Source organism: Muntiacus reevesi, chromosome 7 (assembly GCF_963930625.1).
Source record: "Muntiacus reevesi chromosome 7, mMunRee1.1, whole genome shotgun sequence".
Lineage (NCBI taxonomy): Eukaryota > Metazoa > Chordata > Mammalia > Artiodactyla > Cervidae > Muntiacus > Muntiacus reevesi.
The window spans coordinates 5,289,690-5,433,868 of record NC_089255.1 but is presented as its reverse complement, the minus strand read 5'-3'; the positions used below and the strand labels follow the sequence as shown (position 1 = coordinate 5,433,868).

Sequence of the window (144,179 nt, the reverse complement as noted above, 5' to 3'; positions counted from 1 at the left end):
AATGAAAAGACAAATCACAGATGGAGAAAAAAGTATCTGCAAGGTATACGTCTGATAAAGGACTTCAATGTAGAATATGTGTACATTTTAAAAATATCACTCAATAATAATAATATAAGTAATTCAATTTTTTAATGGGCAAAATATTTGCACACACTTTGTCAAAATGATAAATGGATAGTAAATAAGCACATGAAAAGGAGCTCAACAGCATTTGTCATTAAGGGGACAACAAAATTAAAATCGTATCTATTACAATGGATAATTTTGGGTTTTTTATTTGTTTGTTTTTTGTAATATATATATATTTTTTATTGAAGTATAGTTTACTTACAATGCTTCAGGTGCACAGCAAGATGATTCGGTTATTCATGTACACATATATTACTTGTCAAGTTATTTTCTATTATAGGTTATTACAAGATATTGACTATATTTTCCTGTGCTATACAGTAAACTTTTGTTGCTTGCTATTTTTTTTTATTAGAAATCTAGCATTCTATTCATACTAAGTCAAACAAGTGAATCAAAATATCATATCATAAATTTTTTAGTTAGGCAAAAATTCATGTTTTCTAAAATATATATAATATACATACTATATATATATATATGTATACAAAAGCTTTTCTACTACATTTGATAAAGGCTTGAGAAAGAATATAAAAAAAAAAAATAAAGAAGAGATGGAGAAACTGGAAAACATAAACTAAATGAAATAGGAGCCATGAATTTTAAATAGAAAAAGTGAAACAAACTACTGGACACTTCATTGCACTCCAGAGAGACAAGATCCAGCTCCACCCACCAGATCATAGACACATGCTCCCCCAACCAGGAAACTTTGATAAGCCTCTACTCCAACCCCACCCACAGGGAGCAGACTCTACAGTAAAGAAGAACCACAGCAGATGGCGACTGCAGCCATGAAATTAAAAGACACTTGCTCCTTGGAAGAAAAGTTATGACAAACCTAGAAAGAATATTAAAAAGCAGAGACATTACTTTGCCAACAAGGTCTGTCTAGTCAAAGCTATGGTTTTTCCAATAGTCATGTATGGATGAGTTGGACTATAAAGAAAATTGAGCACTGAAGAATTGATGTTTTTGAACTGTGGTGTTGGAGAAGACTCTTGATAGTCCCTTGGACTGCAAAGAAATTCAACCAGTTCATCCTAAACGAAATCAGTCCTGAATATTCATTGGAAGGACTGATGCTGAAGCTGAAACTCCAATATTTTGGCCACTTAATATGAAGAACTGACTTATTGGAAAAGACCCTAATGCTGGGAAAGATTGAAGGCAGGAGGAGAAGGGGACAACAGAGGATGAGATGGTTGGATGGCATCACTGACTCAATGGACATGAGTTTGAGTAAGCTCCAGGAGTTGGTGATGGACAGGGAACTCTGGCATGCTGCAGTCTATGGGGTCACAAAGAGTTGGACACAACTGAGTAACTGAGCTGAACTGATGAACATCCAGCCTACAGAAAGGATTCCCCAAACACAATCTGAACAGAATGAAAAGGCAGAGAAATACTCAGCGGGTAAAGAAACTTGATAAATATCCACCAAACCAAACAAAAAAGAGGAGATAGGGAGTCTACCTGGAAAAAAAATTCAGAATAATGATAGTAAAGATGATCCAAAATCTTGAAAACAAAATGGAGTTACAGATAAATAGACTAGAGACAAGAATTGAGAAGATGCAAGAAATAGACTCAATCAATAATGAATAATGCAATAACTGAGATAAAAAGCACTCTGGAGGGAACCAACAGTAGAATAACTGAGGCAGAAGATAGGATAAATTAGGTGGAAGATATGATTGTGGAAATAAATGAAGAAGAGAGGAAAAAAGAAAAAGGATTAAAAGAAACTAGGACAACCTCAGAGACCTCAGGGACAATGTTAAATGCACCAACATTCAAATCATAGGTGTTCCAGAAGAAGAAGACAAAAAGAAAGGGAATGAGAAAATACTTGAGAAGATAATGGTTGAAAAGTTTCCTCAAATGGGAAGGAAATAGCCACCCAATTCCAAGAAACCCAGAGAGTCCCAAACAGGATAAACCCAAGGTGAAACACCCCAAGACACATATTAATAAAACTAATGAAGATCAAACACAAAGAGCAAATATTAAAAGAAGCAAAGGAAAAGCAACATATAACACACAAGGGGATCCCCATAAGGATAACAGCTGATTTTTAATAGAAACTCTTCAGGCCAGAAGGGAAAGGCAAGACTTACTTAAAGTGATCAAGAGAAAAACCAACAACCAAGATTACTGTAACCAGCAAGGATCTCATCCAGATATGAAGGAGAAATCAAAAGCTTTACAGACAAGCAAAAGCTGAGAGAATTCAGCACCACCAAACCAGCTCTTCAACAAATGCTAAAGGATCTTCTCTAGACAGGAAACAGTTTATAAAATCAAACTCAAAACAACAAAGTAAATGGCAATGGGATCATACTTATCAGTAATTACCTTAAATGTAAATGGGTCGAATGCCCCAACCAAAAGACAGAGACCAGCTGAATGGATACAAAAACAAGACCCCTATGTATGCTGTCAACAAGAGACCCACCTCAAAACAAGGGACACATACATACTGAAAGTGAAGGACTGGAAAAAGATATTTCATGCAAATGGAGACCAAAAGAAAGCAGAAGTAGCAATACTCATATCAGACAAAATAGACTTGAAACAAAGACCATGAAAAGAGACAAAGAAGGACACTACCTAATGATCAAAGGATCAATCCAAGAAGAAGATATAACAATTATAAATATATATGCACCCAACATAGGAACACCTCACTATGTAAGGCAAATGCTAACAAGTATGAAAGGCGAAATTAATAATAACACAATAATAGTGGGAGACTTTAATACCCCACTCACACCTATGGATAGATCAACCAAACGGAAAATTAGCAAGGAAACACAAGCTTTAAATGACACAATGGACCAGTTAGACCTAATCGATATCTATAGGACATTTCACTTCAAAACAATGAATTTCACCTTTTTCTCAATTGCGCACGGAACATTCTCTAGGATAATCACATCCTGGGCCATAAATCTAGCCTTGGTAAGTTTAAAAAAAATTGAAATCATTCCAAGCATCTTTTCTCAACACAATGCAGTAAGATTAGATGTCAACTACAGGAAAAAACTATTACAAATAAAACTTACGGAGGCTTCTGAATAACGAACATCACAGAAGAAATCAAAACAGAAACAAAAATATGCATAGAAACAAATAAAAATGAAAACAGAACAACCCAAAACAGATGGGATTCAGTAAAACCAGTGCTAAGAGGAAGGTTCATAGCAATACAACCTCACCTCAAGAAACAAGAGAAACATCAAATAAACTACCTAACTTTACACCTAAAGCAACTAAAAAAAGAAGAAATGAAGAACCCCAAAGTTAGCAGAAGGAAAGAATTCATAAAAATCATAGCAGAGTATCTCAATAGATGAAGATAAAGCCTTTGACAAAATTCAACACCCATTTATGATAAAAACTCTCCAGAAAGCAGGCATAGAAAGCAGGCATGTTGAGGCATACCTCAACATAATAAAAGCCATCTATGATAAAATCACAGCAAACATTATCCTCAATAGTGAAAAATTGAAAGCATTTCCTCTAAACTCAGGAACAAGACAAGGGTGCCGGCCTTCACCTATTCAAACTACTATTCAACATAGTTTTGGAAGTTTTAGCTACAGCAATCAGGGAAGAAAAAGAAATAAAAGGCATCCAGATTGGAAAAGAAGTAGTAAAACTCTGTTTGCAGATGACATGATCCTCTACATAGAAAACCCTAAAGACACCACCAGAAAATTGCTAGAGCTAATCAATGAATTGAATATAGTTTACTAGAGTAAACTTGCAGGATATAAAATTAATACAAAGAAATCCTTGCATTCCTATACACTAACAATGAGAAAACAGAAAGAGAAATTAAGGAAACAATCCCATTCACCACTGCAGCAAAAAGAATAAAATACTTAGGAATAAATTTGCCTAAAGAAACAAAAGACCTATATATAGAAAACTATAAAATGATGAAAGAAATCAAAGAAGACACAAATAGATGGAGAAAGAAACCATGTTCATGGATTGGAAGAATCAATATAGTGAAAATGAGTATACTACCCAAAGCAATCTATAGATTCAACACAATCCCTATCAAGCTACCAATGGTATTTTTCACAGAACTAGAACAAATAATTTCACAATTTGTATGGAAACACAAAAAAACCTAGAATAGACAAAGCAATCTTGAGAAAAAAGAATGGAACTGGAGAAATCAAACTGCCTGACTACAGACTATACTACAAAGTTACAGTCATCAAGACAGTATGGTACTGGCACAAAGACAGATATATACATCAACGGAACAAACTAGAAAGCCCAGAGATGAATCCACACACCTCTGGACACCTTATCTTTGACAAAGGAGACAAAAATTTACAATGGAGAGAAGGCAGTCTCTTTAACAAGTGGTGCTGGAAAACTGGTCAACCACCTATAAAAGAATGAAACTAGAACACTTTCTAACACCATACACTAAAATAAACTCAAAATGGATTAAAGATCTACATGTAAGACCAGAAACTATAAAAGTCCTAGAAGAAAACATAGGCATAACACTCACTGACATAAATCACAGCAAGATCCTCTATGATCCGCCTCCCAGAGTAATGGAAATAAAAGCAAAAATAAACAAATGGGATCTAATTAAACTTAAAAGCTTTTGCACAACGAAGGAAGCTATAAGCAAGGTGAAAAGACAGCCTTAAGAATGGGAGAAAATAATAGCAAATGAAGCAACTGACAAAGAATTAATCCCAAAAATATACAAGCAGGTCATGCAGCTCAATACCAGAAAAATAAGCGACCTAATCAAAAAATGGGCCAAAGAACTAAATAGACATTTCTCCAAAGAAGACATACAGATGGCTAACAAACACACGAAAAGATGCTCAACATCACTCATTATCAGAGAAATGCAAATCAAAACCACAATGAGGTACCATCTCATGCTGGTCAGAATGGCTGCCATCAAAAATAAATAATAAACAACAATAAATGCTGGAGAGGGTGTGGAGAAAAGGGAACCTGCTTACACTGTTGATGGGAATGCAAACTAGTACAGTCACTATAGAGAACAGTGTCGAGATTCCTGAAAAAACTGGAAGTAGACCTGCCATACAACCCAGCAATCCCACTGCTGGGCATACACACCAAGGAAACCAGAATTGAAAGAGACATGAGTAACCCATTGTTCACTGCAGTACTGTTTACAATAGCTAGGACATGGAAGCAACCTAGATGCCCATCGGCAGATGAATGGATAAGAAAGTTGTGGTACATATACACAATGAAATATTACTCAGCTATTAAAAAGAATGCATTTGAGTCAGTTCTAATAAAGTGGATGAAACTGGAGCCTATTATACAGAGTGAAGTAAGAAAGAAAAACTCAATACAGTATATTAAACGCATATATATGAAATTTTGAGAGATGGTTAATGACAGCCCTATATGCAAGACAGCAAAAGAGACATAGATATAAAGAACAGACCTTTCGACTCTGTGAGAGAAGGTGAGGGTGGGATGATTTGAAACAAGTATATTACCATATGTGAAATAGATGACCAGTCCAAGTTCAATGCATGAAACAGGGCTCTCAAAGCTGGTCCACTGGGACAACCCAGATGGGTGGGATGGGAAGGGAGGTGGGAGGGGAGTTTGGATGGGGGAACACATGTACAGCCATGGCTGATTCATGTCAGTTTGTGACAAAGATCACCACAATATTGTAAAGTAATTAGCCTCCAATTAAAATAAATTGATTTTAAAAAAGAGAGACAGAGAAAAAGTCTGAATGAGAGTCTTGCTGGGTAGAGTATTCTTGGTGGTGGGTTCTTTCCTTTCATCACTTAAATATATCATGTCATACCCTTCTGGCTTGTAGAGTTTCTGTTGAGAAATTATCCAATAGCCTGATGGGAGACCCCTTGTTTATTATCGTTTTTCCCTTGTTGCTTTTAATATTTTATCTCTGTCTTTGATTTTTGTCAGTTTGATTACTATGTATCTTGGTGTGTTCCTCCTTGAGTTTATCCTACTGGGGACTCTCTGTGTTTCCTGGACTTGGCTGACTATTTACTTTCCCATGTCAGGGAAGTTTTCAGCTATTATCTCTTAAAATATTTTGTCAGGTCCTTTCTCTCTCTCTTCTCTTTCTGGGATCCTTATAATGCAAATATTGGTGTGTTTAATGTTGTCCCAGAGGTCTCCTAGGCTGTCTTCACTTTTTTCTTTTTTTAATATATATTCTGTTCTACAGCAGTGATTTCCACTATTCTGCCCTCCAGGTCACTTATCTGTCCTTCTGCCTCAGTTATTCTGCTATTGATTCCTTCTAGTGTATTGTTCATCTCTGTTTGTTTGTTCTTTAGTTCTTCTAGGTCTTTGGTAAGCCTTTCTTGCATCTTCTCCATTCTGTTCTGAGATCCTGGATCATCCTTACTATCATTATTCTGAATTCTTTTCCTGAAAGGTTGCCTGTCTCCACTTCATTTAGTTGTTTTTCTGGGGTTTTATATCATCCCTTCAACTGGGATGTAACTTTTTATTTTTTTATCATCCTGGTTAACTTTCTGTAATGTGGTTTTTGTTTTAGCTGCTGTGGGACTGTGATTCCTCTTGCCTCTTCTGTCTGCCTATTGGTGGATGAGGCTAACAGGCTTGTGTGAGCTTCCTGATGGGAGAGACAGGGTGGAAAAAACTGGGTCTTGCTCTGGTGGGCAGGGCCTTGTTCAGTAAAGCTTTAATCCAATTATCTGCTGATGTGTGGGGTTGCCCTCCCTCCCTGTTAGTTGCTCAGCCTGAGGTGAAACAGTCCTGGGGTCTGTGGACTCTACAGTAGGATTAATCATCCCCTCCAAGAGGACTTACACCAAGGGGGACCTTCCAGGACTGCTGCTGCCAGTGTGCCCATCCCTGTCGTGAGCTGCTGCCAACCCACACCTCCACAGGACACCCTCTAAAGCTAGTACGTCAGTCAGTCAGTCAGTTCAGTCGCTCAGTCGTGTCTGACTCTTTGCGACCCCATGAACCTCAGCACGCCAGGCCTCCCTGTACATCACCAACTCCTGGAGTCCACCCAAACTCATGTCCATTGAGTCAGTGATGCCATCCAACCATCTCATCCTCTGTCGTCCCCTCCTCCTCCTGCCCTCAATCCGTCCCAGCATCAGGGTCTTTTCAAATGAGCCAGCTCTTCATCAGGTGGCCAAAGTATTGGAGTTTCAGCTTCAACATCAGCCCTTCCAGTGAACACCCAGGACTGATCTCCTTTAAGATGGACTCATTGGATCTCCTCGCAGTCCAAGGGACTCTCAAGAGTCTTCTCCAACACCACAGTTCAAAAGCATTGATTCTTCTGTGCTCAGCTTTCTTTATAGCACGTAGATCTGGTTTAGTCTCCTGTGGGGTCACTGCTCCTTTCCCTCTAGGTCTTGGCATGCACAAGATTTTGTTTGTGCCCTCTAAGAGTGGAGTCTCTTTCCCCCAGTCCCGTGGAAGTCCTATAATCAAATCCTGCTAGCCTTCAAGGTCAGATTGCCTGGGGATTCCCAGTTTGAAATCCAGGCTGGAGAGCCTCACGTAGGGTTCAGAACCTTCACAACAGTGGGAGAACTTCTTCGGTATTATTGTTCTCTAGTTTGTGGTTGCCCACCCCTCAGTTATGGGATTTGACTTTATCATGATTGTGAACCTCCTACTATCTCATTGAGGCTGCTTTTTTGTCTTTGGATGTGGAGTATCCTTTTGTGGTGAGTTCCAGCATTCTCCTGTTGATAGTTGTTAAACAGTTAGTTGCAATTTTGGTGCTTTCACAGGAGATGACTGAATGTCCTTCTACTCTGCCATCTTGAACCAGAAGCCCAATGGATAAAATTTAAAAGTATGACCATGCAAAAAGTTGGAAAGGTGTGTAGGAGCAGGTAGAAATGTAAAAGAGTAAAAATTAATTGAAACTTTTTTTTAGCAATTTCTTATAAATTAAACTAATGTCTATTGTATGATCTAGCCATTCTACTCCTAGGTATTTAACCAAGAAACAAGAAAGTATATGTTCACAAAAGGTTGAAATACAAATGCTACTCACTTATCTAAGTCCTGAGCTCAAGCCAAAACCTAGAGCCACGTAACACAAGAAATTGTGAATGATGACAAGACCAATGTGTGTACCGAAAGAGAAATAGACTGATAGAAACAGGAACAGATGATAGATGGGTAGGAGCATAAAGGAACAGATGAACAGATGTGCCAACAAATTGATGGTAAGATAAGTGGTAAAATGAATGGACAGAACAAAAGTACAAATGGATGAAGATGAAGGGATGAATGAAAGATGGATAGGGAAAAAAAGGAGAAGGATGGATGAATGAATAAATAGATGCATTGATGGATGGATGACCAAAAGACAAATAAATAAACAGTTCATAAGCACTTCGAGAGCAGATTGTTTCTTATTTATCTTTCTTTCTCCAGTGTCCACAAAAGGACTAGGCATAAGGTGTTAGTTGCTCAATTCATATTTTTGAAGGAATAAGTGAAAGATTGAAGTACTAAATTATTGTAGAGTTTTGAACTAAGATTCAGATGACCTACTTTCCATCTCCATTTGTATCCTCAAGTTATCTATGTGAACATGAGCAACTTAACATCTTCCATTTGCCCTGCTGTAAAATGGGTAGAGTGGACTAAATGCTTTCTAAGGTCTTTCGAATTGTGGTGTTGCAGAAGACTCATGAGAGTCCCTTGGACAGCAAGGAGATCCAAGCAGTCAATCCTAAAGGAAATCAACCCTGAATATTCATTGGAAGGACTGTTGCTGAAGCTGAAGGTTCAATACTTTGGTCACCCGATGGAAAGAGTCAACTCATTGGAAAAGACCCTGATGCTGGGAGAGATTGAAAGCAAAAGGAGAAGGATGAGATAGTTAGATAATATCACCGACTCAATGGACGTGAATTTGAGCAAACTCCAGGAGACAGCAGAAGACAGGGTAGCCTGGCATGGTGCAGTCCATGGAGTCACAATGAGTCAGACTTGACTTAGCACTTAGCAACTGAACAACTACAAAGGTCTTTTCCAAATACTCTTGTGTTCCCTGATTTGAAGCCATGCAAATCTAAGATAAGGCTATGGAATGGGAGGAGGGGCCACATTAGATCAAATGTGTGTTTACTTACAACTAGTCCTAATGCAGAGCTAATCCCAGGTCTCTGCCAGCAACAGGGGGAGAAGAGTTAACACACTCCAGATGAGATTCTGTTCAAATTGTCTGGCTGAAAGCCTGTGGTGGAAATGAAAGACAGGCTGAGAGGAGAGCCTGAGGGGTAATTAAGAGAGAAACACGAACCTCTCTGAGGCTGTACCCAGCCCTGGTTGAAAGAAAGGCGTGAAGGGCCAGGCTACAAAGCCTCCTGTACAAAGCCTCCCAGGGCTCTTGGCTGCTGGCCAAAGGCACCCTTTGTCCAGAAGGATGGTTGTTTGTTCTCAGAGCATGTGGTCTGTCCTCTGAGAGTTGCACCTGGACTCCTAGGGTGCTCTGGAGTAATAATTGTACTGAGAAGGCATCTATCATTAGTTACAGAACAATATGTACCAGGCACTGTCTACACATCACCTCATCACTTCTCCCAATAATGCTGGCAGGCAGGAATGATGACCTTCACTACATGGAGGAGAAAAATCTAGCTAGTAAGGGGCTGACTGAGGACTTGAACCCAGGGGGCTTTGGCTACCTGTGGACAGATGCCCTGGAACTGGTCAGGTAAAAAATCAGAGACTTCAGATTTCATTTATTTAGGTGTAATTGTCATATAACATTATATTGATTAAAGGATGAGATAGTTAGATAATATTTGCATACATTGCAAAAAAATCTCTACAATAAGTCTTATTAACATCTGCCATCATACATAGTTACAATTTTTTCTTGTGATGGGTGTTCAAATATTCCATACACTCTTATTAACTATAGTTACCATTCTGCGGGCTTCCCTGGTAGTTCAGCTGGTAAAGAATCCACCTGCAATGCAGGAGACCCCAGTTCGATTCCTGGGTTTGGAAGATCCACTGGAGAAGGGATAGGCTACCCACTCCAGCATTCTTGGGCTTCCCTGGTGGCCCAGCTAGTAAGAAATCCGCCTGCAATGTGAGAGACCTGGGTTCGATCCCTGGGTTGGGAAGATCCCCTGGAGAAGGGAACGGCTACCCACTCCAGTATTCTGTCCTGGAGAATTCCATGGACATACAGTCCATGGGGTCACAAAGAGTCAGACACAACTAAGTGACTTTCAATTACACTTCACTTTCTTTCACCTTCACTTCACTTTCTGTACATTACATCCCAGGACTTATTTCATAACTGAAAGTTTATACATTTGACCACCTTCAACCAATTTACCCATTCCCCCACCCTCTACCTCTGGCAACCACCAATCTGTTCTCTGTATCTATGAGCTTGGTTTGGGGTTTACTTTTTAGATTCCAAATATAAGTGAGATCATATGGTCTGTCTGAAGACAGAGATCTATTTTTCTCTGTCTGACTTATTTCATTTAGCATAATGCCCTCAAGTGGTAAAGGACCCACCTGCCAATGCAGAAGACGTAAGAGACGTAGGTTCGATCCCTGTGTCGGGAAGATCCCCTGGAGAAGGAGCTGGTCACTCCAGTATTCTGGCCTGGCAAATCCCATGGACAGAGGAGCCTGGTGGGCTGCAGCACATGGGGTTGAAAAAGAGTCATACACAACTAAGCATGCGCATGTGCATGCACACCCCCCCCACCCACACACACACAATGCTATCAAGGTCCATCCATGCTGTGGCAAATGGCAAGATTTCATTATTTTCTATGGCTAAATTATATTATATACATAGTGTATATATACACCGCATTTCTTTATCCATTCATCCATCAATGAACACTTAGGTGTTTTCCATATCCTGGTTAGTGTAAACAATGCTGCAATGCACATGGGGCTACAGGTACTTTTTTGAGTTAACTTTTTCATTTCCTTTAATTAAATATATAGAAATTGATGTGCTGGATCAGAGAGTTCAGATTTCAAGCCACACCAAGTTGCAGTGACACACGCTCATGCCTCCTGGCGCTTTTGCAGTGTGCTCTCACACTGGTTCAAGCCCACCAGGCTGGGCCATTACTCCCATCTAGTAAACGGAAACTCTGAGACTCAGACTGACAGGTGAAGTGACCCAGCCATGGTCACACAACTTGTAAATGCTGGAACTGGGATTTCATCCCTGGGAACTGGAGCGCCAAGTCAGGACTCTTATCTAGTGGATTATTCTTTTCCCATGTGATAGTCATAGGGGACATCTGTGCATTTTGCATAAATATCCATTCTTCCTCTCTCTAGGGACCTCATCTGAATCTTTTGGGGGATCACACCCACCACAGCCCATCATCACCATCTCAGTCCAAGTGATTTGGGTGAAATTGATATTCCCTGAGGGGTGGAGGATGAATGCAAGATGAAAGAGACCTCAAGTTCTGAACTGGCAGAAGAGCAACTGTGGTTCATCCTAGGCTCTGCTGAGTTGTGGGGTGCAGGCCCCCACGCTCTGCAGCCACCTGTACCCTTGAGAAATAAACACAGCCTTCAGAAAGTAAGAGGTTTAGCCATGAGTAATCCCAGGGCACAGATGGAATAGGAACTCAGAGGTGCCCTGAGATGTGAACTCTTTGGGAACAAAAATGTCACCACATACACAGAGCAGGGAGGGAGGGAGGGAGGAGACAGTCCAATGCATATACAGTATCATTAGGCTTCAGAACAGGAATAAAAGCTGAATGCGCAGATCGGGGCCAATGCTACCTTCTATATGTGGGCTTTGTTCTATTGCCCTCTAGTGATCACACAGGGACCAGCTGGCCAGTTTTAACGGAATTAAAATGCTAGCAGAAAGGTAAAGCTGTTCTCCAAGGAAGGGAGAACACAGAGCTTGGAGCATCTGCGAGAAACCAGATCCCATACCCTCCACTCTTCAGTCACTGGCCTCATTAAGGCCCTCCTTCATCTCTCCCTTGCACTTCCGCAACAGCCTCCTCATGGGTACTTATAAAACAGTAAAATAACCTACCGAAGGCTGACTCTGCAGCCACTATGCCAAATCCTTATACACGATGTCTCACTGAACTCTTACAACCACCTTTGGAATTATGAAGTATCCCATTTACAGATGAGTCAGCTGAGGTTTGTGAAGTAAGGAAACCTACCCTGAAGTCACATGACTAACTGTAAGTAGTAAAAAGGAGGGAGCACTGATGGGGATAAGCTTTTTAAGAGAGAGAGTGATAAAATGTCCTAAAATTGATTGTGGTGATGGTTGTACAAGTCTGTGAATATGTGAACGTCCAATGAATTGTGTAGCACATACATTAATTTCTTATCACCATTGTGACAAGCCACCATAGTCAGGTGGCTTTAAACGACACCAGTGTATTATTAGATAGTCTGGAGGTCAAAAGCTAAGATCAAGGTGTTAGCAGGACTGTGTTCCTTCGAAGCCCAGGGAGGATTCTGTTCCCTTGCTCTTTCTAGCTTCTGGAGTCTGACAGTATTCCCTGGCTCTTGACCCCTTACTGCATCTTCCAAGTCACTTAAACTCCTAGTTCCACATCACATTTCCTTTTTTCTCTCTCACCTTCTTGCTTTCCCCTTATGAGGACCCTACTGGAACCCACCTTAATAATATAGGATAATCTCTCTATCACCAAATCATTAGTTTAATCATGTACTCAAAGTCAATTTACCAGGCAGGGTAACGTATTCACAAGTTCCAAGGGTTTGAATGCAGACATCTTTGGGGGTCGTTGTGTAGCCTCATATGGCACATGCTTAATAAAGCTGCGATTTTTCACAAGAAGGCATATAAATGCTGAGCAGGACACGGTCTAGGAAGATCAGATCTGGGGAAAGTTCTGTGAAACCACTCACACTGCACTGTCACCAATCTCCACACCAGGCTGTGGGTGTCTGGGGGCAGAGACTGGCTGATCTTCACATCTGTACCCTCAGCACGCAGCCCAGGCCTGGCACAGGGTTGGGTACTCAGTGAATGGATCTTTTTGCCCTTCATGTGTCATTTCAGTTCACTAAGCCAAACTTTCTCTTCTCTGGTCTCAGCATCATGACAACTTTGCACAAAGCTCCAGACAGACCCCGATGTGGATGGATGAGTCTTCGAAGGCTCCCAAGCCTTCACGGCATGGCTGTGAAGGTACACCTAGCCTGCGCTGACCCTCAACCACTGGGACTGTGGGTCCACACACAGGGCATAGCGCGGTGGAAAACAGAAACTTCAAACTAGCGTGCCGACCCCATGACCCTGGGCGAGTTCCCTCACCTCCCTGCACCTCGGTTTTCACCTGAAAAATAGAGGCCCAAGGTACAGCTGTCTGACAGTCCCTTCTCTCTTGTACCAGGCTCAGCACTCAGAGGAAGCTCCGACGTTTGGTCAACCCGACAAAGATTCCTCTCTACACAGAGAACAAGGGGGCCTCCCTCTGCTCCGTGATGATCACAGCACCTCAGCCACCACTGCGGAGATGCATCAGAAATGTCCAATAAATCCTCACAGGCCTGGTCATCATCCACCGGAACTCCATGATGAGATCTCATTTCAGAGAGAAACCTTCCTCCAAGTTGACTTTAATCCCCACTCTGGGTACAGTGATGACCAGGGACGAATCGGCCTGTGCCCTGCCCAGATCTCCTTTGGTCCTCCAGGAGATGTTCTGACAGATTCTGTGCTGTACCCACACCACTGCCTGTCCTGTATCCCAGTAACTCTCTCAAGAAGGGAATGGGAAACAAGCGAGTTTAGCAACTTGTTCCTGGCAAACCCAAGGTGGCTCCAGAGGCAACACCTCCCAAGGATAACTGAAGGCCAGAAGAGGGACTTGGTGACATTTCAGCCAGGTAGATTCTATCTGGTGACTTTGTTGCTATGACACTGCCGGTCAGGTGGGCATTTTTCACACTCTGCCTGCTTTTCCCACAGGGTGAAAGACTGAAGTGATGGATGCTGTTAAGTTCAATAGCTTACAACTCCATATGAGCAAAAATTTAAGCATGTGAACTTACTAAATTTGTAATCATTGAATATTTTTCAAGTTAGTGTCCTTAAATGCTAACAATGGGTCTTACACCCATTAATGATTACTAAAAAATAAGCTTTAAATATTCTTTTGTCCAATTCCCATATATTTTTGTAGGCTACTCTATCATATTAACAACTCTTTAACCCAATGTGATTAGCCCAGGGGACAATGAAAACCTCATAAAGTAAGAGGTTTCAGTGAAGTGATAGTCACTCAGTCATGTCCGACTCTTTGCAACCTGATGAACTGTAGCCCCCCAGGCTCCTCTGTCCATGGAATTCTCCAGTCAAGAATACTGGAGTGGGTTGCCATTCCGTTCTCCAAGGGATCTTCCCGATCCAGGAGTTGAACTTAGGTCTCCTGCATTGCAGGTGGATTCTTTCCTGTCTGAGCCACCAGAGAGCCTCAAGAAGTTTATATAGCAGCTACACAGAAATAATAGTTGCTATTTATTGAATATCCACAATGTGTCAGGTCCTTTACATGTTTGCCAACTCAGCCATTACAAGTAGCACTACTAATTATGTACTTTTTAAAGATAAGAAAAATAATGATGGTGAAGCAATTTGGCCAAATTCTTCCAGAACCAGGATTTCAACCCAGGGCTATAAGACTGCCCTACTCACCAGGCCACTCTGCCAACCAGTCCAAACCGATGTTATCCACCCTCCCTCCCTTTTCTCCCCAAGCCCATCTCACATTCCACGAACCCAGCCTACATCCCAGGACCCTCCACCACCTCCAACCCACAGCACCCCATCTCCCACATCCTCTGCCCAATATTCACACCCTCCATAGTGAAGAATTGCACGGTGTCCACCCCCTCCTCATCCAATCCCTTCCAGAAACCTCAGCTAACAGCTTTACCCTGCCCTGCTCTTCCTTCACTGTCACACACGCAGTCCTCACTTCTGCTCCACTTGTTCACAGGCACACACATCCATCATGAGCCCCAACAGATGCCACAGGAAGATCTAACATTTCTCCTCTGGACCTCCCGCCAGGCCCAGACTGTGATGGATAAGCCTCCTCCCTGCCCAGCACCTACTCCTGGAATGATGAGTTGGCTTGTGCAGCGCCGGCATTTAGAGCTGAGAAAGCTGACAGACTGATGGCCTCTCTCTGCCAGCCAGGTGGCCTGTGTTCTCGTTAGAAGCTGCTCCACCTCACAAGGCAGGGCTGTGTGAAGCATCTCCATGGGCCAGGTGCTGTGCTAGGCGCTTCACAAACCCTTTACCTCCTCTCATTCTCCTAACAACCCCAGGAGAAGAGGACTAATGGTCCCTGCTTCATGGATGAGAGGCATGGTTCAGATCGATCCCTGCTGGAGCCGGGATTCAAACCTCCTTCTGCTCAGGTGTGAAGTCGCCTGATTTGCAGAGCAGCAGTCGGGGGAGGAAAGGAGGTGCTGTGTTACCTACACGTGGGACTTCTGAGGGTGCACTGCAGCTCCTCAGGTACACCCTCCACACCTTCAAAGACAGGTTTACCTCTTAATTCCATCCGCGTGCTTTTCTCCTTCCAATGAAGGCAGACATCTCATGGTCCCTTTTGTGACTGGAACTGTTTGAGAGTAGAAAACAAACATTTTTGAACAGAAAAGATCTGATGGGCTACCCCATTTAGAGTGAGGGCTACCTCACTCTAAACTGAGCCCTCTCATGCACCACACCGCAAACAGCTCAGCTTATTGCTTGCACACATACGCGCATGCACATACACATACACACACACACACACTCCCATGGAGACTCCAGAATTGGCCAGTTCCTGATTCCTCTTCTGTACTCCTTACTCCAGTCCTCTAATGCAGAGAATCCAACCTGCTTTTGGCCAGTCCAGCTCCTCAGAACTAACTGCTTCTGGCTTGTTGGATGTTCACTGCCTCAGGCCAGGATGCTCTCCTACAGCCTCCTGTTCACCCACTCGAGACTCCCTGCCAGGACCTCTGCTGCAAACCCTTAATGCCACACAGGTTAGGGTGAAGGAGACAACCCACAAGGCACACACATACATCTCACAATTTAATATTTGGTGTGATAAGCAAGTCCATCCTTCCATAATGTAAAGCTACAAAGATACTTTGGGAATCGGAAAAAGATTAGGAACAAAAACAACAGAAAAAGATCAGGTCGCATGAGACCACTCTGTTCTTTGGATGACACTCTAACCGTAACTACTTCTCAGCCCCGTCTGCAATGCCAGTCAACACAGCTGCATGGCATCAGCAGAGCCAGCCTCAGGTTTTCGAAGCCAACTCCAGTCTGGCCCCTTGCTGATGTCATCATCCTCCCAACTCACTGGTATTTAAAGGAGAAACTAACTGAAGACTATGCCTGGATTGATCAATGAATAAATGGCCAGACGTGACTGGAAAAACTAGAGAACTAGCCAAACCATAGAATTCTGTGTCTGAGTCACTGGCAGAGCCCCAAGTTCGAAACCCTCTTTCTTAGATGGTCTCCAGGACTGGACAGCAAGCCCGGGTGTAGCCAAGGAAAGAAGGTGATGGAGCATGACCCTGATAGTCAGAGGAGGAGGCCATAGGCTGGGCCTTCTCCTTGGATGTGTCTTTTCATTTTCCCATTGCTACAGTTGCTCTTTTGGTTAAAAGTAATGAATCTCTTGTTTAAGTAGTAAGTGTTTTTGTTACTACTTTTTGTTACTACAAAAACAAAAAAGTATTTTTGTTAAGTTTGCTACATTTGCTTTTCACACATCTAGAGGAGAAAATAAAGGAATCCAAACTGATAGGAAAGGCATGTTAATAGGACAAATAATACCTGGAACAAACCCTTTGCATTTGGTCACAATTCCAAGGGGATAGACCCAGAAATGGAGCCACAGGCAGCCATTCGAATGATGGATACTTGCAAATACTTCCAAGTCTATTCTCACCGGCATTTCACAGAAACCTTGAAAACAAAGGCCCTCCAGGCATCTGAGAGCAATATCCTGCCAACACAAAGCGGTAGCAAGCTGGTTTGCAACGTTCTTCAGGGAAGGTGGGAGGAGGCCGTTCCCTGAAAGGCCCAAGTCAGTACTCTGAGACTGAGCACCTGATTCCATCTCTTGCTAAACTCTGCCAACAGTCAACTTCTCAGAGGCATCTAATGTGTAAGTCTGTAAAATGAGATGGCAAGGCTTGTGGAGACAGAGTAGCCTGTTGCCACAGAAGGCATATAGACCTTTAGAAAAATCTGGATCTGAACACTGTCATTGAGTAACCTTGAGTTACTCACTCTCCTGGAAGCCATAAAATGATGGTAATAATCCAGTTTGAGAGAAACCTGTTGTGACAACTGGGCAGCAGCTTGTATAAAGTACTTACTACAGTGTCAGGCACAGAAGGCAAGCCTAATAAATGAAAATGATCTATTAACAACCAGTAAGCATTACATTTTGCTTACAATATTGCTAACAACTGTATTGAGTACTTTGTTTATTCCATGTCATACTTGCTTTGTCTATCCTTCAAAAGGTTTTTATGAAGATTAACTAATATATATTTTGTATGTCAATGTGAACACAGAAAAAGTCCTGATATACACCAAAATGTATCACATGTTTTGGTTTTGTCTTCTTTTTTTATGCCAAAGCACTTTTTAAAATTATATTCATATGTAATAGCCTCCTACATGAGCCATTTCTTTTGTAGGTAAGAGGAAACAAAAGTTTTGCTTTCTCTAAGGAATTGGTATGTGTGTTTTTCTTTTTAGTAATAAAATTGCTTACTCCCCTCCTCACTTTGCCAGGGAAGTTCAGAACCAAATGTTTAGTTCAATCACTCAATTAAGCAAACTTGCTAAGTCTCTTCCATTGTGTCCGACACTTTGCAACTATAGCCCACCAGGCTCCTCTGTCCATGGGATTTTCCCAGCAAGAATACTGGAGTATTAGAAAAGACCCGGATGCTGGGAAAGACTGAAGGCAGGAGGAGAAAGGGAAACAGAGGATGAGATGGTTGGATGGTATCACCAACTCAATGCACATGAGTTTGAGCAGGCTCCAGGAGATGGGACAGGGAAGCCTAGCATGCTGCAGTCCATGAGGCAGTAAAGAGTGGGACGGGACTAAGCTAATGAGCAACAGTCTGGAGTGGGTTGTCACGCCCTCCTCCAGGGGATCTTCCCAACTCAGGGATCAAGCCCGTGTCTCCTACATTGCGGGTAGATTCTTTACTACCGTGCCATCTGGGAAGCACTTACTCTTTGCATATTTCTCTTTAATTTCTCTGCTTGCCCCAATTTTGACTTTCTATTCTAATTCATGTTTGTCTTTTCCTAATAGTGTATTTCTTATTTATATTTTACTACTTTCCTCAATGTTTGTCATAAGCCACCACAAATCCTTTATAGAGTGAGGCCAGGTATATATACAATACTAATAACTGTACAATAACATACAAATACTAATATTACATATACAAATACTAATAACAAATACTAATAACATACATACAAATAACACACATACATACACATACTAATAACATACAGATAACTAATGATTTTTCAGGCTTGCTGTATGTAGCCCATGTACTGCGTTCTTGTTGTGCAGTTGCTAAGTCACGTCTGACTCGTTGTGACCCCATGGACTGCATCACATCAGGCTTCCCTGTCCTTCACCATCTCCCAGACTTTGCTCAAACTCACGTCCATTGAGTCAGTGATGCCTTCCAGCCGTCTGTCATCCCCTCTTCCTCCTGCCCTCAACTTTTCCCAGCATCAGGGACTTTGCCAATGAGTTGGCTCTTCACATCAGCTGGCCAAAGTATTGGTGCTTCAGCTTCAGCATCCGTCCTTCCAATGAATATTCAGGGTTGATTTCCTTTAGGATTAACTGGTTTGATCTCCTTGCTGTCCAAGGGACTCTCAAGTCTTCTGTACAACAATTTGAAAGCATCAATTCTTCAGCACCCAGACTTCTTTATGGTCCAACTCTCACATTCGTACATGACTAATAGACAAACCATAGCTTTGACCAAACGTACCATTGTTGTGACAGTGACATCTCTGCTTTTTAAAATGCTGTCTAGGTTTATCATAGTTTTCCTTTCATGGAGTAAGCATCTTTTAATATTGAGGCTACAGTCACCGTCTGCAGTGATTTTGGAGCCCAAGAAAATAAAATCTGTCACTCTTTTCACTTTTTCCCCATCTGTTTGCCATGAAGTGATGGGGCTGGATGCCATGAAGTGATGGGGCTGAATGCCATTATCTTCTTTCTTTGAATGTTGAGCTTTAAGCCAGCTTTTTCACTCTCCTCTTTCACCCTCACCTTTCTTATATCTCACAGAGATCTTGGTTACAACATGAAAGACAAAATTATATCCTCTTTAAACTTTATTTCTGAGATTTTTTTTAAAAAAATGCAAAACCACAAAACCTCCCTGAGAAACATAATTTTCAAACTCCTAGAATTTAGCCACTTTTATTAAATGCTCTATTCACAAAATGTATATAACATATAAATTTAGACTTTTATGTGCAAATCTTTGTTAATTTTAAAGTTTAAATTCAATTTTAAGAACTCCACTTTCGGTCCCTACCCTTCCCTACCCACGCCACTTAATTTTGATATATTCAAGCAGTAGCAAACCCAACAAAGTTGCTCCCAAGGAAAGGCCAGAGGCACTAATTAAACCATTCTGCCAAAGACCTAGGACAGAATTTCAAAGAGGTCCTCAATGGGCTAATGTTGCAGCTAGCCAATCAGCCCCCAGTAACTCTACACCATCATTCTCCAAAGAGAGGCCTCCCTCAGGCTGGGGAAACAGGAAGTCCTTAATTTTCTGTGGCTGAAAAAGATGCTTGGGAAGTTCAAACACTTACCATGCCTTTGAGATTCAAGAGAACAAAACAAGCTAAGTATACAAAGTGTTAGGCAGGTAGAATAAGAAAAAGGAGTCCAGAATGGCTGTGGCTAAAGACAAGGAAATGAAAAGTCAGAGAAAATTAGAACAAAGGAAGGTCTGAGGACTGGAGTAAGGACCTCAGGTAGAACAAACAGAATTCCTGGCTAGCCCGATTTACATATGGCAGGCCCAAGGGGAGGGAAAAAAGCATATAAAAAGAGGAGCCAAAGGGCCTGGGTGTCTCTCTCCCTCCCTCTCTCTCTCTCTCTTCTCTTTGCATCTTTTGGGTCAGCATGCCCTTATGCCTTGAGGATGTATTTTCCTTTATTTTCTAAATAAAACTAAGCTGTAACACTGACCGAGAGCTGTGACCCGCGGAAGGATTTAACATCCGTCGCTTCAAATTTTTGTTGTGACGAGACAGGACACTCCCCTGATACAAGGAAGGTGTCTCTCTGCCAGGGCGCTTTCCCTACGCCAGGTCCTCCCACCAGGAATCATCAGGATACCCACTGCGGTCACATTTGCCATCTTTACCAGCAAAGAGCGATGACATCAGAAGACTGTGGAGTGCCAACCCGCAAGAAGTTCAGGGGGCCCTTTATCTCCTTTAGAAACCAGTGAAGAGAATCCAACAGTTCATTAAGTATTTGTCTATATTAACTTATTTTCTGCTTACCAACCCTTTAGGATAGGTATTGATACAATCACAACCCCATTTTACGGAGAGCAGTGAGGTGCAGAGAGGTCACAGGCCAGTAGGTGGCAGAGCAGGGTCTCAACACAGGCCAGGTAACTTAGGAGCCTCTGCTGACTCTCCTGGCAAAACAGTAATAGCCGCTACTACTTGATGAGAATCCCTTATGAGTCAGATGGTTTCTACTTTATTGAATGCCAATGACAACCCAGCAAGGCACGGGTTTGTTTGGTTTTTTAATCACAGAAAAGTAAAATTCGTTTTTTCCATGTCCTGTCCTATGAGGTTTTAGACATGCGTGCAGTATTGTAAGCACCACCAGACGGAAAAATGATTCCAACTTGAGAAAGAATTCCCTTTACCCTGTGTGTTCGAATTCCCAACCTAACTCCTGGCAGTCGCTGCTCTGGTCTCTGTCTCTACATTTTTTTTTCCAGACAGTCATATAAATGGGATATTCTATAACCTTTTGAGACAGGGCTGTTTAAGTTACAATAACACATCTGAACTGCATTCCTGTTGTTGTGTGCATTAATAGTTCATTCCTCAGTTGCTCATTAGCACTCCACAATTTGTTTATCTATTCACCTACAGACAGACATTTGAGTGGTTTCCATTCTTTCATGAGTTATACTGCTATAAGCACATATGCATATGTATACAAATGTTTGTATAAACATAAATTTTTACTTCTCTGGGATAAAGCCTTAGAAATGGAATTGTTAAGTCATATGGTCAATATATGTTTACTTTGTTTAAGAAGCTGCCAATCTGTTTACCAAAGTGGCAAACCATTTTGCAGGCCTACCAAGATTCTGGTTACTCTGCATGCTCATCAGCATTTGGTGTTGTGTTTTGTTAATTTAGCCATTCTAATGGGTATGCAATAACATTTCATTATGGTTTTAATTATTACTAATGATGTTTTCAGTTGCTTCTTTGCCATCCTTAGGTCCAACCATATTCCTTATGGTGAAATCTATTCAAATCTTTTGCCTGTCTTTTAAATGTTTGGGTAAATGCTGCTAAATTTTGAGAGTTTCTCATATATCTTAAATACAAGTGTTTTTTTCTTGTAATGTGCTCCAACATGGAACTGACTTTCTACTACTCTCTTAACAGAGTCCTTCGTAGAGCATAAGTTTTAACTTTTGACTAGATTCAACAAACCAACTTTTTGTTTATGCATCATGCTTGTGGTGTCAGATCTAAAAAGTACTTGCCTAAGCCAATAGGAAAATTTTTTCTCTTTTGTTTTATTCTAAAAGCTTTATAAATTTATGCTTTTTACTTAGGTCTACCAACCAATTGGAGTTTTGGCAGGGGCTGGGAGGGGGGGTGGTTATGCAACATGAAGTATAGATAAACATTTACTTTTTTGCATTTGGGTGTTCCAGCACTATTTGTTAAAAATTGCCATCTCATTTTTGCCAAAAATCAGTTGACACTATTTATGAGGATATATTTTCTATATTTTATATTGTGTATATATTTCATTTGTCTATATGTATATCCTTTCCCCGATCTTATGCTGTCTTACTCACTATAGCTTTAGTGTGTCTTAAAACCAGGTAGTCCTTCAACTCTGTTCTTTTTCAAAATTGTTTTGGCTTACAAGTTCCTTTCCATACAGCATCAGAATACACTATATACAAAGACTCTGTATTAGTCTGTTCAGGCTGCTGTAACAGAGTACCACAGACTGGTTGGTTTATAAATAAGAGAAATTTATTTCTTACAGTGGTGGAGGAAGGAAGTTCAAAATCAAGGTACCAGCAGATTTGGTGTCTGATGAGAGTCTGCTTCCTAGTTGATAGACAAACTGTCTTCTTGCTGTGCCTTCATACGGTAAATGGGGCAAGGTTTCTCTCCAGAGTCTCTTTTATAAGAACGGTAATTCCGGTAATTCCGTTCATGACAGACCTGCCTCATGACCCATTCACCTTCCAAAGTTTCCACCTCCAAATGCCATCACTTTAGGGATCAGGTTTCAGCTTAGGAATTTCGGGGCGGGTCGGGGGAGGAGAACAAAAACATTCAGTCTATCTTAGAAGCCTTCTGGGATTTGGATGGGAATTGCATTAAATCTCTAATCTTTAATTGCATAAAATCTCTCTAATTTAGGGAGAATTAACAATATTGAGTCTTCCAATCCATGAATACAATATGTCTCTACATTTATTTAGGTCTTCTTTGATCTCTTCAATTTGTGCCTTGGTAAGGCATAAATATTAATGTCACTACATAAATAGGTTGGTTACTTAACTAAGGTCACATCTTGTAGTAGAGTTAGCATTCTGAAAGAAGTTCTATCTGCCTCCAGAGCCATGATTCTTTCCACTGAACCCTACAAACTCACAAATAGACATTTTTTTAACCAAAATTGTACTTCTTTGGCTCATTTTAAAAATATACCATTTTCCCCCGAGATACTATTTCTTTAGCTTTTGATTTTCAATATTTTGATCGTGGTTAAGATTAAAGTAGGAAAATACTAATAGTATGCTGTTAAGTAAAAAAAAAAATTCAAAATTGTATCTACTATATGATAAAATACATATATAGAAAGACTATATTAAAATATATTAGAATGTTTAATGATTCTGATTTATGAACCTATAGTTTATTATTAATCTTCTCTTTATATCTATCAGGCTTCCCTCATAGCTCAGTTGGTAAAGAATCCACCAGCAATGCAGGACACCCTGGGTTGGAAAGATCTGCTGGAGAAGGGATAGGCTACCCACTCCAGTATTCTTGGGCTTCCCTTGTGACTCGGCTGGTAAAGAATCCTCCTGCAACGTGGAAGACCCTGGGTTGGGAAGATGCCCTGGAGAAGGGAAGGGCTACCCACTACAGTATTCTGGCCTGGAGAATTCTATGGACTGTGTAGTCCATGGGGTCGCAAACAGTCGAACACGACTGAGCAACTTTCACTTCACTTTTATATCTATCAGCATATCGAAATATTCTACAAAGAGAAAATATTACTTATGTTACCCTAAGTAACACATGAAGACACGCTTATTGCATAAAATTCACACAAGAGTAAGATATTATACTTACCTTTCATCCTCCATTCTACTTCATTCTCCTAATGTATTGTTTGATATATATTCTTCGAGAACTTTTCCTATATACTTAGTTTTAGTATTATTTGGTCTATATTTGAACACATCATATACACTGATTTGCTATTTGCTCTTCTCATTTAGCTGTATGTCTTGCAGACCTTACACTTCAATACATATAGCTCTTCCTCATTCTTCTGGTGTCCTCACAGGATGTACTATAACTTATTTACATATTACTGTTCTAATGAGAACTTAGACTATCTCCTATTTATGGTATTCATCAAGGTTGAAATTGATATTCATTTATTCTACTTCTATGAGAATCTTATTTTTGTGTCTTCACCTAGGGAAAAAATCATATACAAAATGGTATTATGCTGAACTATTTAGAAAAAGTAATGCATCCATATTTGATATATTCCTGAAGGGTTGTATGTAAATTAAATTATATTTTACATGTAGTAGGTGAACTAGATAATTAAAAGAAACTTGCACAAATATGGCATGACCTGGTGCTAAAAGCGTACACTGCAATAGACTTTCTACAAGGTGATTTCTGTAAAGTCAAAGTGTCAGCTGCTCAGTCATGTTTGCTCTTTGTTTGGTCCTCTACAAAATGTGAGTACTTCTCAGTCTAGGAGTTCAGTGATTTATCCAAAGGATGATAGCATAATGAAAAAAAACTTCTTAAAGGATAATCATCACTGTATTCTTGATTGTATGCAAAGATGAACAGGTCAGAGAGCAGCAGGAATGCATCCTTGTGTCACATGAACACAGGGTTATATAATGAATCTAGATGGCTGAACAGTGCTCACCACAATGGTACTCTTAACAGTAGCTAACATGTCACAAAAAGATTAAAGATCCTGTGTGCTGCAACTAAGACTCAGTGCAAAAAATAAATATTTTTTTATGGGAAAATTTTAATTTACTAAAATATAAAATATTTTTACAAAGAATTTTCCTTGAGACTTGCCATTTTCTTTTCAAACCTTTTGCTCCCTTGTTACCTGGCAGTGATTGTCATGACATAAACAAACTTGTCTTAAGGAGGTAAATTCATTTATGCTAATAGTGGTGAAGTAGCAATGTGCAGAGATTAAAAACATGATATTCAAGAATTCCTGATGGCTGAAGATGAAAAATATGATTCTCACTATGGAAGTGTGGGTTTTAGTTACCTGTCTCTACTTATGCAGTGTCAATAAAATGATCTTCTAATATTGAAGCTAGCATCTGCCCATGATTGCTAAAACTAAGGGTCCTCACAGACCAATGAGGGTAGAAAGAGAATTTCCCATGTATCAGGAATAAGGGGAGGCCCAATTTCACCCAGGATGAAATAAAACTATCCAAAAAAGAAAGTACTGGCAGAGTAGCTTACCTGGAAAAAGCAATTGCACCAAACTAACTCATCCATACCCCCAATGCTGACCAAAGCATCTGCACTTCAGGAAACAAATTACTTCTCCATGGGTCAAACCTGATATGGACACAGTTAGAAGGATGAACACATAGGCTTGAGCTCTGGGTGGCTGAGACAAGATAGACAGTGATAAGTGGACTGGAATACTAAGAAGATAATAAGAGAACCTGAAGAAAAACAAAGTAAAACAATACAACAAATACCCAAAACTAACTCAAGAAAGCTTTCCTGAAATAAAAAACCATTTCAAGCTACATACTGAAAGAATACATCATATACCTGAAAATCTGAACCCAGAACAATCAATATTAAGGCATATACTATAGAATACTGGAAAAAGTCTCTAGGCATATAGGCAAAAAAGCTGATGTTTCTTGAAGGAAAATAAGTTAAAAATCATCAGTCTTTTTTAAAGCCACACTTTATGCTACATAACTGTAACATAATAAGTAAAACAGATAAAAGGGGGGAAAACATTTAAGATAAACAAAATAGAAAATTCAAGTGAAGGATTTTTATATCCAGCAAAACTAAATTTCAAGTGTAAAGGACACAAGTAAACTTTATTAGTAATAAGCAAGAAGTCAGGGAATATTATTTGCATGACCACTTCTTAAGGAATATCATCTGGAGTTTAATTTGTGCTTCAATAAGAACAGTAATTAGAATACAGTGAACCATATCAAATATGTTTAAGGACGTAAAGTCACAATAATATTTTTTTAAAAACTAACCACATTTTGAGGTAAAGGATAGAAAATTTCTTATTTTGAGAACTGGTAAACAAAGGAAAAAAACATTTATCCAATCTTTTGAAAAGAAATGAATCACTAAGTAACCACATAAAGGTAAATATTTCTTTACAAAAACATTTCAATAAATAAATTAATAAGAAATAATAGAATTACAATAGCACTATTTTGCAACCACAAATTAATATCCTAGGCAATGAGCACCAACAGCTGCAAGCAACACACACAAAGAAAAAAAGGGACAGTCAGACATTACAAGCCTCTGATGAAAGCATACAACATCTACAGTTTGCCAAGGGCATAAAACTAAATCTGATCAAGCCTCTAGATACAACAGCCAAGGTGCAGGAAGTATATAAGAGAGAGGAGCATGCCCAGTTGTATCAAAATTATGGAATCAGCAAATTTCAGACTTGGAAAATCTCTATGAGTCATGGGAATATCATTTTCCACGGGTCATGGGTTTTCAAAGGATAACTTGTAAGGGAAATGAAGTGATAGAGAACCTGTTAATTAAAAGAAGCCAACTTTAAGGACTTCCCTGGCAGTTGAGTGGTTAAGACTCCACACTTACACTGCATGAAATGTGAGTTCGATCCCAGGTCAGGGAACTCAGATTCCACATGCCACACTGCAAAACCAAAAATTTAAAAAAAAAAAAAATTAAAAGGAGTTGATTTTACTATCCTGGGGAAGAGTGCTCTCCTTCAAAGGTTCATTCTAGAGGATCAGTGGAGGCGAACTATCAGTTACGGATCACAATTTTGAGTCCTTCTACCTACAAATTTCCCTTTAGTCCTTACAACAAAAGAACTAAAATACTTTTTTTTTTTGAGGAAGCAGAGCCATTTATTCCTTCCTGCCTCCCCTGTGGGAAGCCAGGGTCCACCAGGCCAGCACCCCGGGTGCTCCATGTCTGCCAATATCTGCCTGCAGGTCTTGGCAGTAGTTCTGGGGTAGCCTGTAGTAGACTCAGGTCTTCTCCACAGCCCTGCTGCCAGCAGCACTGCCCACATAGACACATAGTGGCCCTGGCCAGGGCTGTGTTCCACTGTGACTGTGGCCCGGTGGGAGGCTGCCAACAGCTGGGCCACAATTCCAGCAGGACTCTGGCCCAGAGGCCCAACCTGCAGCTGGAAGGACACGGGTTGCCAGAGGCCCTGGCACAGCTCCAGCATATCTGTGAGCAGCTGTTCCCTGTAGCCACTGCCCAGCACTTCCTCGGGCCAGCCTGGTGCCTCTGCCACATGGGGGAACACCTCAGCCACAGTTGCAAGCAGCTCCCTGACAGTCACGTGGCCAGGGACCATGAAACTCCCATGGGAGACTGTGGCCCCAAGTCTCACAGGCCTAGACAGGTGGCCAAGGGCGCATAGGGTGGCCAGCGTGGCCAGGGATGGCTGCAGGGTGGTGGGCTCTGCTGTGTGCACATGGAGGCCCCAGTGTCCAGGGTGCATGGCCAGCTGCTGCAGGCAGGACTCAAGCATCAGGGTATGGCCATGTGGGGCGTGGACGATGGACACGGGGTCCCCAGCTGCAGGCCCCTGAAGGCCCACATCCAGCAGGATCATGTCTTTTCACTCTAGGAGCTGCATTGTTGCTGTGCTTCCATTGCCCTGGATGTCAGGAACCAGCCACTGCACGCTCAGACCCTCGTCTCCAGGGTTTTGGAGAGCAGGGATCAGGCTGCCCCTGGTGTAGTACCTTTGCTTCTGTGAGGTATTCACGGCGAGCTGCTTGAATTGAGATAGGAGAGGCTCAAAGAAGTCATAGCAGACTTGGTGGGTGGCGGTGTTGTCCCGGATATAGAGGAGGTCATCCACTGTCATGGGGTCTGAGACGGACTGCCGCATTGTCAGGCTATACCTGTCAGCTTGGCCCAGCAGCCAGCTGAAGTGGGGCCAGGCGTCCCTGGCCATGACAAGCCACACGGAGAAGGTGATCCTCTGTGGCACTGCTCCCATCAGGTCCTGCATCTTCTCCACCGTGGTCTGGGTGTATATCCCATTTGGGAACAAGGGCAGGGAGATGGTAGTCCAGCCTGGAGACAGGGTTGTCTCAAGATACTTCTCCTGGACTAAGGCCAGGAACTGTGGGGCATTAACCTCTATTGGTTAATGCCCTGGACTAAGGTCAGGAACTGTGGGGCATTAACCTCTATTGACCATGTTGGGACCCCTCAGGATGTCGGCATTGATCCACACAGGCCTTTGAACTTTCCCCTCCTCTGTCGGCTGCCGCAGGAGGCCCAGGGCGGGGTCCACAGCCTTGATGCTCTTGAAATCTAGTTTGTTGCCCTTCTTGGAAGAGGCCAGCACAGCCTCCAGCCACTGCTCTCGGGTGTTGTCACTGTAGATGGCTGGGGGTGTGCCGTGCCGGGGACCCCCGTCTCGCGGACTGTGCTGAGTCCTTCTGTTGTGACGTCTGATCCCAGGACCATGACACTGCTGCTGAGGGCAACCTGCGTTTACTCTTTGCTGTTGGCAGCGTGGTGCGAGGTGACCAGCAGGCCGTCCCTTTGGGTGATCTGACCCAAACTTAGCAGTCAGCCTAGCATGTCTGCATCAGAGCGGCAGGTCCCATCCTGTTCATAGCCTGGCAGGGCGGTGCACTTCTGCAGTGAGAAGCCCACCATCATTGTAATGGCAAACACTAGAACCGTACTGACACCGCCAACAATGGCCCACTTCCAGCACCCCTTCTTCTTGGCCATGGCGACCCTCTGAGGGGAACAACCCTCATAGGGCAGAGTCTCCTGAGGCTCTGAGAGCTGGGATCCAGAGCAACTAAGATACATTTTAACCCCATTTCACAGATAGAGATATGGCAGATAAGAGAGACTAACCAAAGTGTAAAATCTCTTAAGTAGAAGAGCAAAAATGTGTAACGAGGTTTGACCTGAAAACAATTTATCTTATCTTTTGCATCAACATAGGCTTCCCAGGTGGTTCAAGTGGTAAAGAATCTGCCTGCCAATGCAGGAGACGCAGGTTCCATCCCTGGGTCAAGAATATCCCCTTGAGGAGGAAATGGCAACCCACTCCAGTATACTTGCCTGGGAAGTTCCTTGGACAGAGGAGACTGGTGGGCTAAAGGTTTGCCATGGGGTGGCAAACAAGTCAGACATGACTTAGCAACTAAACAGCAACAACAGTGCTAATAAAAAAGAAAAGAAAACAATCACATTCACAGTAATGTCAAGAAGATTAAATGCTTAGGACTAAATTTAACAAAAAAAGGCATAAGACCCATATATTGTATTTAAGTCAAATCATTATGTTGGAAACCTTAAACTTATAAAATGCTGTATATCACTTATATCTCAATGAACTAGAAGAAAAAACTACAAAATATTGCTAAGAGAAATTAAAGAAGATTAAAAGGAGAGACATTTCATACTCGTGGATTAGAAGACTTACTCTTCTTAAACGGCAGTTCTTCCCCAAATTGATCAACAGATTCAGTGCAAGAGAACCAAAATCCCAGCTGCCTTTTTGTAGAAATTGACGATCTGATCCTAAAACTCATATAAAAATTCAAAAGACCCAGAACAGAACTGCTTCAAACAATTTTGAAAAAAAAAACAAAGTTGAAAAAAAAAAAAAAAAAACAAAGTTGGACTTACAGTTATCAATTTCAAAATAAATTCTAAACCTACAGAAATCAAGACAGTGTATTGACATAAATATAGATATATTGGACTTCCCTGGTGGTTCAGTGGCTAACAATCTGCCTGTCAATGTAGGGGACATGGCTTTAATACCTGGTCCAGGAAGATTCCACATATTAAGCCCGCGAGCCACAACTTCTGAAGTCCTCACCCTAGAGCCCCGTGTTCCACAACAAGAAAAGCCACTGCAATGAGAAGCCCACAACCCACAACTAGAGAGTAGCCCCGCTCGCCACAGCTATAGAAAACTGGTGTGTAGCAAGAAAGACCTGGAACAGCCAAATAAAATTTTTTTACTGGATATATAAATCAATGAAACAGAATTGAGAGTCCAAAACTCTTAACATTTATAGTCAGTTGATTTTCAAAAAAGGTGACAGAATAATTAATAATAACTAATAATTAATTAATAATAATTCTAATAAGAATATTAGTTTCAACAAATGCTGCTGGAACAACTGAATATTAACAAGCAAAAAAGATGAATTTAGATCCTCACTTCACACCATTTATTACAAAATAGCTCAAAATGAATTAAAGATCTAAATGTAAGAGCTAAAGCTTCTAAAATTTTTAGAAGAAACCAGGAGAAAACCCTCATGATCTTGGGTTAGTCAAAAAGTCCTTAGATATCACACAAAAGCAACAATCCATAAAAGAAAAATTTGATAAACTGCTTCAACTGGAATCCTTGTTCACTGTTGGTGGGGATGTAAAATGATATAGCCATTATGGAAAACACTGTAACAGTTCCTCAAAAAATAAAAAATAGTGTAGCAGTTCCTCAAAAAATAAAAAATAGTGTAAGCAATTCCACTTCTGGGTATACACCCAGAAGAACTGAAAGTAGGGTCCCCAAAAGATATTTGTACACCACGTTCATAGCAGCACAAACTCAGGTGTCCATCAGTGAATGAACAGATAAGAAAATGTAGTATATACATGCAATGAAATATTATTTCTGAGAGGAAGGACCCCAGGAGCTGCTGAGCTATGGTTCTGGCTCAGTCTCCCACAAGACTACAGTAAAGATGTCAGGCAGGCTACAGTCCTCTGAAGAGTTTACAGGACGGGAGGATTCCCTTCCACCATGGCCCCTTCACAGCTGGATTCCACAGAGCAAACAACCTAGGACAGAGCGGTTGAAGCTATACTGTGACCCAGACTTGGAAGTCATATACCATCACTTCTGGCATATTCTATTCATCAGCAGCAAGTCAGGTAATACTACCTACCCTTAAGGGTAGGGGAATAAGACTCTACATTTTGAAGGAGGAAGATTTGTACCCAGATTTTAAAACCACTCCAGAAGTCAGATTTACTGAGTGAGCACCATTTCTGTAGAGTATGGAGGGGTAATGCAGTAAATGGCAAGGCCTTCTGACCTAGAACAGTCAAAAGTTTAAGCAGTATAGAATAAATATACTGATTTTAAAAATCCAACTGATTTTAAAAGTGGAGAATTATTCAGAAGTGCTGAGGGCTGATATGATGTTGATAATGACATTAATCTACTGGAATGATAAGTAAATCTTTGGAAAATGGAAAGCAAATGGTATCAGATTGAAAGAGAACATTCAGTTCAACTCAGTCACTCAGTCATGTCTGACTCTTTGTGACCCCATGGACTACACGCCAGGCTTCTCTGTCCATCACCAATTCCTGGAGTTTGCACAAACTCATGTCCATCGAGTCATTGATGCCACCCAACCGTCTCATCCTCTGTCATCCCCTTTTCCTTTTGCCACCAATCTCTCCCAGCAACAGGTCTTTTCTAATGAGTTGACTCTGCATCAGGTGGCCAAAATATTGGAGTTTCAACTTCAGCATCAGTCCTTCCAATGAATATGCAGGACTGATTTTCTTTAGGATGGACTGGTTGGATCTCCTTGCAGTCCAACAGACTCTCAAGCGTCTTCTCCAACACCACAGATCAAAAGCAACAATTCTTTGGTGCTCAGCTTCCTTTATAGACCAACTCTCGCATCCATACATGACTATTGGGAAGAGAACATTATAACCTGAAATATTCAGAGGAAAAAACTGAAGCAAATGTGGACAGCAACTTGAAGGTTCTCCCACCTCAAAGATGGAGAATACAGGGCAATAGGAATGAGACTTGGCTGAGGCAACTACTAAAATAATCTTCCCCAGATTTTGCGAAGCAACTAGCAGTAGAGACCTCTGCTTCTTGGTAAGGGCAGTGAGTGCAAGTAACTGGGCCACGAGGCAGGGCACTGCAGTGCCTGTGGTAGTAATGTGGTCCTCCCTGACCCCAGAAGACTGGACGCTAATATAGACCATCCAGGCCGGCTTCCATAGTGTAGAGGTGATCGTATTTGCCTCACTAATACATCCAGCAGCAAATTCAAACTCTCCTGAAATTCCTGGCAACAAAATGAGATACACAGGTCTAGCGCTCACCTGTGGACTAACAGGGAACTTCAAAAATCAAGATGAACACCCAGCCCAAGAATTACAAAATATTTGAGAAAAATTCTAACATCAAAACTGATAAACACTACATCTCACAAAAGACAGACATTAACACTTAAGGAAACAGAACTAATAGAGCAAACAGAACAGGCCACGTCTCTTCTCTCCCTTAAGTGAAGGTGAAGAGACTAGCTCCGAACGTCCTACAGCTATACCTGAGCCTCAGCCAGGAACTTCACTAGCCAAGAATTTGCCTCTTTTTCACTCTGATTCTATTGTGACAATCTCCCTCATGGCAAAGGATGACTAAGGGTTTAGTCATCTAAATGGAAAAGCAGTTACATACTGGATAAAAACACACAGCTTTAAATACCAAAATATTTTCCCAGCATACCAAAGACTGTGTTATGTATGTTACAATGTTAATGTAACAAATGGTAGAAGTCAAAATGAAAAGCACTAAAAGGGACAAACAGTACTATTTCATATCAATACAAGAACAATTAACAAAGAACAAAGTAGCATTGAATTTTTATTTATCTCACATTAGACCTTGCAAAAATGTAAAACAAAATCTAAGAGAAACATTAGACTTCTCAGTTACGATGATAAATTTTCTCTTTCAATACCTAATGAAACAAGCAATAAATGGTACACACACACACACACACACCCTTACACACACACTCCATCAACACTGGCCAAATAAGATTGGTGGCCAAGAAAATAACCAGAATTGTCTGCAGCAAATAGAGAAGTCCAACTTAGCTGAGCTCCTACTTTCAACCTCATCTCTCATCAGCCTTCCTGATGAATTAATAAGATCCTGAAAATTCTTGCCATCAAACCTGGAATGATCCAACCTGAGTAAGAATCCTTATCTTTTGCCCCTTCTGACTAAAAAGAAATACATACAGGTCGTAGGGTTATCAATGGGACTGACTCTAAAACAAAAGGGAAAATTTCAGAACTACCCACTAAACTGGGATAATGTTCCACAGAAGAGGAAATTCAAATGGACGATACACTTTGCAAAGATTGTTTTAAAGACCACTGACCAAAGACCTTCAGGAACATGTGCTGCACTGTGGTTAGTTGCTCAGTCAAGTCCGACTCTTTGAGACCCCATGGACTGTAACTCGCCAGGCTCCTCTGTCCATGGGGATTCTCCAGGCAAGAAAACTGGAGTGGGCTGCCACCATGCCCTCCTCCAGGGAATCTTCCCAACCCAGGGATCGAACCCAGGTCTCCCACATTGCAGGTGGATTTTTACCGCCATATCCGTAGTTTAAAAAAAAAAAAAGAAAAGGTTTCTTTACCTCGCTGCCACAAGGGAGAAAATTCTCCAGAGGAACTATAGGGTTCAACAAGAGGATTGGAAGGGGCTTCTCACAGAACTTGCACTTGTGCTGGGTTATTCCAGAAAAGTTAAAGAAGTGGAGACCAGTTATGGATTGAAGGTTGTCAAGAAACTGGGGCAATTTTGTAGCTGGATAGGTTCATCATTTTTATCTAGTAAGTAGCATTAAAGCAAGGCTAAAGTTGTCCTTGGTAAAAGAGCAGCTGTCACTCAGGCTAGGCAGAGTGGGGGATGTTTCATTGTTTCTATGGTTGCAAAGTGGTCTTGTCTCTCTCGTTCCAGATATGTCAGAGTGGCCTTGTGTACAGCTTATCTAGCTTCTAGAAAGTATTATGTAAGTTCCTTTGGGAACACCACGGCCCAGATGCTAGCTGCCAGTGAGGAAGCTTTACACTCTCTCGAGATGATAAATCTAACAATAAAGTAAATGCAAATGACGGCAACTAACACCTTTTTTTCACACATCAGATTTACAAAAAAAGAAAAAATAACACTCAGTTTTAAGGGAAATGTATGGAAATAAGTTTTCTCACTAGATATAGTATGACTTGTTAAATTTTTGAAAATTTTTATTGTGGAGAATTTCAAACATAAAAAAGAATATCATGATATAATGAACTCCCATTATACCAGCTTCAACAACTATCAAGTCATGACCACTCTTATTTCATTCATCCTTTCATTCACTTCTCTCCCTCCAGCAATTTTCTGAAGTATTTCATCCATAAATATTTCATTTTGTAGCTATACCATTATCACATATAAAAAAAAACAAAAATTCCTCAATTTAATGAAATATCTAGTCAGTGTTTGAATTTCCAATTATCTTACAAATGTCATGCTTACTTTCATAGCTTGCGTGAATTGAGATCTAAATAAGGTCCACACACAGCTTTTTAAAGTAATATGGCCTTATATATTAAAAACAAAAAGTATACATTTCCTTTGATCTAATAGTTTCAGTTCTAACCATCTAAGGATGAAATTGTGAGAATATCTATTGTGGCATTATTTATAATGACAAAAAACTTGAAAACAACTTTAATTTTCACCAATGGAAGAAGAGTAAATGAATGCGTCCATGTGGAGTATAGATAACTATGTTTTATATATTTATATATATATTATATATATATTTCATATATATATAATATATATATATAACTATGTTTTATATAGATAACTATATTTTAAAAAGTCAAGTTGAATCTACAGCTCCTACTCTGGCAGACTACCTTGATAAATTAGGTAAGAAAGGATATAACTAAGAAATGTACATGGTTTATGATTTTATGATCTCACTTTTGTAAAACCAAATGATAAACTCACAATCTTCCATATATTTTATATATTTATTTGTACATATCCATATCTCTATATATAGATATATATTAGATGTTTACATGGTTATGGAGAAAACTGTGTGGGCTCATATACCTGGGTAAATGACATAGCTTACATGATGATTGTCAAGAGTGCATAGGCAAAAGAAAATAAGAATAAAATCAGATTAAAATATGGAAAACTATTTATGGTACATGTTAAATAAAATGTATGAATCAAAATTCTAGTAATAATAACATTACAAATAAGTATGTAAAACTGAATGTAGTGGTAACGAGGACAAAGGAAAACTTAATTGAAGTCATAGATTTTCATCTTGGAGTTTTTGTCAAGTAAGTAACACTGGAAAAAAGAAAATCAGATTAATGCTTCATGTGTATGTATGCATATATATCCTCATAATAATCAAATAAATCCATATTTGATCAATAATGAGAACAAACCAATTTTTGCCCACTTGATTTTGTCTGTCAATAATACAAATGCAGAAAACATCTGTTCAGATATTTATGTTGTATGAAATGGTGTTAATAACTTCATTCTTTACTAACCCAAGGCAGCCCACTCAAGCAATCTCAGAATACTAGTTTAATGCAGTTAAAATTAAAAATCCCCATAACTCCTATAAAACTGAGGCTGGCACTGTGGTTATTAATACAATTTGGCCTAAATTGGTATTCTAATCCAGTTATTATTCAAATCAGAAATGTAAAGTTTCTTCACTTTATATTTTCTACCACACTTATCATTAATTAACATGTTAGGTACAAAGACAGGATTTAAGTAATTCATCCTCCACCAAATAGTCTCCTGCATTCTTCTAATCTAATGGGTTGCTTTGTGCAAAGTTTCTTTTGAACTCTGCTTCCGCAGGAGTCCACCAGTGCCATAGGTAACTGACTTAATTCTCCCACTACTTCTCTCTATTCAGTTTAAATTCATAAACTGCCACAATGCTAAATGTGCCTTCAAACAGTATGTACCAACGCAGACAATTGTAAACAGAAATGTAAAGTCAACATAAAAACTGCATGGCCATAAAATGATTCAGAATGTACATACAATTTTTAAACATTATTATTCAATTTAAAATTACAAAGCTATTATAATAGCTATAAAAGCTATAGCTTTTTTCTTTTTCTCTCCATAGAATTTATAGACTCCTGGGAGGACTGTAAATAGAGAACACAAATAGAGAAGGAGATTTGGGATTTTTCAGAAGCTCACTAATGAAAGCAATGCGGATGATAACACCATCAATTAGACTAATAGTTCAGCTCTGATTTAGAGGTGATGAGCCTCACACTTACGAGAGATTATTTCATTCCTCTTCTTTTCTCCACGTGTAACTTTCCCCCATCAAACAATGGTGTTTTGAAAATTTTGACAAATATTTTGGCTGTAAATAAGGAATTTCATTTCTAAAAATCTAACTTAAAGGGATATTTGGTACAGATAATTATGTCAGTATAAGAATGTTCAAAACTGCAGTATGATGTTGTAAATGACCTAAGTGTTCATTATTAGGTAGTTGAATAAATTATAAAATAATGTAATCCTTTGCTTAATAAGCCTTAGGTATTCATACAAATTCTACTGGTAACTTTTTAAAAAATTTTTTATATTAGCAGCATTTCTTTTTTTTAATTTATTTTAATTGGAGGCTAAATATTTTACAATATTGTAGTGGTTTTTGTCATACATTGACATGAATCAGCCATGGGTGTACATGTGTCCCCATCCTGAACCCCCCTCCCACCTCCCTCCCCATCCCATCCCTCTGGGTCATCCCAGGGCACCAGCCCTGAGCACCCTGTCTCATGCATCAAACCTGGACTGGCAATCTGTTTCACATATAATAATATACATGTTTCAATGCTATTCTTTCAAATCATCCCACCCTTACCTTCTCCCAGAGTCCAAAAGACTGTTCTATACATGTGTGCCTCTTTTGCTATCTCGCTTATAGGGTTATCATTACCATCTTTCTAAATTCCACATGTATGCATTAGTATACTGTATTGGTGTTTTTCTTTCTGACTTGCTTCACTCTGTATAATAGGCTCCAGTTTCATCCACCTCATTAGAACTGATTCAAATATATTCTTTTTAATGGCTGAGTAATATTCCATTGTGTATATGTACCACAACTTTCTTATCCATTTGCCTGCTGATGGACATCTAGGTTGCTTTCACTTCCTGGCTATTATAAACAGTGCTGTGATGAACATTGTGGTGCACATGTCTCTTTCAGATCTGGTTTCCTCGCTGTGTATGCCCAGGAGTGGGATTGCTGGGTCATATGGCAGTTCTATTTCCAGTTTTTTAAGTAATCTCGACACTGTTCTCCATAGTGGCTGTACTAGTTTGCATTCCCAACAGTGTAAGAGGGTTCCCTTTTCTTCACACCTTCTCCAGCATTTATTATTTGTAGACTTTTGGATAGCAGCCATTCTCACTGGTGTGAGATGGTACCTCATTGTGGCTTTGACTTGCATTTCTCTGATAATGAGTGATGTTGAGCATCTTTTCGTGTGTTTGTTAGCCATCTCTATGTCTTCTTTGGAGAAATTTCTGTTTACTTCTTTGGCCTATTTTTTGATTGGGTTGTTTATTTTTCTGGAACTGAGCTACAGGAGTTGCTTGTATATTTTTGAGATTAATTCTTTGTCAGTTGTTTCATTTGCTATTATTTTCTCCCATTCTGAAGGCTCTCTTTTCACCTTGCTTATAGTTTCCTTCATTGTGCAAAAGCTTTTAAGTTTAATTAGACCCCATTTGTCTATTTTTGCTTTTATTTCCATTACTCTGGGAGGTGGGTCATAGAGGATCCTGCTGTGATTTATGTCGGAGAGTGTTTTGCCTATGTTTTCCTCTAGGATATTTATAGTTTCTGGTCTTATGTTTAAATCTTTAATCCATTTTGAGATTATTTTTGTGTACTGTGTTAGAAAGTGTTCTATTCATTCTTTCACAAGTGGTTGACCAGTTTTCTCAGCATGACTTGTTAAAGTAATTGTCTTTTCTCCATTGTATATTCTTGCCTCCTTTGTCAAAGATAAGATGTCCATGGGTGCATGGATTTATCTCTGGGCTTTCTATTTTGTTCCATTGATCTCCATTTCTTTCTTTGTGCCAGTACCATACTGTCTTGATGACTGTAGCTTTGTAGTGTAGCCTGAGTCAGGCAGTTTGATTCCTCCAGTTCCATTCTTCTTTCTCAAGATTGCTTTGGCTATTTGAGGTTTTTTGTATTTCCATACAAATTGTGAAATTATTTGTTCCAGTTCTGTGAAAAATACTGTTGGTAGCTTGATAGGGATTGCATTGAATCTATAGATTGCTTTGGGTAGTATACTCATTTTCACTGTATTGATTCTTCCAATCCAAGAACATGGTATATTTCTCCATCTATTTGTGTCCTCTTTGATTTCTTTCATCAGCGTTTTATAGTTTTCTATATATAGGTCTTTTGTTTCTTTAGGTAGATATATTCCTCAGTATTTTATTCTTTTCATTGCAATGGTGAATGGAATTGTTTCCTTAATTTCTCTTTCTGTTTTCTCATTGTTAGTGTATAGGAATGTAAGGGATTTCTGTGTGTTAATTTTATATCCTGCAACTTTACTATATTCATTGATTAGCTCTAGCAATTTTCTGGTGGAATCTTTAGGGTTTTTTATGTAGAGGATCATGTCATCTGCAAACAGTGAGAGTTTTAATTCTTCTTTTCCAATCTGGATTCTTTTTATTTCTTTTTCTGCTCTGATTGCTGTGGCTAAAACTTCCAAAACTATGTTGAATAGTAGTGGTGATAGTGGGCACCCTTGTCTTGTTCCTGACTTTAGGGGAAATGCATTCAATTTTTCACCATTGAGGATAATGTTTGTTGTGGGTTTGTCATATATAGCTTTTATTATGTTGAGGTATGTTCCTTCTATTCCTGCTTTCTGGAGGGTTTATATCATAAATCGTTGTTGAATTTTGTCAAAGGCTTTCTCTGCATCTATTGAGATAATCATATGGTTTTTATCTTTCAATTTGTTAATGTGGTGTATTACATTGATTGATTTGTGGATATTAAAGAATCCTTGCATCCCTGGCATAAAGCCCACTTGGTTATGATGTATGATTTTTTTAATATGTTGTTGGATTCTGTTTGCTAGAATTTTGTTAAGGATTTTGCATCTATGTTCATCAGTGATATTGGCCTGTAGTTTTCTTTTTTTCTGTGGCATCGTTGTCTGGTTTTGTATTAGGGTGATGGTGGCCTCATAGAATGAGTTTGGAAGTTTACCTTCCTCTGCAATTTTCTGGAAGAGTTGAGTAGGATAGATGTTAGCTCTTCTCTAAATTTTTGGTATTCAGCTGTGAAGCCATCTGGTCCTGGGCTTTTGTTTGCTGGAAGATTTCTGATTACAGTTTTGATTTCTAGGCTTGTGATGGGTCTGTTAAGATTTTCTATTTCTTCCTGGTTCAGTTTTGGAAAGTTATACTTTTCTAAGAATTTGTTCATTTCTTCCAAGTTGTCCATTTTGTTGGCATACAGTTGCTGATAGTAGTCTTTTATGATCCATTGTATTTCTGTGTTGTCTGTTGTGATTTCTCCATTTTCATTTCTAATTTTGTTGATTTGATTCTTCTCCCTTTGTTTCTTGATGAGTCTGGCTAATGGTCCATCAGTTTTATTTATCTTCTCAAAGAACCAGCTTTTACCTTCACTGATTTTTGCTATGGTCTCTTTTGTTTCTTTTGCATTTATTTCTACCCTGATTTTTAAGATTTCTTTCCTTCTACTAACCCTGGGGTTCTTCATTTCCTTTTCTAGTTGCTTTAGGTGTAGAGTTAGGTTATTTATTTGACTTTTCTTGTTTCTTGAGGTAAGCCTGTATTGCTATGAATTTTCCCCTTAGCACTGCTTTTACCGTGTTCCATAGGTTTTGGGTTATTGTCTTTTCATTTTCATTCATTTCTAATCATATTTTGATTTCTTTTTTTATTTCTTCGGTGATTTGTTGGTTATTCAGAAGTGTGTTGTTTAGCCTCCATATGTTGGAATTTTTAATAGTTTTTCTCCTGTAATTGACATCTAATCTTACTGCATTGTGGTCAGAAAAGATGCTTGGAATGATTTCAATTTTTTTTAATTTACCAAGGCTAGATTTATGGGCCAGGATGTGATCTATCCTGGAGAAGGTTCTGTGTGCACTTGAGAAAAAGGTGAAATTCATTGTTTTGGGGTGAAATGTCCTATAGATATCAATTAGGTCTAACTGGTTCATTGTATCATTTAAAGCTTGTGTTTCCTTGTTAATTTTCTGTTTGGTTGATTTATCCATAGGTGTGACTGGGGTATTAAAGTCTCCCACTATTATTGTGTTATTATTAATTTCCCCTTTTATACTTGTTAGCATTTACCTTACATATTGCAGTAATCCTATGTTGGGTGCATATATATTTATAATTGTTATATCTTCTTCTTGGATTGATCCTTTGATCATTATGTAGTGTCCATCTTTGTCTCTTTTCACAGCCTTTATTTCAAAGTCTATTTTATCTGATAGGAGTATTGTGACTCCTGTTTTCTTTTGGTCTCCACTTGCATGAAATATCTTTTTCCAACCCTTCACTTTCAGTCTGTATGTGTCCCTTGTTTTGAGGTGGGTCTCTTGTAGACAGCATATATAGGGGTCTTGTTTTTGTATCCATTCAGTCAGTCTTTGTCTTTTGGTTGGGGCATTCAACCCATTTACATTTAAGGTAATTATTGATAGGTATGGTCCCGTTGCCATTTACTTTGTTGTTGGGTTCGCGTTTATACAACATTTCTGTGTTTCCTGTCTAGAGAACATCCTTTAGCATTTGTTGAAGAGCTGGTTTGGTGGTACTGAATTCTCTCAGCTTTTCCTTGTCTGTAAAGCTTTTGATTTCTCCTTCATATTTGAATGAGATCCTTGCTGGATACAGTAATCTGGGTTTTAGGTTTTTTTCTTTTCATCACTTTAAGTAAGTCCTGCCATTCCTTTCTGGTCTGAAGAGTTTCTATTGATAGATCAACTGTTATCCTTATGGGAACTCCTTTGTGTGTTATTTGTTGTTTCTCCCTTGCCGCTTTTAATATTTGCTCTTTGTTAATTTGATTAATATGTATCTTGGGGTATTTTGCCTTGGGTTTATCCTGTTTGGGACTCTCTGGGTTTCTTGGCCTTGGGTGATTATTTACTTCCCCATTTTAGGGAAATTTTCAACTATTATCTCCTCAAGTATTTTCTCATGGCCTTTCTTTTTGTCTTCTTCTTCTGGAACTTCTATGATTCAAATGTTGGGGCATTTAACATTGTTCCAGAGGTCTCTGAGGTTGTTGCCCTCATTTCTTTCAATTCTTTTTTCTTTTTTCTTCTCTGCTTCATTTATTTTTACCATTCTATCCCTACCTCACTTATCCTATCTTCTGCCTCTGTTATTCTACTGTTGGTTCCCTCCAGAATGTTTCTGATCTCATTTATTGCATTATTCATTATTGATTGGCTCTTTTTAAATTTCTTCTAGGTCCTTGTTAAACATTTCTTGCATCTTCTGAATCCTTGTCTCCAGGCTATTTATCTGTAACTCCATTTTGTTTTCAAGATTTTGGATCATTTTTACTATCATTATTCTGAATTCTTTTTCAGGTAGACTCCCTATCTCCTCCTCTTTTGTTTGGTTTGGTGGGCATTTATCATGTTCCTTTACCTGCTGAGTATTTCTCTGCCTTTTCATCTTATTTACATTGCTATGTTTGGGGTGACCTTTCTGTATTCTGTCAGTTTGTGGTTCCTCTTTACTGTGGAGGTTCCTCACTGTGGGAGGGGTTGGATGAGTGGCTTGTCAAGGTTTCCTGGTTAGGGAAGCTTGCGTCAGTGTTCTGGTGGGTGGAACTGAATTTCTTCTCTCTGGATTGCAATGAAGTGTCCAGTAGTGAGTTTTGAGATGTCTATGGGTTTGGTGTGATTTGGGGCAGCCCGTATATTGAAGCTCAGGGCTATGTTACTGTGTTGCTGGAGAATTTGCATGGCATGTTTTGCTCTAGAACTTGTTGGCTCTTGGGTGGTGCTTGGTTTCTGTGTACGTATGAAGGCTTTTGCATGAGCTCTTATCGGTTAATGTTCCCTGGAGTCAGGAGGTCTCTGGTGTTCTCAGGTTTTGGACTTAAGCCTCCTGCCTCTGGGTTTCAGTCTTATCCTTACAGTAGCCTCAAGATTTCTCCATCCATACAGCACTGGTGATAAAACATCTAGTTTAATGGTGAAAAGATTCTCCACAGTGAGGGACACCCAGATAGGCTCACAGAGTTACATGGAGAAGAGAAGAGGAAGGAGGGAGATAGAGGTGACCAAGGAGAGAAGAGGAGGAATCAAAAGGGGAGAGAGTAATCTAGCCAGTAATCAACTCCCTATGTGCTCTTCACAGCCCAGAATACATAAAGAGATTCACAGAGTTGGGAGAACAGAAGGGGGAGGGAGGAGATAGAGGTGATCTGGGGGAGAAAAAGGAGAGTCAAAAGGGGGAGAGAGTAAATCAAGCCAGTAATCACACTTCTAAGTAAAGATGGGTACTGAAGATTGAATTCTTAAAGGTACAAAATTGATAACAAATACCAAAAAGCAAAGATTAAAAATCTAGAGTAGAGGTTAAACTCTTAAAAATACAATATTAAAAAAACAAAACAAAATCACAAAAATTATAAAAAATATACATGAAGTTTACTTTAAAAATAGGGACCTTTTTTTTTTTTTGCAAGGTAATAGTAGGTTGTAAAAATGAAAATTAAAGGAGTAATAGAGGACTTAAAATTTAAAAAATTTTTTTTAATTTAAAAAATGATAATAGTAAAAATCTATCTAGGAATTTTTCTGGAGCTGTTGCGGGCAGTGTGGGGTCAGTTCAGTTTCAGATAGTTCCCTGTTCCAGCTTATACTTCTCAAGATCTATAGGCCCCTTCCAATGTAGTTGGTGCTAACTACAGGGTTTTAATCTGTTGTACCTCTCACTTCCAAAGCAGTTCCCTTTGTTTATTTTGGCTTCTTCTGTTTGCAGGTCTCTTCAGTGTCTAATTTCTGCACTGACACAGGGGGCAAAGGTTGTCACTTATTTAGGCTCGCTTGTTCAGTCATGCTGTGGGGAGGGAGGAACACTGCAGACAAATCTCACTGGCATGTGTGGGAAGTGCTCGCAGTGCCTGGGCCACACTGGGTTTGCCCTCGCTCACGGCGTGTGTGCTGTCCCAGTCTACACTGCTCAGGTTCCAGGTTGCTCTGCAGGGGAACTGTCTAAAGCGGGCCCTGGGTTGCATGCACTTCCCAGGTCTAAGCTGCTCAGGTTCAGGTTCCCAGGTACTCCACAAAGTCACATTTTGTGCCCTTCACAGGCCCAAGCAGCTCAGGTGACCAGGTGCTTGGCCAGCACACACTCCCCGGGTGGGTGGTGCATCTTATCACCTCCCCCATCCCAGTCGCTGGGTTTCCTGGGTGCGCAGCGGGCGCGCCACGTCAGATGTGCCGTGTGTCTCTTCTGGGGAGCTGATCTCTGGCTGCGACCCTCCCGGAGGATGCCAACCATCCAGAATCCCGGGAAGTCTTGGTTAGCAACTGGGAGCCTGCTCGCAGTTTGGCAGAGGATGCCTCTCTGGAGCTGAGATTGCCCCTTTCCAGCTCTGGCTGCCTCCCGCCTGCCTCCCTGCCTCTGGTGGGGGATGGGCCGGTCCACAGCCAGCTAGCTCTCCTCTGGTATTCGCTCAGTCCTTTGTTCTGTGAGCCACCCGGCAGTGCCTTAGGTTAGAGATTTTTGCAGAAAAGTTTTCTCTCTCTCTCTCCTCTTTTTTTTTTTTCCCTCTCTCTCTGGCTGTCCCACAGTTTGGGTTGCTATCTCATGTTAGCTCCCTCAGATTGCCCTCAGGGCATTCAGGCTCGGTCCTTACCCCAAGCAATGCAGCCCCCAACTCCCTGTTCAGCCCCCGCTTGCTGGTGGTGGATGCAAACATCTGGGCAACTTCTCTGCTGGGAGTTGCCATTAGACACATAATCTGTGGGTTTTATTTATTTATTTATTTATTTTTCCTCCCAGTTATGCTGCCCTCTGAGATTCCAAAACTCTCCACAGACCTGCCGATGAGAGGGTTTCCTGGTATTTGGAAACTTCTCCTCTTTTAAGACTCCCTTCCCAGGACAGGTCTCTGTCCCTAACTCTTTTGTCTCTCTTTTTATCTTTTATATTTTGTCCTACCTCCTTTAGAAGATAATGGGCTGACTTTCTGAGTGCCTGATGTCCTCTGCCAGCATTCAGAAGTTGTTTTGTGGAATTTGCTCAGTGTTCAAATGTTCTTTTGATGAATTTGTGGGGGAGAAAGTGGTCTCCCCATCCTATTCCTCCGCCATCTTCTACTGGTAACTATTGAAAAAGATGAACAGCCCAGGAGAAAAACACAGTGAATAAACATTTCAAGGAAAAAACCACAAATGGCCAATGAACATTCTTAAAGTATCTCAACTTCATTCATAACATAGTAAATGCAAATCAGAACAAGATATTAATTTTAATGTATTTGATTTGGCAACAACTAAAACTTTTGATAACCAATGCTTGTGGAATTTTAGGAAACAAGCCCTCAGACACTTTTGTTGGCTTTCTGGAAAATAATGTACAAGCTTTCTGGAAAATAATTTGGTAATTTCATTCAAAATGTAAGACACATATATCCTTTAACCCAGCCCTCACTGCTTAGGATTCTCTCTGTGGATATGCTGGCAAGACTTCTTAAGATAAATGTTGAAGAGAAGAAGCAATTCTGACTCCATGTTGTAATCGTTTCTTTGACTTGCTTTTCATTACGAATGCAAAAAAGTCACATTCTTTGTCTCAACACCTCATCTCCGATTCATTGGCCTGTTGTGTGGCCAGCAAAACAAACTTGGACTCAGTGACATAAGTACATAAGTATTCTTGTAATGTTATTTGTAACAGTAAAATCAAAACCCACAATAAACAAACAAGGAAAACTCTAGCAACAGTCAAAATTACCATGATAGGAAACTGATTAAATAAATTGTGGCACATTCCAACAAATGACTTTTTTAGCAGCCCAGAAATATATTTATTATATATTATATTATATTATATTATATTATATTATGGGCATCCCAGGTGGCACAAGTGCAAATATATACCCACCTGCAAATATAGGAGATATAAGAGATGCAGGTTTGATCCCTGGGTCAGGAAGATCTGGAGGAAGGCATGGCAACCCACTCCAGTATTCTTGCCTGGAGAATTCCATGGACAGAGGAGCCTGGCAGGCTACAGTTCATAGGGTTGCAAAGAGTTGGACACAACTAAAGTGATGTAGCATGCATGCACATTCTATTACACTATATTATATTATATTTTATAACTTCCTGATAGGGAACTAACCTTATAAAATATTAAATGATAAAAGCAAGGTAAGTAACTGTATACTATGATCTTTTGTGTTAAAAACAGGAAAAAAAAGAGAGAGACAGAAATAAGAATATGTAAACAATTCTGTATGCTTTGAAGGATTCCCAAGAAACTAAGAAAGGCATTTTAGCCTTGGGTAAATGAACTAAGAAAGGGAGGGTGGCTCTCAACATTCACTTTTTATTGTATAACTTTGTGAAAGTGAAAGTCACTCAGTAGTGTCCAACTCTTTGCAACCCCATGGACTATCTGGTCCATGAAATTCTCCAGGCCAGAATACTGGAGTGGGTAGCCTTTCCCTTCTGCAGGAGATCTTCCCAACCCAGGGATCGAACACAGGTCTCCTGTGTTGCAGGTGGACTCTTTACCAGCTGAACCACAAGGGAAGCCACCCCTCAAAAAGGGAACTTTTTGTAGCATGAATTTTCTAATCTCATAGATGTGTTTCTTTTAACTTAACAAACTACTCCCTGTAGGCATTCAAGGTTGGGAGAATGTTTGCTTCTTTGTGCTTTTCTATAGAATAAGAGCAAATCCCATTCTATTTTTAGAAGTATTGTTGTAAGTCAAAAATGGGTTTGTATATATATTCACTGACACAGAAAACTATACAGATTTCTTTTTATAATTTAAAAAAGCTAATTGCAATACAATGTGCATAGTATGATCCTACTTATGTAAAATTATGTGTTGGCACCTGTGGGTAATTACACTAAGAAATGTCTGGAAAGATTATCAAAGTGCATATACATTCTGTTTTGCAACCATTCTAAATTGTCTTAATTTTCTCAGAAGGAGGATGCATCATCTTTGAACACAGAAGATAACAATTTTTCAATATAAATTCTGACATATACTTGATATTTCTGCAAACTAGAAGCTGTAATAGAAATGGGAAAAGGAAAAGAAAATGATTTAAATAAAGTTATACACACTGAGAGACTGCCTCCTAGAGCAGCCCTGTGCAAAAGAGAGCAGTGACCCGAAACTGGGAGTCTATACCTGGAATCCAGCAAGGAGAGCAGAGTGTTCCCTAGGGCAGGAGTGAAATCTGAGCTGGCCAGCTTTAGCATAAACAAAAGTGGGTCTGCAGGCACTAACCCTGCCACAACAAAAAAAAAGAAAACTGGAAAAAAAAAAAAAAAACATTTTAGAGATGTATATCCATCAAAAAAAAAAAAAGAAGTCTCCATTAATAAGCTAGGTAGCCTTGCTGCTTAGAACATTTTCACTGCAAACCATGGATTCACATCTCCATACTAAAGCAGATATGTTTTTTGGATAAAGCTGAAAATACATGGCATTTTGATAAGTACATATGAATACAGATAAATGTTAAAAAAAAAAAAAAAAAACTCTAGAGAAGTAAGCACAGAAGCACTGAACAGGTTTGACTAGAATCAGGATGAAGGAAGTGGTCAAAGAGGGCTCTAACTGTATCTATAATGTTTCGATTTTCTAGTAAACTGGAAGTATTCATATGTTGTGGTTAAAATACATATAAAATTCATATTATAACCATTTTTAAATGCACAATTCAGTAGTACAGTAAAGTCACTTTACACAGTTTGTGTAAAGTATTACACAAACTTTATCACTTTCCATTTCTAGAACTTATTCATCATCCCAAATAAAAACTCTGCACCCATTAAATAACTCCCCATTTCCCTTCCCCCTACCTTTGATAACCAAAATTTTTCTGTCTCTATGAATTTACCTATTATAAGTAACTCATATTAGTAGAATCATAAAATATTTGTCCCTTTTGACAGGCTTATTATATTTAGCATAGGTTTCTCAACTTTCATCCACGGTATAGCATATGTCATATGTGACATAAAAGATGTGCTGTGCTGTGTGTTAAAAAAAAAAGTCCTTTGTCTCTGACTCTCTGTGACTCAATGGACCATAGACTGCCAGCCTCCTCTCTCCATGGGTTTCTTCAGGCAAGAATACATGGAGTGGGGCATAGAGTAGATTTGCCATGTCCTCCTCCAGGGAATCTTCCTGACCCAGAGGTTGAACCCAAATCTCTTAGGTCTCCTGCACTGGCAAGTGGGTTCTTCATCACTAGTGCTACCTGGGAAAAGAAGCATTAACTAAACCTTATTGTGCCAAACACTTCTCAACATATACATACATAAAAACATCACACATTTAAAACTTACACAATGCTATATGTCAACTATATCTCATTAAATCTGGAAAAAATAAACCACCAAGAAGAAAAAGAAAAACACACATACATACTGATTTCTGAAAAAGACATCATCATAAATTTGGAAGTCTTGAGTAAACAGCATACTTCTAGAACGATCCAGGATGGCCAAGAAAACATAAGTGACGCTACTTATGGTTTTAAGAAAGGCAACTTCAGGGCCAGTATTCATCCATCTAGGTTGCCAGCTAAGGACAAGGAACTTTGCAAGTGTACTCACATTATATAACCAAGGATTCTGTATTTCTTGAGTTTCAGGCAGGATGGATGATGAGAAAGCTACATACAATCAGAACACTGCTGTACCCCTAAAGTCTTATCACTATTTATATGCTTAAAAGTCAGCTACTAATATTAATCACTTTATCATATTTTCTGCAACAGAGGTAGATATTCGAATTTTTTCCAATTAGTTCATATATCCATGAATGAAAATCACTTATTATAGATAGCAACCATCCATTTGCTTTTCCCTAGCTAAAGAAGATGCAAGTCATTCATCTTGTTCTCCAATCCCTTCCCACAAGTTTAAAGTGCAATAAACTACTCTCTCTACTCCCCAAGATGAGACCTTGTCTCAAAGTCACTGAACTATTGCCTCGACAAGTCCCTGATAACCTTTGTGGTAGAGGAAGGGGGGAGAGAGCGAGTTGATGCTGACAGAAGGGCACCAAGATGGGAGTTGCCTGCATTCCTTTCCTCTTTGAGTTACACATGTAAATTCTCCATGCATGAGTCAACTGGAGAGCATAGAAGATGGCCAAGGCTTCAGTCCCTTGCTATCACTCCCCAAGAAGCTCCTCTAGACAAGGATCTCCCAACAACAAAAGGCTGTATGTGAGACTACCCCTGGCAGGGATGGGGATGTCTGGGAGAAAGAGTTGAGACTGACCTCTCCTACCTTAGAGAGTGCACAGGGGAGGCCCTAGAAAGCAAGGGTGTTCCCAGTTCAAGTAAGAGAGCTGGCATCTGGGCTCCTGACATACTGGGAGAACCCTTACTAAAGTAGCAAAAACCAGAAGAAAAAGAGCAGACAACTCTTCATAGACAGTCTTGCAGAGAATACTCTTTCTCCCTTCTCATCCCTACTTAGCAGGACCAAGAGCTAAGGGGAGAAACCTAAAGATGCAAGTGAGTGCAAGAATTATTTAGGGGGTAAAAGAGACAGGATTTGTTGAGAGCATAAAGCTCAGATTTCTGACTTGAGCAATTACTGGCTGGTGGTACCACCAGTCCCTGAAGGAGGGAACACAGAGAAGAAACAGGCTTTATTTTTGGAGAACAGGGTAGGGGGACAGGTATTTTTGAGTTCACTTTTGGACATACTCAACTTGAGACGCCTGTGAGCTTCAACAGACATTTGGATATATACATCAGGAACTCTGAAGACAGGGCTGGGCTGAAGATAAACATATGGGAGTAACCACCATGAAAAGTATCATTAAAGCATGGAAATGGTTGAGATTGTGTAGGGGGAGTACACAAAGGTCATGATGTAAGGAGTAAGTTAGAGGACTTACTACTTAAGTCAGTTAAGGAGAATCAAAGGAAGTGGTAACAGAGTTGCAAGTCACAGAAACACAGAAAAGAAGTTAAACTAAATGTTTAATGGCATTTGGTGAAGATAAAAAATTTAATGAATCCCTTCACAAGGATGACTTCAAACATACCACCAGAACATCTGAAATCTGTTGGCCATTGACCTGTGGGTTTTTGATGCAGTGGTCCCCACAATAGCAGCATTAACATCACCTGGGATCTTGTTAAAAATGAATTTAGGCGGCCCCATCTCATACCTACTAAGTCAGAAAATCTGGGGCGAGGTCCAGGAGTCTGTTTTAATAAGCCTCTTGCTGCTGCTGCTAGGTCACTTCAGTCGTGTCTGACTCTGTGCAACCCCACAGACGGCAGCCCACCAGGCTCCGCTGTCCCTGGGATTCTCCAGGCAAGAACACTGGAGTGGGTTGCCATTGCCTTCTCCGAACAAGCCTCTTGGGTGATTCTAATCCTCACTAAGGTTTGAGAATCGCTGCTCTAGACGGTGCTTAGATAGCACCTGATAGCCACTCCTTTAGGAACCAATCCCCTTTCTGAAAAACTCATTTTCCTTTGGATCTGTTAATAACATGTTGCCAAATTGCAAGAGGCTGAGCAGCAAGATTGGGTCAATACCCCACATTCACTGTAACACAATTCCTATCCTATACCAACTACTGACCACTGCTCCTTCCACTGGGTTATCTTTTTTGCTCTTCATCACATCTAACTATTCACAATGTCTGCTCCTTCACTGCTTCCCTGTGGGCATTTTTTCCCAATCTTTGATCCTGCTATCAACTGAACAAATCTCTAAATCTCAGTTTAAATTCCTGAGTGACACAGATTGTTGGTGAAACTCGCAAATTGGTACAACTTAGTATTCTGCCTCACTTATCGAAAGAACAGCAACAGCGCCTTGGACTCTGTAAGTCCACTTCTGGGAAGTGATCCTACAGACGGGCCTGCATGTATGCACAAAGAAGGGGGCCTTTCTCCGCCTACTCAACCAAAGGCCAGCTCACCCACCCTCAGTCAGCACCCCCACCAAACCGCACCCCGCCAGGCCAAGCCTGGGTCCCATCCTCAAAGGGCCTCTCCGGGTGAGTCCGTTGAAGCCCTTACGGCGGTCAGAAAGGCCTGTTCACACCTCACTTCACACTGGAGCCAGTTGGAAGCAGCGGGGAAAGCCCTCACAGCCTCAGCGTCCCGCACGACCGGCCCCAACACCAGCCCAAGCCGGCTGCGACTTGATCTTTCCCCTCTCTCCCTTTACTCCTCGCGAAGGGAGGACCAGGGCCACTGCCAAGTACCGTGACGGCGGCCTGACACCGTCGCCCGCCGCCAGGGGGCGGGCCCCGGAGGGCAGGGGGCGGGGCCGGCGGGGCGGGAAGGGGCGGGGCCGGCGGGCTGATCGCTCTGGCCGCCGTCCGCCCCCACCGCAGCAGCAGGAACCGAAGTCGCTGGCGCCTGGGTCGCTGGTCGCCCGCGCGCTGTCTCGGCCGGTCCCGCAGCCATGGAGGACTTCATCGTGATCTCGGACGACAGCGACTCGGAGAGCTCCGGGGGGACCCGCTCGGGCCGGGCGCGGAGGCTCCGCCGGGCCCTGTCCCGGACCCCCGGCTCGCTGCCTCGCCGAACTGTGGTGAGTGAGCAAGCCGCCGCTCGCCGAGCTCGCCGCCGCTCGCACAGCCCTCGGCCCAGCCCGCTGCTTTCCGCGGCTCCGCCGCCCGCCCCCGGGCGCCTCACGGCTGCAGCCGCTTCCCGCCTTCCCGGTGTGTCCCGCCCCGAGGAGCGCGGCGGGCCCCGGGTCGAAACGCGGGGCCTCCCGGGCTCCGCGCTCAAGCCCGAGAGCGGCTGAGGCTGGAGAGTGGCCGCCGAGCACATGGACGAGGTCCTGGCGCGCCAGGTGCGGGGGCCGCTGGAGCCCACAGCCGGCGGCGGTCCTCAGGCCAGGCCGCGGGCTGCCCAGAGCCTTGGGCGGGGGGCGGGGACACACGGGGTCCTCTGGGGAGACCCGGACCTCGAGGCGGGCGTGCGGGAGCGCGTAATTGTTTGGCCTGTGGTGTGTACAGATGTGTGCAGGGAGGTAACAGGAGCCCGGGCGGGGAGGGAGGGAACCTGGGGCCTGGGCCAGACGGTGGCCAAACTCCAGGGCCTGGCAGTCGAGCGAGGGGCCGGGTTTTGGAGTTGTGCGGGAGGGCGGTTTATGGCGCTTCGCAAACATTTACCAAGCTCTAAAGGAATAGGGAGGGAAACATCCACAGTTTCTTTACCCCACGGGCTGGTTAGTCTTTGTCCTTCTGCCTAAAGTGGTGGATAAAACATCTGTGGTCCCTGCCTTTCTAGAATCCTCCACAGATATTTATTGAGCCCCTACTATGGGCCAGGTATACTAAGAGCTGGGGATGCGATGAAGAACTCAGCATTCCTGGCTTCTGTCATAGGTGATAAAATCAACAAGTAGCTATAGAATACTCAAGGGATGGGAGGTGGGCGGGGCTTTCTCGGTATCAGGAGACTCTCAACATCAGACTTCCAACAGTCTTCCCAGCCTCCTAAAGCTACGCCCCAAAAATAACAGAATTGTCACGCTGATGTTATTTGTAAACGCCTTTCTTTCTATGTAAATATTTCAGCAAGACAAGTCCAGCTTCTGCTCCTCCAATCCGCTTCCCAGAGTGTTTAGTCCCTAATTCTCCACTGTGAGCCACTTCTGTTTCAGTTATAGTGTTAAATCTAGGAGGTCACTATAAGAATGAATGGCATGCAAAACCAATTAACTTATACTGCTGTGCTGCCATGGTTCAAGCAAGAGGAATTCTCTATAACTTTCAGTAAAGAATTTAGAAGAGATGGACAGACAAGAGATTTTCAAGGTAAAAGTGACTGGATGTCCCTAGTACAGTGTGGGGGACATACTAGATATATTTGTTGGATGAAAGAATGATTGATGGAATGGGGGAGAGAGCATTTCAGACAGACGTTTGTTTGATGGTGAGAGTGAATGTAACAGAAGCAGGCTTGAAGTGGCAGAAATGCTGCATTCACTTTGGACCTCAGAGGACTTGAACTCTGGAGAACAGTCAGGATTGGAGAGATTTGGTAATCATCTAAATAGAAGGAAGCACTGAAGGCCTAATTATGTTTGAGAAAATCAAGGGAAAGAATATAGAAAGAAAAAAGGTGGAAGAAAAAAGTACTGCAGAATAACCCTCAACTGCCTCTCCTAATTCTTCCTCTTCCCTCCTCCTCCTTCTCTCAGTCCCCTTTTAACTTTGTACTTCCTACCAGCTTTGCTTTTTCCTCCCAAGGAGTGTCCACCTCCCATCATCCTGGGCCGGCTTCCTTCTTCAAGTGCCCAGATGTCATCCTTAGCCAAGTCTGTGGTATGTGCTATAACCCTTCTTGCACATACATAGGGGTGCTCAAAAACTTCCCCTCCTCCTCTGTGACCACTCAATCAAACATTTTGAGTTGGAGCCAATAGAACTGAAGGGACATGAAAGGCACGTTCCAGAGTAGCACCCAATGTAAATCTCGCTTCTCCAGATATTTCCTCCATCTTTCTCAGAACTCCTGGCTGGTTCTCCTTTTATCCTTCTTGCAAGTTTATAAGGGTGGTAGGATAACCACACAAAATATCAGAGGCATTAAGAGACTCTCAAGGTTATAAAGCCTAAAGAACCTTTGTCCAGCTTTTCCTCAAGGCCCTGAGGTCAGAGAAACCTCTGTTTAAATCCCAACTCTACTTCCCAATCCGCCCAATAGCTCTGGGAGCTTTGGCAAGTTCTGTTGTCTCTTTCAGCGTCTGCATTTGAGAACATTAATACCTACCAGGCAGGACCCTTAGAAGGCTTTTAATGAAACGATGCAAGGACAGTGCCCAGCATAAATGATAGCTTTTGCTACACTTTATGCTGTTTTCTCAGTCTTGGCAAGCAATGAAATAAAAGAAAGAAGTTTTGTGATTTTTTTTTTTCTTTTTTGCAAATATTGACTGAGGGGAAACAACTTTCTTGAATTCAGGAAATCAGAAAGCCACCTCCAATGCTGAAGTTGATGTTTCTGAACTTCTGGCTCTTAACCTGGGCTTTAGACTTCAGTAAGTTGATGAAATATGTTTGTGTTTTTTATATTTATTGCTTCTCCCTCTCCCCTCCCCCGCCACACACTTATAAAAGCAGAACATGTTCAGCTAATTTTGGTTGGCCTAATTACAAAGATTGAGAAATGTATACAAAAGAAAATTTAAATTGCCCTTAATCTCACCTTGCAAAGATAACCAATGATAACATTTTGAAGTATGCCTGCCTAAACCGTTCTTTGTGAGTGCCAGTGTGCGCTCATATATACCCATGTGTCTCCCACTGTGTTTTTGCAAATATGAAATCTTGCTGTACTTGTTTTTTTTGTTTGCCTTTGTCTTAATATACTTTTCTACATCAACAAATATACATTTTCACCAATATTTATAATGTATTTCATTGTACAGATTTATAATTACATGTACCTTTTCCTGTAAATGGGTATTATGCTGCCATTTCTAAACTTTCTCTATTATAAAACAAGTCAGAAATTTCCTAATAAGTAATCTTTGTACCTTTGTTCATTTGTTTGTTTAGGATAAGTTCCTCTTAGAAGTGAGATTGCTGAGTCTAAAGGTATGCCCTCTTTGGGGACTTTCAATGTATATTGTCAAATTTCCTACAGAAATTGTACACCAATTATATTCTCACCATACCCCTTTCTCTACTACCTACTCACCCCTAGATATCATCAATTTACTGAATATGTAAATAATTATGGAACACTTATTATGTGCCAGACACTCTTGTTGGCATACAGTTGCTAAGATTACAGCTAAAAATACCAAACCAAGTTCCTGTTTTTGTGGAGATTTCATGTTAGTCAGAGGGAGACAAAGAGTAAACAATCACCTTGGTGTCTAACACAGAGTGTTAGAAAGAAAAGTAAGACATTTTCGGTTCTTCAGTATTTGCTGGTCTGATAGCTAGATTCTGTGAGCTGTCATGGTTTTAATTTTTTCCTTTGGTTGTAGGTAGTGATTTGTTCTCTCATTAAACACTTGTTGAGCACATGCTCTGCCTATGGGTACCAAAGGTGAACAAGGTGACAATGAACCTGTGTTCTAGTGGGGAAACAGCAATAAACTAAAAAATAAGTGAACAATATAATAGAGAACAATTTGGGTGGGTTTGGGAATGTTAGATTGCGTCTTCAAAGAAGGCCTCTCTGAAGAGTTAATATTTGATCTGAGACCAAAATGACAGATTTGTTATGAGAAGATCTTGGGGAATAAAGTAACAGCAAAGGGTGTAGCAAAAGCAAAGATTGTAAGTAAGAAGGAGCATGACTAATTGAAGGAATCAAAAGGCCAGTGGGGCTAGAATGTAGGTGACAGACAGAGTTGGAAGTGATGGGAAATAGGTGGACTAGACTGTATAAGGCCTGTAGCCCACGATAAGCAATTTGGGTTTTATTCTTATGTAATAAGAAATCTTTGAAGGCTCTTAAGCAGGGGAATAACATGATGTAATTTACATTTTTAAAAAGTGACTTTAGCTACTGTAAGGAGGAAAGACTGTAAGGTAAGGTGACCATATAATTTATCATCCAGATGGGGATCCTTTTGCAAATGAAAGAGGTTGCTAACTGGACAGAGAGTCAAACAACAGGCAAAAACTGAAACTGTCCCATGCAAGCCTGTTTCACCTTACTGTAAGGGGACAAAAGCGAAATCAAAGAGATTTGTCTCGGAGGTTGCAGCAGTAGTCCAGACCAGAGATCATCATAGCTTTGTAGGTGGTGCGACTGGATAACTGGAGGGATATGGAAGGTACCAATGAAGTAAAATCAGCTGGTCGTAAAACAGCAGGACCCTGTGGTCATTGCCTTGTACGTCCTCTGCCTGCCTTCTGTCTGTGGAAAAACTTTAGCTACATAGTAGGTTTAATCAGAGAAGGGAGAACATGCAGAAACAAAGGAAAGCAGTCAAGGAGACCAATAATAATTTAGTCCGTAAACAAATTCAAAGACCTTTCCTTCCTTCTCAGGCATTATAGATAATATTCTGAGCCAAATCCTGTGAGCTGTCTTCTGGTGACTGAAACCCCTACCAGGTAGAAGTTAACCACATAATGACCAGGCTGTAACCATGACATAAGCTGCCACAGTTCCAAGAACTGGCTTCAAGGGAGTGAGAACAAACCAACCCTGGAACTGAAGACTAAGTGTACTTAAAAAAATCAAGGTGACGCCGATCAGACCCACTGATACCAATTTCAAGATAACTGTCAGAGCTGACTGTACAGTTGCTGCATGTAGCCCCTTCCCTCAGCCTATAAAAGCTCTTGTCCATGGATTTTCAGGGGACGGAGTTGGCCTTTGGACAGATGTCTACCCTCTATACCCCCCATACCCTAGCTGCTGGCATCCAAAATAAAGCAAACTTTCCTTTCCAACAACCTTGCTTCTTTATTGACTTTTTGAATGACAAGCAGCCAGAGCCCACTTTTGGTTACAGTCCTGATCCTTGGTTGTGGTTAATGAGGGAAAGGGGGGAATCCTGAATGATGCCTTGGTTTGTCCCTAACAACTGGATGCAAGTTGGTGTCAGTCATTGACGTCTTGGGGAGGAACAGGGTTAGAGGAAAGATTCATGAGTTCTTGAATGTAGTGTGCAATATATATGTGAGTGTGTGTGTGTATAGTTCATGTGAGTTAATTGCCTGTTCTTGTCCTGTTGAACTTTTTGTGGATTTTTTGTGTTTTTGTTTTTACTAACTTGTCAGTTTTACTTGGACTTCTCAGGCGGCACTAGTGGTAAAGAGACAAAAGAGACGTGGGTTCAATCCCTGGGTTGGAAAGATCCCTGGAGAAGGAAATGGCAACCCATTCCCATATTGTCTGGAGAATCCCATGGACAGAGGAGCCTGGCAGGCTGTGATCAGTAGAGTCAGACACAACTGAAGCGACATAGCCCAGTTTTACTTACATAATAAAGACTTTCTATAGGTTGGATTGGGTCCTCCAAAAAGATGTGTTGAAGCCGCCGCTGCCACTACAGAATGTGACTTTATTTGAAAATCAAGTCATTGCAGATGTAATCAGTGAAGATGAGATTACAGAAAGTAGGGTGGGCCCTTAGTCTGATATAAGTAGTATCTTTATAAGATGTGAAGACAGAGGAAGAACACTGTGAGACTTTGGGAGTTATTCAGCTGCAAATCAATGAACACTAGAAGGTAAGAGAAGGGCACAGAACAGTTTCTCCCTAGAGCATTTAAGAGAACATGGTCCTGCAGACACCTTAATTTTGAACTTCTGAGCCTCCAGAACTGTGAAAAACAACAAAAAGACCAGGAACAGCTCAAGGACATCCTCTGTCACCAATGCTTTTCAGCCTTGTACTGGAAGTCCTAGCTGATGTTATTAGGCAAGAAAAAGTATACAGATTAGGAAAGAAGAAATAAAATTTTTACTCACAGATGTCATAATTGCCTATGTAGAAAAAATCCAAAAGAATTAGCAACCAAAAAAAAAAAAAAACAAAACTAATAAGTAATAATAGCAACGTTGTAGGATGCAAGGTCACTTTACAAAAGTCATCAATATCCCGTATACCAGCAGTGAACAAGGGGAATTTGAAATTTAAAACATACTACCATGTACATCAAAACTGTGAAAATTAAATACTTAAATATAAACCTCATAAAACATCTATGAGAGAAATCTATGTGAGGAGAACCATAAAACTGATAAAATATATCAAAGAGGAAATAAATGGAGATACATTTCATGTTCTAGAAAAACATCTGCTTTATTGAATACACCAAAGCCTTTGACTGTGTGGATCACAACAAACTGTGGAAAATTCTTCAAGAGATAGGAATACCAGACCACCTGACCTGCCTCCTGAGAACCCACGTCTCTTTTGTCTCTTTACCACTAGTGCCGCCTGAGAAGTCCAAGTCACCTGACCTGCCTCCTGCAGGTCAAGAAGCAACACTTAGAACCGGACATGGAACAATGGACTAGTTCCAGATTGGGAAAGGAGTACGTCAAGGCTGTATGTTGTCACCCTGCTTATTTAACTTATATGCAGAGTACATCATGCGAAATGCCAGGGTGGATGAAACACAAGCTGGAATCAAGATTGCTGGGAGAAATATCAATAACCTCAGATATGTAGCTGATACCACTCTTATGCAGAAAGCAAAGAGGAACTGAAGAGCCTCTTGATGAAGGTGAAAGAGGAGAGTGATGCTTAAAACTCAACATTCAAAAAACTAAGATCATGGCATCCAATCCCATCACTTCATAGCAGATAGATGGGGAAACAATGGAAACAGTGACAGACTTTATTTTCTTGGGCTCCAAAATCACTGCCAATGGTGACTGCAGCTATGAAATTAAAATACACTTGTTCCTTGGAAGAAAAGCTATGACCACCCTAGACAGCATATTAAAGAGCAGAGACATTACTTTGCCCACAAAGGTCTATCTTGTCAAAGCTATAGTTTTTCCAGTAGTCATATATGGATGTGAGTGTTGGATCACAAAGAAAACTGAGCACTGAAGAATTGATGCTTTTGAACTGTGGTGTTGGAGAAGACTCTTGAAAGTCCCTTGCACTACAAGGAGATCAAACCAGTTAATCCTAAAGAAATCAGTCCTGAGTATTCATTGGAAGGACTGGTGCTGAAGCTGAGACTCCAATACTTTGGCCACCTGATGAGAAGAACTGACTCACTGGAAAAGACTGATGCTGGGAAAGATTGAAAGCAGGAGGAGAAGGAGACAGCAGAGGATGAGATGGTTGGATGCATCACCAACTTGATGGACATGAGTTTGAGCAAGCTCTGGGAGTTGGTGATGGACAAGGAAGCCTAGTGTGCTGCGGTCCATGGGGTTGCAGAGAGTCAGACACGATTAAGTGACTAAACTGAACTGAATCCATGTTCATGGAAAGGAAAACAATATTGTTAAGATGTCAGTTCTTATGAACCTTATCTATAGATTAAATGCAGTCCCGATCAGAATCCCAGCAAATTATTTTGTAGATATCAGTAAACTGATTCAAGTGTATATGGAGAGGCAATTTGTTGTTGTTCAGTCACTTAGTCATGTCTGACTGTTTGAGACCCCATGGCCTGCAGCACGTCAGACTTCCCTGTCCTTCATTATCTCCTTGAATTTGCTCAAACTCATGTCCATTGAGTTGGTAATGCTCTCCAACCATCTCACCCTCTGCTGCCTTCTGCCCTCAATCATTCTCAGCATCAGAGTCTTTTCCAGTGAGTTGGCTCTCCATATCAGATGGACAAAGTGTTGGAGCTTCAGTTTCAGCATCAGTCCTTCCAATGAATATTCAAGGCTGATTTCCTTTAGGATTGACTGATTTGATCTCCTTGCTGTCCAAGGGACTCTCAAGAGTCTTCTCCAGCACCACAATTTGAAAGCACCAGTTCTTCAGCACTCAGCCTTCCTTATGGCCCAACTTTCACATCTATACATGACTACTGGAAAAACCCCATAGCTTTGCTTATATGGACCTTTTTCAGCAAAGTGATGCCTATCCTTTTTAATATGTTGTCTAGGTTTGTCATAGCTTTCCTTCCAGGGAGCAAGCACCTTAATTTCATGGTTGCATGATTTTGGAGCCCAAGAAAATAAAATCTGCCACATGTTTCCACTTTTTCCCTTCTATTTGCCATGAAGTGATGGGACCAGATACCACGATCTTAGTTTTTTGAAAGTTGAATTTTAAGCCAGCTTTTTCACTCTGTTCTCTTCAGCCTCATCAAGAGGCTCTTTAGTTCTTCACTTTCTGCCATTAGAGTGGTATCATCTGCATATTTGAGGTTGAAAAGGTTATCTTTTTATTTATTTATTTTAAAGGATAATTGCTTTACAGAAATTTTGTTTTTTTCTGTCAAACATCAGCGTGAATCAGCCATAGGTATACATATGTCTCTTCCCTCATGAACCTCCCTCCCATGTCCCTCCCCATTCCACCCCTGTAAGTTGATACAGAGCCCCTGCTTGAGTTCCCTGAGACATAACACAAATGCCCATTGGCTATCTATTTTACATATGGTAATATAAGTGTCCATGTTACTCTTGCCATACATCTAATCCTCTCCTCCCCTCTCCCTGTGTCCATAAGTTAGTTCTCTATGTCTGTTTCTCCATTGCTGCCTTGCAAATAAATTCATTGGTACCATCTTTCTAGATTCCATAAATATGCTTTGGTATATAGTATTTATCTTTCTCTTTCTGACTTACTTCACTCTGTAAAATAGGCTCTAGGTTCATCCACCTCATTAGACCTGACTCAAACGTGTTCCTTTTTATAGCTGAGTAATAACCATTATGTATATGTACCACAGCTTCTTTATCCATTCATCTGTTGATAGACATCTAGGTTGCTTCCTTTTTCTAGCTATTGTAAATAGTGCTGTAGTAAACATTGTCTCCCAGTAATCTTGATTACAGTTGTGATTGATTCAGCCCAGCATTTCACACAATGTAGTCTTCATATAGGTTAAATAAGTAGCATGACAATATACAGCCTTGATGTGGTCCTTTCCCAATTTTGAACCAGTCCATTGTTCCATATCTGGTTCTAACCATTGCTTCTTGATCCACAGACAGGTTTCTCAGGAGACAGGTAAGGTGGTTTGGTATTCCCTTTCTCTTTAAGAAGATGCAATAACCAACTGAATATTGGAGAAGAGCAGAGTCAGAAGACTGCCACTTTTGACTTCAAAATTTACTACAAACCACAGTAATCAAAACAGTATGAAATTGGTGAAAGCATAGACAGATCGATCAGTGGAACACCATAGAAAGCCCAGAGATAGACCCAAATTACTCTAGTCAACTGATCTTTGACAATGCAGCTAAAATAGTAGAAGGGAGCAGAGAGTCCTTTCAACAATGGTGCTGGAGCAGCAGTATAGTCACAGGCAAAGATGTGAATCTAGACACAGACCTTATAGCTTTCATAAAAATCAGCTCAAAACCTGCACCATAGACCTGAACCTAGGATGCAAAACTGAAATTCCTAGAAGACAGGGGAAAACCTAGATGACTTTGGATTTGGTGATGATGTTTTAGATATAACATCAAGAACATAATCCATGGAAGAAATAATTGCTAAACTAAACTTCACTACCACTAAGCACTTCTCTGAAAAACAAGAGAATGAGAAGATAAGCCACAGACTGGAAGAAAATATTTATGAAAGACACATCTGATAAAGGACTGTTACTGAAAATATGCAGATAACTCCTAAAATCAACAATAAGAAAACAAGCAACCTGATTAAAAAATGGGCAAAAGACATAAACGGACACATCATAAAGAAGGCATACAGATGGCAAATGTTCAACATCCTACATACGCCATTCAGTTCAATTCAGTCGCTCAGTCATGTCCGACTCTTTGCGACCCCATGAATCGCAGCACGCCAGGCCTCCCTGTCCATCACCAACTCCCGGAGTTTACTCAAACCCATGTCCATCGAGTCGGTGATGCCATCCAGCCATCTCATCCTTTGTCATCCCCTTCTCCTCCTGCCAATCCCTCCCAGCATCAGGGTCTTTTCCAGTGAGTCAACTCTTTGCACGAGGTGGCCAAAGTATTGGAGTTTCAGCTTCAGCATCAGTCCTTCCAGTGAACATTCAGGACTGATTTCCTTTAGGACTGACTGGTTGGATCTCCTTGCAGTCCAAGGGACTCTCAAGAGTCTTCTCCAACACCATAGTTCAAAAGCATCAATTCTTCAGTGCTCAGCTTTCTTCACAGTCCAACTCTCACATCCATACATAGCGATGGAAAAACCATAGCCTTGACTAGACGGACCTTTGTTGACAAAGTAATGTCTCTTCTTTTTAATATGCTGTCTAGGTTGGTCATAACTTTCCTTCCAAGGAGTAAGCATCTTTTAACTTCATGGCTGCAGTCACCATCTGCAGTGATTTTGGAGCCCAAAAAATAAAGTCTGACACTGTTTCCCCATCTGTTTCCCATGAAGTGATGGGACCAGATTCCATGATCTTAGTTTTCTGAATGTTGAGCTTTAAGCCAACTTTTTCACTCTCCTCTTTCACTTGCATCAAGAGGCTTTTTAGTTCCTCTTCACTCTTTGCCACAAGGGTGGTGTCATCTGCATATCTGAGGTTATTGATATTTCTCCCGGCAATCTTTATTCCAGCTTGTGCTTCTTCCAGCCCAGCATTTCTCATGATGTACTCTGCATATAAGTTAAATAAGCAGTGTGACAATATACAGCCTTGACGTACTCCTTTTCCTATTTGGAACCAGTCTGTTGTTCCATGTCCAGTTCTAACTGTTGCTTCCTGACCTGCATATAGGTTTCTCAAGAGGCAGGTCAGGTGGTCTGGTATTCCTATCTCTTGAAGAATTTTCCACAGTTTGTTGTGATCCACACAGTCAAAGGCTTTGGTATAGTCAATAAAGCAGACATAGATGTTTTTCTGGAACTCTCTTGCTTTTTCGATGGTCCAGCTGATGTTGGCAATTTGATCTCTGGTTCCTCTGCCTTTTCTAAAACCACCTTGAACATCTGGAAGTTCACAGTTCACGTATTGCTGAAGCCTGTCTTGGAGAATTTTGAGCATTGCTTTACCAGTGTGTGAGATGAGTGCAATTGTGCAGTAGTTTGAGCATTCTTTGGCATTGCCGTTCTTTGGGATTGGAATGAAAACTGACCTTTTCCAGTCCTGTGGCCACTGCTGAGTTTTCCAAATTTGCTGGCCTATTGAGTGCAGCACTTTCACAGCGTCATCTTTCAGGATGTGAAATAGCTCAACTGGAATTCCATCATCTCCACTAGCTTTGTTCGTAGTGGTGCTTTCTAAGGCCCATTTGACTTCACATTCCAGGATGTCTGGCTCTAGGTGAGTGATCACACCATTGTGATTATCTGGGTCATGAAGATCTTTTTTTACAGTTCTTCTAATGTATTCTTGCCACCTCTTCTTAATATCTTCTGCTTCTGTTGGGTCCATACCATTTGTGTTCTTTATTGAACCCATCTTTGTATGAAATGTTTCCTTGATATCTCTAATTTTCTCAAAGAGATCTCTAGTCTTTCCCATTCTGTTGTTTTCCTCTATTTCTTTGCATTGATGGCTGAGCAAGGCTTTCTTATCTCTCCTTGCTATTCTTTGGAACTCTGCATTCAAATGGGTATATCTTTCCTTTTCTCCTTTGCTTTTCACTTCTCTTCTTTTCACAGCTATTTGTAAAGCGTCCTCAGGCAACCATTTTACCTTTTTGCATTTCTTTTCCATGGGAATGGTCTTGATCCCTGTCTCCTATGCAATGTCAAGAACCTCCATCTGTAATTCATCAGGCACTATATGCCATTAGGGAATTGCTAATTAAAACAACAGTGAAGTATTATTACATTTGGATTTTAGAATAGACCAAATTCAAAACACAACACCAAATGCTGGTGAGGATGTGGAATAATGGAATTCTCATTAATTACTGGTGGGAAAGCAAAATTTGGAAAACAGTTTGGCAGTTTTTACAAAACGAATGTATTCTTATATACAAACCAACAGTTTTGCTCCCTGGTATTTACCCAAATGAATTGAAACAAATCCACACACACAAAAACTGAATATAGATGTTTATGTATCAGCTTCATGCATAATTGCCAAAATTTGGAAGGCCACTAAGATAAGTAAGTAAAGTCCTCCAGTAAGTAAATGGATAAGTAAAGTGTTACCTCCAGACACTGAAATATTATTCAGCACTAAAAAGAAATGATCTATCAAGCCATGAAAATACTTGGAGGAAACTTAAATGGCTCTTTTCACTTAGTAATATGCCATCTTGGAGAAGGCAATGGCAACCCACTCCAGTACTCTTGCCTGGAAAATCCCATGGACAGAGGAGCCTGGTAGGCTGCAGTCCATGGGGTCGCACAGAGTTGGACACAACTGAATCAACTTAGCAGCAGCAGCAGCAGAAATATGCAGTCTGAAAAGACTATACCGTGTGATTCCAACAATATGACATTCTGGAAAAGTAAAAACTATGGGACAGTGAAAAGATCTTGGTTTTCAGAAGTTAGTGGAGAGAAAGTACTGAATAAGTAGGGCACAGGATTTTCAGGCAGTGGAACTGTTCTGTGTGATACTCAATGGTAGATACATGTTGCTACGTATTTGTCAAAACCCATAAAATACAAGAGTACACCCTAAATAAACTGTAGGCTTTGGGTATTGATAATGTGCCAGGTTAGGTTTATCAGTTGTAACTAATATACCACTGTGATGCTGGGTACTGATAGTGGGGAAGTTGCACATATGTGTGGATTGGACTATATGGTAACATTCCATACTTTCTGTTCAGTTTTGCCATGAACCAAAAACTGCTCTAAAAAGTAAAGTTTATAAATTTAAAAAAATGTACCTGTCCAAAAAATTCAAATACTAGAGAATGGTATGCAGTGAAAGTTAGGGTAGTATTGGTCCCCAGCTCATTATTTTCCAGAGTTTTTTCTAGGTTTTCTCACATTTCTCTTGTTTTAAGTTATTTATTTAAATTTTTTCTTTGTTGATGCATAATTGACGAAACTAAGATATTTTAAGTATACATCATGGTGATTGAACTAACAAAGTTTAATTAATTAATTAACAAAGTTTTTACGTTTTAATCAAAGTTTCACACATTATAAATGAACTTTAGTGTCATGTTCCCCTTTCCAAAAATCCTTCACTTATTGACATATACTGTTATATTAGTTTCAGGTGTACATCATAATGCTTCCATATTTATACACACTGCAAAATGACATCCATAATAAGTCCGTCTACATCATTTATCATACATCAATATATTATGAAACATTATTGATAGGAAGTTTATACCTCTTGACCCCCTTAACCAACTTTGCTTACCCTCTCAACCCTCCCGGCAACCTCCATTATATTCTTTGTACCTGTGAATTTCATATTGTGTGTTTTTGGTTTTAGATTCCACGTGTAAGTGAAATCATGGTATTTTTTTTTCTCTGACTTATTTTACTTAGCATGATACCCTCAAGTTCCATCCATGTTGTCACAAATGGCAAAATTTCATACTTTTCGTACTTTTTTATGCCTGAGTAGTATTCTGGTGTGTGTGTGTGTGTGTGTGTGTGTTGCTGGGTCATGTCCAACTCTTTCTGACCCCATGGACTGTACCCCACCAGCCTCTTCTGTTCGTGGAATTCTCCAGGTGAGAATACTGGAGTGGGTAGCCATTCCCTTCTCCCGGGGATCTTCCCAACCCAGGGATCAAACCCAGGTGTCCCACATCACGGGCAGATTCTTTACAGTCTGAGACACTAGGGAAGCCCCAAGTGTATGCACATATATACACATATATGCACTACGTGTTTATTCAGTTATCAACAGACACTTATGTTGTTTTCATTTCTTGGCTATTGTAACTAATGCTTCAGTGAATGTAGGGGTGCATATATGTTTTCAAATCAATGTTTTCATGTTCTTCAGATAAATAACCAGAAGTAGAATTGCTGGATGGATCACACATTGGTTCTATTTTTAATTTGGGGGGAAACTTCTATACTGTTTTCCATAGCACTGTGCTAAACATTACACTAACAGTGCACAAGGGTGTCCTTTTCTAGAACATCCTTACCAACCCTTGTTATCACCTGTCTTTTTAATAAGAGCCACTGTTACTGGAATAAATGGATATTTCATCGTGGTTTTGATTTTTATTTCCCTGATAATTAGTGATATTGAGCATCTTTTCATGTGTCTGCTGGCCATCTGTAAATGTCTCTTTAGGTCCTCTGTCCATTCCATAATCAGATTTTTGGCTTTTTGTTATTGAGTTGTATGAGTTCTTTATATATTTTGGATATTAATCTTTTATCAGATACATGATTTGCAAATAGTTTCTCTCACTTAGGAGGTTGTCTTTTCATTTTGTTGATGGTGTTCTTTGCTGTACAGAAGCTTTAGTTTGATGTAGTCCCATTTGTTTGTTTTTGTTTTCGTTGTCTTTGCTTTTGGAATCAGATACAGAATAATCACCAAAACTAATGTCATGGAGCTTCCTGCCTCTATTTTCTTTTAGAAGCTCAGTGGTTTCACATCTTATATTCAAGCCTCTAGTCCGTTTTGAGTTAATTTTTGTGTGTGGTGTAAGATGGCAGTCTAGTTTCATTCTTTGGCATGTAGCTTTCCAGTTTTCCTCACACCATTTACTAAAGAGTGTCCATTGTATAATCTTTCCTCTTTTGTCATAAATTAATTGACCATGTATGTATGGGATTTGTTTCTGGGCTATTTTTCTTAAAATTGATCCACATGTCTGCTTTTATGCCAAAATCATATTGAGTTTGAAATCAATGAGTGCAGTGTCTTCAGCTTTGTTCATCTTTCTTGAGAATGTTTTGGCTATTTGGGATCTTTTGTGGTTCCATATAAATTTTAAAATTGTTTGTTCTATTTCTGTAAAATGTGCCATTGGGATTTTGATGGGGATTACATTGAATCTGTAGATTGCTTTGGGTAATATGGACATTTAAACAATATTCATTCATCCAAACCGTGAGCATAAAACATCTTTCCATTAATTTGTGCTTTCAGTGTCCTTCATCAGTGTCTTATAGTTTTTGATAATACAGGTCTTTTAGCTCCTTGGTTAAATTTACTCATAGATATTTTATTCTTTGATACTATTGTACATGGGATTGTTTTCCCAACTTCTTTTTTAACTGTTTGTTGTTAGTGTGTAGAAATACAGCAGATTTTTGTATATTTAGTTTGTACTCTGCAACTTTTCTGAATTCATTTATTAGTTCTTATAGTTTTTTTTTGATGTGGTTATTAGCATTTTATATATTGTTCACAAATAGTGAAAATTATACTTCTTCCTTTCCAGTTTGGATGCCATTAATTTCTGCATCTTACCTTATTGCTTTGGCTAGGACTTCCAATACCATGTTGAATAAAGTGACAAGAGTGGGCATCCTTGTCTTATTCCTGATCTTAGAGGAAAAGTTTTCAACTTTCACCACTGAATATGATGTTAACAGTGGGTGTGTCATATATGGCCTTTATTATGTTGAGGTATGTTTCCATCTCTACCCACTTTATTGAGAGTTTTTGGCGTAAATGAATGTTTAATTTTGTCAAATACTTTTTGTGCAATTGTTGCTATAATCTTGATTTTTATCCTTCATTTTGTTCATGTATATCTTGTTAATTGATTTGTGGGTGGTGAACCATCCTTGCATTCCTAGAATAAATTGTTTGGTTTGGTTTGTTATTATTCTGTTGAAGAATTCTGTATCTGTGGTCATCAGTGATATTGGCCTGTACTTTTCTTTTGATATTCTTGTCTGGTTGGTATCAAGGCTATGTTGGCCTTGTAAAATGAGTTTGGAAGCATTCCTTCCTCTTCAGTTTTTTGGGGGAGTTTGAGAAGGATAGGTATTTTATCTTATTTAAATATTTGGTAGAATTTACCAATGAAACCATGGTCCTGGACTTTTATTGGGGGATGGGCAGTTTTTGATTACTGATTCCATCTCATTATTAGTAATCTGTCTATTCAGATTTTCTATTTTTTCATGATTCAGTCTTGGATGATTGTGTTTCTAGGAATTTATCCATTTCTTCTAGGTTGTCCAATTTGTTGATATATAATTACTCTTAGTATTTTTTATGATCCTATATGTATTTCTGTGGTATCAGTTGTAACTTCTCTTTCATTTCTGAGTTTATTCATTTGAACCCTTCCTATTTTTTTTCTTGGTGAGTCTAACTAAAGATCTGTGAATTTTCTTTTCAAGAACTGGCTGTTAGTTTCATTGATCTTTTCTGTTGTCTTTTTAGTCTTTCTTTCAATTCTTTCTACTCTGATCTTTATTATATCCTTCCTTCTGCTAACTCTAGGCTTCACTTCTTTTTCTAGTTCCTTTAGTTGTAAAGTCAAATTATTTCTTTGAGATTTGTCTTGTTTCTTGAAGTAGGCCTGTATCATTGTCAAGTTTCCTCTTAAAACTTTTTTTGCTGCATCCTATAGATTTTGGTAAGTTGTATTTCCATTTTCATTTGTCTCAAGGTATTCTTTTTTAACTTCTCTTTTTCTGAAATTTATTGGGATTTGTTTTGTTAAATAGGCTCTATCCTGGAGCGTGTTGCATGTGCACATAAGAAGAATGTATAATATCTTGCTTTTGGCTGGAATGTTCTATATATATCTATTAAATTAACCAGGCCTAGTGTGTCTTTTAAGGCCAGTGTTTCCTTATTGATCTTCTGTCTGAATGATCTATCCATTAATGTAAATGGGTTATTAAAGTGTATCACATTTTTTATTACTGTCAGTTTCTCCCATTACATTTATTAATATTTGCTTTATATATTTAGGTGCTCCTATGTTGAGTACATAAATATTTACAAATGTTATATCCTCTGGTTGGATTGACCCCTTTATCATTATATAATGCCTTTCTTTGTCTTTTACTACAGTCTTTATTTTAATGTTTATTTTGTCTGATATAAGTATAGTTACCCCATCTTTCTTTTGGTTTCCATTTGCATGGAACATCTTTTCTATCCCTTAACTTTTAGTCAGAGTGTGTCCTAACATCTGAAGTAAATCTAACAGGGAGCATATGTTTATTTTTTTAATGTCTTGTTTTTTTAATCCACCCAACCACTCTGTGTTTTTGATTGGAGAATTTAGCCTGCTTATATTTAAGGCTATATTTTAATATATATTTAAAGCTATGTATTTAGCCTGCTTATATATAATTATTGATAGGTGTGTGATTACTGATAGATGTGTACTTACTGCCTTTCTGTTCTGTCTTCTCCTGGTCTCTTACCTTGTGGTCTGGTGAGTTCCTTTAGTGTTATGCATACATTCCTTTCACATTATCTTTTATGTACATATTAGAGAGTTTTGCCTTGTGGTTACCATGAAGCTCACATATAGGTTCTGGTTCAAGACGGCACAGTAGAAGGATGTGTGTTCATGTCCTCCTGTGAGAACACCAAAATTGCAACTAGCTTTTGAACAATATCGACAAGAGAACACTGGAACCCACCAAAAAAAGATATCCCACATCCAAAGACAAGCCACAGCAAGACAGCGGGAGGGGTGCAATCATGATAAAAATAAAATCTGACAAAGGAACTGGGAATCCCTAGGGAATCTGGCCTTGAAGGTCAATGGGATTTGATTATAGGACTTCCACAGGACTGGGGAAAACAGAAACTCCAGTCTTAGAGAATACAAACAAAATTTTGTGTGCACCAAGCCCCAGAGGAAAGGAGCAGTGACCCCACAGGTTACTGAACCCAAACGGCTTGCTAGTTTTGGAGGGTCTCCTGTGGAGCCGTGAGTTGGCAGGGGCTCACCACAGGGACAGGCACACGGGCAGCGTCAGGCAACGAAGGTCCCACTTGGTGTAAACCCTCTTGGAGTCGACCATTAACCCCACCATACAGCCCCTAGACCCCAGGGCAAGGTTGCCTCAGGCCAGACAGCTACCAGGGGTGGAGTGCAGCCCCACCCACCAGCAAATAATTGGACTAAAGCTTTACTGAGCAGGACCCTGCCCACCAGAGCAAGACCCAGTTTTTCCCACTGCCAGTCCCTCCCACCAGGAAGCTTACACAAACCTGTTAGCTTCATTCATCAGAGGGCAGACAGAAGAAGCAAGAAGAAGCACAATCCCACAGCAGCTAAAACAAAAACCATATTACAGAAAGGTAATCACGATGAAAAAGCAGAAAGTTATGTCACAGATGAAGGGACAGTATAAAACCACAGAAAAGCAACTAAATGAAGTGGAGATAGGCAATGTTCCAGAAAAACAATTCAGAATTATGTTAGTGAAGATGACTCAGGATCTCAGAAAAAGAATGAAGGGAAAGATTGAGAAGATTCAAGAAATACTTACAAAAGACCTGTAAGAACAGACATATGAATAATACACTACAAGGAATCAATAGCAGAATAACTGAGGCAGAACAGGATAAATGACCTGGAGGACTGAATGCTGGAAATCACTGCTGTAGAACAAAATAAGAGAAAAGAATGAAAATAAATGAAGACAGCCCAGGAGAACTCTGGGCCAACAGTAAACCCACCAACATTCACATTATAGGGGTCCCAGAAGGAGAAGAGAGAAACAGACCAGAAGAAATGTTTGAAGGCATAATAGCTGAAAACTTCCCCAACATGGGAAAGGAAATAGTCAACCATGTCCAGGCAGCACAGGGAACCCCAAGCAGGATGAACCCAAGGAGGAACACACCATGATACATAGTAATCAAACTGACAGAAAAATGGTAATAATATTATTCAGTTCAGTCGCTCAGTCATGTCCAACTCTTTGCAACCCCATGGGCTGCAGCACGCCAGGCTTCCCTGTCCTTACGAACTCCTGAAGCTTGCCCAAACTAATGTTGATGATGCCATCCAGCCATGTCATCGTCTGTCATCCCCTTCTCCTCCTGCCTTCAGTCTTTCCCAGCATCAAGGTCATTTCCAGTGAATCAGTTCTTTGCATCAGGTGCCAAAATATTGGAGTTTCAGCTTAGCATCAGTCCTTCCAATGAATATGCAGGACAGGTTTCCTTTAGGATGCACTGGTTTGATCTCCTTGCAGTCCAAGGGACTTTCAAGAGTCTTCTCCAACACCACAGTTCAAATGCATCAATTCTTCAGTGCTCAGCTTTCTTTATAGTCCAACTTTCACATCCATACATGACTACTAGAAAAACCATAGCTTTGACTAGACAGATCTTTGTTGGTAAAATAATGTCTCTGGTTTTTAATATATTGTCTAGGTTGGTCATAGCTTTTCTTCCAAGGAGTAAACATCTTTTAATTTTATGGCTGCAGTCACCATCTGCAGTGATTTTGGAGCCCAATAAAACAGTCTGTCACTGTTTCCATTGTTTCCTCATCTATTTGCCATGAAGTGACGGGACCAGATGCCATGATCTTAGTTTTTTGAATGTTGAGTTTTAAGCCTTTTTTTTCACCCTCCTCTTGCACTTTCATCAAGAGTCTCTTTAATTCTTCACTTTCTGCCATAAGGGTGGTGTTATCTGCATATCTGAGGTTATTGATATTTCTCCCAGCAATCTTGATTCCAGCTTGTGCTTCATCCAGCCTGGCATTTCGCATGATGTACTCTGCATATAAGTTATAAGCAGGGTGACAATATACAGCCTTGATGAACTCCTTTCCCAATTTGGAACCAGTCTGTTGTTTCATGTCCAGTTCTAACTGTTGCTTCTTGACCTGCATACAGATTTCTCAGGAGTCAGGTCAGGTGGGCTGGTATTCCCATCTCTTTCAGAATTTTCCACAGTTTGTTGTGATCCACACGGTCAAAGGCTTTGGTGTAGTCAATAAAGCAAAAGTAGATGTTTTTCTGCAACTCTCTTGCTTTCTCGATGATCCAACGGACATTGGCAATTTGCTCTCTGTTTCCTCTGCCTTTTCTAAAACCACCTTGAACATCTGGAAGTTCACGGTTCACGTTTTGCTGAAGCCTCACTTGGAGAATTTTGAGCATTACTCTCCTAGCATGTGAGATGAGTGGAATTGTGCAGTAGTTTGAGCATTCTTTGGCATTGCCGTTCTTTGGGATTGGAATGAAAACTGACCTTTTCCAGTCCTGTGGCCACTCCTGAGTTTTCCAAATTTGCTGGCATATCGAGTGTAGCACTTTCACAGCATAATCTTTTAGGATTTGAAATAGCTCAAGTGGAATTCCATCACCTCCACTAGCTTTGTTTGTAGTGATGCTGCTTAAGGGCCTACGTGACTTCGCCTTCCAGGATGTCTGGCTCTAGGAGAGTGATCACACCACTGTGGTCATCTTGGTCATGAAGGTCTTTTTGATACAGTTCTCCTGTGCATTCTGTCCACCTCTCCTTGATACCTTCTTCTTCTGCAGGTCCACACCCTTTCTGTGCTTTGTTGTGCCTGTCTTTGCATGCAGTGTTCCCTTGGGATCTCTAATTTTCTTGAAGAGATCTCTAGTCTTTCCCATTCTATTGTTTTCCTCTATTTCTTTGCATTGATCACTGAGCAAGGCTTCTAATAAGATCATACAGACTGATAGTTACCTAAAACATAAATGGATTAAATGCACCAGCCAAAAGGCATAGACTGGCTAGACAGATGAAAACATGTGCATGTATACACTTCCGCTTACCACATCACTCTGCTTGATCCCCCAAATTGTATGTAATTATTTTATATTGTTAAGTGAATCATATTCTTATTACGGCTTGCAGTTATAGTTATCTTTTTTTTTTTCTGGGTATTCATTGTGAAAACTGATAAATATCTTTCACTTTGGTGACTGTGTAACTATTACTCACTTAATACCATTTAATTGTGATTTGTCAACAGAGAAATAATAGAATTCTATATCACCAAAACTATGATTTAATAGAAAAACCTGTAATCACTTTTTAAAATCCAAATGCATATCAGAATTATCTTGAAATTTTTTGAAAAATACAAATGCTCTTGTATTGCTTTTTTTATCTCCAGAGCTCCAGATAGGTTTCTAATAAGCAGTCATGTTTAAAAACAACTGGACTGTATGACGATCTTTTACTTTTATCTAGTTTGTTTCACTTTTTCTATTTAATATTCAGTGCTCTCATTTCATTTAGTTTGTTTTCCAATTTCTCCATCTCTTTTTTTTTCTGGTGTTCTTTCTCATGCCTTTATCAGGTTTACTAGAAAAGCTTTTATATGCATGTATATAAATAATATGTGTAATATATATTTTTTAGAAAACTTATCAATCTTTCCCTAAAAATTTCTGAAACTTTGATTCTAATTGTTTGACTTAGTATGAGTACAGTGCTAGATTTCTAATTTAAAAAACATATGCAACAAGCAACAAAGGTTTACTATATAGCACAGGGAACTATAGTCAATATCTCCTATAACCTATAATGGAAAATAATTTCAAACATAATGTTTGTATGTATGTATGACTGAATCACCTTGGTGTGCCGCTGAAACAGCGTAAGTCAATTATACGTCAATAAAATACATACATTAAAAAAAGAAGCCAGACATAAAGACCACATAATTGTGATTCCATTTATATGAAATATTAGATGGGCAAATTCATAGAGACAGGAAAAGGATATATAGGTCAGATAGATGGAGATCGATATAATAGCTATGTTACTAATAGTGCTTAGTTAGAATAAGCTTCATGGATCTGTAGCCCCATTTGGGCCCCCTAAAACTATAATTAAACTTAATGCTTCTTTGTCCCCTTCCTACCTAACAAGTTTCAAGTTAAAAGCCTGCATGGTAACCTTACCCATGGAAAAAGCAGATAGGATCTTTAGAGAAGAGGGCTTAAAACAAAGAAAGGGGACTCTCTGTTCAGCCCTTGGTTCTAGTTTCACCAAATAATGAAGCCATTCCATTTGCCTTGTTGGAAAAGAGTGATAGGTAGAGAGAAACCTGAAGTATCTGTATTATTTTCATTGTTGGTGAATGGAAGGTCCATATGTGAGGTATGGAAGATGAGCTTTCCCCCTCAAAATTAATTTTTTTTAGATTCGGTTGATGTTTCTTGAGCACTTTGACATTTTTCAAAAGATGCTGTGCCAGTCATTATGGCATTATACTCAGTCCTAGTGGGAAAGATAAGCAGCTAATATTGGAATATTGTAAAAAGACCTGGACCTAGGAACTTCTGCATTCAGCAATATGACTAACTGACTTTAATGGGATCTCTGCTAAAACAACAACTAGATTCTGAAAGAAACTAATTTTTCCTGCTTGCTCGATTGGCAGAAATTAACAGAAATCTCCAAGGAGAAAAGTAAAACCAAAATCATGAGATAACCTGGAGTGGTAAAGAGCAAATCCCATTATCAGCACCATAATTGGGAAGTAACTTGGACTAGCCCCTTGAAGGTGTAAATGGATGAGACTTCTCATTTACACAGATCCAGAAACCCAAAAGTAGTTTGCTTTCTGGGTTTTAGTTTTTACAGCTAGAAAATATGAATGACATTCACCTGACAGGGTTGTTGTGAGACATCTGGGTCAGAAAATAAGGTTATTGGGGTGGACAAGGACTTTATGGGCTTATTGCTGTGTTTCATTCTACAGATGCAGACTGTTAGAGGGCCTTGTTATTGTTTAGTTGCTATGTCATGGCCAGCTCTTCTGTGACCCCATGGACTACAGTCTTCCAGGCTCCTCTGTCCCTGGGCTTTCTTAGGCAAGAATACTGGAGTGAGTTGACATTTCCTCCTGCAGGGAATCTTTCCAACTCAGGGACTGAATCCGAGTCCCCTACATTGGCAGGTGGATTTTTTTACCACTAAGCCACCAGGGGAGCCCATTGGAGAGTCTTAGTCATCTGTGTTTCCATCTGCTGACATAATTATTAAAACTAGAAAGATAATTTGTTATCTCTGAAAACTTAGAGTAATATGTGATGAAGGAGTTAAGAGGACTGTCAGAGGACAATGAGATGAAAGGATAAAAAATTGTCATTAGATTACATTTATTCATTTATCTAATGAGTTAATAAATACTATGAGCTGAGTCTAAAATACTATGTCAGGGTACAGGATACAAGAATAAGTTACTGTCTAATGAGGGGAAGGATATGGAAGTGCTCTGTGACATGCTGAAGGACATTAGTATGTACAGAGTGCTTTGGAGTCATCAAAAAGGGAAGCAGTAAGCTCTCCAAGGTTAAGCAGTGCAGTTGAATTGTGCTTCCAATCTGTGAAACTCTTTGATGTGCCAAAATACTCCCTGAGGGTCCAGTTAAAAATCAGGCAGACACTAGTGAGAAATCTACTGAAAGAGAGCTGCATAGGGCAATACCTATGAATTTGCTGCTTTTTTAACAGACTGCATTCCCTAATCACTTGCCACTTAAGTGACAGAAAGCTGAAATTTTTATGGTCTTGAAATGTCAGGGGATAGAGGTAAAGGATAGCAGAGCATCAAAGAATTAGGACTGCAATCCCTAATCTCTAGAAGCAAGAAAATCACAGGAAGGGCAAACCCCAAAATTAAAGTAAAATCTCTGCCCAAATCCTTGGCCAATAGTGAAATCTAGGTAGCACAAGAGAGAACCACCCTGTCCCCCACCCCCAAAAGGCCAGGTTACAAGGGTAGTAGCTAGAAAGCATAAGAACAAAGATACCAGCACCTACATTGTATGAAGGAGACAAAGCCTGCAGTTTGAGTTAAGGCAGATTAACTACTAGAGCAACAACAATGAAAAGACAATTTTTGGAAGAAAACAATCAAATCATTACATGTATCTATAAAACTCAATTTTCAACCAAAAATTACTAGACATGCAAAAAAACAAGTGTGACTCATTCTCAGGGCGAGAAAAAAAAAGGAGGCAGTCAATGGAATCTGACTGGAGTGAGCTTAAGTGTTGGATTTAACAAAAACTTCAAAATAATTACTATAAATATGTTTATTCGATTAAAGAAAATATGACATCAATGAGTGAATAAATAGAAAATCTCAACAGAGAAATGAAAGCTATAAAAAGCAGAAATTCAGTTTATAAAAACAGAAAATTTGGGTATAGAAGAGGCATCCACAGGGAAGAGAGTGTGAAGATACACAGGGAGAAGGTGGCCCTGTGATAGGAGGGAGTGCCACGGAGTGCCGAGGATTGCTTAATGAACAGAAGCTAGGTGAGCCAAGGAAGGAATCTCACCTAGAGATCTCAGCCGTTAGAGAGAGCATGACCCTGCTGACACCTTGATTTTGGACTTTAGAGCTGTGAGGCAATAAAGTTCTGTTGTTTTAAGAAAAGAAAAGTTCAGGAGTTTAAGAATGCAGTAATTAAAATTTTAAAGTAACTGTGTGGGCTCAGTGGAAAGAAAGCAGGCGATGGCAGTGGGGAGGGACAGAGCCCTGGAGTGGGCTGCCATGCCCTCCTGCTCCACAATGGGAGAAGCCCCTGCAGTGAGACCTCCGTGCATCTCAGCTAGAGAGTAGCCCGCACTCGCTGCGTCCAGAGAAAAGCCTGGCTGGCAGTGGGGAACCAACACAGCCAGACATAAGTAAAATCATTAAAACATAAGGTCAAAATAGTGACATTTTCAGATGGAGTGAGAGAATTTATCATTAGCACTCCTGTGCTACAAGATATTTTAGCTGAAGGGAAATGACACCGAATGGAATGTTGGATCTACACAAATGAAGAGAACTAGGAATTGTAAATATGTGTACAAAAAGAAAGTATTTTCTTCTATTAATTTCCTTAAAAATAAATAACTGAAAGTAAATACTTATGCTATATATATATAAGTATAATATATATGAGAACAAAAATAAAGAATGGGGCACAAGGCAAGAGAAATATTTTGTAAGATTTCTACATTTTTATCTTAAGTACTTTTTTTATATTCTTTTTTTTTTTCTAATTAGTTGGAGGCTAATTACTTCACAACATTTCAGTGGGTTTTGTCATACATTGACATGAATCAGCCATAGAGTTACACGTATTCCCCATCCCGATCCCCCCTCCCACGTCTCTCTCCACCCGACTCCTCTGGGTCCTCCCAGTGCACCAGGCCCGAGCACTTGTCTCATACATCCCACCTGGGCTGGTGATCTGTTTCACTATAGATAATATACATGCTGTTCTTTCTAAACATCCCACCCTCACCTCCCACAGAGTTCAAAAGCCTGTTCTGTACTTCTGTGTCTCTTTTTCTTTTTTGCATATAGGGTTATCGTTACCATCTTTCTAAATTTCATATATATGTATTAATATGCTGTAATATTCTTTATCTTTCTGGCTTACTTCACTCTGTATAATGGGCTCCAGTTTCATCCATCTCATTAGAACTGATTCAAATGAATTCTTTTTAACGGCTGAGTAATATTCCATGGTGTATATGTACCACAGCTTCCTTATCCATTCATCTGCTGATGGGCATCTGGGTTGCTTCCATGTCCTGGCTATTATAAACAGTGCTGCAATGAACATTGGGGTGCACGTGTCTCTTTCATTTTCTAAGTACACTGGAATAAACTGAATCTGTATACTGTAGCCACATGAAAAGTGTAAAAGTGTTAATCACTCAGTTGTGTCCAACTCTTTGGGGCCCCATGGACTATAGCCCTCCAGGCTTCGGTGTTCATGGAATTTTCCAGGGAAGAACACTGGAGTGGGTAGCCGTTCCCTTCTCCAGGGAATCTTCCCAAGCCACAGATCGAACCCAGGTCCCCTGTACTGCAGGCTGATTCTTTACTATCTGAGTCACCAGGAAAGCCCCTGTAACCACATGCATGCTAGGTCGCTTCAGTCGTGTCCAACTCTTTGCGACCCTCTGGACTGTAGCACACCAGGCTCCTCTGTCCATGAGATTCTCTAGGCAAGAATACTTAGTGGGTTGCCATGCCCTCCTCCAGGGGATCTTCCAACCCAGGGATTGAATCCATGTCTTTTACATCTCCTGCATTGGCAGGTGGGTTCTTTACTTCTGGAGCCACCTGGAAAACCCAAATAAGAGCTGAAGAGAGGAGTTAGACTGTAGCCCACCGTGCTCCTCTGTCCATGGAATTCTCCAGGCAAGAATGAACAGTGGATTGAGCTGCCATTCTCTTCTCCAAGAGATTTTCCTGACCCAGGGATCAAACCCAGGTCTCCTGCATGGAAGGCAGATTCTTTATCAATGGGGCCACTAGGGAAACCCTTGAGTAACCATTAAAAATATAAAATATAATTAAAAAATACAGCTAGAACCCCAACAGAGGAATTAAAATGGAATTCCAAAAAATATATGATTAACTCAAAGGAGAGTGGGAAAGGAAGAACAGAGGAAGAGTGAACAGATAGGACAAATAAGAAATAAATATATGGATGCAAATATAAAAGAAAATATATCAACAGTTAAGTGTAAATGAATCAAAAACTAATCAAAAGTCAGAGGTGGTCAGATTGGACAAAAAAGCAGTAATAACTAAGAGCTATTTATATGTGGTGCACTTTAAATACAAAGGCACAAATACATGGAGAATAGAAAGACAGAAATACACTAGACAAACAATATGCATAAGAAAGTGTCTGTATTATTTACCAGAAAAAATAGACGTCAGTACAAGGAAGATTGGTGGACACTTGAGAGGATAAATATTGTTTTAATAATGATGAATAGGTTAATACATTAAGAAGGTAAAATAAGTTTATTATCGCACTTAATAAACAAAATTTCAAAATACATGAAGCAAAAACTAACCAAACACAAGGGGAAAATGGTCAAAGCCACAATGTTAGTTGGACACTTTAATACACTCAGTAATTAATAGCACAACTGCATCCCTTCAAAGGTGAAGGAAGTCAAAGATCCAAAAGCTATTGTCAACAACCATGACCTAATTGACATTTATAGCCAACAACTGCAGAATGCACGTTTTTCCCCCCAAATATACAAGGAACATTCAGCAAGTAGGCTGTGTGTTAGGGCATAAAACAAGCCTCAATGTAGTTCAAAAGATTGAAATCTTACAAGGTTTTGTTTTCTGACCATAGTGAAGGTAAGCTTGAACTGCATGATAATAAAACAACTTTGTATTAAAAATTGTGGGATGAAGCTACAGCAGTACTTCCAGGAAAATTTTTAACTTTAAATGCTATTGTTAGAAAAGAAAGATTTAAAAAATCAAGTTATCTAAGCTTCCACATTAAGAAGGTAGAAAAAGAACTTCCCTGGTGGTGCAGTGGGTGAGAATCTACCTGCCAAGGCAGGGGACACAGGTTCCGTCTTGTCCAGGGAGATTCCGCGTGCTGTGGAGCAGTGAAGCCCACGCACCACAGAGTCTGTGATCCACAGCGAGAGAGGTCCCCACAGTGAGGACCCACGCCCCACAGTGAAGAGTGGCCCCAGGCGCAGCAGTGAAGACCAGCGCAACCAAAGATAGATGTAAGATGAATGAGGTTAGAAAAAGGCACATTCAAACCCACAGTAAATAGAATGAAGGAAATAATAATGATAACCATAGAAACAAAGGAAATAGACGAAAAACCCGGTCCTTTGTAAATATCATTAAAATTGATAAACTTCTAGCTAGGCTAATTGGGAGGAAAATGCAAAGGATATAAGTTACCAATATTGAGCATAAAAAAGAAAATTGGGGATCTATACAAAGTTTAGAATTTAAAAGATATTAAACACTATTTTGATTGACTTTATGCTAATAAATTTGACAATTTAGATGAAACAGACCGGTTTCACAAGTCACAAGATTAACACGAGATGTAGAAAATGTTAATAGCCTTATGTCTTCCAAATTTTAACTACAAGCAAATTTTAGGCCCAGATAGCTTCACATCTATAAACACTGAAGAAGGATGTGGTGCCAATCCAACACAACCTGAATAGAGGGGATGAGAATAGCTCCCAAGTCACTTCAAGAAGCCAATTTAATTTTGATAGCAAAACCAGTAAAAGAAGTTATAAGAATAGGAAACTACAAGCTAAGGGGAAGGGGACAACAGAGGACAAGATGGTTGGATGGCATCACCGACTCAATGGACATGAGTTTGAGTAAACTCTGGGAGTTGGTGATGGACAGGGAGGCCTGGCGTGCTGCGGTTCATGGGGTCACAGAGAGTCAGACACCACTGAGCGACTGAACTGAACTGAACTGAAAATCCCTCAAGGATATGTAAAGATTCTTAACAAAATATTGATATGTTAAACCAAACAATGTCAAAAAAGAGTAATATATTATAACCAAGTGGGGTTTTCCCCAGGACTAATTTAACATTAGAAAATCAATGAGTATAATTTTTGACATTAATAGTACAAGGGAAAATCATAAAATATCAGGTACAGAAAAATCATATGACTAATGACCATTCCCAATTAAAACTCTCAGAAAACGAAATAAAGAAACTTTCTCAACATGATATGGGGCATCTATGAAAACAACGCAGCTAACATGGTACTTAATGGTTAAAGTCTTGTACGTCTGCTTTCAACACTTTTATTGAGAATTGTACTGAATGCCTTAGCCACTGCAATGGTGACGAAAAGGAAATAAAAGGCAGATTGAAAAGGAAGAAGTAAAACTCTTTTATTTACAACATGATTTCTTATATGGAAAACCTTAAGGAATCTACAAAAAAAAGTTACTTGAACTAGTAGGTAAGTATTAACCAAAGGTACTTAGCTAGGTCAAAGGACACAGAGATAATACACATACATAAATCAATAGTATTTCTTTATACTAGCAATGAATAATTGAAAAATGAAAAAAATTTCCATTTTCAATATCATTTAAAAGCATCAAATTCTTTGGAATTAAAAGAAAAGTTTTGGGGACTTCCCTGGTGGTCTAGTGGCTAAGACTCCTTGCTCCCAATACAGGAGGCCTGGCTTCAATCCCTGGTCAGGGAACTAGATCCTACATACTGCAGCTAAGACATGGTGCAACCAAATAAATAAATAAATAATTTTTTTTAAAGTGTTTCTTCAAGAGGGTATGTATGTATAATTATGGCTGATTTGCATTGCTGTATGGTAGAAACCAACACAACATTGCAAAGAAATTTTCCCCCGACGAAAAATAAATTTTTAAAAAGTGTCCTTTTTCTTTAAAAAGAAAAAGGTTTGTACAGATGCAGTGGGGATATAAGGAAGGAAACAAATAATTTAACTTGAGACCAGAAGTGGTCTGGAAGAATTTTCAGACACCGTGATATCTGTGCTGAGTCTTGAAAGACAAGAAACATTCAAACAATCAAACAGATGATAGTCATTCCAGGCAAAAGAAAGAACCGTAAGCAAACATAAAGATAGAAATACTGAGAAAGCATGGCATATTTAAGGATCGGAAGTATTTCTGTGATTTGCTCAAATGAGGAGGAAGAGTAATCAGGAAGAGCCTAAATTATGACGGACTCTAGTTCAGCTGGTAAAGAATCCACCTGCAATACAGGAGACCCCAGTTCGATTCCTGTTGTCGGGAAGTTCCCCTGGAGAAGGGATAGGCTGCCCACTCCAGTACTCATGGGCTTCCTTGGTGGCTCAGACAGTAAAGAAATAGCCTGCATTGCGGGAGACCTGGGTTTGAACCCTGGGTTGGGAAGATCCCATAGAGAAGGGAACAGCTTCCCACTCCAGTATTCTTGCCTGGAGAATTCCATGGACAGAGGAGCCTGGCAGGCTACATAGTCCATGGGGTCACAAAGAGTGGGACATGACTGAGGGACTTCAACTTTTTCAAGAGTCTTACTAAGGCCTTTGTCCTTTATCCTGTACCTCATATGGTGGGTTTTAAATGAGAGAAACATGATAATATTGTGTTTTAGGAATTGACCATGGCAGAGGAGTTGAATTCAGACCCTTACAGCTATTTATGTTGAGTTCAGCTAGCAGTAGAGAGGCAGTGATACTCTATGGCTGCTTCTTAGGAATGAGGCATTCGGTTTCACCAAGCAATCCCTATTCCAGGAGGAGATACATGCCAACTTCTCGCTTGACTCACCCAGAATCCTGTGTTCAGCTTTGGTGCTGTTGACAGTGGTAACCATCACATTTGCTAAAAGAAATAGTGTGGAAACTGTGGTAGCAGCAATAGCATTGGTAGCCCAGCAGTTGCTACCTAATATACCAGAGGCAGTGGTACCCAACCAAGTCAAGAGATACCTGGAAGATAGAGCAATATTATTCCTGGCTCCTGACACAGAGGTTGTTTAAGTGCCTCCGACTGGCATCATTAGGCCTCGTGAACTGCTTAATCTTTTTACCAAGGAGTAGTAGTGAAGATAGAAGATATTTTTGTAATTAATGTATGCTTAAACTTACACTGTTAGGTTTATAACCCTTATTGTATTATCCTCCATATCTGACTATAAGCTGATTATACATTGAATGAGGTTGTACATCTTAGGGCCTAACAGGAAAAGAAAGAAACAGGCCTGGGTTTGAGTGTCTTTCTCTGCTTCATGGCTAAATAATTCATAACCCTCTGAACTCTTAGTTTCCCAGTCTGTATAATGAAGATGATAATGCCTTCCTGATGATAAGATGCCTTCCTGATAGGGTAACTGTGAAAATTAAAGACGTATGGAAGCACTCACCATGTTCTTAGCACAAAGTAGATTCTCTTGTACTGGCTTCCCTTCTTTCACTCCTATTGTAGGTTATCCTGTGTATTTGTTTTTCCAAAGGTTGCTTTTCACTTTGCCTTAAGGTTGAAATCCTCCCTACTGCTCCCCTGTCCACCATGGACCATAAACCATTTCCCTCTGTGCCCTCTGTTCTGTGCTATGGCCTTTGGGTAATATAAGAAGGCATGGAAGTTGGCAGCTTTGACAACAGCGAAACTTTGACCAAAGGAAATAAACTAAGACTTACGTTATACAAGATACACAAATTGTCAGTGAAATGAAAAGGTAAAATAGGTTTAGCGTTAAAAGCTAAGCTTTAAGTCCTCTTAGATAAAACTGAGAACCCTGCCACTTAATCTCTTATCTTCTCACAATCCTTCAACAGGACATCATTGACTTAACTAGAGAAACCAGACCAAGGGCAAAGGATCGCAGTGGACTATGTGTGATTGACCTGACAGGATCTGAAGAAGAAAATAGACCTATTGCTACTCTTGACTTGACTGTAGAACCTGTTGCTCCTTCCCAGAAAGAGCCAGCCAGTCTTCAAGCATGTGCCAGCCTTTCCAGCAAAGAGATAACAGAAGGGTGGGTGGACAGAAGCTCTAGGCCTGCAGCACGGAGAATCATCAACAGTGATCCTGTAGATTTGGACCTTTTGGAAGAAACTGCATTTGAAGGTCCCCAGCTGCCCATGTCTACCAGTGGGGACTCTTTTTCCCCAGTAGAGCCAAACTGTAGCTCAGCCATATTCAAAGGTGACCTCAGCTTCTTGGCAAACCTACAACCCTCTTCAAATATTCACTCTCTCCCCCAAACCAGCAATAATAGTAGCAGTAGCAATCAAAGGATAGCCCTGCCATGCCCACAGCAAGATGTGCCATACCTACCGCAAGCCTTGCCATGCCCACTGCGAGCCTCACCTTGTCCACCTCGAGCCTCCTCATGCCCACCGCGAGCCTTGTCATGCCCGTCACAAGCCATGCAGTACCAGCTACAAACTTTACCTCGCCTGCCTCAAGAAGAGCCACGTCCTCCTCAAGACATGCCCTGCCCTCAGAATGTGCCAGGCCCCCAGCAGGAGATGCCAAGTCCACCTCATGGTTCATCATGGCATCCTCAGCGCTCACCAAGCCCACCTCAACACTCACTGGGCCTACCTCAAGATGTACCAGGTCCACCCCAGAATGCATCATGTCTGGAAGATGTGGCCCACCTGCAGGACATGCCACAGTCCCTGGGAGACATGCCACAGACACCACAAGATACGCCGCAGTCATCAGGAGACATGCCGCAGTCACCGAATGACATGCCCCCGTCCCTGGTCAGCATGCTGCAGCCACCAGCGGATACGTCACAGTCACCCGTCAACACACCACCGTCACCGGGAGATGCGCGAGCGTTACCAGGAGATGCCCCACCGTCACCAGCAAGTGTACCACACTCATCTAGAGACGTTGCACGCTTATCAGGAAACGTGCTGCATTCACCTGGGGACATGTCATGCTTGTTGGAAGACACGCCACCCACAGTTGGACCTCATTTACCAAAAATCAGGCCTGCCTGTCCCCAGAACCACATACAGAACCATGACACCCCTATGGATGTGTCGGCTCCATCCTCTCCAAGCTCCTCTCCCAGCCCACAGTCCCCAGAGCTTGAGACTTCCTTAGAGAAGGTTCCTTGGATCTCTGCCACAGAAAATCCACCCAGAAAAGAGAGATCGCTGTCAGAGCCTGTCAACCCCGGGTGTGCCCTGATGCAGGCACAGATACCGCAAGGCGGGTTGTACAACAGACCGTGCCTACATAGACTGAAGTACTTCTTACGCCCTCCGGTGCATCACCTCTTCTTCCAGACACTAATACCAGATAAAGACACAAGAGAGGTGAGCTAACATGCCTTCCCTTGGGGATCAAGTGTCCTTTGTATAGGCCTTGTATATGCTCAAGGGGGTCCACACATGACAGAACAGGATCTGTTGAGTTTCACATTTTTATCTTTCTCCCGTTTGTGGAACCATCCCATGTAGAATCAGGTCCGGGTTCAAACTCAGCCTCACACTTAGATACCAGCACTGGAGACATCACTTTGTTGTAGTTCAGTCACTAAGTCATGTCTGAACTTTGTGACCCTACAAACTGTAGCGCCAGACTCCTCTGTCCTCCACTATCTCCCGAAGTTTGTTCAGATTCATGTCCATTGAGTAGGTGATGCTGTCTAACCATCTCATCCTCTGGTGCCCCTTTTCCTTCTGCCTTGAATCTTTCCCAGCATCAGGGTCTTTTCCAATGAGTCAGTTCTTCGTATCAGGTGGCCAAAGTATTGGGAATTTCAGCTTCAGCATCAGTCCTTCTAATGAATATTCAGGACTGATTTCCTTTAGGATTGACTGGTTTGATCTCCTTGCAGTCCAAGGGACTCTCAAGAATCTTCTCCAACACCACAGTTCAAAAGTATCAATTCTTTAGTGCTCAGCTTTCTTTGTGATCCAACTCTCACATCCATACATGACCATTGGAAAAACCATAGCTTTGACTAGACAGACCTTTGTGGGCAAAGTAATGTCTCTGCTTTTTAATATGCTGTCTAGGTTGGTCATAGCTTTTCTTCCAAGGAGCAAGCGTCTTTTAATTCCATGGCTGCAGTCACCATCTGCAGTGATTTTGGATCCCAAGAAAATAAAGTCTGTCACTGTTTCCATTGTTTCCCATTCTATCTGCCATGAAGTGATGGGACCAGATGCCATGATGATCGTAGTTTTTTGAATTTTGGGTCTTAAGCCAGTCATTAGAAAGTTTAGTTGCTCAGTCATGTCCGACTCTTTGCTACCCCATGGACAGTAGCCTGCCAGGCTCCTCTGTCCATGGGATTTTCCAGGCAAGAATACTGGAGTGGGTTGCCATTCCCTTCTCCAGAGGATCTCTCCAACCCAGGGATCGAACTCGGGTCTCCACATTGTAGGCAGACGCTTTACCATCTGAGCCACCAGGAAAGTCAAGCCAGTCATTAGGGAACTGCAAAAAAAAAAAAAAAAAAAAAAAAAGTCACATCTACTAGGATGGCTCTAATATTTTTATTGAAATATAGTTGGTTTACAGTATCATGTTAGTTTCAAGTGTATAGCAAGGTGAGTCCATTATTTTTTCAGATTATATTCCATTATAGGCTTTCACAAGATATTGAATATAATCCCCTATATAGGGGTTTCTATGTGGAACCCCTAAAAGCTGGTTTCTAAGCTGTTTAGTAGATTCGCCCAGTGCCTTCTCAGCCAGGCTCTGTGCTGCCACTTGCCAGCAATCAGCCTGAATTCCTGAGTCTCTTTTTCTTTAGCTCTGAAATGGGCCATAGCACCTGTATCATGTCATTGTTTGGCTTAAAGGTAGACATACAGAAGCACAAAGCAACCTTTCAGCGTTTATAGAAATGCTCTATAAATAGTCGTTCCCCTTAAGGATAAGGGCTTTAAAACAATTTATAAACTTTATCTAAAATTTGTAGAGGTCCCCATTTGTAGGCAAGTAATGAATAATACAGTTTTAAGATCATAAAGTGCATCACACATAAAATAGTCACCAAAGCAAGATTTTCGTTCTTCTCTTGCTCTTAATTCTTATTACGTGCTGTTTACAGTGTTGGTGTCTCAGCAGTGAGATCAGAGGAGTTACACTCAGGTGGCTTGAGACTTAAGAAAGCTAGCTGGACGTCCTTCCTCCAAAACGCTAACTGCCCTGTGCCTAGAAGGGCAGTTCTAGCCATCACTGTTTTACTGTCACATGTAAGCGGTCAAAATTTTGTCTAGTTGGTGTTTCAAAATTAGTGCTTATTCTCAGATTTTGAATAATGCTTGCTTCCTTAGTATAAAACATCTAAAAATATACAATATTTAAAAAATACTTACCCACATGATGCTATCAGTTGACATTTATTAATATTAATAGTTGGGTATATTTCCTTCCTTTTGGCCTTTCTGTAGGCACTTTAAATTTTTTAATAATGAGAATTTTAACAAAAATATATTTATTATTTTTGTCTTTGTTGTTTATAGAGAATATGAATGTAGAGGGTAGCTCTGAATGTAGAATGAATGTAGAGGGTAGCACCATATGAAACCAACTTCTGTTGCATGACAAGGGCTTTCTCTCAAAATCTGTTTCCTTATGTATGAAATAGGAATAATAATAGTGTGTATTTCTTAGAGTTGTAAGAATTAAGTGAGAATAAGTTAGATGTTAAAAAGATTGTTATTATAATTATTGTTATTCTATTCCTATATCAGTGTTTTAAGCATTTGCTTTTCTTCTGATTATTTGTCTATTACAGAAAAATTGAAAAATACAAAGGTACATACAGAGGAAAAAGCATCTGTCATTTCACCACCTAGACAATGGAAAGTTTTTTCACACATTCTCAGTCTTTATATACGTACTGTTTGGGGGTAGCGGCAGGGGGTGAAGCAGCTTAATATTTACTGTTGACTCAAAAAAAAATCAACAAAATGAAATTCTTCTAATAGTAAAACATATTTAAAACATTTTTCTTCATCTTTTTGTTTCAGTATCTGATATAGTATCATAGCTACCCCTAAATACCATCCTCACTTCAAAATCAACTTAGGTTAGCTCTTGATTCTTGTACTTCGCTTTCTATGCTATATTTTAACACAGATGAAGTCATGTTTACGTGTAGAACTTTGAATTCTTATTTAACTTAATATAAGCATTTCCCATATCATTAGAAGTTTTTTAGATAAGGCTTTCCGATCTCAGTTTTTCTAATTAAGAATATTTCAAATGCTGTCTTCAACTTATTCTAGAACCTCTTGCGTTTTTGTCTATAGAAACCTATCCTAATTTATTTATTTTTTTATTTCTACAGAACAAGGGTCAAAAATTAGAACCTATCCCTCATCGAAGATTAAGGATGGTAGCAAACACCATTGAAGAAAACTTCCCCTTGGGGACTGTGCAGTTTCTGATGGACTTTGTATCACCCCAGCACTACCCACCCCGAGAAATTGTGGCTCACATCATCCAGAAAATCCTGCTCAGTGGCTCTGAGACTGTGGATGTTCTGAAGGAGGCCTACATGCTTCTCATGAAAATTCAACAGTATGGACCTTGGCTGTTGGCAAATCTTTTAGGGACCCTGGACTCAGGGCACAATTTTCTCTTGCCTAAGATTTATTCAACTAAAACATTAGAGAGGGTGACAGTATATTAATATTATTTGGATTGCAAGTGACAGGAAACTCGATTCAAACTGGCTTTAACAAATGATAAAGGAGAATTTAATGACACATGTTACTAAAAACCTAGAAACCTAGCAGTAAGGTGTGACTTAATTCAGCTCCAAAATGGTTACCAGTATCCATTTTTCAGCTTTACTTTGCTTCTGTTTCAAGACTTCATATGGTGGCTTTCTCAGACACTCTTAATACAAGAGAGCATCCACTTCTTTTATAAACATACGAGAGTTCTGAAATTGAGTCTTACAGGTTTTAATTGGCATAACGTAAGACATGAGTCTGTCTTTGAGTCAGTCATGTGAACTGTGGGACAGAATATCATGATTAGCTCAACATGCTTCTTGGGCTTCATCCCAGGGTCCTGTTGGGTGAAAGCCACTGGGCTAAGAGTAATAAAGAGTTGATTTCTTCAAGGCAAAATTGGAGTGCTAATGCCTCCCAAAAGAGAAGTAGATACTAGGTAGCCGGAAAAAGAAAATGAAGTTCCACTTCCCCCAGATGACATGGGTGGGCAAGGGCACTGAGGATAGGAAGAGGCCTCTCGCTTCTGTCGTCTTCTGTCACTTCTGTCATCTTCTATCGCTTCTGTTGTCTTCTATCACGTCTGTTGTCTTCTGTTGTCTTCTATTGCGTCTGTGGTCTTCTATCGCTTCTGCTGTCTTCTATCGTCTGTTGTCTTCTATTGCTTCTGTCGTCTTCTGTTGTCTTCTATCGCGTCTGTTGTCTTCTATCACTTCTGTCGCTTCTGTTGTTTTCTATCGCTTCTGCTGTCTTCTATCATCTGTTGTCTTCTATCGCATCTGTTGTCTTCTATCACTTCTATCGCTTCTGTTGTTTTCTATCGCTTCTGCTGTCTTCTGTCGCATCTCTCGTCTTCTGTTGTCTTCTGTCGCTTCTGTTGTCGTTTATCGCTTCTGTCGTCTTCTATCGCTTCTGTTGTCTTCTGTCACTTCTGTCGTCTTCTATCGCTTCTGTCATCATCTGTCGTCTTCTATCGCTTCTACTGTCCTCCAGATCCCATCCTTCCTTCCACTAAAATCTCCAGAATCCTAACTGCTGTCACTTGACTTTCAGGCTACATCCAGCTAATGCCAAGACGGTGGAGTGGGACTGGAAGCTGCTCGCTTATGTCATGGAGGAAGAGGTAACAACAGTTTGCATGCAGAAATCTTTTGCACAGGTAGTTTTAACTAGAAACAAAAGTGACAGTAAATCTGGTAGTATGGTCTTTGCCATTATTCCTTCCTTTTACCTTTTACTCCCCTGATCCAGACCAAAATATTTCTATTGAAATGGAATGTGCTGCCTTCCAATTCAAGATTGAATATACTCACTTATCCCTCCCCTTCTTAAGATTTCACTTAAAATAACAGTAAATGAATAGAAGAAGTTATGAACCTATGGCACTGAAAATAAGGGGAAAGACAAAAGATTTGAATGAAGACTGGAAAAGCTAAAGGAAATATAAAAGTGTTGACTGATGAAGCCAGGCAGCAAAAGCTACAGGCTAGAACACAGGCTTGCCAAGGAGGAAGGAAGTCTGCCCTTTAGAACAGAGAATTTTTGGACTTCTTATATTGGGCTTCCCTGGTGGCTCAGAGGGTAAAACATCTGCCTGCAGTGCGGGAGACCAGGGTTTGATCCCTGGGTCAGGAAGATCCCCTGGAGAAGGAAATGGCAACCCACTCCAGTATTCTTGCCCGGAGAATCCCATGGACAGAGGAGCCTGGTAGGCTGCAGTCCATGGGATCACAAAGAGTCAGACATGACTTCACTTTCACTTTCTTTCAGGGTAGAGTTGGTGCTCCAGAAAAAAGTCTACATTCTGACCTTTAGGGATCCCTGAGCTTAATTGCCAGCTTTCTGTTTACTTACCCAAAAGAACATGGATGGAACAAATTATTATCAATTTAGAATTCTGTAGTCAGCCAAGCTATTGATCAAGTGTGAGGGTGGAATAAAGACATTTCCAGACATGTACAAGCTTGAAAAAATATTCATACACCCCATTTCATAGGTTACTTGAAGATATGCATACAAAGGATAGAGGAGAAATCAAAAAAGGAAGAGGCACAGGATCCAAAGGACACTAATTCAGAAGAATAAGAAAGAGAAGTCCTGAGATTACCACAAATAGTAGACCTAAAGAGTCACTCCAGATTGGAGCAAAAAAACACAGGGCTTTAAGAAAGGATGATGTGGGAAACATCACCAAGATGGTAGATGAGGACGCTCCAGGCCCTTGTTCCCCAATGGAGACACCAACTTAACAACAATATATGGACCGGAATACCTTTGTGAAAACTCTAGAAACCAGTTGAGAAGTTGCAGTGCGCAGGCCAGAGCACAGCCAGGAAGGGGCTCCATTGAAAGGAGCAGGAAAGTTTTTGGTGTTTCTGTGTGTCCATGCGCCTCCCTACCCAGCCTAGCACAGTGCTACTGGGAGGAAGTCTCCCACACCCTTGGGACGCAAACCGAGGAGAGAGCATCAAGTCCCGTGTTCTGACTCATCATGGGGATAGTTTTTGTCTCACCTGACTCAGAACACTATTGAAAACCCTGGCTTGGTTTTCTGGCTGAAAAGAAAGGTGAGCCCTGCAGCATTTTAGAGCTTCAGAGAGTATGCATTTCCATAAACAGGTACTGGGGGAGCAAGAGACTGGGCTCTTGAGAAGAAACAAGGGCAAGCTGCTTGGGGAGTGAAGACAGATAAAAGCACACACACAGCTCAGAGGAAACACATCTCCAGAAAAGTTCTGAGAGTGCTAAGGACCTTTAGCCAGACTGATTGTTAAGGGCCCTGCCCTGCATGAACTCAATGCATAAGGACTGGGAAAGTTGGTTTTTTTTTTCAAATGTTTAAATCTCAAAAGAGCATTACAGGGCACACAAAGAAACAGGGAAGTGTGGCCCAATCAAAAGAATGAAATAAAGTTCCAGAAAGTGACCCTAAAGAAATACAAATCTCTGATGCTCAAGGAGAGCAGAACATAAAACAGAACACAAACAAAATGAAGCAGGAAAATGATGCATGGACAAAATGAGAATATTAAATTTTTAAACTGTAGATGATAATCACACATATTCTGGGCCTGAAAAGTATAATAACTGAATTGAAAAATTTACTAGAGGAGTTCAACAACAGTCTTGATCAGGCAGGAGGAAAAAATATCAGTGAACATGAAGAAAGGTGTTTGAAATCATTGAGACAGAGGAGCAAAAAGAAAACAGTGAAGAAAATCGAGGAGCACCTGAGGGACTATGGGGCATTATTAAACGGGCCACATATATATTACAGGAGTTCCAGAGAAGGAAAAGAAAAGGGGGCAGAGAGCTTAATGACCAAAAAACTTCCCAAATCTGAGGAAAGAAATTGACTTACAAATTCAAGAAGGTTAACATCAGCAAGGATAAACCAAAGAGATTCACACCAAGAAACGTTATAATCAAACTGTCAAAAAGTCAGACTTAAAAAAAAAAAAAAAAGTCAGACTTAAAAGCAGCAAGGAAAAAGTGAATTATCACATACGAGTGAGTTTGTATAAGTCTCTCAGCAAATTCTCAGTGAAGCCATGTAGGTCAGAAGGTAATGGGATGATGTATTAAAAGTTCTAAAAGAAAAAAGCTGTCAACCAAGAATAGCATATCTGGCAAAACTTGCCTTCAAGAAATGAGTGAGCATCTGGAGAGAAGTGACACATCAATACAAGATCCTCAGGAAGATTTCTCATCAGAAATGAGGCTAGTAGGTAGTGGGGTGATACATTCCTGTATCCAACAAAACTGTCCCTCAGAAATGACGGCGAGGTAAAGACACTCCCAGATAAACAAACGCTGAGGGAATTCATTCCCACTAGTCCTGCCCAGCAGGAAACACTGAAAGAAGTCCTGTAGGGGAAAATGAAACACTGAACAGCAACTTGAAGACATATGAAGAAATAGATGTTAGTAAAGATAAATACATGGGCAATTATAAAAACTACTGTGACAGTGATTTGTAACTCCACATTGGTTTTCTATAATGTATTAATTGACTAACACATATTTAAATTATTAATCTAAAAGCTAGTGTTATTTAACTTTGTAACTCCACATTGTGTTTTCTACATAATTTGAAAGATTGAAAAGAACCAGAAAGAATTATTGGACCTCCCTGGTGGTCCAATGGTTAAGAATCTGCCTGCCAATGAAGGGGATGCGGGTTCCATCCCTGGGCTGGGAAGACTCCACATGCCATGGGGCAGCTGAGCCCCTGAGTCACAACTGCTGAGCCCACGCTCTAGAGCCTGCAAGCCATAGCTCCTGAAGCCCGTGCACCCTGGAGCCCCTGCTCTGCAACAGAAGAAGTCGTCACCAGAAGAAGAAGCCCATGTGTCGAAACTAGAGAGTAGCCCCCACTTGCAGCAACTAGAGAAAGCCTGAGCACAACAGTGAAGACCCAGGGCAGCCAAAACTAAATAAATAAACCAAAAATTGTTTTAAAGAATTATTAGTTTATTTTTGGTCACACAATGTAGTTCTGTGACTACATTTTAACTAAAACGGGTGGGAACACAGCCATAAAGACCTGAGCTTTTGTGTGTTATTGAAGCGAACCTAGTATAAATTCAAAGTATTATAATTTTAGAATGTTAAATGTAATCCCCATGGTAACCACAAGGACACTAGCTATAGAATGTACAGAAAAGGCAGTTAGAAAAGAATGTAAGCATTTCATTACCCAAAAAATCAACTAAAGACAAAGGATAGTGATGCAGGAAATGAGGGACCAAAAAGCTGTAAGGCCTTTAGAAAACAAATAGAACAAGACCAGAATTAAGTCTCTCTTCATCAGTAAAAGGAAACCAACAAATTGTGCATGCCTGCCTGGCTTTGGTAAGGTTAAGGTCGTCACCATGTGAATCACGAGGACACTGAGACTCAGAGCAGTAAGTTAAATAAGGAATGGGGCTGAGTTTCAAAGAAATACATGAGGTCTCTGCATCACCAAAGCCCATGCTCTTTACCTGCATTAGCTGGGCTTCAGCAATTAGGATCATTTCACCTGTAACAAAAAACCCATCTCAGCGTTGCTTAAACAATAGACTGTACACCAGCTCATGTTGCTAGAAGTTTAGCAGTGGGATAAAGATCATGGTGGTTTGGTCTGGCGGCTTAGCAGTCATTTTTCTGCCTGTCTCTCCAGATGTACACAGCTTGGGGGCTATCCTGAGCCTGGGGTTCATCACTGAGGTTCAGTGAGAGAAAGAGACTGTCTTTTCAAGCTCTAGGATTGCCCCGCTTGCCCTCTTTTGTAATAGCCTAGGCTGCTTGCTCTCTCCCACAAGCCTCTCTTTTAGACGTAGACACACTTGTTGACCCATGTATGTTCCCTTGACTTAGTGTTTATGGGAGCCCAGTGGTGTGTCATCCAGGAGACAGAGGAAATTCTTACTTCTTGCTTTTTCTCCCCAAGGGACAAAACCTGCCCGGGCGAGTCTTCTTTCTGCGTTACGTCGTACAGACCCTGGAAGATGATTTCCAGCAGATTCTGAGGAGGCAGCGACAGCACCTGCAGCAAGCCATTGCAAGCACCGTGCTGTCCTGCGACAAGCAGCCCCACAATGTCAGGTAAGCAGCGTCTGCAGCCTGGGGTGATAGGTCCCCAGTCCCGAGAGCGCAGCGGGCTGCTGAGACATAATGTCAGGTAAGCAGCGTCTGCAGCCTGGGGTGACAGGCCGTCCAGTCCCGAGAGCACAGCGGGCAGCTGAGACTGTCCAGTGACTAGATAATGTAACAGGGATGGTTATCATTACTATGAAAGTGAAAGTGTGAGCCACTCAATCCTGTCTGACTCTTTGCAACCCCATGGACTCTAGCCTACCAGCCTCCTCTGTCCATGGAATTCTCCAGGTAGGAATACTGGAGTGGGTAGCCATTCCCTTCTCCAGGGGATCTTCCTGACCCAGGGATCAAACCCAGGTCTCCTGCATCGCAGGCAGATATAGACAGTCCTAGGAAAAAAAGTCTGTGTACCAGCTGTGTGTCAGATGCCATAACTTGTGTGGTTTTTCCTCCTGAGACCATCAGACTTCCTTTAATCTATTTCAGTATTGTTCAGACAGCCTCATGAGATACTGGGAAAACATGAACTTGTGTAAAACTTCACAACTGCTATAAGCCTAAATTTATTTCCACCCCCCTGAGTAACTCAGGATAAACTTCATTTGTCACTACTACTTTCTGAGAAATCTTTTATGATAATAAGTTACATGGAACAAGATTCAATAAGGTAGCAAATGTGTGTGTGTGTGTGTGTGTGTGTGTGTGTTTTCTGTAAAATCAGGTCTAAAGCTTCTGGAATCTTCAGAGTGGGAAACTACCATATCCTTATAAAAGTGGGGGAAAATGTGGCTTCTAGGGTAGGGATCTCAGACTAGAATTTTCATCCTGGAACTACCCCCTTCTTTTGCTGCTTTTAGAAACGGTTCTTTTCAGCATTCCTTTTTTCAAAACATCACTGAGATTTTTTCAGTCATATATACATTCTCATATGTTCTTGCATGTTTGTTAAGAATAGTTTTCACAGGCCAAAATGGGATATCGACTATTATAATTCCTTTAATTAAAAAGGAAGGACATTTCATTATATTTTTGAGTATCAATCAGCTGGGAAAATTGAGGGCAGAAGGAAAAGAGGGCAGCAGAGGATGAGATGGCTGGATGGCTTCACCGATGCAATGGACATGAACTTGGGCAAATTTTGGGAGATGGTGAGGGCTAGGGAGGCCTGCGTGCTGCAGCCCATGGGGTCTCAAAGAGTCAGACACGACTGGGCGGCTGAGCAATAACGACAATGGCTTTTTCTCCCTTAGTTTGCATGCTTCTATCCATTTCCGTGGGCGTGGCATTTTATGTAAAGTTTAAATGTTAATTATAGGGGGTAGAAAATCAGTAAGTAGAGAAACTACAGAGGGCACAGGATAGTGTGATTGGGTGTAAAATTGAAAACAACAATTTAAACAGTGACGGCAGCTCTCCTGCTTTGTGAGCTTAGGCATTGAATTGGGAGATGGGAGACATGAACCCAACTCAATCCATTAACAAGTTGCTGACTTTCATTTCCACCTTTCAGGGTGTAAGCCTCTCAGTATACCCAACACTATGCTCTTGAGTTTAAACATGAGAATTTATGACCTCTAAATGCAAATAAAATACACTATTTTGTGCTTAGTGAAAAAAGTCAATTCCAGCTGGAGGGAAAACAAACTGTATTTGATTCAATAAAAAACTAAAACTAAATTGAAGTCGCTCAGTCATGTCCGACTCTTTGTGACCCTGTGGACTGTAGCCTGCCAGGCTCCTCCGTCCATAGGATTCCCAGGCAAGAGTACTGGAGTGGGTTGCCACTTCCTTCTCCAGGGAATCTTCTCGACTCAGGGATCAAACCTGGGTCTCGTGCATTGCGGGCAGACACTTTATCATCTGAGCCACCAGGGAAGCCCTTTGATTCAGTAAGAGATGGCTATAAGATTGAGGTTGTGGTCCATGGATATGTGCATGTATTTATCAAAACTCATCAAATGATATAACTGTGCTATGACCTTTAGTTGTCAGAGAAGAAGCTATTCCTGGGTTGTAATCCTCAGCTTCGTGCAAATAAAATTTCCGTTTTCTGTCTTAAAATTTTAAAAAAACTCATTAAACAAAAACCAGTGTGTAATTTATTTTATATAAGTTATACCTCAAAGATAAGCTTTCAAAAGGGAGTGGTGGTAAGTTAGTCTCCATGTGAACCCTTAAGGGATTTTCTTTTCTTTTTAACTGTGCTTACAAAGAGTAATCTGGTTCTACACAATTTAAGAAATATAGTTGTCCCCAGATGACTTCACCCACTTTTCTTTTCCCACAGGGTAACTGCTTTCAACTCTTTCATTTAAGAGATTCCTTGGAATTAACTTCTTCATGGCTGAATAACTAGCTTGTGTTGCTAATTATTGATGTTTCACTGTTCAGTTCAGTTCAGTTCAGTCACTCAGTTGTGTCCGACTCTGCGACCCCATGGACTGCAGCACGCCAAGTCTCCCTGTCCACCACCAACTCCCGGAGATTATTCAAACTCATGTCCATTGAGTCAGTGATGCCATCCAACCATCTCATCCTCTGTCGTCCCCTTCTCCTCCTGCTCTCAATCCCTCCCAGCATCAGGGTCTTTTCAAAGGAGTCATTTCTTCACATGAGGTGGCCAAAGTACTGGAGTTTCAACTTCAGCATCAGTCCTTCCAATGAACACTCAGGACTGATCTTCTTTAGGATGGACTGGTTGGATCTCCTTGCAGTTCACTGTTAGCTATAATCTATTGACTCCCCACCTGAAAGATGAGGAGTTAGCTCTTTTTCCTCTCTCCCTCCTCACACACACACACACACACACACACACACACACACACACACACACACTTCCCAGCCCCCATACCATAATATAGCTATATCAGAATTCTGTTTAGATCAGTATGTGATGTTCTGATCACTATAACTGTGTGCTAGTCAGAGTTGAGCCCAGTACTAAACTATGATTACTTTTCCTTCCACTCATAACTTTTTGTTTTCTGTAGAGTTAATAGTTGCCTAATTTTTAGTTTCCTCCTATTCTTTTGCATATCAGAAGTCAGCCCCAAATTCTCTGCCATTTGATTTAAATATCCTGTCAAGATGTTTGTTCACACTTACGAGGTTCTTCTTCTTGAAGGTCTGTTGTGGAGTACTTTGACCTCCTTTAACCTGGATTGGCTGTCCTCTTTGCCAAGTCTCTGTCATAAATGTGAAATTCTCTTCACCTGTTCCCAGTGTTGGATATGTTTCATATCTTTTCTTTTTTGGTTTACTCCCTTGTTTTGATGGATCAGTCTCCAGTAGCTGCTTAGAAAGGTATGTGGGAAGTAAAATTTTTGAGCTTTTACATGTCTGAAAATATCTTTATCTTCCACACATTGATTCATGTGAGTATAGATATTACTATACTAATAACAAACAACTTTTCTACAGAATATTAAAGGAAATTTTCCAAATTTTCCATTGTCTTCTAGCTTCTTGCTATTAAGAAACCATAGGCTACTCTGATTACTGATTCTTTGTATGTGCCTTGATTTTTTTCTCTGGATGTTTGCAGACTCTTCTTTTTGCCCAGTATACTTGTTTTAGGTCTATATTCATCTGTTATGCCGGGCATTCAGTGGGCCATTTCATATCCTTCATTTCTGGAAAATAGAGTTTTCATTGCTGTTACCATATTTTTAATTTCCAAGAGCTCTTTTACTTTTTCTTTAAATGTACCTTTTTAAAATTAATAAATAGGAATCTGTTCTTATCTGTCTGTGTCTTTTCATGTCTTTGATGTTACTAATGATAGCTTTTGTTTTTGTTATTTTTCTGTATTATGTCTGTTTTATCCAAGTTGGTTTTTTGAGGAGAGAGGAGGGTTGGTTTGGGGTTTTTTCCTTTATCTCTTATACTAGAATATGTCCATAGATGTCTGGAAAAATCTAGTGCTCTATTCATGTTTAAGGGCAACTCAGAAGCTGATGGAAGCTCTGAGTACAGGTGGGGACTTGTCATTTCTGAGTTTTCCTGCAGGTGGAACCGGCTTCTCATTTCTTAGAAAATACCTTGTCAGTGACTTTAGATCTTTCCTCTTGGGCTGGATGAGTTTTCCAGAAAAGACTTCAGATCTCCTCCGTAAAGGATAGAGACCAGGATGCCAGGTTTTTGAAAGTAGGTGTGGGAAGATGGCAAGGATCTCTGCACTGAGCATGCGCAGTTTCACTTAACGCCCCTGTTTTTGCTTTGATGCCTTTTGTTTCCCAGCTGTGCCTGATATCCTAGTCCAGAGACCCTATTTATCTCTCCACAGAGTTAACCTGTAGTCTTCAGGGTTAGAAAAGAAGATCTAGGACTCTAGAAGTTTCTTAAACAGATTATAAACTGTTATATTTATTTTTAAAATTTACCCTCTTTTATCCTAACTTCATAGAAACCTTGTACTGCCTTTTAAATAGGATTAAATAGGATTACTCTTCTCTACTGGTGGCTTAGTATTCAGCTTCCTCAATTCTGCCAAGTCAGTTCAAATGTATCCCTTTGCCAAAGGGATAGTTAGTTTAAACATCATCTATAAATATGACATTTGCTTTATTTACTTAGCTAATTGGTTACTCTGAATTTTGTAATCAGCATCTCTTACCCCACCCCTTAAATCAAAGGATAGGACCTTGACAATTACCTACATCTAACCATCTATCCCAGGGATGGAGGAGCCTGGTGGGCTGCCATCTATGGGGTTGCACAGGGTCGGACATGACTGAAGTGACTTAGCAGCAGCAGCAACCATCTATCCATCCTCTTATCACCCACTTTGGCACCTTTTTGCATTCAAAATAATTGGCATCCCAAACATTCATCATTTCCCTTTCTTTTTTATGTAGCTTATTGCATCTGTATATGTTCCTGTGAAGTATATATTTTTATTCTAGTTCTTTTTAGCTGTATATAAGAGTGTCATGCTATATATAATCAATTGGTACTTTTATTTCACTTAATATTATAGTGTACTAAAATTTGTCCCTATTGTTACCTATCCACTGTAGCTTATTCATTTCCACTACTATATAATATTCTGTTTTGTGAAATACTCATTTTCCTTCCAATGTCCAGATTTTTACTGTTATTATCTGCCTTCCTTTTCTTCCCTTCTTTGTGGATTTTTAAAAAATTATTTACTATTAGTTAAATTTTAGAAGGCAATAAAAGTAGATGTGGACTGTATCAGAAGCTTTTATCTTACTAATGCTGAGAGCCTACACCCTGTATAAGGTATGACTGCACTGAACATACTCTAAGCTTTGGTTATTAGCCTAATAATAGAAAGCCAACGAGGTTGTCTAGTCCAACTTTCTGCCTTGTCAAGGAATGTTCCTGGTCAGGAAGCCACAGATAGTACTCTTTAACCTTGGAGATACCTTTCAGTAATTCTAACTTAAAGAAAAATGTTGACATTGTACTTATCTTTTGTAACCTTCCTGCAATTAAATGTAGGGTTTCCATTAGACTTGTAAAAACTTCAAAAGAGCCTAAGTGCCCCTCTCTGTTGCCTTTAGGGAAATCTAGGTGTCTAGGAGTCCATGTTAAAGTTGCAGTTCTGAGCACCATAACAGTAAGACAGAAGTTTAAACTTTCTTTTTTATCTTTTTCTCCATTGCAGGGATGTCATCAAGTGGTTGATCAGAGCAGTAACTGAAGACAGATTAATCCAGCCCCCAAATGAGAATCAGACCTCTCCAGGAAAAGGAATCCTGAAGACCAGCAGTAGCCACCCTTCCTCCCAACCTAACCTGACAAAGAACGCCAATCAGCTGTAAGGAGCAGGCAGAAGCTATCTTCCCTGGAACTCTGGGGTTTACTGTGTTGGAGACTAGCACCACTCTCTATGAGCAGTTTCCCCAAAATTAACAGCTCTTATAAAATAGGCTGATTCTTGCTAAAAACTACCTTAGTTTGACTAAAGGCTAAGTTCCTAATTCCAGAGGTAAAACAAAAGCAGATGCATTCCCCCTAGATGAGTAGGACTTCACTAAGTGAATTCACCAGCTGAAGTGGAACAAAAGCTGAACAGCAGTGTGCTCCCCTTCGTAGATTCCAAGAGACGATACAGGATCACAGCCACTCACCGCTTCAACTGTCCACTGACAGATGAGGAGTCATGGGTAGTGGATATTCTAGCAGCCTCTAATCCTCAAGGGCCTGGGTCTCTCTCCTCCAGCCCTGGCAGAATAGCAGTTGAACCTGCAGGCTCCAGCAGGCTGTAGCAGCAGTGGCTCAGACCAGATCAGGTCCCATTCCCTCAGACTGCACTGGAAAGAAATTCCTGGCATTTCTTTTACGGAACTGAAAGTGGTCTTGGCATTTTTGGGGAAATGCCAGGATTTTGTGGGCTGGAGCTGCCCTTGTACAAGTAACCTGCTATTCTATGTCAATTATGTTTAAAAAGCCAGTTAAGCTTGATATTTCAAATATAGCATTTGTGCCTAAATTCACAGAGCTATAATTTAGTTGCACTGACCGGATTCTTATATAAGCACTATGGAGTTTAACTAATCTAGGAGACAATCATATATCTAAAGGGAGAATGTTTTGGAACAATGAACCATTGCTTTGGCAGAGTGGGGAAGGTCCTAAAGTAGGAAAATAAGATTATGTCAGAACCCCAGTATATAGACCAAGAGAGAGGCAGACACTGTTCCCTAAGAGAAAGCTAATATAATAATAGTAATTACAAGTAGATATTAGAAAAATAAAATTAGAGCCCTCAAAAATCAATTTATCATGATCTTAGCAATAGTAGGCACTGTTGTTTATCATTAACTAGTGCCTATATGCCAGATCTCTTACTCAGCACAACTTTCTGAAATAGGTGGCATTATTTCCCCCTTTTTGAGATGAGAGAGTTTTGACTCAGAGCAGTTTAGTAATTTGTCAAAAATTGAATAGCTTGTCATTGCAGAGCCAGAATCTGATCTGACTCTGGTCTACCTATTGTGTCCCTGGCTGCAGATTTTCTGCAAACAGAGCCCTTCTTTGCCTCACAAATAACAGTGCACATTAGAAAGTAATTAGCCTCCAACTAATAAAAATAATTGGGAAAAAAAAATAAATGAGACATTGAAAAGAAACGGCTAGCTTCAGGCGAGGCTCACCTTCTGAGGGGTTGCTCAGATTCCTTCTTTCAGCCTGGGTCTCTCCCACAGTTAGGTCTGATGGGAGAGAGGGTCACGTTTCACCAGTTGAAATTCTGACACTGAACTCAGGGAAAGATTGTTGTAAAGGAACCAGTAACGGGAGAAAACTGTAGTAAATTTGTATTTTCTCCTATCAAAGAAATTCAGATAATTGTTAGCCATTCTGGAGCTGTTTCTTCATCTGTAGAGTATAGAGGCTTTAGGTTAGATATCCTTAAAGTTCTCTAGATCCTTAAGATTATATGTTCCTAGGGACTTCCTTGGCAGTCCAGTTGTTGGGATGTTATGCTTCCCAATGCAGGGGCAGATTGAGGAAGGTTCTAGAGGTTTGATCCCTGGTCAGGAAACTAAGATACCACTTGCCTCATGGCATGGCCAAAATTTTTTTAAAAATAAATAGATAAGCAACAAGAACTATATTTTTAAAAAGATTGTATGTTTCTATTTTTGAATTTAAAAGCAGCTTGCTTTTGCAGCGCAACCCCAGGTTCTGAGAGGTTGATAGTATGATCTGGCAAAAGGGATTCAGGTAGGTGAAATTGCTAATAAAAGCATGCTGATGCTCGAGTAGTTCTCCCTGACCTAGTGTGTGCTTTACGAGAGCCTTTAGTACACTGGCGGGAACCTCATCCCAGCCAGCAGGGACTCTCCCGCTCATTTGTGTTCTGTGTTCTGGACTCAGGATTGTATGCCAGCTCCAGAGGATGCTGTCTATCGCTGTCGAGGTGGACAGGACCCCCACGTGCAGCTCCAATAAAATTGCCGAAATGATGTTTGGGTTTGTGCTGGACATTCCTGAGAGGAGTCAGAGGTGAGTCTCAGTTTTGTTTTGTTTTTTGATCTGGGAACATAATTTCAAAAGAAAATTCCAAACAGTAGTTAAAATAAGGAGAAAAAAAGCTAGAGAAATAGTTCCTGTCTCTTTAACCTTTTGAAAGAAATAGTTTCTCAACCAATTATTATTTGTAACTAAGGCGTAATTTCTTAGGAAGAGGCAGGGTACCTTAAATGCAGCCTAAATTTCCCACTTTATCCATTTGTCTAATAATTTTATTTATCCCTCGAGTTTTCAGCCATTAAGCACTACCATCTTCTCTGACCCTCAGCCATAGAGCCTGGTATAAATGTTTACTAAAGTCTTGTTGGGTGAAATAGGCCTGTCCGTCTGAGGGGAAGAAGAATTGATCCAAGAATGAATACAGTTGTACCTGTAAAATGAGCCCAGTTATTAGGAATAAAGAATTCACTTTCTCTAAACATTATTTAGTGAAGCGTTGCATTAGGAAGAGACAAAGAAATAAGAGTTGGCTAGGACCAATGATTCCTCCTTTGAACCAGTAATTTTAGAACCCAAAGGAGGGAAAATAAGCTATCGTGACTGTAATTTCATGAACAGGTGTTGGAACAGGACTCACCAGGGGAGAGCCGCCGTAGGCTGGCAACCCTTGAGGGAGTCTGTCAGCTCCTGTCTGCCTCCCACCCCACCCCTAAGCTCCCAGCTGGTGACCAGGACTACTCTCGTACATTTCTGGTTCCTCTGTTAGAAGAAAATGTCATTCCAAATAGAATTGTAGTAAAGATTTAGTTAAACTATCCTGCTAAGATTAAGACAAACATTTATTGGATCCGTACGATGCACCAATCATTGTTACATTAATTATTCCATGTTTTTGTAAAGCTTTATAATGGTGTTCCCATTTAACAAATGAGAAAAATACTCTAAATAGTTAAATAACTAGCCAAAGTTTACATCGCTAATCAGATTTAGAATCCAGATTTAAACCTAGGACTTCCTAATTCCAAGGTCAGTTCAAAGAAGGCAGTACGTTACAGTAGTCAGCCAGAAGGAAGCATTCATAAATATCATGCTTGCTCTATCACTTCGTTAGTATTTCATTTGGATCCAGCTTCCATACTGTTCATTTATTTATGCCCAGATTTTAGTGAGAGATGGGAAATCTAAGGAGTGGGTAACTGTAAATAAATTTAAACTAAACATAGACAAAAATAGCTTAAATGAAACCTGGTCCTAATTTAAAACTTTTCAGGAAGGAAAAATTTGCAACCACCCAAAATTATACTAGAAGATACTTTATATGGCCTTACCTTTTAATCTTTTAAAGTTTACGTATAGTTTACATTCTGTTAAATGATATAAACTAATTTACATAGGTATCATTCCAAAGTTTTGACAAAAGTATAACTTATGTAACCTATTATTTTCCAGTGACTCACTGATAGTGGTAGAAATCCTGAAGCCTTGCTGAATTCAGTTATTTTCGTAGGAATTTTTCTGTGATTTCCTTAGAATTTTCTACCTACACAATATATTGTCTGCAAATAAAAAATTTAATCTCTTCCTTTCCAATCTGTATACCTTTTCCTTCTTTATCTTACCCTATTGCAAGGGCTGATACCTCCAATAGAAGGTTGGAGAAGTGACAAGAACAGATATCCTTGCCTTATTCCTGATCTTAGAGGAAAAATATTCAGTCTTTGACTATTAAGTATAATATTAGCTGTGGATGTTTCATAGGTGCCCATTGTCAGATTGAGGAGGCCTCCTTCTTTGTCTAAGGTATTCCGTGTTTTATGAAGAATAGGTATTTGAATATATAAAATGTATTTTGTTCATCTATTGAAATAATCATAGTTTTTCTTCCCTCATTCCATTGATATGATGAATTACATTGATTTCTTCATATTATAACCAACCTTGCATTCCTGGAATAAAAAACCCTACTTGATTGTGATATATTATTCTTTTCTATTGACAGATTCAACTTGCTAATATTTTGTTAAGGGCTTTTTCATCTATGTTTACTAAAGATGGTAATTTTATTTTTGTATAATGTCCAACTTCACTTATAAAGAAATGTATATAAAAAGTAAATGTAAATTAAAACTACACTGAGATACTATTTCCAACCTATACAAATAATAAAAATTTTAAAGTACTATAAAACACTCTGTTAGTGAAGGTTTGAGAAACCAGGTAGGTGCCCATACATTCCTGATGGTAATGCAAAATGGTACAAGCGTTATGGTCGGTGGGAGGCAGGGGTATGTGTGGTGGAATTTTACAATATCTAACAAAGCTAAATGTACATTACCTCTTGACCCAGAAAAATCATGTGTAGAAGTTTATCCTAAAGATACACATTTAACAATAAGAAAATACATATGCAAAAGGATATTCACAACAGCATGTTTATAATTGCAAAATACTAGAAACAACCCAAATTCCCATACATAGGACAGTGGTTGAAAGTCTGTGGTACATCTACACAGTGAAGATGTAGCTATAAAAAAGTAAATATTAAAAATAGGAGCAAAATTTTAATGAACTGTTTCCCAAAATATATTGTTAAGTAAACAAAGCAAAATACATAGAGTATGCATAATAAATATACATATAAGAATGAGAAATTTTTTAATATACATGATTATAATTGTAAAAAAAGAAACAAAGTTAATATAAATGCAGATGCAATCAAATTGCTTACATATAGGGAAAGATGGGCTGGAAAGGAGCTAGGGTGCTAGGCTGGGTGATAATGACCTTAATAGTGGTATTGGTAGTATAGTACTCCCTGAGTATACTTCTTTGTATAGTTATAACTTTTAGACTTTTAGAACCATGTTAATGTTTTATATACTCAAAAAAAAAATCAGTAAGGAAGTTGGAGGATAGCCTAACAAACAATACAAACAGAAATTAACCTGTGTTTTAAATGAATTATTATTCAATTAAATGGGGCTGAGGGGAGAGAGTAGGGGGGAGGAAAAACCCAAGCAACTTTTTTTTCTTTGCTTTTTAGTTTTAAATAAAGATTCACAGGAAGTTGCAAAAACTAGTACGAGTGGTCCTCTATACCCTTTACTTTCCTTCCCTTAGTGATTACATCTTGCACAACTGTAACAATATGACAAAGAAGAAATTGACATTGGTATAATCTATAGCACATATTCAGATTCCACCCATTTCATCCAGATTGCACTCATCATATGTAGTTCTAAGCAGTTGTATCACATGTGTAGCTTCATATAATCACCAAGACAATCAACATATGCAGAACTGTTCCATCACCACAAAGATCCCTTGTACTACCCTTTAACGGTAACTATTCATCTTCCCCAGCGCATCCAAGTAAGTTAAAACGCAGTATTTGGACTAAATACCCTCAGGCTAAAGACAAACAAATGAAGTGTAAATAAATATTAAACTTAGTTAGTAAATTTCTTTTTCACAGGAAGTGTTAACAATTCAAACACTATCTTATATGTATTCTAGGATTAAACACTTATATGTATTCTAGGATTAAACGCTATTGTGGATAGCGAGAGCCAAGTTTCTCACTGTCAGAGAAGAGAGTTGCACATGTGAAAAGGGGAGAGGATAGAAGGAACGCTGTGGTGCTGGATTGGATTTGGAGGCATCAGTATGAGCTTGTGGTTTCTAATAAATAGGTAGATACAGGAATAAATATAGTTGTGTGAGCATTCATACATGTATTATGTGTGTGTATGTGTGGATTCGTACATTTCTTTCCTACCTCTACCCACTAAGAGAGCATAGGAACAGCTATACCCTAGGAGCAGTGCGCAGACCTTTCTTCCTAAATACTAGTTTACACTGAAAGGAACCAGAGTTTGTTAAGGAATGCCTGATTCCAGAGCTGAGATAACGTGTGAAATGAGCCTAGAACATCTTGATCCAAAAAGTGAGGAAATGTTCAAAGAATGTTCAGAACATGACAGAAGAAGCTTAAAGAACTTCCACTGACTAAATCTGAGATAATTTGAGTGTCAAAATAAATATTGACAGTAAAAGACTATAAACTGTTGTGTAGAATAATAACCCATGATTCTAATACTGATAGGAAGGAAGAGAAGGGACTCTCTTCCTTATAGTAGAAAGCCAACTAATAAATATAAGAAGAAATGATGAATTCAGGGGAAAAATACCATTTGGCATCCATCATAATAAGAATTAATTCAGGTATGACCAGATACTAAAATGATGAAATTTTGTGGAGTACCAAAATATTTGCATAGTCTGAAAATATATTCTCACAAGATATTAATTGTGAAGTGAAAAATTACTATGGAGTCAAGTAATCAAAATTAATACCAGCAGTGGGGCAAACTGACATCATATACTCCTTGATAGGCTGCACAAAACATTTTTGTAGTCCTCTTGCCGAAAAATGCATAACCTCCATCAAATCATGGATAAATATCAGAGAAATTCCCAATGAGAAATGTTCTACGAAAAAAACTGAACTGCACTTTTCCAAAATGTCAATGTCATAAAAGACAAAGCAAGAATGCGGAACTGTTCCAGACCAAAGGACACTGAAAAAAACAGGCAACTGAATGCGGTGCATAACCTGCGATTTTCTTTTGCTATTAATAGCAACATTAGGACAGTGAAAAGAATCTGATTAAAGTCTACAGTTAATATAATACTGTTGCATTAAGATTAATTTTCTGATTTTTTTTTTTTTTTTGGTCATTGTACTTGGTTACTTTAGAAAATGTTCTTGTTTTTGGCCTTTTATAACCCTACCCACTCCCCTCCCACCCCACACCTGGCAACTACTTATCTATTTTCCATTTTTATAATTAGATCATTTCAAGATATTATACAAGTGGAATCATACAGTAGGTAACCTTTTGGGATTGGCTTTTTCACTTAGCAGAGATCTCTTGGGATTCATTCAGGTTGTGGTATCTTTTTATTGCTGAATAGTATTCCATAGTATGGGTATACCTTTGGTATTTTTTTTTAAACCATTTTACCCATTGAAGGATATCTGTGTTGCTTCCAATTTGGGGCTATTATGAATAAAGCTTTTATAAATATTCATGTACAAATTTTTGAATAAACATAAATCTTCATTTCTCTGGAATAAATGCCAAAGAGTGCAATTTTTGCATTATATGTTGGTTGTTAGTTGCTCAGTCGTGTCTGACTCTTTGCGATCCCATGTACTATAGCCCACCAGGCTCCTCTGTCCATTGAATTCTCCTGGCAAGAATACTGGAGTGGGCTGCCATTCCCTTCTCTAGGGGATATTCCTGACCCAGGGATCAAACCTGGGTCTCCCACATTGCAGGCAGATTCTTTACCATCCACACTTGTGTGTGTGTGTGTTTGAGAGAGACCTTCATCCTGTTCCTGGCACAGAGCTCCTTTGGAGTTTTTTAAGTGATGAGAATAATAAAGTTATCTTTTGTTCTGTTAATGAGGTATCTCAGAAAACCACTTGGGGACCTGAAGGATGGGGGCCAGTTGCCAGGGGAACCATGTGATTAGAGAGCGGAACTTTCCGTTCCAGCTCTCCGCTGCCCTCCCTCCTCCCGCTCCATCCCCTCCTCCCCGGAAGGGACAGGGGCTGGAGGTTGAGTTCAGTTACCAGTGGTCACTGATTTAATCAGCCATGCCTGTCTAATGCCACTTCCTTGAAAACCCCAAAGGATTAGGTCCAGAGAGCTTCCAGGTTGGTAAATAGGTGGAGATTGCCTGTAGAGTGGTGTACCCAGAGAGCGTGGAAGTGCCTCACCCTTTCCCCGTACCTTACACATCTCTTTCACTTGACTGTTCTTGAGTTACACCTTTTAAAATAAACTGGTAATCTAGTAAGCAAAGGGTTTATCTGAGTTCTGTAAGCCGCTCTAGCAGATTAATCAAAGCTCAGTGGGGATCCTGGGAACCTTCCATCTGTAGCTGTGTGGTTCAGAAGCGCACAGCTTGACAACCTGGACTTTGGGTTGGCATCTAAAGAGGGACTGCGAGGGCAGCCTTTAGGACTGAGCCCTTAACCTGCGGAACCTGACGCTGCGGTGAATAGTGTCAAAACTGGGTTAATCGCTTAGTATCGTTGGAAAAAACACACATCAGATCCACACAGTTACCATGTTTGGTGTTCTTTCTTTCTTTCTTGACTATCCAAGTTCCATTTGGTATTATTTCTCTTCCATGTAAAGAACTTAACTTCTTTTAATATTTTTTATACTGCAAGTCTACTTGTAATGCATTCTTTGAGCTTTTGTTTATCTGGATTTGTTGTCTCACCTTCATATATGAATAGTGATTTTACTTGATATAAATTCTAGATTGATAGATATTTTTACTTATTTTAAAGATGTTCCGGTTTCTTCTGGCTTGCTCATGAGAAGTCATTAGAACTTCTCACTGTTGTTCCCTTCTAGTCGTGTGCCCCTTTTCCCTCTGGCCGCTGCTTTTTTTTCCGTCTACTTGGTTATGGTAACTAGTTGTAGTCTCCATTATGTTTACTCTGGGGTTTATTGAGATTCTTGAATCTGTGAGTTGATATTTTTGATCAAATTTTGAAATATCTTGGGCATTTAAAAAAACTTTTTTGGCCTGAATTCTCATCATCTTCTGGGAATTCGAGTACATATATGCTAGGCTGTGTCTCACTGTTGCACCGAATATTACGACTCTGGTGTTTTCTACTATTGTTTTTTTGTTTCTTTTATTTGACTTGTCTTTTTTTCTCTCTCTGTTTCACTTTGGATAGTCTTCATGCTCATCTTTTCTTTTTTGTGCTGCCTAATTTGTTGTGAAGCCTATCCGATGGATTTTTTTTTTTTTAAATTTCAGATATTATATCTTTCAGAACAAGAGCTTCCATTTGGTTCATCCTTAGAGTGTCCATTTCTCTTTGCTAAGAGTCCCCATCTAGTCACTCATATATCTTGGTTAGTTGGTTGGTTGGTTAATCTTGAGCATATTCTTAACAGCTGTTCTAAAGTCCTTGTCTACTAATTCCAACATTTGTGTCATCAGTCTGTTTCTGTGGGCATTTTGATCCTGGTTATGGATTCATTTTCCTGTTTTTTCCCTCGTCTAATAACTTTTTATTGTATGCCTAACATTATGAATGGTCCGTTGTTGAGTCTGAAATTTGCTGACTTCCTTTAGAATGTTGACTTTCATTCTGACAGACAGTGATTTCTTAGCAGATTAGCTTCCTTATTTTGAAGCTTGTTTCTAGGACTTGTAAGGGTATTCTAAAGCAGCCTTTCTTAAGAGACTTATGTTCTATAGCTTAGTCTTCTGGGATTGCACCCGAATGCCCAATTGAAACCTCATCTCTCTCAACACTGGGCACTTTCCTGAATCCCCGTTCACTCACAGCCCTCACTAACTGTTCTACCCCCGGCTTTGGCTATCTCCCTGTCCATGTGCCGAGGGGGGACCATTACAGATATTCCAGCCACCTCAGCTCCCCGGACCTCCAGTCTCTGCTCTGCCCAGTAGATCCACTGCTTTCTGTTTAGGACCCATACTTTCCTTGGCCTTAGTTAGAAAGTGCCCCCAGCAGGAAATCTGGTGTAAACATGGAGTTCACCACCTTTGTTTCCCTTTTTCTCAAGAACAATAGTCATTTGTAGTAGTTTATCCAGTGCCTGAAAATAGTTATTTCATATATTTTGTTCGGGTTTCTAATTGTTGATAAAAGAGTAAATCTAACACCAGATATACTTGTTAAGGCTGGACCTGGAAGTTTAGCCTTCCTCTCTATCTTGTTTTTAAAATTTGAATTTGAATTGCTATAGATAATTGTACTTCCATTTCCTACTATGTCCAACACATTAAAATTACTTTCTTGTCCTTTGTATATTTCCGGGTTTGCCATCTTGGATTATAAAACCCAGGACAAATGCAGGCTCTGGAGTCAAAATTGGAAGAGAAAATACAGTTTGAAATTAAAAGTTATTGAATAGGACAACTGTCTGTGAAAGTCATACACTAAATGCAGAGTAGAAATTAGACTTTAAAAGAAATTGGAGAATATCTTATGAATGTAATAGTTTGTCCTTTGTATTAAAGAAAATTTGACAGAGAAGGTATAGGATGGTACTAAAAAATACATTAAAGAGATCAAATGGGTTTTCATAAATATTTTAGACTTTTTTTAAGCTTTAGAATGGTAAGAAGCAAAGGTTTTAAAAGTATTTATTCTGCTTTTTTAATTTCGCTTTTACACTAATAACACGTGTCTGGTGGAACAGCAAAAGGAAAAGAAAGGAGAAAATAAAAACGAAGAGGTACTTTGTTATTTATCATTGTTATAAGCGGCAGTAGCACCAAGAGCCCCCTATTTTTCCAAGTGTTGCCCCACTGCAAAGGGGCAGCTGTAGAAGAAAGAACCCTGATACCTGGGGCAGGTTCTGTTGCTGCCATCTCCTTATCTGCTCACTGTCTACTCCTCAGAAACTGCCCTGATGCGCAGACCTGGCAAGAACCACCAACCACACCTTCAGGCAACAGCCTTTAGGCAGTCCAGAGATGCACCCTGTGCCTCTCAGATTCATCGCGTTCTGGGGGGGAGCCGACACTGCGTTTAGAACAGCGAGTGGGACTCACCTTCCCGAAGCTCAGCCCTTGTTTTACAGCTCTCTTCTCAAGCCTCTGAGTGTGCTCCAGCCCACCCTCGCTGGCCATGTCCCTCGGGGACTCCTCAGAAATGGCAGAAGGCCGCGGTGCCCCAGATGTGTGTCTTTTCTCCTCGGTTGTCACCGTGTGTTTGCTGGCGTTGCAGTGCCGCTTACCGAGGGCCTTCTTTACTCCCCTCGGCCGCTGTCACCCGCGCCGCCTCCCCCGTCAGGCCGCTTCCAGCCCCTGACCACGTGTGCCCTCCCGCGCGTCACGGGAGCACCACCACACTGTGTATACACTCGCCCTGCGCTTCAGCTTCCTGTTGCACACTTCTTCCCCTGTTCAACCATCAGCTTTTCGAGAACAATACCCTCTTTTATTTCTCTTAATAATATTCTTCATTTGCGCCAATTATGGCACCTTATGGCCATTCAGAAACAGTTAGTCTCATGACGGATTCTCTTGGTTAGAGTATGCTGTAATTCTTCTTCAAGTGTCCTAAGCTAGCCTTCCGCTTTCAGACGTCAGTGAGTTCCCACCCCCCCGCCCCCGCTCTGGCAGGTGTCCATTCATGAACGAATCCGCTTGTGCCCTGTCCACAGGCTTTGTGATTTTGCAGGCCTTCACCGTGTTCCTTCTTAGCCTTCTCTGGTTTAGGCAAAGTTTAGAGCATTCAGGGAGAACTGTGGTATATGTTCCTTGAGACAGTAGTTGCGATGGTGCGCTCTCTCTCTTCTCCATGCAGAGAGATGTTCTTTACTACCATGGAAAGCCACCTTCTACGCTGCAAAGTGCTGGAAATCATATTTCTCCACAGCTGCGAGACGCCCACCCGCCTCCCCTTGTCTCTGGCCCAGGCCCTCTATTTCCTGAACAATTCCACATCACTGCTCAAGTGTCAGGTACGTTTTCCCTACTGCAGTTCCAGGCCTAGACCACCTTTTCCTTAATCCTGGAGCTTTTTATAAAAGTTACTTAAAAACTGTATACACCTCTTACTGAGGAAAGAATTTATTACCAACTGCTTTTACTATCTCTGCAGTCGGATAAAACCCAGTGGCAGAAATGGGATGAGCTGGTCGAGCACCTGCAGTTTCTGTTGTCCAGTTACCAGCATGTTTTAAGAGGTAAGGAGCATTTGGGCACAAACCAGGTGGTGTGGGAGTCTGGCAGTGGACATTATTATGAATTAAAGTCACATAAGGGACTCTATTAATTTCAGTAAATCATTGTTCCTTGGTGTAGCTGCAAGAAACGAGAAAGGACATAGCTGGAATCGCTGCTCTGAAACAGAGGAATTCACTTAGTGTTTTTGTTACGGCAGATGCTGCAGTGCTCCTCACAGTCCTTCGGGTTGCGGGGGTAAATGAAAGTCCTCCTGACATGAGCAAGATTCAGTAATGTCCTAACAGCCCTGGCAGCTTTCCCTGGCCCATCATCTTTGTTGGGGCTACTGCTCACTGACTTGGATGTTGTAAACATCTGTCAGTGTGATACAAATACACAGAAAATCAGTGGCAAGGTAAAAATGTACATCTTGCAAACGATGTAAGACTGTGAAAGTGGCTCTGCCCCAGTCACAGGCAAAGCCAGTAATCCACTGAGGATCTGGGAGAGTTAGACTGATTAGTTAACTGACACTCAGGGGCAAATATAGACAAGGATAGTGGTGGAATAGGTGCTTCAAATAAGAGTGATTCGATCAGCCAAGGATTAATGAGGCCCCTAGGAAAACTAACGTAATTATAAATTACATAAGGAAAGATAGTAAGTTTACAAGGGAGAAAATTGACAGTCCTCTTGTGATACCCTGAGCACACCTCATCACTTAGGTAATGTTCTTGCCAAAAATTCATGACCTGAATCTAATCAGAAGGAAGCATCAGACAAACCCAGATTGAAGGGCCTTTTACAAACTAACTGGCCTGTACTTTCAAAAGTCCCAATATCTTAAAAACAAAGGAAGACTGAAGAACTATTCCAGATTAAAATAAAACTAAAACACATGAATATTATGTGCAAAACATGATCCTGGATGGGATCCTGAAAAAGAAGCTTCTTTATGGTCCAACTTTTATATCCATACATGACTACTGGAAAAACCATAGCTTTGACTATACAGACCTTTTTTGGCAAAGTGATGTCTCTGCTTTTTACTATGCTGTCTGGGTTTGTCATAGCTTTTATTACAAGGAACATGCTTCCTTTGACTTCCTGGCTACAGTCACCAACCACAGTGATTTTGGAGCCCATGAAAATAAAATCTGCCACTGTTTCTGCTTTTTCCCCATCTATTTGCCATGAAATGATGGGACTGGATGCCATGATCTTAGTTTTTTGAGCGTTGAGTTTTAAGCCAGCTTTTTCATTCTCCTCTTTCAACCTTCATCAAGAAGCTCTTTAGTTCCTCTTCACTTTTTGCCATTATATTGATATCATCTGCATATCTGAGGTTGTTGATATTTCTGCTGGAAGTCTTGATTCCAGCTTGTGTTTCGTTCAGCCTGGCATTTCTCATGATGTACTCTTCATAGAAGTTAAATAAGCAGGGTGAGAATATACAGCCTTGATGCACTTTTCCTATTTGGAACCAGTCTGTTGTTCCATGTCCAGTTCTAACTGTTGCTTCCTGACCAACATACAGATTTCTCAGGAGGCAAGGAAGGTGATTTGGTATTCCCATCTCTTTCAGAATTTCCCACAGTTTGCTGTGATTCACACAGTCAAAAGCTTTAGCATAGTCAATGAATCAGAAGTAGATGTTTTTCTATAATTCCCTTGCTTTTTCTATGATCCAACAGATGTCGGCAATTTGATCTCTGGTTCCTCTGCCTTTTCCAAATCCAGCTTGTTTATCTGGAAGTTCTCAATTTACATACTGTTGAAGCCTAGCTTGAAGGATTTTGAGCGTTACCTTGCTAGCATGTGAAGTGAGCTCAATTGTAAGATAGTTTGAACATTCTTCGGCACTGCCTTTCTTTGGGATTGGAATGAAAACTGACCTTTTCCAGTCCTGTGGCCACTGCTGAGTTTTCCAAATTTGGTGGCATATTGAGTGCAGTATCATCTCTCAGGATTTAAGATTGCTCAGCTGGAATTCCATCACCTCTACTAGCTTTGTTCATAGTGATGCTTCCTGAGGCCCACTTGGATTCACACGGCAGGATACCCGGCCCTAAGTGAGTGACCACACCATGGTTATCTGGGTCGTTAACAGCTTTTCTGTACAGTTCCTCTGTATTCTTGCCACCTCTTTTTAATCTCTGCTGCCACTTTTAGGTCCTTGCTATTTTCTGCCCTTTATTCTGTCCTTAATATATGTATATATATATATATGTATATATATATATTGCATGTATATGTGTGTGTGTGTATATATACACACACCTATATACACACATACATGATCTACCTGCCATGATCATATTGAGGTTGATTTTAGTTCAGTAATGCTCTTGGGAAGATAAGATGGTCCATACACCCTCTTGTGCCTGGAATTGAGGAAGGTATTACAGAAACATTAAAAAAAAAAAAACTAAAAGCACCGAATTTAAAGTAGAAGGTCTGGGTTTGAATCCCAGTTCCATCTCCTGGTCACCTACTCTGCATTGGGCAGCTGATTTCATATCTCTAGACCTCAGTTTCTTCCTTCTATAGAATGGGGATGATAATACATATCTTGCCAAGACTAATTGCTAATAGGCATGAAATGAAGCAGAAGGCGCTCAGTCAGCGTTAGCTGGCTCTCAGGCTGCCTGTTGCCTGGCCAGGAGGATGCTACAAGGGTCCTCTCTGTTTCAGACGCTTGTAACTAAACGACGTGTGGCTCTGTGGTTTGTGGTGTTTTTAACATGCTCAAAGAAAGGTACGTGTCCTTCTAAGAACAAAGCCCCAAGGCAAATTCCATGTGTCCTCAGCCTCACTGAAGTTTATGTAATTGTTTCTTTTGGAGATCTAGCAGAAAGTTTAATATTAAAGCAGCTTGGTTTTGTTTAAAGTTCACCTTTAATACTTGTTGTTCATTTCTGTTTTGTGTCCCAGGGAATATACCTGGGTCATGGGCAATAGTAATTTAAGGTGGACATGGGATCTACTTTTATTACAGAATATTCTCTTCTGCCTTGAATAAGGGAGAGGAAACTCTCAGACCAGTGCATACTAACCAAGAATAAATGGGATGTTCAATCCTATTTTATCCTTACCATCCTTTTCAGCTTCTTTGGAAAAGAGTTAAGAAGGAGAAGAAATATTTAGAACCAGCAGTTTGAAAATAGTGTCCTGCAAAGAACAGAACTGAATGGTTCCCTGAAATAGTCAGTGTCTTATCAGGAGGCATTTTACTGCGACGGCTCCTTAGTCATCTCTGCCCTGTTCAAGTGGGCGGAGGACGTCATTGAGTGCGTTTTGAGGTCAGCCAGAGTTGTCCAATGGGCTTCCCGGGTGGCACAGCAGATAAAGAATCCCCCTGCAATTCAGGAGGCACAGGTTCGATCCCTGGGTGGAGAAGATCCCCTGGAGGAGGGCATGGCAACCCACTGCAGTACTCTTGCCTGGGGAATCCCGTGGACAGAGGAGCCTGGCGGGCTGCAGTCCATGGGGTCGCAAAGAGCCAGACACGACTGAGCGACTGAGCACGCACAGAGAGTTGTCCAACTCCAGGGGCGGGGGAGGAAAGAAAGAGGCTGGGGAGTCCACATTTGCCCTTTGTTTAGAACTTCTAAGGAGGAAGAGAGGAAGGGGGCATAGATAAATTCACATACACTGGCTTATCTAACCCAGTAAGCTTGTGAGATGAGTGCCAACCCCCTTTCACATATGGGCCAACAAAAGCTGAGAGGAAAGCACATGCAGAGCCAGGATTCAAACTGAGGTCTGTTGCCGAAGTCTGTGTACTGTGGAAACACACTAGAGGAGATTAATATTCTGTGAAATCCTGGATGAAATTAGATGAGGTTCTAAGGAATTTCTGATGCCCACTTCCTAAACTCTCTATACATGGTTAAATTACTCTCATACTGACCCTTGACCTTGGGGAGCAATGTATCTTGAACCTCCCCCCCCACATTTTTTAAATGTTTCGGTAGAGGGCACAGCAGCCCCAGAGAGGTGGATGCTGGGCTGTCACCTGAGCTGAGGGAAGCGAGCCCCCACACCCCAGTTTCACAGCCGAAAACTTAAGTCCAAGCCTCAGCAAAATCACGAGTTGCCATATGCTGTGAGTTCTCTGATGCATGTGAGTAATTAGAATATACTTTAAAGCTATGAATCTAGGAATTTAAACATATGGAATTTAAATGAACAAAATGCTTTTCCTGAATTTCCCTGTGGGCCACTGAGGGTGGTGCGGAAGTCAGACGCCTGTCCATTCCAAGAAGAGTCTCACACCAGCCTTCCTGCAAGGGGCCTCACCCACAGAGGGGGGAAGGGCAAACTCAGCACCACCAGTGCATTCGGACATTCCTCCAGACAACAAACATTTACCCAGCGCCTCCTCTGTGCCTGGCTCAGTGGGAAAACTTGGCACTGGCAGAGACCAGTGTGGCCCCTGCCCTCCTAGAGCTTAACTGTCTGGTGAAGTGATTGGCTGGAAACAAACCATCACACTAGTAACATAATTGCAATGAAAATAAATGCTGTGATGGGGGAAAGTAGGAACTCAGGAAGGCCTCCCTAAAGGAGGAATACTCAGACTAAGATGTGAAGTACTGGTATTAGCCAGGCAAATAGGGAGGGCAAAGTTTCCCAGAAGGAAGAAACAGCATGTCCAGGGACCTTGAGGCCAGAAGCTACTTAATGAGTCCAAGGAACATAGAACAGACTAGTAGGACTAGGATTTGGTGAGCACGGGGAGAGCAGCAGGAAACAAGACCTAGACTCCTACACAGGAGTGGGCGCGAAGGGCCCTCCAGTTAGCGCGCTCCTTCACCTTGGTTCCAGAGTGAAGGGAACCCAGCACAACGCCTCGTGTGTGGCAGACAGCTTGGCCGAGGACGCGAGAGGTCGGGGAGGGTGATGGTGACGAGGGTGTGGGTGATGCCGTGGGGTCCCAGTGGTGGAGCAGAAGCACTCTGAAGGGTGCTGGGGCTGAAGATGACACCCAGGGTTCCGCCAGCACTGACAGGGCGGTGCATGGAAGAGCCGCAGAGAAGGGCTCCACGGGGCCGTTAGATGGGAGGTCCTCATGACGATGACCCTGACAAATGCTAATCGCTAGCCCTAGTATTGATCCAGGACCAGTAACAGCACTACCAGCCCCAGTATCTTGAGGCAGGCCTTGTGCCACATAAGCCCTTTGCATAAACTGCCTCACACAACAATCCCAAGAGCCTCTGCAGTGAGAACTCTCGTCCCTACTGAAGCATAAAGTCCAAGCCCCCGCCGGCTGGGCTGGGATGGTTCACGTCCACTGGCCAGGACTTCCGCCCCTTGGCCAGTGGCTCGGTGGGCACTGCTGACCTTCGCTTCTCTGAATTTCCTGCATTGATTCCGAGTTCCTCTTGCTCCCAAGTCTCCCATCCCTCTCTCTGCAGTCATTTCTGTTATTTCGCAGTCATTCTTCTGTTTTTCAGAGTAGCACATGCTTTAAGAAAACCAGATTCTACTAAGAGGATTCTCTCCCCTGTGGCCATGCTTCCCAGGAGCAGACTGAAGTATTGCACATGTCACTGCTTAAAACCCTTCACACCCCTCCTTTTGCTTGTGGAGAAGACAAACTCCACATTGGTCTGTGAGCCAGGCTGCCTGCCAGTCTCTTCTAGTCCTGTTTTCCTTCTTACTTCCCAGATCTGACCTCTAGTTTTCCAATCAAGCTTTTCCTGTATCATGGCATTTGCATGGCATTTTTCTTGCTACATGGACTGCTTTTCCCCAGACTGCTTTTCCGCAAGACTTTGGCATGCTTACCTCCTTCTTATCCTTTGGGACTCAACTAAGACACCCTCCCCAACTAGAATGCACCGCTTCCCTTGTATCCTCAGTGTTCCTGTTTATCACAGCACCCAGTTTATTTGCTTGGTTGCACTCCCCAAAGCCGCAGCTGTTTCTGTTGACTGGTCCACTGTCAGGCTCCGTGCGGCTGGAATGTCAGTCCGTGAGGGCTGGGCCCAGCTCTCTGATCCCACGTCTCCCGGAGCCTGGCCCTGTCCCAGAGGCAGGGCGGGCGCTCACTGTGAACGCTGGCTAAATGTGGAAGGGCCCCTACGACGCATCTCAGTGCCGCGGTGCCTCCTGCTCCCAGACTTTCTGGACGTTCTACAATCTGTTTATTACACTTTTTTTTTTCCAGTTGATTCTGTTTCCTAAATTTCTAGACCCTGTAGTTCAGTCCTTCTAGGAACCCTGTTAATGAGGGTGTCATTACCCCCTTTTATAAATGAGATGGAGAAAATGACGCTGCGGTCTCTGGTGCAGCTGGAACTCAGAAGGCCCGCAGGGCCCTCCCGCTGCCTTTGCCTCACGTGACCCTGTGTGCCTCAGCCCCACACACTGCCAGAGCCCTGCTGGGACTGAGCCATGGCTTCATAATGCACACTGTTAGGAGTTTTTACTTTCCCAGCATTTTAGTTTTGGACCTACAAAAAGGTTTACAGAGCAGTACGATGTACACTCACATAACCTTTGCCTTGATTCAGAAGCTGTTAACGTTTTGCCATATTTGGCTTATCTGTTGATCCATCCACATACTTTTTTTGCTGAACCAGTTAAGAGTAAGTTGCGCTATCATAATCCTTCATGCTTAAATACTTCAGCTTAAGAATATTCTCCTACATACCATTATTCATTATGCCACTGATTTTATCCTTGATAGAATGTTATCTAATATGTGCCAGTAATATCCTTGACGGGTGTTTAGTTTTGCTTTGGGTCGGGATTCAGGCAAACATCACACATTGTACTTGGCTGTTATGCGCTTCGGCCTCCTGTCATGTAACGCAGCTGCCAGCCTTTACTTGTCTCTCGTGATGGGACATTTTTGAAGAGTCCAGGTCAGTTATTTCATAGAACACTGCACAATTGGGGTTGCCTAGTTATTCTCGCATGATCAGCAAGAACACAGAAGAGATGAGGGTGTCCACCCCTTCAAAAGGCAGTAACATATCATTGATGTTAAGTTGGACCATTTGGTCAAGGCGTGTCTATGAGATTTCTCTATTGTTCTCTTCCCAGAGGGTAAAACTTTTGAGACTCAGTATCCTGTTCAGCCTTTCATTTGCTGAACTACTGAACTGATTTAGTAGATTGAAAAATGGTCCCTTTCTAGTCATGTATTCCTTCTACATTTAACTGGCCTTCTGGTAAAAATGATCTTTCCCTTCTCCCTGCACTCATTCTTATTTACTATGGATTTGGGACACTTTAAAATTCAGTGTGTTATAGTCCCATTTTGGGGGCCATTATTTACCATCATATTGTTCAAAATGTGGCCAAGACCTCTCTTACATGTCCCCATTAGTTTCTAAGCATTCCCTTACTTTCTTATAAAGAGAGTTCCAGGTTCACCTTGTAACTTCCTTGCCATGATCCTAAAATCAGCCTTTTTGCCAAGAGCTCTGGTATCGTTTAGTGGGGAGTGGGAAATAGTATTTAGAAACCAAGATCTAGGTGCTAAGTACGCTGATTGCTACTGGGACAGCCCTGTTATTATTGCTTCTAGGCCCTTTCTGACAAGAGCTAGTAAATTATGTAATTAAAAAAAATACAAGTTCATACTGATACCTGTTTTCACTTTCATAGAATTCTTCCTCTTCCTGTTCCTTAACTCAGTCTTTTCTCCCACAGTGAGAACCCTTACTTTATTCTCAACAACACGAGTATATTTATCCATTTGGTCTATCCTGCAATACATACAAAATGGATTCTTTTAAATAGAATTACAATAAACCAAAATCACAACAAACTTACCATATAAATTTTAATATTTCTTTGCAATTCTTTTCCAAGAATAGTTTTCTGATTATATCCATTTGAAGCAGTTTCATTATTTAATATAGATTCGTTGTCTAAATCAACAAAGGAAAAAGAACAAAAGCGAGGCTTGTTTTTTTTTTAAATACTAAAACCTGAGGTCCAGAGAGAACCAGAACAAAGGACCTTTCAGAAATGGGCCTTTGACTTGTAGCCTAGTCACTCATCAACAAATCTTTGCCTAGACCCTGCCTACCAAAATCCCACCTTCCCCAGTCATAGACGAATAGAAAGTCGTTTGGAACAGTGCCATTGACTTTTCCCTCTTGCAGAGCACTTGCGGAGCTCAGTGATCGACCGGAAAGACTTAATAATCAAAAGAATCAAGCCCAAGCCCCAGCAGGGGGACGACATCTCGGTAGTGGACGTGGAGAAGCAGATCGAGGCCTTCCGCAGCCGCCTGGTCCACATGCTGGGAGAGCCGCTCGTCCCGCAGCTGCAGGACAAGGTGCACCTCCTCAAGCTCCTGCTCTTCTTTGCTGCGGACCTGAACCCCGACTCGGAGGCCGCCCCGTAGGCCCGGGACCTGAACCCCGACTCGGAGGCCGCCCCGTAGGCCTGGAGCAGCCAAGGCCGCCCAAGGCGCTCAACACCAAGAATACCTCCTGAACTCCACCTCCAGCTGCTTGGAGGTCCCAGAAGCATAGAAAGTAGTTTAAAATCTAACAGGACCAAACCTCCCTTATTTATCTGTAGGCTATGAGAACTTTCTAACTCTAGTAAACATCTTTTAACAACCCTGTCCTCGCCTCTTCTCAGATATGACTTAAATACATACGGTGTATATATTTTTTAATAAATTATTTATGTATACCTTTTTTGAAACAGGTAGTACTGTATGCACTATATGTTTAACATTTCCATTCAGGATGTGAAAAAAAGAATCCATGTGCTGAACAAATTCTAGACATCAATGTTACGTCATTCAAGGTACTGAGAACCTGTTTCGAAAGAGAAAGATGTTTGTCTCCCTAATGGAAAACAGATATCCCATATTGGACCTGTGATATTGCCTATGAATTTGTGGCCAGTCTATTAAGACCTAATGTAATGAAGGGGGATAGAAACAAAAGTAGGGTGTGCTGCAAAAAAATTGACGTTAAAAGGATACAATAAAAAGGCAATGGTGTTTCAAAATATCTTTCAAAATATAAAGTTTATCATGCTTAGGTTTCATGACTGAGTAGGCAGAATAGAATAACTTAATGAAAAAAAACTTCTGTCTACATTTGAGAAAGTAGTAAGGATTTTTATTGTCAAAACAAGTAAGAGATACAAGCATAACAGAAGACACAAATAAATTAATTCTGATCATTTGAGACTCCAGGGTGCCTCTGGGGGAAGGTCAGCTCGGCTCCTTGAGTAGACACAATAACATCCAAAGCAAAAGACAGCAGGATGGGAGACAGCGTTCAAGACAGTGATTGTACATGTACACAGTGAAGAGAAGTGAAAAAGTGGCTTCCCCAGTTCCTTTCCTCAGTGAGGTACATGTTTACAAAGGTATGAGGCTCATTTGAGGGGAAAATGATTGCATATAGAAATTTTTTAATTCTTCTACCTCCCAGGAAAAAAATTTTTCAAGCCCTAGCCTGAACAAGAAAATCAAAATAGAGTGACACTAGTTTCACATGAACCTCAAGACTATATCCAAACCGCAGTTGCCACCTTTAACATCCATTTATCTATAGCAAGCCAGTAGACTGAATTTTCTCCTTAGGAAGTTTTCAACCAAATGGAAGTTAAATTAATCTCACTGTAAAGTGCAACAAAGGATATGTTAAGACTAGTGTTTGTTCTGTGACACGCAGAAGAGAAGCACCCCTCCCGCAGCACGGGCCCCAGAGGTCCCAGAGGAAGGGTTGGCTGCGGGACTCAGGGGCCCGTGAGGTACCCCAGAACGCGAGGAGGCTGCTGCCAGCACAAACGGGGTCCCTGCCGGGCTGGCTCCTAGCTGCACCCACATCTCCAGCGGGTCTAGGGTTCCCTAACAGCAGACCGGAGCACCCAGCGCCAGCACGGCTGCGAGGGCCGAAGCCGCCTGCACTAGTCCGCGGACGTCCCTACGCCGTGGTCTGTCCATGCACACCTGGACAATGCTGAAGGAATCCTGAAGCCTTGGTTTTGGAACACCGCAGACAGTCACCTAGTAAGCGGTGGCCCAAGTTCTAGGGAGGTCCCCATACATCACTGCTCAAGTTTAGTCTAAAGCTAGAGCAATACAAAAATGGCTTTTCCACACAAGGACAAGCTTTGCACTAATGTTTCACAAAAACCAATTATGTCTCCACCTAGCCTCAGTTTGATTTTCACAAAGACAAAACTTTTCCTATGTCAGAGCCACGGTAAAGGGAGCTGGGCTCAACACCCTCAATGCAGCGTCCCCGGGACAGAAAGCTCTAGAAGCCAGTGGGTGTGAGAACATTCATGTCGCGGGGCTTGAGGCTGTGGGCCCGCGGCAGCTGTCTCGTCCCTTCCGTCGCTGGGATGTCCATCTTGGGCGGCTTGGACGCTGCTGGCTCCTCCGCTCTTCGGGCAGCTTGTGCACGCATCACTTCCATTGGAGAAGGCTTCTGAGCTCCTCGGTAGGCTTGGATGGCAAAGCCCCCTGCAGAAGCAAACCACAGAGCAGACGATCTCAAGATCTGCCAGCAGCTACCAGCATACGTGGTCAAACGCCCGCCACGCCGCCTTCTTCAGTGAAGAGGGTACCTTACCTGACTCAGACTTCTGGAGAGATCTTGGTCCAAAGAGGCTCCATTTATCGGTCGAGCTTCTGTCTTTATCCCCGCTTCCAGAATCCATGGTGCTAAGACTGGGGCCAGGTAAGGCTGTGGAAGAACCAGAAGTGAACCAGCCTCTGGAAGAGAAAGGATAAGACACCAGGTAACGCATCCTTTTGCTACAACTCTAGAAGTGTTCCCTGCTGAGGCCAGGGACCACCAGCTCCCCCTCCTGACTCGGACACCACGGACTGAGCTCCCCGTGTGGAGGGGACACTAGCCCTTCTTAGCCCCGGCTGCTGGGGTCCGGGGAAGGGCTCACCTGGTCTTCTGCTTAGGAGAGGCCTGGGGACTGCTGCTCGGGGTGGACTGCGTGGAGGCTGGCTGCCTCTCCTCTCTTGCTGTCTCTCCACTCTGTAGCTTTAGTTTCTGCTCACATGGGTTAAGGAGAGAGGCTTTGTAAAAATCAGAGCAAATACAAAACAGCTAAGTTAGGGTGTAAACAACCTGCTTCACACTAACTTCAGGAAAAGGAAACGTTAACAGGTGCAATCATCCGGATGACAGGACAGATATCCTTCAGGCTCTGCCATGCTAGATAAAAGTCCATCTTTTAAAAACGTGTTTTCATCAAATACATCTCAAGCATCTCTGTACTAACTTCTGACTTCCGCACATTTACAGCCAGTAAGTGGAGGAGCCAGCAGCCCCGCAGCGGGCCCCCCTCAGCTCCCCTCCCTGCTCTCCTACGCTCAGCCTCAGCACGCCACTCTCCAGCTCAACGCTCCCTGTGCAACCTCGCCCTCCCGCACCCAGTCACCCCAGTGCTCTGGCTGCAGTAAACAGGCGCCTAACAACAGATCAGCGGTTTCCCGGGGGAGACAAGCCCCTGGGGCAAGGCTTCCACACGTCTCCACGCCCCGTGGCCAGTACGCCAACGCCCAGCCTACACTTCAAGTGCCCACATGTGAATCCTCTCCATCCTCAGCACATGAGGCTGTGTGAGCTGGCATCTCAGCCACCCTCATGTTCTACTCCTGTGGCCAAGATGCAGATGTGCCAGATTCAGTTCCATGATGTGCACCTGAATTCAGACTGACACAACCCTGCAGAGTCCTCAGTGTTAGAGGCTGACAGCGCTCCTCTCCAGAAGCATCTGTCTTGTCAGAGCTTCAGCTGGACACCAAGCCAACCCTGACTCCCGGACAGCACGGTTTTAAATGCAGTGTGCAAAGATCATCCAGATGCTCATTACAAAAATGCAACCATCGTCTACAACGTTCCATCTCTGCCATAGGCCACTAACTCTACATCATTCCTCCTTCTATATGTTGTGTATCATGCCCCCAAGTAAGCCCCTGCAGGAGCCAGATTCTCAGATCTTGGAATAGGAGAAAGGATCCACAGGGAATAAGGTATCCAGAGATTTGAGTTCAGATACTGTGGATGTTTAAATACATAACCCCAGACCCCTGTTTCTTCATTTACAAAACACGGGTAATAGTGTCTATGTCAGAGGATTAAGAAGATGAAGTGAATATGAGTGCTTGATAAATCTTAAAAGCAGCATTAATTATAAAGTGATAGTCCCTGAAAGAAAATCATTTTATTTATACAATTATTTGGTCATTATTAACCTTACTGAAGGGGCTTCCCAGTGATAAAGAATCTGCCCGCCAATGCAGGAGATGTGGGTTCAATCCCTGGCTCTGGAGAAGAAAATGACAACCCACTCAACAGTATTCTTGGGAAATACTGGGAAATTCTCCTGGGAAATCCCATGGACAGAGGAGCCTGGTGGGCTATAGTCCATGGGGTCATAAAGAGTCAGACATGACTTAGTGACTAAACAACAAAAGCCTTACTGACAATTCATTCGTTACAGTTTTAAAAATGAAAGAGCAAAAACATCCCAATTCTATACTTTTTTAATTTTTAATTTAATTTTTAAAAATTAAATTGGAACCTGAGACTCCTCCCCAGCCAGTGTTACCTCTGCTGAGGCTACCCAACTCTTTCTCACCCTCAGTCGCTCACTAATACCCAGAGTGACCCACATTGGCTCTGTTCATCATGTGTTCACATGGATGAGCCCAGAATCTCATCTGACCCTCCAACCCAAGCTTTATAGACAGATAAGCAGAAACGATGAGGTTAAGAGCCCTGGACCTTTCAGCTAAAGTGCGACCATTTTTCAGGGGGACTACACCAGCTCTAAATTCCTCAATCAAGTCTCTCCCCACCACTCTCCTCAACCCCCAACTAGCTGAGCTGGTAACTTGTGAACCTCAGCCAGGCTCAGTCATAAATGATGAGGGTTTGGTGTGTGTTCCGTCCTAGGAAACAAGCTTACGTGGAGTGCTTCTGCCACTCGAAGGTACTTGGTTTCCTCAGTGGTGAGGCCCTTGTGAGGGGTGTAGCCAGCATCTCGCAGCCCTGCCTGTTGCTCAAAACGCTGAATGCTCTCCTGGGTCTGTTCTGGGGACAGAGGAGATATAGTCACGGCCACCCCCTCTCCCATCGTGACCTGGGGGAGATCAGCAGGTATCCACTGTTCTCCCCAGTGCAAGAGCTCACACTGGCCGTCTGAGAGGGGATCCCCCCAGACAGGCGTCGTAGCAGCAACTCTGAATCTCCCACAAAGCCTCTCTGAGCAGAAGGAAGCCTCCCTGACACCAGCTAAAGAGCAGGTTACTCCTAAAGAGACAGCTGGACAACCTCCAAGAAACACTCCTTACCGTCCTCTCATCTGTACTGCAGGACATTTCCTGTGTATTAATATTTAGAAATGCAACAGGGAAAAGGCAGCTGACATGCAGAAACAGGGCAAGCTCTCCAATACAAAGCTTTCTCGGACAGACTCACCACCCTCCCTAAGACTTTTGCCCAGAGAGAAACCAGGCCACATTTAGGCCAGATGGCACCAGGGTAGCAATTAGATCCAAACCAGAGAGAATGTGCCTTGAACTAACCAAGGTCTACTGATGCAGTGTTTCCCACGTCTGTGTGTGCAACTGCCCACCACAGTGCCGGGCACAGCATCTGATGACCCCATCATCAATGTCAGCGATACCTTGGACGACAGTGGAATTTTTGCTTAATCTGTACAATCTACATAATACACCCCTCATGAATGAGAATGTGGCAGCTGTGGACCAAAAGTCCAGATGCCACAGGTCCTTTATGACTTAGTTCTTCCCCTTCGAAGGGACTAGTTTATTTCCATCAGAAATAGAAGCAAGGGAAAACATACACACACACTAACGTATAAAGATGTTTTCCAGTCTTGCCAGGCAGTCACCTGAAAATTTTAAAAGCAGGAAAGGACTTCTTAATGAATACAATACACTAATTTAAATGCAGCTTGTTTTTAAAAAAAATTTAAGACTATAGCAACATCAAAAGTCCATGGCAGTATTAACTGGAAAAAAAATAATGGTTTATTATACCTGCAATTATATAAAAATATGCTTACAGGTGGACATAACTAAGCCAAGTATAAGTATCTGAGCTATGATAATATATATGATGATGTCTGATGCTGTTGGAAAGCTGTGTTTTCAATAGAGAAGCTCTACCGCACAGAAGAGCAATGACGAAGCTTCTAACGCTGCCAGGACACACCCTCAGGGTTGCAAACTACAAGCAGCAGCTGCTGATCCAAACCGTGCACTTCCGTGTGAGTAAGAAACAAGTCCAGCTAAGAGTCTGCACTTTTGGCTCCTGAGTGACTTCTTCAGGAATTGCCCAAGGCTAACTGACGCCCTCCCAGAGCACACAAACAAGGGCTTCTGACTTCCAAGGTGCCCTGCCCTGGCAGAGGCTGCTGCTGACAGGCAGAACTCTGTATACTTCCCACAGCAACTAGAAGGACCCTCCACAACCACTGAGTTTAGATAACTTGTTAGGATTTTTTTAATTCAGGCTATCTTGTTTCTAGTCTTATCAGGACCATAAATCACATATTCTTAAGACTAAAGACTGGGGCCTCAAGGTCCAGGAAAAAGGAACAACTCTGAGCCATTTAATATAAAAAAGTTACGTGCAGGGCAGGTGGGTCTCCTTCTCTAGCCGAGCCTGAGACAGCAGCAGCAGCAGCCGCCCCTGGCCACCAAGGACTGTGCTGTCTAATCCTGCCGCCTACAGCAGGCCAGACCCCCGCCTTGTGGAGGGGGAAGGGCCGCCACAGTTGAGACAACTTGCCCGAGGCCATGCTGACGCACAGGGGAAACAAGGCTGCAGCGAAGAGCAGTGGGAGATGCCCCTGAAGGAGGCGCGACGCTGAGCTCTGGGTAAACCTCCCGCCTAAAGGGAGCTTCAGCACTGGTACCGCCTGAGCAGCCAGGCGGACCCGGCGGGGCTGGTGAGGACAGGCTGCGGCAGGCGGCTGCAGGAACTCCGCTCTCCCCCGCCCCCCTTGACTCTCTTCCCAGGGCGCAGAGGCTTACTTGTGATCAAAGAGCTCATGATGACGTGGGTAGCTTTGGCCTTCACCACAGGGGCCTTCTCACTGTCGCTGGCCGCCGGCGGGGCCTGGGCCCGCGGGGAGACGCCGGGCTCTCCCTCCTCCACCTGCTCAAGAGGGGAAGGGGGCGCGTGAGCCGCACACGGCGGTCAGCCTCAGCCCCTCCTTCTGGGCGGTCAGATCCATGAGGACATACGGGAAAGGGGCTATCGTCCCCACCCGGTTAGATACATAGGATGCACAGCGACAACACATGTGACATGATGCAAAGAGCCTGTATTTATATATTTATAGATGCGGGACGGCCAGAATTTGCAGCTCTGGGCTTTACTGTCGTCCCAGACTGTGTCCAATACACTGTATTACCATGGCCCTAAGGATGCAGAAGAAACACCTGTTACTAACACCTGTTGACTGTGTTCCAAGCACCATGCCTGCTTTGGCTTAATTAATCACTGCATTTACTAAGTAGTTCTGAAACTTTGCCAAGGACCAGAATCCACTGGAGGGCTTGTTAAACAGACTGTTGGGCCCCACCCGGAGGGGATTCAGTAGGTCTGGGTTGTGGCTCAAGAATTTTATTTCCAACAAATCCCCAAGGGATGCCGATGCTGCAGGTGCCTGAGCCCACCCTTTCTGGGCCACGGCTCTCAAGGCCCAATATTGGTCGGTTAAAACAAACTGGAAAGTCTACACAGCCCGTCATCTTTAATGTGAGAGCTGGAGCACGCTGCCCTCCTTCATCTCAGCACTGGACCCGGTAGTCAGGGCTGACTGGAAGCAGAGAAGTGAGTTTCCTCTTTGTTCTCTGCTTCTCCAAAGGAACTGAGAAGAAAGATGGTCAGAAAGGAGGGGAGTAGAAGGAAGCACTGAAATGTTGTATCCCTGTTACAAAACAGGATTTAAACTTCTCAGCTACGATCTAACAACTCAAGAAAAACCTAAACCTCTGCTTCCTCACTTGGAGGACAGCTGAGGGTGGGGACGAGGATGCCTAGGGTGTGGAGAGTTAGGACCAGTGGAAGCATGCATGCAGTCGGGCTGGGTTCCCAGTGGACAGCGGCTGTTCCAAATGTCAGCTGTCCCAGCTGGGGTGCAGTCGAAGACTGGACGCACATTCTTTGCCTCGTGAAGCAAGTAGGAGCCTTCACAGATGAAGAGGGTGGTGGGCCACCTTCCAAGCCCCAAGCTCCATCAGGAGCCGCCCTGATTTTCTGCTCCAGTCCCGTGAGTCTGCTACTTTGGCGTCACAGGCAGGCTGCCAGGGCCCTTTTCTCCTGGTTCTGCCAGCATGTTTTACACAGAGCGTCTCCACCTCAACAACTGACTGGGTCAGATTCTGGTGGATGACTAATGTAGGCAATGTGCCCTGGAGCTGCAGGGGGCTCCTTTGACAGCAAGAGGCACCCCATCCTGAGAGCCTGAGGGGCGGGCGGGGCACCCTCAAAGAGAGGAAGACTCAGATCCAGCTCTACCGAGAGAGGGGGGCTGGGAGCCGCAGTCACAGCATCGGCTCCACAGCAAAGACGGGACGAGCCTCCCCGCTGTCTCTTCTCTAACCCCCACAGCAGCGCCGTGGCAACTTTCATCTCTCAGTGTTTACTGAGACGTTGGCTCGGGGGTGAGGCCAGGCTCCCGGCGGGGGCACAGGCCATTAGGGGCTCACCCCCGGGGCTGCTTCCGCAGGGGCTTTACCTGCCCTCAGGACCCGAGCGGTCACAGACTCCTCGGTGCAGGGTGACTGTAGGTGCGGGTGAGGATTCACCTGAACCGGGCAGGCCTAGCTAATTCAGGCAGTGGGGCCGCCTTTCTGGCATCTTGGTTGTTGGGAAGTTAGAGGTGAGAGTCAGGAAGCAGAGGCTCCAGTAACACGCCTGCAGCCAGCATATAAGAACCATGAGCCCAGCTGCACAAAGGGCTCTGAGTGCAGATCAGCTCGGAAGGGCGTGTGCCTGCGGCAGAGGGCCGACGGGGCGGCAGCTCCCCGGGGAGGGCACCAGAGACAGGAGGACAGCAGGAGGAGTGCAGCGAGTGCTCAGGAAAGAGCAGATTTTTAATCACTCAATCAGCAGCTTTTTGCCACATTCTCCACTAGAGTACAAATCAGACACGGCCCTGCCCCCTGGATGCTAACAGAGGGTGACAGTGACACAGTAGGGATGGTGACGGGGATCCAAAGTACACTGGGGACCTGAAAAGGAGGGGTGATGGTTTAACTGGGAGGACAGAGGAAGATCACAGAAGGGACTGAGCTACGACTTAAAAGATGCTGCCTGTCAGGCGGATGGAACAGGACAGGTGGGGACTGGGACTGCTCCAGGCAATCGGAGCAGTGACAAGCAAAGACTTAGGGGCATCAAATACCCTATTAAGTACAAGAAATCTTAGATAAGTGGCAAGGTTGGATCACGCGTGTGGGGGGCGTGGTGTTCAGAGGATCGGGATCATGCAAAGCCAGACTAAGACTAAGGAGCTTGGACTTAATACTGTGGCGATGGCAGGGCGGGTAATGGGAGAAGACTCGGCCGTTCTAGTTTTCAATGATACAGGAAAAGAGGCTCACCAACCCCACAGAGAACATTACCGTGTACAGAGAGGAGCGGCTGCCCCTTTCGCTGGGTGCCGGGAGCCACCGACAGCTCCAGGGGCAGAGAAAGAAGGAAGGGGTTGGCCTGCCAGGGCACTCAGCAGGGTCAGATACCTTGGCGAGGTGCTGATACTTGCGCTCTGGAATCACTGGCTTCCAGGGGATGCTGCCCATGTCCGATGGAGGAGGAGTCATGGGCGTAGGGTCCTCGAGGGCATCATCATAGCTGAATGCCCGGCGGTACATCCCGATGGGCAGGGACATCTTGCCTAGAGGCCCACTAGGCTCAAGAGCTAAGAACAGAGACACCAATCAGGATGGGTTCAGCAGCTGAACATACTGGTAGCTTTAAATTAACTCATCTGTAGGCAGGAAGGCTCTGAAACACCTCTTCTGGGACAAAGCAATAGCAGCTGGTTCTGGAAGAGATAACCCGGGCAAGGGAAGGACACCAGACAAAGCCCTTCCTCTCGGCCTGCCGCTGTGGATTCTCCACTTCACCCACACATCAGCCCTAACCCATCTTTATGGACTAGGAAACAAACAACTCAATTTACCTCAGCCAGGTCACATAACTTCAAAGTGCACTAAGGAATCAAAACCCAAACCCACCTGATTTCAGAGGCCACAGCAGCTGCCCCGTGGTAATCCCAAGCACCTCAACTCAGGTGAAACTGAGGATATGAAATCTGAGGAATCCCCTGGCAGTCCAGTGGTTAGGACTCAGCGCTTTCACTGCTGAGGCCCCGGGTTCAATTCAGAGTCAGGAAACTAAGATTCCACAAGCCTCATGGCCCGCCCCTGCCCCCCCAAAATCATGAAGTTTTGTTCCCATGTTATATTATGGATGAGTAAATGAAGGCTTAGAGGTGGCAAATCCTGTCTTTCCTACCTCACCTCAGAAAACAAGAGCAATATGACATGCTGGACTCACTGGACGTCCAGCAGCATCCAAAACAGTTTCAAATATTCTTTATGACTCAAAAGAGCAGAGACAATTTCCATCCAGAAACTACTGACAACCGTTCTCACAAAGCACTGCCCGCTGCCCCTGCTATTCCTGTCCACTGGGACGCCCCACCGTGACTGCCCACCTCAGGAGCTCAGCTCTGCCAGGCTAGGGAGCAAAGCTCACTGCTTGCGGATCCTTTCAACCAGGACTAATGCCTGAGCCTGCCCTCAAGCTGACATTCTCCTTTTGCTATAATTACACAATCACTCTCTCCAAGACGTCAACCAGTGTGGCAGTTAAGTCCCAAACCAGCAAAGACATTCTACGTAAACAGAGCGGGACCAGCAGTTACCCTTATTATTATGATTTACAACAATTACCAACAAATCCGCAGAAAGAAAGTAGTTGCCTGCAGCTGGGTGGAGGGAGGAGCCACAGCAGGGATTAAGGCATGACTACTGAAGGGACAAGGCTTCCTTTTGGGAGGAAGATATCCTGGAATTAGACAGTAGTGATGGTTGCACAACGTTGTCACTACACTAAAAATCGCTACTGACCTGTTCATTTTAAAATGGCTGAATTGTATGGTATGTGGATTATCTCAATCAAAACAAACACACAAGCAAATAACAATTACCAAGTACCCTTCCTTGTCAAGCACTTACACCCCTCATCTTTTCTAATCCTCGTTAAGCAGATATTCTTCCCCTTTTCCAGCTTGGGAAACTGAGGCACAGATCTTAAACTAAACAACACCCCACTAGCAAGTGTGAGGTGAAATCAGCCAGCACTCACACCCTCCATGCTTCCCACCCTACAAGCAGTAACCTGGTGCATGCAACCCTAGGGCCCAGATGCCCACAGGGAGTTTACAGTCATCACAACCACAATGAAAGACAAACGGAAGCACAAGCTGATGGAAGTCTGAGACTCAAGATGGATCTGTATCGAAAGACAGAGGGGAGACTCCTATCCCTCCACTTAATTTGGGAGCAATTTCACAAACATCTTAAAGACATCCCAATAGACTTCCTAAAAATAATAAAGTCAGGTAGTATTTATGAGGAAATATATTCCCTAGCGGTTCAGCTGGAAAAGAATCCGCCTGCAATGCGGGAGACCTGGGTTGGATCCCTGTGTTGGGAATATCCTCTGGAATAGGGAACGGCTACCTGCCCCAGTATTCTGGCCTGGAGAATTCCATGCACTGTTGCAGAGTCGGACACGACTGAGCTACTTTCACACATATTCCCATAAATAGAAAACAAAAATGTTTCTGGGCAGTAAGTGACTACTCAGTTATTAACTTTTGACTCTCATTAATTTTATGTTTCATCTTCACAGTAACCCTGAGAGGCACTATCACCTACACTGAGAATCAAAAATTGACTCAGGGATTTCCCGGGTGGTTCAGTGGTGAAGAACCCACCGTCCAGTGCGGTGGACACGGGTTCAATCCCCAGCCAGGAACTAAGGTCCCACACGTGACGGGGCAACTAAGCCTGCGCACCGTTAACTAGAGAGCCTGGGCCACAACTGCGGAGCCAGCGTGCTCTGGAGCGTGTGCATGGCACAAGGCAGGCCTGCAGGGGCTGCAACGGGAGAAAGAAGCCCGCGCACCACAAAGACCCCGTGCAGCCAGAATGATGAGAAACAAATTTTTAAATTTTTTTTAAAAGTTGAGTGATTCATATTTTAAAAATCACTAACCCTTCCCACTAAAACAGTCCAAGGAAGGATCAATGACTTCACTAACCCAGAAATTATCACCCTGTAAAGAATCCAGGACTCACTAAATGTTGCAGTATTCTCATAACTAAGTTCAAGCTGCCTTGAAGTCAGTCTTTTTTGCTTTGACTTTCATTCCTCCCAACTTCCTACCTCCTCCTCACAAAAAAAAAGCGGTGAGTTTAGTCATTTTGGTACAAGAACTACTCTGAATTTTGATTTGATACATAGGAAAGTGACAAATTTGTCATACCCTTAAGTGCAATAAGGGTGCTCTTTCAAGTTAGATTTTGGGTTCACACCCTGGGTGGGTTAATAAGATAATAAGGTAAGATTTAATGTGATAATAAGATAATATTAATTATTTAATAGGATTATATTAATAAGATAATAGATTGGCATCATTTAAATATTAAGTCTAAATAGCAGAGAGTAACTATTAACATATGGTTCAGAAAAAGTGGTTTCTGTCTAGTTTAAAACCTTAAAGGGTAAAAAATAACTTTACCAAAAAGAACTAAGTTTACCAGGCACTTCTGGTTGTCTTGAAGCCATTGAGAGACTGGGATCCAGGTGTTTTTCCTACACAGATTTTGAGCCGAGTCCCCGCCACCTAATAAAAATAACAAATGGTATTTTCTCACAGCGAACACCAAAGACTAGCTCCAACGCTCTTCTTTCAACGGGCACAGAGTTTCATGGCTTCACCACGTGAAAGAGCCAACGAGTGACCAACATGCCAGAGAGGAGACAAGGAAAACGTCAGAGGACTCAGCATGCCCGCCAATGATCTTAACACCCACGACAGGACAGACACTCGGCACAGTGAAAAGGTCCCTTACCAGAGATAGGATGTGACGATTAGGCTGACAGACAGGTATCAGTGAGGAGCATTGTCCAGCTGCTGCAAATTAGCAAAACTGCTCAGGAAGAGTCCATCCATTCCAGAGGTTCTGAGAACAACAAACAACCAGCGTTGGCACAGCCCTGCAGAGTCTGCCAAACATCGCCCTGTATTTCATGTTTTTGCCATAACAACCTAGAAAGAGATACTATACTCATTACATTTTTCAGTTAAGTTAGGGCTCAGGGTCAAAATAACCTGACCCGCAGCAAGGGGCTAGGTTTGTTGATCAAGTCAAAAAATTCATTCCTTGTTACTAGTATGGATACTCAGACAACCCTTATCTGTGTTTAACCCTTGCAGCAATCCTGCAAAGTAGGCATTGTTTCCTCCCACTTTAGAGGAAAGAAACTAAAAAGGAGAAGTGACTTGTCCAAGGTCACAGATAACCGGCCCATCTGTAAGGCAGATTTCAGCCCCATTTTACCGAGGAGTTCAAACAAAGCTCTGAGGAAGCCGTTATTTGCTTTTCAATTTGCTATACTGCCCCCCTCTATCCTGATGAAGCTCAGAGGGCAAACTCGTAGTAAAGAGCATCGCAGAAGCCAAAGTTCGTCAACCCCGGAGTCCAGAGAGCGTTCCGACAAGGACACCTCCCCTTTCGCTTCCCGGGGCCGGCCCTTCCCCCTCCCCCGCAGAGCTCTGACTTCTCCTTTACCAGAGAAGACAACGCCACTAGGACGTGAACGGCCTGCGCTGACTCAACCCCCTCTTCCACCCAGCAAGGCTAAGAAAGATTACGGAGATTAGGGGTAGGGGCTGGCTAAAGATGAAGGTTCCCCGGGACAAGGCAAGTGGGAGGCTGGGGAGCTGAAGGCGAGAATGGGTGGTCCAGAACTAGGCCGGCCTAACAGAGGCGAAGCCCGGTGCCCGGGCTGCGGGGCCGTCATCCCTGAGAAACGCCGCGGTGGGAGGACCCCCGAGAAGGCGGAGCGAAAGCTGCACGGTGCGGACGGCCGAGCTCTGAACCTGAGTAAGCCAGCCTGAGTGAGGGCACCACGAGGCCCCAGGCCCGGGCCTGGCCGGGGATGGGGGGCCAGGCCCCTCCTAAACAGCGGAGCCCGAGCCACCGAAGGGCCAGGCCCGGCTCCTCTAGTTACCTTTCCATCCGCCGCCGCGGAGCTGCCTGCGGCCCGAGCTCCGGGACTAAAGAGGCTCCAAAGACCCACGTCTCTCGAAAGGGTGTTGTGCAGTCCGGATCCAAGCCATGGTGTGAGCGGCGCTGTGCCTGAAGCGACACAGAACGTCCCAGACGCCAACCCGGGAGGGAGAACAGGATACCAGCGGCCGGCAGCCTCCCTGATAAACTCTCCCGAGGCTGCGTCACTTCACGCGAGACCTGGCAGGATGAAGGCGGGGCTCGGAGCATACTGGGAGTTGTAGTCCACGATCCGGCAAGTCCCAGGACTTTACAGGCACTGAGGGTCTTGAGCCAGAGCTTCGTGTGTCGAACCCGCCAGCTACCAGAAGAAAAGCGCCCCTTGACCAGCATTCTATGCTTGGGCCTGGGGCAGATTGAGATAGCACGGTAAACGGAGACTCTCAAACCTTTTTCATCTAGGGAAGATGAGGTTCAGAGAGATGTGAAGGCACTTTGACTAAGAAGAGGTGAAGTGAGCAGGGACCCTCTTCCAGGAACTGCTGGGTTCATATTAGTAGCAGGGTTCACACTTGTAAGCAGGACCAAACGGAAGCAAGCAGCACCTGCCTCCTCTAGGCGGTGGTGGTGGTGTTCAGTCGCTAAGTTGTGTCCAACTCTTTGGGACAGCATAGACTACAGCCAGTGAAATTCCTGTCTTTTGCTATTTGCTCAAATTCATGTCCATTGAGCTGGTGATGTTATCTAATCATCTCACCCTCTGCAACCCCTCTTTTTGCCTCCAGTCACTGCCAGTATCAGGGTCTATTCCAATGAGTTAGGTCTTCCCATCAGGTAGCCAAAGTATTGGAGCTTCAGCATCAGTCCTTCCAGTAAATATTCAGGATCGATTTCCTTTAGGATTGACTAGTTTGATCCTGCATTCCAAGAGATTCTCAAGAGTCTTCTCCAGTAACACAGTTCAAAAGGACCAGTTCTTCCTTGCTCAGCCTTCTTTATGGTCCAACTCTCACATCCATACATGACTACTGGAAAAACCATAACTTTGACTCTTTTGACCTTTGTCGGCAAAGTGATGTCTCTGCTTTTTAAAAATACTGTGTGGTTTCCATACAGTACCAATAAAGAAGGTTCAGCATCCTAAGTGTTCACCAGCCTTTTCTCCTATGAAACGCCTATTTACTGTCTGGTTTATTTTTCTCTTACGGTGTTTATGTTTTACTTACTGATGTATATATACTTTAGATACTTATCTTTTAGATCATAAATAACTTATCCTACCGTGTGATATCTCTCTCATTATTTTTAGGGTATCTGGCAAAGGGCATTAACTCTTAATTTTAATGTAGTCAAACATATCAATGTTTTTCTTTATGGTCTTCTTAATTTATGCCTCTGATGTGCTAGCAATAATTGAATTTTTGATATTCTGTGCCCTTCTGATACTTGAATTCATTCCTATGGGTATATTATTTCTCCTGATTGAAAGGGACAGAGTAAAGGGACAAAGTAGGTGATTAAACTGTTAACCTCACTAGAGGACCGTAAGTAAAGAAAGTATGGAAGACCCCTGTAAGTTAACGATCACTGAATTAGGCAGGCTGGCTTACCCACAAAGCCAGGCAGGCTTGCTTAGCAGCACCACCATCCAACAACAGCATAAAGAATAAAACAGGGTGGCAGGAGGCCCACATCCCGCCCAGGGAGCTCAGGAAGTTAATGACCCCTAGGACGTGCCCTCTGGATACATGAAAAACAGTCATTTATGGAAAGAGGACATTTCCAAGTGAAAGGCCCTCACTGCACTGAGGCCTGAAATAATTGTTCCATAGTGCCATGACAGTCCTGGCTGACCAGGTAGGGACAAGAAGACTCCCTGCCCAGCCTGGCGGAGGAGCTGATGAGACAGCTGAGAAAGAGGAAAAAGGCGGTCTTTCCCTCCTCCTCACTTTTCCTTTCCGGGCCTGGCACCCTCTCGCCTGCCCACAGCCCTTCCAAGCATCCTCTTCTAATGAATCACTTCTGATCCATCACTTTGCCTCTCCCTGAATTCTTCCTGCACTGAGACACAAAGGACCAGAGTTCCTGGGAGCCCCTGAGGCGCCCCCTAGAGGTTACATAGCGACATGTGCGCGCTAAGTCCCTTCAGTCACGTCCAGCTCTCTGCAGCCCTGTAGGCTGCAGCCCACCAGGCTCCTCTTTCCACAGGATTCTTCAGGCAAGAACACTGGAGTGGGCGGCCACGCCCTCCTCCAGGGGATCTTCCTGACTCAGGGACTGAACCCATGTCTCTTACGACTCCTGCACTGGCAGGCAGGTTCTCTACCACTAGTGCCACTGGGGAAGCCCTTCATAATACACCTTTCTTCATTTTAATTATCTTTCATACCACAGCTAATACTCCAGTGCAAGGACTTCTGAAGCTTGCTTTTAAAAAATTGATCCCTTATTGGGAATTACAGTTTATTTCTTGAAATTGCTAACTTCCAGACATATGGGGTGATACTATACTTTAGAAAATACATTTTTAGTATACGTACTACTGAAGCAAACACAGAAAATACATCTTTAAATCATAAAAAAGAGGAAATGTTTAATTTCTTTGTCAAGGAGAACTCATGCATTTTATAATCCCACAGATCAAATATAATAAATCTTGATCTTACTTGCAATTTAAGGAAAAATATTCATTCATCTTTGAGATTCGCACTTTCTGCTGCCTTGTTTCAGGATTAAAGTTGGCTACCTGTGGTCTGGGATTTTGAAATGCCAAACATCTTAACTGCCCTTATCTATGGCTATGAAACAAATAAAATGAATTAGTATGAAGAACCTGATAGTTTCATCTGTTTTACATTGCATCAAGACGAAGTTTCTGTAACTTTTACCATAACGGCATGACAGTTAAGCTCTTTTACCTAGAGAAATAAACAGTTCAAGCTAATTAAGTTTCAAAAGATAATGTAAAATTTTTCAAATGAGGTCGTTCTTTCTGAATAAACAAATACTCAGTGTAAAACTACATGTAATAAAAGACAAAACACAATCAAGTGGGAACAGAAAAATTTCCTTTAAACCTGCAAAACACCCCTTGGCTTTTCTAATCTTCTGAAAGTCTGACTTTGCATTTTATAGTAAATAAGGACAAGGGAATTAAAGCCATTCCCCCGTAGGCAGTGTCTCAAAACACAGTGAGAACACATTACACACAGCCCTCCCTTCCCACGCTCTAGTACAGGGGCCCCTACATCTGGGATGTAAAGCCTGATGATCTGCGGTGGAGCTGATATAATAATAACAGAAATAAAGTGCACAGTAAAGGTAATGAGCTCGAATCACCCTGTAACCATCCCCTCCCCTCGCCCCGCTCCACCCCCCCTCCAGGAAAAATTGTCCCCAGTGCCAGAAAGGCTGGGACCGCTGCTCTAGAGCCTGTGTCCAAACTCACTGCCCTGGGGGCAGAATACAGTCACCGGGAGGGTCCCCGCTCAGTCAAAGCCAGGCTGCAAGAGGAAAAATCTTGCTCCAATGACTTTCTAGGATGGTAGTGGAAAATTTCAAATATCTGTTTGGGAGTATTTATAATTCAAAGTTGGGGCTTCTCAGCAGGAAAAGAATCTGCCTGCAATGCAGGCAACATGGGTTCGATCCCTGGGTGGGGAAGATCCCCTGGAGAAGGGAATGGTAAACCACTGCCTGTATTCTTGCCTGGGAAGTCCCATGGACAGAGGAGCCTGGCGGGCTGCAGTCCATGGGGTCGCTAAGAATCAGACACAACTCACCGACTAAACAACAACAACAAATTGGAAAGACAAGTAATAAAGGTGCTTCAGTCAATCCTGAGAACTAATTTGACCATGCAGCACACATACCAGAAGGGAAAGCAATGCTCTTTCAAAGGTTGTTAGAAGAAAGTAATCTGAGTCGCCCCAAAACACTCAGGCTAACACACATATGAAATACGGCATTTCTAAACCAAGGGAATCATTCAATGTATTAATTTCAGTGAAACAAATTACCAACAGAAACTTGGGTTTTCTTTGCAGTTTTTTTAGCTTAAAAATAGTCTAGTAGTCCAAAATAATATAGGTATGTCTGTTTAAAATTTCATTTTGGTTGGTGTGTATGGCTCTGTTTTACAGACAACCTTAGGAAACAATTCTGTATTTAGGTATCGGTGTGCAATAGACACAGCTCAGCATCATCTACTATTCTCTGCAGCACAGTGAGGGACTAGACGTCTCTGCTCAAGCCCTGGCTCCGCCACTCTTCCTGGGGCACCTTGAGCGAGTTCTTACTGCTTCTAAGACTCAGTTTCTCCTTTTGCAAAATGATGGAATCTTGTCTTTGTAAGGTAACTTAAGGGAGTTAGAGAAAGTGAGGTTCAGAAAAAGAACCAGACCGGCAATTTACAGGAACAGATCACTTTTAACGAGGCAAGAAGGGGCAGCAGTCAGATCAGTGGGCTGCTGTGCTAAGTCAGGAAGAGAGCAGGTATATATAAAAAGCATACATGTGCGGAGAGTCATCGTTTTGAAGGGTCTGTTTTTCCTCATGATTATTTTGATTAGTTAGCTTTCAGCAACTGGGGTAAGGAATTCCTGAGACTGGGATCTGCTGGGAGCTGAACGTACTCAATCTTAATGTCCATTCCTTTCTTTGGGGGATAAAGTTCTTTATTCTGTATAGAATGGTGGGGAAGACCTGGAGGGGAGTTTTAGCCCCAGGCTATTTTGAGCCGTGTAGCTTAGGTGTGTTAACATGGGCCAAGTTTTAGAACCAGGATGGCATATCATGGGGAAAATACACAAAGATTTGTTAAATGAAAATACTTGACCATATTCTCGACAAGTATACTACTCCAAGGGTAGGACTTCATTGCATAGGACACTGGGAACCGAGAGGCACAGAGGAGACAGGCAAGTTGAGACCAGCCTGATGGTGAGCAGGGTGAAGACGAGGGAGCAGAGATCTTCCCTGTGGAATGCTGACGGGGCCACCTTCCCACCCAAATCCAGGGCACCTCAGAGATCCCCACACAGAGTTCCCCAAATACCACGGAACCATGGTATCCACGTGCCATACCAGCTGCTTCTGTCTGACCTGAAGTTTTTCTCAGGAGAACTGTGACCTGAAGGTCTCTCTTGCATGGAATTGTTGTTTTCTGATTGTTCACTCACTTCTGATCACTAAGAAAAAGTAAATGAAAAATGTAAACACATTAATACCATATATCCCAAGTAACTTAACCCTGTGACTTTCCTGCTCTCTCCCTACATTTTACTCTCTTTCAACGCCAGACTTACTGGAAAAACCATTGCTTTCCTGGAAATTTTTCTTTCTTTCCTTTTTTTTTTTTTTTCTTTTTTAACCACTTTTTAATCCTTCATCTGACTTCCTCAGAATGCTTTACTGATGTCTTCTCGGCCTGGTGTTCAATGAGCAAAGTACCTTTGACAGTTCTTAGCACTGAAGACCTCTCTGGAGCAGGTAGCCCTGGGGCCATCCACTCCTGCTCAAGAGGATTAGAAATTCTTAGACCTGGGTTCTTCCCCCCTCATGCTTATTTCCTTGAAAAACAGTAAGACGTGTTAGTATACACACATCCTCAGTAACTTTGCGAACATCTCTGCTCCCATGGTTTCATTATCACATCTTCCGAAATCATTGCCCAGGTTGCCTTCAAAAGCCCCAACTTCCTCATTCAAGTTTTCTGACAAATTTCTAACACAACTTGTGCTAAATGGAAGCAATCAGTTTTCCATACAACTCAGCTGCTTACATGCCTGTAATTTACTTTGAAATACTTCAATATACATACAAGATGTCTCTGCAGGCACGTGTGTGTGTGTGTGCACACGCACATCTTAGGTGAAGCTAACACACGGTGCCAATGATAAATGCACACTCTGAGCTTCTCTGCAGTGTTCTGCCAGAAAGGACCAGGCTCCAGAGACGGTACCGCCGCCCTGCTGGCTGCCGCCTCTCTCATCAACCACCCATGCTGGGAGCTGGGCGCTGTTTCCAACATAGGACCTGAGGGTTACGCTCAGTTATGACCAGTCCATCCGCACCCCCGCTCTGCCTGCCAACCAGAAGCTCCAATCCCACCGCCGCCTCTGCACGCTCCCCTGTCTGTGCCTCTAGAGTGGGCTGCCCGCTCTTCTGTGCTCTCTCCAGGTCCCAAAGCGGCTCAGAAGTCACGCTGACTTTTCTTTCGTTGCATCCCTGACACTGACTCTTCCTTCCACTCTCTATCAGGTAGAAACCACCCTAAGACAGCAGTGTGTTGTGCGTGTTAGTCCTCAGTCGTGTCCAACTCTCAGTGACCCCATGGACTGTAGCTCACCAGGCTCCTCTGTCCAGGAAATCCTCCAGGCAAGAATACTGGAGTGAGTAGCCATTTCCTTCTCCAGGGGATCTTCCCGACCCAGGGATCAAACCTGGGTCTCTGGCATTGCAGACAGATATTTTACTGTCTCAGCTGCCAGGGAAGCCCTAAGACAGCAGCAGTAGTAGTAACAGCAGCAACAAGACCTCACCCTTACCAAGATAGACTTAACGATCACCTCAGTCTGACTGAACTTCTGCATTTCCTGACTCTATGGCTTGACCTCCCTTTTCTCAGATCCTTTACTTTAAAAATGTGTCATTGTGAATTCTTTCTCTGCTCCACTGAGATGTAAATCTCCCAGCCCCTAGCCAGTTTTACAGCCCCCAGAAGATCTTTCTCAAGGACTATGAACCATCCCTTTGAAATGCTGCTGCTACCGCTGCTAAATCGCTTCAGTCGTGTCTGACTCTGTGCAACCCCATAGACAGTAGCCCACCAGGCTCCACCGCCCCTGGGATTCTCCAGGCAAGAATGCTGGAGTGGGTTGCCATTTCCCTCTCCGATGCATGAAACTGAAAAGTGAAAGTGAAGTCACTCAGTCGTGTCCAACTCTTTGCAACCCCATGGACTGCAGCCTACCAGGCTCCCCGTCCATGGGATTTTCCAGGCAAGAGTACTGGAGTGGGTTGCCATTGCCTTCTCTACTTTGAAATGCAATCAGCCAGAAAGACCAGGCTACCATTTATCAGTCTCTGAGAGAAGGTACCTGAACCATGAACTTCCAGATGTTCAAACTGGATTTAGAAAAGGCAGAGGAACCAGAGATCAAATTACCAACATCTGTTAGATCACTAAAAAAGCAACAGAGTTCCAGAAAAATATCTATTTCTGCTTTATTGACTACGCCAAAGACTTTGACTGTGTGGATCACAACAAAATCTGGAAAATTCTGAAAGAGATAGGAATACCAGACCACCTGACCTGCCTCCTGAGAAGTCTGTATGCAGGTCAGGAAGCAACAGTTAGAACTGGACATGGAACAACAGACTGGTTCCAAATCGGGAAAGGAGAATGGCAAGGCTGTACATTGTCACCCTGCTTATGCAACTTACATGCAGAGTACATCATGCGAAATGCCGGGCTGGATGAAGCACAAGCTGGAATCAAAATAGTAGGGAGAAACATCAATAACCTTAGATATGTAGATGACACCACCCTTATGGCAGAAAGCGAAGAAGAACTAGAGAGCCTCTTGATGAAAGTGAAAGAGGAGAGTGAAAAAGTTGGCTTAAAGCTCAACATTCAGAAAACTAAGATCATCCGGTCCAATCACTTAGTTAGGCGAAGCACAATGATTGAAACCATCCACCCTGGCCAGGCACCATAGTAACCATCTGCATAAGTTGTTTTACGACAGGAGGTCCCGGGAAGGAACACGGAACTAACAAGCCACCACCAACTCTTCCCAACTTTAGGGAAGAGTTTGGGAAAGGTCAAAATGACAAACATGTCTGACGACCTCCCAGAATCCTGCTCTCTGGCATCCATCTTGGCTGAACAAGGCGTGTACCACCAGGAAGGACCCTGAGTCAGAATGAGTGGCTAAAGACAACCCAGAAACTAATCCCATCACCATGAAACCCAAGACTGCAAGCCATGTGACAGAGCTGTTCTCCTGGGTTCCCTGACCCTCCTGCTCTCCGCCCGGGTGCCCTTTCCAAATAAAATCTCTTGCTTTGTCAGCACATGTCTCCTTGGACAATTCATTTCCAAGTGTTAGACAAGAGCCCAGTTTCAGGCCCTGGAAGGGGTCCCCCTTCCTGCAACAACTTCATGGCAAACAGATGGGGAAACAATGGAAATGGTGACAGACTTTATTTATTTGGGCTCCAAAATCACTGCAGATGATGACTGTAGCCATGAAATTAAAAGACGCTTGCTCCTTGGAAGGAAAGCAATGATCAACCTAGACAGCATGTTAAAAGCAGAGACATTACTTTGCCAACAAAGGTCCGTCTAGTCAAAGCTATGGTTTTTCCAGTAGTCACGTATGGATGTGAGAGTTGGACTATAAAGAAAGCTGAATGCCAAAGAATTGATGCTTTTGAACTGCAGTGTTGGAAAAGACTCTTGAGAGTCCCTTGGACTGCAAGGAGATCAAACCAGTCAATCCTAAAGGATATCAGTCCAGCACATTTATTGGAAGGACTGATGCTGAAGCTGAAACTCCAATCCTTTGGCCACCTGATGTGAAGAACTGACTCACTAGAAAAGACCCTGAAGCTGGGAAAGATTGAAGGTGGGAGGAGAAGGGGATGACAGAAGATGAGATGGTTGGATGGCATCACCAACTCAGACATAAGTTTGAGTAAGCTCTGGGAGTTGGTGATGGACAGAGAACCCTGGTGTGCTGCAGTCCATGGAGTTACAAAGAGTTGGACACGAGTGAGCAACTGAACTGAACTGAAGTGAGAAAAGGTAGAAGCCTAACTCACTCATTGGTGGATTGATGAGAGCCAGCTAGTAAACAGAAGTGGCCTAATCACAGAGAAGAACCTTTGCAAGTTTTGGAATTACTCAATGTGCTCAACACATCCCATGGATCTCTCCCCTAAAATCCTCTAATATTTCACTCCACCTTTATTTCAGTAGAGTTGAATTCAGACTGAGTTCTGATTTTCCTTCTCTATGATAGCATGGTATAAAATCTACTTGGCCTGTTTCACTTGGTCGGGTGCGGTTTTTGCTTTGACACTATCCCACGCAATTTCACATTTCATCAGCCAGACATTCCCAGGGAGCATTTCCCCAGCCATCTGGAGATAAAATCACATGGAACTATTTTAAAATGATCAATTCCTTGTCAGATGCCAGCCCTATTGGTGTGACCACTTGCGGAAGAAAATCGTGATGATCTGCAATAATTAATAAGCTCTCCAGGTGAATCTTATCTTAGGCAATTACAGGTGATGTAAGGATAGGTATAATTTTCTTCACTCAGTTTTGCCATCTCATCCTAAAGTGACTGCCCACAATTTCTCCCTACCTTAAATTTATCCAGAATATTGTGGTCGTGTTGATACTTAAATCAGAAATGTCTTTATCTGATTCCTATGAAGACTTCAGTGACTCCCCTCTGCCAATAACATCCCACATCCCTGGCGTATCAGTGAAGATCCATTGAAATGAACTCTGGTGACCTGTCTAGGCTCACCTCCCCACATTCCTTCCCTTGGGCCAAAGCTACTGAGCTACCCACTCCTGTTACCACCCCTCCCATTGCTTACCTAACTAGTGAGTGAGTGAAAGTCCCTCAGTTGTGTCCAATTCTTTGTGACCCTGTGGATAGTCCATGGAATTCTAGAGGCCAGCATACTGAAGTGGGTAGCCCTTCCCTTCTCCAGGGGATCTTCCCAACCCAGGTACGAACCCAGGTCTCAGGCATGCAGGCGGATTCTTTACCAGCTGAGCCACCAGGGAAGCCCTACCTAACTCAAGTCTTCCCCTTGGAACTCTGGTTTATCTCTTTACTCCAAGAAGCCTTTGCATCACTCTCTCATCCTCAAAAGAGTCCTTTCTCTCTTGGTCTGTTTGAAGCTTCCTCAAAAAAACTGCCCCAGGGGGTCCTAAACCTTCGAGCTTTTTCATGTAACAAATTTTCTTCCATATGGGAATAGGCATGACTTTATGATCATCTTTGCAAGCAAGAACATCTTCTGAAAGAGCACCCATTTAACTGCATTAGGAGAAACAAATATTTTATGCAAATCCTGACCCAAGATGCTTTTGTTTAAGTCCTTTATGAAATGTAGGTCTCCATAAACAAATTAGGGGGGCAATTTACTCCTTTGTACTCTGAATAAAGCAAATAGAAATTTTAACTGAATTTTGCCAGGTCCTAAAATTGTAACTGAATTTTATTAGGAGCCCAAAATAAGTGACAATCATAAGTAATTTTAAATTAACTTCAGATTGCAGAAACTTCTTTCACAGGACACTGCTGTGACTGGTATTTTTTTTTTTTTTTTGGTATTTAAAAAAAAAAATTCTCAAGGTCACTAACATAATGGGGTAAAACTGCATGAAGCAAATTTCAAACCAGTTTTAGAATATGCAAACGTTATGCTGACTTCATATCATAATTACTGATACTGTATGCTGCTAAAACTATTTCAGATGAAATTCTTACAGGACTTAAATAATCTAACTCTTTTAGAACCAAGTCAGTGGTTGATTTGATAAACAGAAGTATTCATAGAAAATGACTTTTCTCTGGTTAAAAATACAAAATTGGAAGACACTTAATTTTTTATATCTTCAGTAGAGATGTGACATTAGGATGCCCACAACCTAATTTCTATTTTATATACACTTTGCCATATAATTTATACTCTCATCTGGTGATCTGAACATTCTGAACTTCTTTTCCTCTTTATTTTAAAATTGAACTGGTATAGTCTCAAATCTTATGAAAGTTCTGCATTTATCAAACATTCAGTTATATTCTCCTACTTATAAGCAAAGGGCCAGGCTTTCTATTAAGTATGCAGCTTTATTTTAAGTCAGATTGTTTTACTGTAGAGCTTTATTAACTTTTCTCACTTGGTTCAAACAGCTAGGGAAAGGTCACTAGCACCAAAGATCAAAATGCAGTAAGGTCTTTTAATAGATCTAATCTTCCCTTAAACATTGTCTTCTTAAATTTATCCTAAAGATAATAGAGAGACTATTTGTAAAAAATAAATAAATAAATAAAGAAGAAGAAGAAGGAATTCTCTTCTTTACGCCTTCTACTTTCATAACTAGTTTCACTTTTGGCAAAACTTAACAATGGCCTTATAAAGAGCTACGCATTTCTGTTCTCCTGCCCTGAACTGGAAAGACTTCTTTAAAAAATTAAGATATGAATGTGCTGTACTGTAATAGATGCTTTAACACTTCCGACCATATTTAAGAGCTTCTGAGGTTGGGCAGTGGTAAAGCATCCTCCTACCGATGCAGGAGACACGAAAGACCCGGGTTCGATCCCTGGGCCGGGAAGGTCCCCTGGAGGAGGAAACGGCAGCCCACTCCAGTATTCCTGCCTGGGAAATCCCACGGATGGAGGAGCCCAGCAGGCCACAGCCCACAGGGCTGCAGCAGAGCCATACACGACTGAGCACGCACGCATTGTATCTAACTCCAGAAAAACCTCAGAAGGTTGCTATTATTGTCCAAACTGTCAGGCTAGAATTTAAGTCTCAACCAGGTAAGTAACCTGCTCGAGATTCTTCAGCTATTCCCCAAGAAGTAAACAGGGTGATCCCAAAGCCTGTGTTGTTTTTAGTACGTATCAATGCCACCTTCAAACCCTTTGCCTTATTCTCCACTAGCTACCAAATGTAATACAGTTAGTTTTTAGCTGGATGGCAGAAATCACTAGGATCCAGAGAAATGTCTTATTCCAGGACACACACCTATTTAATAAGTCTAAACCTCCCTACAACAATATTAACAAGGGGACAAAATTCAAATCAAAATCTTCAGCCAGACCTTTTAAAATATAAGAAATTAAATATCACAGTTGTTCTCAAATTTTTTGGTCCTTAACTTAGGAGGATAATTGATTTTCTAATTACTACACTAATGAATGTGACATTTTAATAACCTAAAATGAAAAATTAATAGGTGGTTAATGCTGTGAATACAAATAAAGGCA

At 41.7% G+C, this 144,179-nt stretch overlaps 2 protein-coding genes and 1 pseudogene across 9 annotated transcripts; 1 reads left to right on the top strand and 2 right to left on the bottom strand.

The window, feature by feature from the left end:
• Positions 1–26,889: 26,889 nt before the first annotated feature.
• Positions 26,890–28,753, bottom strand: LOC136172129 (protein FAM151A pseudogene; annotated as a pseudogene).
• A 21,758-nt stretch (positions 28,754–50,511) lies between these two features.
• SIMC1 (SUMO interacting motifs containing 1) lies at positions 50,512–118,833 on the top strand. 3 transcript variants are annotated; one of them, XM_065941442.1, is made up of 11 exons: positions 50,512–50,722; positions 53,703–53,741; positions 81,675–83,177; positions 86,171–86,403; positions 87,615–87,684; positions 91,996–92,150; positions 97,777–97,929; positions 99,993–100,121; positions 109,471–109,627; positions 109,768–109,852; positions 117,962–118,833. In XM_065941442.1, the coding sequence occupies exons 1-11, from the start codon at positions 50,594–50,596 to the stop codon at positions 118,204–118,206; spliced, it is 2,898 nt and encodes a 965-aa protein (XP_065797514.1). In that variant the 5' UTR covers positions 50,512–50,593; the 3' UTR covers positions 118,207–118,833. The 3 variants fall into 3 exon arrangements, with proteins under 3 accessions (XP_065797514.1, XP_065797515.1, XP_065797516.1); XM_065941443.1 differs by lacking the exon at positions 53,703–53,741; XM_065941444.1 differs by lacking the exons at positions 53,703–53,741; positions 81,675–83,177.
• An 84-nt stretch (positions 118,834–118,917) lies between these two features.
• On the bottom strand, positions 118,918–132,389 carry KIAA1191 (KIAA1191 ortholog). Of its 6 annotated transcripts, none has more exons than XM_065941449.1 (9): positions 132,149–132,389; positions 130,987–131,097; positions 130,653–130,757; positions 127,579–127,757; positions 124,861–124,987; positions 122,766–122,890; positions 120,735–120,841; positions 120,407–120,549; positions 118,918–120,297 (listed from the first exon to the last, which is right to left on the bottom strand). In XM_065941449.1, the coding sequence occupies exons 4-9, from the start codon at positions 127,726–127,728 to the stop codon at positions 120,089–120,091; spliced, it is 861 nt and encodes a 286-aa protein (XP_065797521.1). In that variant the 5' UTR covers positions 127,729–127,757; positions 130,653–130,757; positions 130,987–131,097; positions 132,149–132,389; the 3' UTR covers positions 118,918–120,088. The 6 variants fall into 6 exon arrangements, with proteins under 6 accessions (XP_065797521.1, XP_065797518.1, XP_065797517.1 ...); XM_065941446.1 differs by having other exon boundaries at positions 130,672–130,757; positions 130,987–131,183; positions 132,149–132,383; XM_065941445.1 differs by having other exon boundaries at positions 130,672–130,757; positions 132,149–132,383.
• Positions 132,390–144,179: the final 11,790 nt, after the last annotated feature.

Coding starts and splice junctions, on each gene's coding strand:
- SIMC1 (XM_065941442.1), top strand. CDS start 50,594: ATGGAGGACTTCATCGTGATCTCGGACGACAGCGACTCGGAGAGCTCC. Junction 86,404..87,614: donor CTTCTCATGAAAATTCAACA/GTATGGACCTTG, acceptor CTTGACTTTCAG/GCTACATCCAGCTAATGCCA. Junction 97,930..99,992: donor ACAAAGAACGCCAATCAGCT/GTAAGGAGCAGG, acceptor TTCTGGACTCAG/GATTGTATGCCAGCTCCAGA.
- KIAA1191 (XM_065941446.1), bottom strand. CDS start 130,699: ATGGCTTCAAGACAACCAGAAGTGCCTG. Junction 127,758..130,671: donor AAGACAACCAGAAGTGCCTG/GTAAACTTAGTT, acceptor CTCTGTTCTTAG/CTCTTGAGCCTAGTGGGCCT. Junction 120,550..120,734: donor TCTCCTAAGCAGAAGACCAG/GTGAGCCCTTCC, acceptor TTTCTCTTCCAG/AGGCTGGTTCACTTCTGGTT.